This window comes from Lampetra planeri, chromosome 3 (assembly GCF_965212315.1).
Source record: "Lampetra planeri chromosome 3, kcLamPlan1.2.h2, whole genome shotgun sequence".
In the NCBI taxonomy this organism is placed as follows: domain Eukaryota; kingdom Metazoa; phylum Chordata; class Hyperoartia; order Petromyzontiformes; family Petromyzontidae; genus Lampetra; species Lampetra planeri.
In genome coordinates, this window is record NC_136109.1 from 28,957,793 (window position 1) to 29,101,971 (window position 144,179).

Sequence of the window (144,179 nt, forward strand, 5' to 3'; positions counted from 1 at the left end):
CACGGACCGCAGTGAAAGCGCACGGAGCTGCGAGTTTAGCCAAAATCGATCAAATCGATCTTAGAGGTCCCCCGTCCACCCCTCCCCCACGCCCCACCACCCCACCCTATCCCCCTCCTCCATCCCGGGTCGTTAGCCGGTAGGGATGTAACGATGAATCACTTTATAACCGAAATAAGATTAATATGCTAACGGTAGCGTATGAATCGGTTATAATCGATTAATGTTGTGATTCACGAAAACCATTTGCGTGCCGCTATGGATTCCATACGCGGTGCTGCACGGGCAAAACAATAATCGATTCATTAATCGAATCGTGAACGTGAAATGATTGCCAAGCGTCACATCCCTACGGGCTCGTCTCTCAGCTTGAGCACTTTAATGAGCAATGAGTCAACGAGTCAAACGGGAATTCCCGTGAGGTCACTGGGGCTGGTTCGACTCCCACCCGCGGTCCCGTCCACTGCAGCTGCACCGACGCGCGCCGTTCTCCCTGCAGCGGGACCGGTGTCTGCTCTCGACCAATGGGCTCGCTTCCCTGCGCAGAGCCCTAACCCTAACTCAGGGTATTGTTCCACTGTACAATCTTTGTGTTTTGTTTTACACGCCGCGGTTTGTTGGAGCCTGTGGATAGAGAGAGACGCCTCGTGGTGCCATTGATCATTCGCCGGTTTGTTGTGCACGCGACTGAAGCGGTCTACCGCCGTGGCGCAATGGTGAGCCCACTGGACTCGCAATCCGCAGGTCGCCTGCTCCGTCTCCCTGGCGCGGCGGTGCGGTGGGGTGAAGTGTGGGCACTGGCACCGCTATCCAAGGCGGTCTCGCCAGCGTGGAGGAGCAGGGACACAGCACGACCGCTTCCTCGAGTGGGGGGTCATGCACCAGCGGTGGCGCGAGCGATGCGTCAGGTGCAGGGCCGGCCGCCCCCTTTACCTTCATACGAATACAATGAACAGTAGCACAAGACCCCCACGAAACGACTGGCAATTGGACAGCCGTCACCACCCCGTCACTCGGTGATCCGCCAACCCCACGTGGCTGTAGATATTTGTTTGATTTGCCTCCCCCACGTTGGAGACGGCGGAGTTTCTGCTGGTAGCACGGCCGCGAGGACGGGCACGAGGTTTTAAGCAAAGTGAGACGCGCTTCCGTCGTGCTCATTTGTTTTTAAACAATGACACTTGTTTACAGATGCGTTCACGTGAACTTTGTATAGTCTAGCGACGGGGGGGGGGGGGTGTATTGTTATTTTTAAAAACGAATACCACTTTATGGAACGTCATGACGGCCAGTGGTTTAACTTTGGTTAGACTGGGCCCTGTCATGCGAATGTGTAATTTCCACCACCGCTGGGCCGACTTCGCCTCGTGCAAAATAAGCGGCTCGTGTGCGTGTTGGGAACAGAGATTCGCGTGGTGTTTGCAAGAGTCTCTCTCTCTCAACTTTCGTCCGAGTTTTGATCAAATCGCGCCCCATGTCTCACCATCAGACGCGGAATCAATTGTAAATATAAATTACAGCAGCGGCATTTTATATTCAGAGTTGAAATTCTCGAAGAAATTACACGATTGGAATTGACCACCAGGTCTGCCCATCACCACCGCCATCAACTACAAGGAAACGGAAATTCGGCCCAGGTGATGGTGGTGGTTATTAGGTTGGCTATTGAAGATCAAGAGTCTAAGATCTGTAACGCGCTGTATTCAGCAAAACATATAGAATTAATCCAAATGAAACTTAAACAGGGAAAAAAAATTAATCCGTTCTTAAAATAACCGATTGCGATGTCACGGCTGACCGGACTCCAGTTGACAGACTGTTCCAGGCCACGGGGCTGGAGATGGGCCCTCCCTTCTACTGAAGGTGACCACTTCGCCTCTAAATGAATCCAGATCTCGCAGTCGATGCAGTGATCATCGAACTCCAGTCCTCGCCATCTCCCCACCCCACGGTGCAACGATTCGTGCTTTACCGAGCATCCGGCGCGTGCAGGAGGCATAGTGCGACTTAGCTGGCCAATGAATGATGTCGTTGAGTGGTGGTGTGGTAGGGCGCGCCGCGGTGGGGGGGGGGGAAGTCGCAGCCACTCGAGTTTGAGTAACTCTGCGCAGGACTTAATGATATTTTAAGGAACGATAATGTTAACGATCTCTTAATTAAGGATATCTTAACGAACTCTTAATTAGTGATCTCTTAATGAGATGCGTGGGAGGGTGGCCCGTCCCCTTCGTGTTGCCGCGCGGGGTCAAAACGAGGTCAATTGTATTTTCTTGCACAGTTTTATCTTTTTGAGGAAGGCTACTGCGATGGTTAAATAATAAATAAAGTTTACGGTCTCTTGTAACATCATCTCACGTGTCGTAATCAACATCAGTGTCAATCATCGTCAGCCATCACTTTGTTTAGCTCATGTACATTAGGCGGTACAGCAAATAGGTTTCTTACGCAATTACTCATCTGTGTGACCTATTGAGTGATGTCGCCTCGCATCTTGATGCGCGGTGCTGGGAGTTATCTGAGGAGCCAAACTCTCACTCCCAATGGAATCGGCTGTGGGCAAACATCTCAACGTTGCAGCGCCTCCCGCGAAATGGCCTTGCGACTCTGATGCTTCCCTATATCGATAACGGGCGACGATAATTGTTTTAAGAATGCGGGAGAAAGTGGCCCGGTGGGTCTCGCATTGCTGCTATGAGCTCGGCCACATGAGTTCGATTCTCGGCCACGGGGGTTGGTATGTGACCGTAGTGGAGAGTGAGCTGTGACTCGTGATCCTACCCCCTCCACGAAGCCACACTGACCAGCGCGCTGAAGAATGCTCAAACAATCCCTCTGACGGCACGCAGAGGCCTTCATCCAGCAGTGGATTGACAAAGCGCGTGACGCAAATATTATTTCACGTGATGAATTTAAGTGTAAATACATCTCGGTAAACAGGGAATAAATTTGAATAACTCGTTATTAAATTGATTACATTAAATGGCCTAATCAAGCGGGGACTTGATACCCTGATTATTATTAAGATGATGAGATTTCAGTGCTCCTAGCGCATGTTGTGAAATAAAAGCCGAAGTAATTAAGAAATTAAATTCGCAATTAAGCGACGAGAGTGTTGGTTTACTCGTGAAAACGATTTAACATTGCACAGACGAATTGCTTAATTATGCTATACCAACGGGCTCCTCTTAATTACATTAATTGATCAATCTCCTGCACCAGTCCCTGATGGGATTGTCTCTGTCCTAGGCCTAGTTGAACGGCACAATCACCACGGTGGGAGAGTCAACGTTTGGCGACATCCTATTTTACCAGCCACGCGGTATTTGCACGTGTTCTGGATGTTGAACGCATCATCGGTGGTTATTTGTAATGATATCGTCCACATAATAATATAATAACATTTTATATAATTATCATGAATCTAGAATTAGTGTCAACAAATCATCATTATCATCATAGTAATTCTATTTCATCATCAATTCAACATTTTTATTGTCACCACCATCAATCGCAATTCCTGGGTCACTAAAATGAGTACAATAACTTGAGGGTACACTATTTGGACTTGGTGCAGAGGAACTAACAGCAGCTGCTTATTGTGTTACTCTGATGCAGACAAACTAGTCCTCGTCAGAGGAACGTAGAATTCCCACCACATGCAATACGGGCTGTCAAGGCAGCATAAGGACCGCAATCGCCCCCTGCAGTGGAAGCGGGGGACACCAGAGTCTCGTCTGCTGCCCTCTCGTCATGATGATTAAGAAAGCGGTCTCAGCCTCCGTGCCTCGCGCCCCGCCACGCAACGCCTGCACGCGCTCGCCGATCGTCTGCGCTCAGATTACGTCATCGCACGCTACACGCGCCTGATGATTGGGGCGATCGGGTCACGCGCTATCTCGTAACCTTGGCGAGCTCGAATTTCAATTGAAGATATAGAATCTTAATTTAGATCGCGACGATTTTAATTAGAATCGGCGCTCTTGGCTTTGCGTGGGAAGCTGCCCTGGAGAAGTGGCCTTCGTGAGTCCAGGACTGGCGCTGCGCGACCAACACGCGCTGGCTTTGTGTTCCAATTCTCATCATCAGTTAGTCGCAGCGACTCGTAGCGAGAGCCGCAGAGTCGCGGCGTCCAGACTCACAGACTCGCCCACGGGCTCGCGCAGAGACCCGTGGGACTCGCGCCTCCTAGAACAACACCGAGTAGCAGACAGAGTCCGGGTGGGTGCCTGAGAATCTCAGGTCCGGGTCGGTTTGTACCGGGAGATTTCCGCGGTGCTGAATCGGAAGGTCCCTCCGCGTCTCCAGCAGAGGGCGGCCAAGTCGCGCCCGTGGCAATTTCAGCCAAAATCACAAATCCTGACATATCCTCCAGGGGTGGAGCAGCGGTCGTGACCTTGTTTTTTTAGAATCAGAGCAGAATATTGTATTTATACCGCTACTGGAGGAATCCGATGAGCCATGAAGCTCTTTTTTCGCAGATGTAGTTAACTCAGAGGGGGGGGGGGGGGGCACACACTCAGGGGTCATTGACGCAGTTAATGTTAAACAGGCTTTAAACAAACGCTAAACAGAATGAGCAGATTCTGCTTTTGTTAACATAAATTCTGCTCAAGAGCTCACCCCCCCCCCCCCGCGTATATGAGGAACAGTTTAAGAAAAGCGTCACTGGCGTTCGAAATTGTACCAACATTTCTATAGGTGGGATTGAGTCTTCAGCAGTGGGGGGGGAGGGGGGGGTTCTGCGCCCCCCCTCCCCCCAGCCCCCCACAGAGCGCTCAACGTAGAGTGTACCATCTCAATTCCCGGTCTCGATTTTGATTGAAAATACGGATTCATTCGCATCCTAATCAACTGTTGCGATCAGGTGATGTGAGCAAGCACCTATTATGACGGGCACGACACACGGCGGGGTGGATAACCACCGCACCACGTCCGGCCGCCTTTGTCTCCCCAGTGCTAATGTTTACACATCGCACCAATTACTCATTTGAGGCTGAGTCGACATAGGGGAGGCCCAGGACTGGTTCAGATATTCGTCACTTCTGTTGCCAGTGAGCGGGAATCTAACTCGAGTCCCCGCGTTCACAGCGCAGTGTGCTAACCACTCCACTACCGATCACCAAGATAGAAAACCGACACACACACGCACAGGCACTCACACACACGCACAGGCACTAACACACACAGCAGCTCATACATCAACACAATCGCACGCGCTCGCACGGGTCGCGAGGACCGTAAAAGCCGACGAGCAGGCACACAATAAAACAAAAAGCAGAAACGAGCCATTGTTTATTGACGCTGCAGGAAGGCGGCCAAAGTCAACGCGGAGTGGAGGGAGAGAGCGCGGGGGAGAGTGGGAAGAGAAGGGGGAGAGTGGGAAGAGAAGGGGGAGAGCGCTGTGAGAGAGAGGTGGGGTGGGGGGAGAGTGGAGACGGAATACAGAGGAGAGAGGGGACTGAAAGTGGGGGGGTGGGGGGGGGTCGGCTCGAGCCGCGCATCCTGCCCGGGGTCGCGGGGTCTTCCTGCGAGGGTGGAGAGGGTGGATCCCGCGCCCGGCTCGACAATGACCAGCGAGGGAGGGAGAGAGATTCTCCGCTCCAAGCCGCGCTCCCCCCAATGCCCCCGGACCACACTCACGGTCACGTGCCCGGAGAAGCTGCCTGGCCTTATCACTCCAAGAAACTGCTCGCCTTCTTGGGCGCAGTTCTTGCCCTCTCATAGCTCTGCTCGCGAAACGTCGACCCCCTTGAGAGAAACGTCTGCCCCGGTTTGAAACGTTCAGGCTGGCCGGCCTACGATCCATCCTGAGTTTAGATAGACGGGATTGTGTGACGAGTTCACAGATCCATAAAACATCTGGACACGGTCCCATAAGTGAGCTCTTCGGACAGGCGAGGCTGCGTTGCCTGCGTCACGTAGCCCGCATGTCCAGCCACCGCATGCCAACGCAGCTTTTGTTTGTCCGGATAGAGAGGGCTGAACGGGTGCGGCACGGGCGAGGGTCTAGATGGGCTGATGCGGTACAGGAGGATGTGGAGCTGATTGGACTTGTGTGATCGGGCGAGTGTGTGCGTGAGAGTGTGTGGGGGGGAGAGTGAGTCGCACGGGCTAGATAAGAGATGTGCTGATGGGGTACGGGAGGATATGGAGCTGAGTGGACGTACCATGTCCAAACCGGCCTCTATGGGGGAGGCTCGTGAAGGACGCTACTGGACTTGGCAATTGGAGGCAGTCGCCTTCCAACAAGAGCGGAGAGCGGAGGGGCGACGCTCACAACAATGAGCAGAGCGCCGGGCAGCTAAAACGCAGCAATTTGGCATAGTGAAGAGCATAGATTGTGTATCTGCCAGTTATCTCAGTTAACCCATGATGCTGAAATCCTTCCTGTGACCTCCTTCCATGTACTCAGCTTTTCCGACGAGGACTCAGCCTAACATTAGTCAATGGTGCGGTGTGTAAACATCGCAACTAGGGAGTCATAGTAGGGCGTGGTGCTGGCCACCCGCTCCCTCGTGTGCTTTGTCGGCCTTCATAGGTGCTCGCTAACAGCATTTGCCCTAAAAGCCTGTAAAGGCGACACAGGGGAAATTTGTATTGTGTGTGTGCACTCCAAATCGAGTGACTCGGGTCTGCCATTGTGTTGAGGTCGCGTGTCCGTTCCTCCCCTTCCCCCCCCGCCCCCACCGACATCCCTCTCCTCAATCCCATGACCCCCCCCCCTTCGCGGACAAAGGAGGCACGAGGGGGGAGGGGCTCCCACGATCCATTCCCCGCCAAACCCCAAACCGCTCGCTCCCCCACGACCCCAGCTTACCGAGGGGAGGCGCTCTCTGCTCGCTCCACCCTCACTCCCTCACACTCCACCCTCACACTCCACCCTCACCCCCTCACACTCCACCCCCTCACACTCCACCCCCTCACACTCCACCCTCACACTCCACCCTCACTCCCTCACACTCTACTCCCTCACACTCCACCCTCTACATCCACCCTCACCATTCACACTCCACCCTCACCCCTCACACTCCACCCTCACCCCCTCACACTCCACCCCCTCACACTCCACCCCTCACACTCCACCCTCACACTCCACCCTCACCATTCACACTCCACCCTCACCCCTCACACTCCACCCTCACCCCCTCACACTCCACCCCAACCTCCTCACACTCCACCCCCTCACACTCCACCCTCACACTCCACCCTCACCGCCTCACACTCCACTCTCACACTCCACCCTCACACTCCACCCTCACACTCCACCCTCACCCCCTCAAACTCCACCCTCACACTCCACCCTCACACTCCACCCCAACCCCCTTACACTCCACCCTCCACATCCACCCTCACACTCCACCCTCTACATCCACCCTCACACTCCACCTCACCCCCTCACACTCCACCCTCACCCCCTCACACTCCACCCTCACACTCCACCCTCACCCCCTCACACTCCACCCTCACCCCCTCACACTCCACCCTCCACATCCACCCCTGTCCTCCCCCAAGCCCCACTGCGACCCCCAGCCCCACCCCAGACCCCTTCCCCAGTCGCACCCCCGCCTATCGACCTCCCTCCCTCCCTGACCCCCGCCCCCCCCTCTCGCCCTCTCCTCTCGAGGAGACGTCGCGCGCCTCTCCGCGTCTGCGCTGGCGCTGTGCGAGAGTCTCTGCGGGACACCTCCACCCCCAGCTCGCCTCCCTCCAGCGACGCAGTGGGCGTGCGCACTCTCAGCGTCACCACCAACAACAACAATCACCACCATCACTAACACCACCATCATCATCACTAACACCACCATCATCATCACCACCACCAACAACAACAACAGCTGCTGCCGCCTCGTGTCGCCGCCGCACGCGATCCCATCGCTGCCTCCGATACAGCCACAATCGTCCACTCGTCTCACCTCCCTCTTCGCCGTCCCCTCCTCTCCCCACGACTCCCCTCTGCTCTCCCCTCCTCCCAACAAATAAAACCAACTTAAGTGGCCACGGGGCCGGCGTGCGCGCACACGCGCGAGCACGCGCCTCCTCCCTCCCCTCCCTCCCCCTCCTCCCCCTCCCTCCCCCTCCCCTCCTCCCCCTCCCTCCCCTCCCCCTCCCCTCCTCCCCCTCCCTCCGCCCCTCCTCCCCCGCCTCCCCATCCTCGTCTCATCGCCCCGAGCCGCGCCGCCTCGCTAATTGGAGCGAGCCGGCGCTGGGGGAGGTGGCACGCGCATCGCATCGCCGCCGTCAACATTCGCCTCGCTCCCTCCTCAGCGCAGCCGCCGCAGCCGCTCAAGTTAGTCTCTGATCTCTGGTTCCATTCACATCTCAAGTCGGTCTCTGATCTCTGGTTCCATCCCATCTCAAGTTGGTCTCTGATCTCTGGTTCCATTCACATCTCAAGTCGGTCTCTGTTCTCTGGTTCCATTCACATCTCAAGTCGGTCTCTGATCTCTGGTTCCATTCACATCTCAAGTCGGTCTCTGATCTCTGGTTCCATTCACATCTCAAGTTGGTCTCTGTTCTCTGGTTCCATTCACATCTCAAGTCGGTCTCTGATCTCTGGTTCCATTCACATCTCAAGTCGGTCTCTGATCTCTGGTTCCATTCACATCTCAAGTTGGTCTCTGTTCTCTGGTTCCATTCACATCTCAAGTTGGTCTCTGTTCTCTGGTTCCGTTCACATCTCAAGTCGGTCTCTGTTCTCTGGTTCCATTCACATCTCAAGTCGGTCTCTGTTCTCTGGTTCCATTCACATCTCAAGTCGGTCTCTGATCTCTGGTTCCATCCCATCTCAAGTTGGTCTCTGATCTCTGGTTCCATTCACATCTCAAGTCGGTCTCTGATCTCTGGTTCCATTCACATCTCAAGTCGGTCTCTGATCTCTGGTTCCATTCACATCTCAAGTTGGTCTCTGTTCTCTGGTTCCATTCACATCTCAAGTCGGTCTCTGATCTCTGGTTCCATTCACATCTCAAGTCGGTCTCTGATCTCTGGTTCCATTCACATCTCAAGTTGGTCTCTGTTCTCTGGTTCCATTCACATCTCAAGTTGGTCTCTGTTCTCTGGTTCCGTTCACATCTCAAGTCGGTCTCTGTTCTCTGGTTCCATTCACATCTCAAGTCGGTCTCTGTTCTCTGGTTCCATTCACATCTCAAGTCGGTCTCTGATCTCTGGTTCCGTTCACATCTCAAGTTGGTCTCTGTTCTCTGGTTCCATCCCATCTCAAGTTGGTCTCTGTTCTCTGGTTCCATCCCATCTCAAGTCGGTCTCTGTTCTCTGGTTCCATCCCATCTCAAGTTGGTCTCTGTTCTCTGGTTCCATCCCATCTCAAGTTGGTCTCTGTTCTCTGGTTCCGTTCACATCTCAAGTCGGTCTCTGTTCCCTGGTTCCGTTCACATCTCAAGTCGGTCTCTGTTCTCTGGTTCCATCCCATCTCAAGTTGGTCTCTGTTCTCTGGTTCCATCCCATCTCAAGTCGGTCTCTGTTCTCTGGTTCCATTCACATCTCAAGTCGGTCTCTGATCTCTGGTTCCATTCACATCTCAAGTCGGTCTCTGTTCTCTGGTTCCATTCACATCTCAAGTTGGTCTCTGATCTCTGGTTCCATTCACATCTCAAGTTGGTCTCTGATCTCTGGTTCCATTCACATCTCAAGTTGGTCTCTGATCTCTGGTTCCATTCACATCTCAAGTTGGTCTCTGATCTCTGGTTCCATCCCATCTCAAGTTGGTCTCTGTTCTCTGGTTCCGTTCACATCTCAAGTCGGTCTCTGTTCCCTGGTTCCGTTCACATCTCAAGTCGGTCTCTGTTCTCTGGTTCCATCCCATCTCAAGTTGGTCTCTGTTCTCTGGTTCCATCCCATCTCAAGTCGGTCTCTGTTCTCTGGTTCCATTCACATCTCAAGTCGGTCTCTGATCTCTGGTTCCATTCACATCTCAAGTTGGTCTCTGATCTCTGGTTCCATTCACATCTCAAGTCGGTCTCTGTTCTCTGGTTCCGTTCACATCTCAAGTTGGTCTCTGATCTCTGGTTCCATTCACATCTCAAGTTGGTCTCTGTTCTCTGGTTCCATTCACATCTCAAGTCGGTCTCTGATCTCTGGTTCCATTCACATCTCAAGTCGGTCTCTGATCTCTGGTTCCATTCACATCTCAAGTCGGTCTCTGTTCTCTGGTTCCATTCACATCTCAAGTCGGTCTCTGTTCTCTGGTTCCATTCACATCTCAAGTTGGTCTCTGTTCTCTGGTTCCATTCACATCTCAAGTTGGTCTCTGTTCTCTGGTTCCATTCACATCTCAAGTTGGTCTCTGATCCCTGGTTCTGTCCCCATCTCAAGTTGGTCTCTGCCCTCTGGTTCTGTCCCCATCTCAAGCAGGTCTCTGCCCTCTGGTTCTGTTCCGATTTCACCGCGTGCGCGCGCAGGCGCGGGATCTCGCGTTCGGAGGAGACAACATCCCCCCGGCATTCAGACCACAGGGGCCCGAGGAGGGAGACAGAGCAAGGGGAGCGAGTGAGAGGCGGAGCCGACCGGACAACCCAAGCGCTCGACCCGACTGACCCCGAGCCGAGCCGGTGTCGGTCTGGCCAGGGTCGCCACACCCCGGGGCGGCGGTGCGCCCGGGCGCCGCGGCTTCGTCCAGCAGCAGGGCTCCTCCACATCGTCGTCGTCGTCGCCGTCGGCGGCAGCAGCAGCAGCACCGCTGGCATGGCCAAATGGCTGAAGGAGCACTTGGGGCTGGGCGCAAAGCGCGCCCCGCCACAGCCTCCCAAGCCCGACTACCGGCGCAAGACCTCGGCCGGTCCGGCGGTGGAGGTCGCCCTCCCCGGGCCGGCCCTCACCGGTGACCTCCTCCTGTCGGCCTACCGCGCGCAGAAGGACAAGGACTTCGAGGACCCCTACAGCGGACCCTGCTCCAGCGCCCTGCAGCGCATCAAGATGCAGGGCGAGCAGCAGCAGCAGCAGGAGGCGACTGACGCGGAGCAGCAGATGGGGACTGCTTCACAGCAGCAGCATCAGTTGCAGCAGCAGCAGCAGTCGCCGGCGGCCACTGCTGCTGCTGGTGCTGGCGGTGGTGGTGGCCAGCAGCAAGCGGACGTGAAGTTCTTGTCGCAGAAACATCGTCTCATCAAGGTGGAGAGCGCTGCTGCTGCTAACGCCGCTGCTGCAGCTGCTGCAGCTGCAGCAGCTGCGGCCGCTGCTGCGTCTGCTGCTGCTTCTGGCTCCGCGGGAGCCGCGGGGCCGCCAGGGAAGGCGCTGCGGAACGGCACGCGGGGGGGCAGCAGCGGGCAGGGGGGCAGCAGCGGTGGGCAGGGGGGCAGCGCGGACGATGGCGCGGCCAAGGGGAAGGACGACAAGGTGAGGACGGGACGACTCGCACCACTACTAGCACCACAACTAGTACAACTAGCACCACAACTAGTACAACTAGCACCACAACTAGTACAACTAGCACTATAACTAGTACAACTAGCACTATAACTAGTATGACTAGTACTATAAACTAGCACTACAACTAGTACTACAACTAGCACTACAACTAGTACAACTAGCACTACAACTAGTACAACTAGTACTATAACTAGTACAACTAGCACTATAACTAGTATGACTAGTACTATAAACTAGCACTACAACTAGTACTACAACTAGCACTATAACTAGTACAACTAGCACTATAACTAGTACAACTAGCACCACAACTAGTACAACTAGCACCACAACTAGTACAACTAGCACTACAACTAGTACAACTAGCACCACAACTAGTACAACTAGCACTACAACTAGTATAACTAGCACTATAACTAGTATGACTAGTACTATAAACTAGCACTACAACTAGTACTACAACTAGTACTACAACTAGTACTACAACTAGCACAACTAGTACTACAACTAGTACTACAACTAGCACTACAACTAGCACTACAACTAGTACTACAACTAGCACAACTAGTACTACAACTAGCACTACAACTAGCACAACTAGCACTACAACTACTACAACTAGTACTACAACTAGCACTACAACTAGCACTACAACTAGTACTACAACTAGTACTACAACTAATACTACAACTAGTACTACAACTAGCACTACAACTAGCACTACAACTAGTACTACAACTAGCACAACTAGTACTACAACTAGCACTACAACTAGCACAACTAGCACTACAACTACTACAACTAGTACTACAACTAGCACTACAACTAGTACTACAACTAGTACTACAACTAATACTACAACTACTACAACTAGTACTACAACTAGTACTACAACTAGTACTACAACTAGTACTACAACTAATACTACAACTAGTACTACAACTAGCACTACAACTAGTACTACAACTAGCACAACTAGTACTACAACTAGCACTACAACTAGCACAACTAGCACTACAACTACTACAACTAGTACTACAACTAGCACTACAACTAGTACTACAACTAGTACTACAACTAATACTACAACTACTACAACTAGTACTACAACTAATACTACAACTAGTACTACAACTAGCACTACAACTAGTACTACAACTAGTACTACAACTACTACAACTAGTACTACAATTAGTACTACAACTAGTACTACAACTAATACTACAACTACTACAACTAGTACTACAACTAGTACTACAACTAGTACTACAACTAGCACTACAACTACTACAACTACTACAACTAATACTACAATTAGTACTACAACTAGTACTACAACTAGTACTACAATTAGTACTACAACTAGTACTACAACTAATACTACAACTAGTACTACAACTAGTACTACAACTAGCACTACAACTACTACAACTACTACAACTAATACTACAACTAGCACTACAACTAGTACTACAACTAGTACTACAACTAATACTACAACTACTACAACTAGTACTACAACTAATACTACAACTAGTACTACAACTACTACAACTAGTACTACAACTACAACTAGCACTACAACTAGCACTACAACTAGCACTACAACTAGTACTACAACTAGTACTACAACTAGCACTACAACTAGTACTACAACTAGTACTACAACTAGTACTACAACTAGCACTACAACTAGTACTACAACTAGTACTACAACTACAACTACTACAACTAGCACTACAACTAGTACTACAACTAGTACTACAACTAGCACTACAACTAGTACTACAACTAGCACTACAACTAGTACTACAACTAGTACTACAACTAGTACTACAACTAGTACTACAACTACAACTACTACAACTAGCACTACAACTAGTACTACAACTAGTACTACAACTAGTACTACAACTAGCACTACAACTAGCACTACAACTAGTACTACAACTAGTACTACAACTAGTACTACAACTACAACTACTACAACTAGCACTACAACTAGTACTACAACTAGTACTACAACTAGTACTACAACTAGCACTACAACTAGCACTACAACTAGTACTACAACTAGTACTACAACTAGTACTACAACTACAACTACAACTAGCACTACAACTAGTACTACAACTAGTACTACAACTAGCACTACAACTAGTACTACAACTAGTACTACAACTAGTACTACAACTAGCACTACAACTAGCACTACAACTAGTACTACAACTAGTACTACAACTAGTACTACAACTAGTACTACAACTAGCACTACAACTAGCACTACAACTAGTACTACAACTAGTACTACAACTAGTACTACAACTAGCACTACAACTAGCACTACAACTAGTACTACAACTAGTACTACAACTAGTACTACAACTACAACTACTACAACTACTACAACTAGCACTACAACTAGTACTACAACTAGCACTACAACTAGCACTACAACTAGTACTACAACTACAACTACTACAACTAGCACTACAACTAGCACTACAACTAGTACTACAACTACAACTACTACAACTAGTACTACAACTAGTACTACAACTAGTACTACAACTACAACTACTACAACTACTACAACTAGCACTACAACTAGTACTACAACTAGCACTACAACTAGCACTACAACTAGTACTACAACTACAACTACTACAACTACTACAACTAGCACTACAACTAGCACTACAACTAGTACTACAACTACAACTACTACAACTACAACTAGTACTACAACTAGTACTACAACTAGCACTACAACTAGTACTACAACTACAACTACTACAACTAGTACTACAACTAGTACTACAACTAGTACTACAACTACAACTACTACAACTACTACAACTAGCACTACAACTAGTACTACAACTAGCACTACAACTAGCACTACAACTAGTACTACAACTACAACTACTACAACTACTACAACTAGCACTACAACTAGCACTACAACTAGTACTACAACTACAACTACTACAACTACAACTAGTACTACAACTAGTACTACAACTAGTACTACAACTAGTACTACAACTAGTACTACAACTACAACTACTACAACTACTACAACTAGCACTACAACTAGTACTACAACTAGCACTACAACTAGCACTACAACTAGTACTACAACTACAACTACTACAACTACTACAACTAGCACTACAACTAGCACTACAACTAGTACTACAACTACAACTACTACAACTACAACTAGCACTACAACTAGTACTACAACTAGCACTACAACTAGTACTACAACTAGTACTACAACTAGTACTACTACTAGTACTACAACTAGCACTACAACTAGCACTACAACTAGCACTACAACTAGTACTACAACTAGTACTACAACTACAACTACTACAACTAGCACTACAACTAGCACTACAACTAGCACTACAACTAGTACTACAACTAGTACTACAACTACAACTACTACAACTAGTACTACAACTAGTACTACAACTAGCACTACAACTAGTACTACAACTAGTACTACAACTAGCACTACAACTAGTACTACAACTAGCACTACAACTAGTACTACAACTACTACAACTAGTACTACAACTAGCACTACAACTAGTACTACAACTAGTACTACAACTAGCACTACAACTAGTACTACAACTAGCACTACAACTACTACAACTAGTACTACAACTAGTACTACAACTAGCACTACAACTAGCACTACAACTACTACAACTAGCACTACAACTAGTACTACAACTACAACTACTACAACTACAACTAGCACTACAACTAGCACTACAACTAGCACTACAACTAGTACTACAACTAGTACTACAACTAGTACTACAACTAGCACTACAACTAGCACTACAACTAGTACTACAACTAGTACTACAACTAGTACTACAACTAGCACTACAACTAGTACTACAACTAGCACTACAACTACAACTAGTACTACAACTAGTACTACAACTAGTACTACAACTAGTACTACAACTAGCACTACAACTACAACTAGTACTACAACTAGTACTACAACTAGTACTACAACTAGCACTACAACTAGCACTACAACTAGTACTACAACTACAACTAGTACTACAACTAGTACTACAACTAGCACTACAACTAGTACTACAACTAGCACTACAACTACAACTAGTACTACAACTAGTACTACAACTAGCACTACAACTACAACTAGTACTACAACTAGTACTACAACTAGTACTACAACTAGCACTACAACTACAACTAGTACTACAACTAGTACTACAACTAGTACTACAACTAGCACTACAACTAGCACTACAACTAGTACTACAACTAGTACTACAACTAGTACTACAACTAGTACTACAACTAGCACTACAACTAGTACTACAACTAATACTACAACTAGTACTACAACTAGCACTACAACTAGCACTACAACTAGTACTACAACTAGCACTACAACTAGTACTACAACTAGTACTACAACTAGCACTACAACTAGTACTACAACTAGTACTACAACTACAACTAGTACTACAACTACAACTAGCACTACAACTAGCACTACAACTAGTACTACAACTAGTACTACAACTAGTACTACAACTACAACTAGTACTACAACTACAACTAGTACTACAACTAGCACTACAACTACAACTAGTACTACAACTACAACTAGCACTACAACTAGCACTACAACTAGTACTACAACTACAACTAGCACAACTAGTACTACAACTAGTACTACAACTAGCACTACAACTACTACAACTACTACAACTACTACAACTAGCACTACAACTAGTACTACAACTAGTACTACAACTAGCACTACAACTACAACTAGTACTACAACTAGCACTACAACTAGTACTACAACTAGTACTACAACTAGCACTACAACTACAACTAGTACTACAACTAGTACTACAACTAGCACTACAACTACAACTAGTACTACAACTAGCACTACAACTACAACTAGTACTACAACTAGTACTACAACTAGTACTACAACTAGCACTACAACTAGTACTACAACTAGCACTACAACTAGTACTACAACTACTACAACTAGCACTACAACTAGTACTACAACTACTACAACTAGCACTACAACTAGTACTACAACTAGCACTACAACTAGCACTACAACTACAACTAGTACTACAACTAGTACTACAACTAGCACTACAACTAGTACTACAACTAGCACTACAACTAGCACTACAACTAGCACTACAACTACTACAACTACAACTACTACAACTAGCACTACAACTACTACAACTAGCACTACAACTAGTACTACAACTACTACAACTAGCACTACAACTAGTACTACAACTACTACAACTAGTACTACAACTAGTACTACAACTAGCACTACAACTACTACAACTAGTACTACAACTAGCACTACAACTAGTACTACAACTACTACAACTACTACAACTACTACAACTAGCACTACAACTAGTACTACAACTAGTACTACAACTAGTACTACAACTAGCACTACAACTACAACTAGTACTACAACTACTACAACTACTACAACTAGCACTACAACTACTACAACTAGTACTACAACTAGCACTACAACTAGTACTACAACTACTACAACTAGCACTACAACTACTACAACTAGTACTACAACTAGCACTACAACTACTACAACTAGTACTACAACTAGCACTACAACTAGTACTACAACTACTACAACTACTACAACTACTACAACTAGTACTACAACTAGCACTACAACTAGCACTACAACTAGTACTACAACTAGTACTACAACTAGTACTACAACTACTACAACTAGCACTACAACTAGTACTACAACTAGTACTACAACTAGTACTACAACTAGTACTACAACTAGTACAACTACTACAACTAGTACTACAACTAGTACTACAACTAGTACAACTACTACAACTAGTACTACAACTAGTACTACAACTAGTACTACAACTAGTACAACTACTACAACTAGTACTACAACTATGCATGTGAACCTAGTCTAGGCCTCCCATAGGTTCACTCGGCATAAACTAGTACGGTATAACAGCTCGGTGTGCTCAGCACGTGGGTTTAGACGCGTGTGTGTGGAATCTCGCTTGATCTCAGTCTCTGTTCCATCGCCTCTGATGGGCGTGTGTGTCTGTGTGCTGTGGGGCACGCTGGCTCCGAACCACACGAGGAATAGGTTCGGCCCCGGTTCACGCCTTGTTCAAAGTTCCCGTCCGTCCGTCCGACTCTTGCCGAAAACGTTCTCCATCACCGCTCCCCACGGCTGCGAGACGGCGTCTCGCGGAGTCTGGGCGAGTCGGCTCCGTCTGGCCTCCAGCCACCACGTGGACCCGGCCCCAACTGCGTGTGTGTGTACACGTGTGTGTGTGTGTGTACACGTGTGTGTGTGTGTACACGTGTGTGTGTGTGTGTACACGTGTGTGTACACGTGCGTGTGTGTGTACACGTGTGTGTGTGTGTACACGTGCGTGTGTGTATTTGGGGAGCGGTAGTGTAGCGGTTAGCGCGCTGCGCTATGAACCTGGCGACCCGGGTTCGATTCCCGCTCACGGCCAACACCAGTGACGATTATCTGAACCGGTCCCGGGCCTCCCCTAGGTTGACTCAGCCTCAAATGAGTACCTGGTGCGATGTGTAAATACCGTCACTAGGGAGACAAAGGCGGCCGGGCGTGGTGTTGGTCACCCACCCCCTCGTGTGCCGTACCGGCCTTCATAGGTGCTCGCTAACAGCACTTGCCCCAACAGTCTGTTAAGACTAAATGGGGGATCTTTGTGTGTACGCGTCTGTGTGTGTGTACACTCTCCTGTGTGTGTGTACACGTGTGTGTGTACACGTGTGTGTGTACACGTGTGTGTGTACACGTGTGTGTACACGTGTGTGTGTACACGTGTGTGTGTGTATTTTAGTTGTAGCGGTCAGCGCGCTGCACTACGAACCCCGGCGTCACGAGTTCGATTCCCGCACACGGTCAACACCAGCGACTATTTTCTGAACCGGTCCTGGGACTCCTCTAGATTGACTCAGCCTCAAATGAATACCTGGTGGGGTGTGTAAATATCGCCACTGGGGAGACAAAGACGGTCGGGTGTGGTGCTGGCAACGCGCCCCCTCGCGTGCCTTGCCGACCTTCATAGGTGCTCGCTAACAGCACTTGCCCCAACAGTCTGTTAAGACTATACAGGGGAATCTTTGTCTTTTTTTTATACACGCGCGTGTATGTGTGTGTACACGTGTGTGTGTGTGTACACGCGTGTGTGTTTCTACACGTGTGTGTTTGTGTGTTTATATAGCCTGGGCTCTTTGCTCGCGGGGTAAAAAGAAAGCGGACGAAAATGGGGGGCATTGCCCCCCCCTCCACACATGTGTTGGGCCCTCCACCCGTCTCTGTGTCGAACTCATGTCCGGTGCTTGGGTGCTGCTGCTGTGCTGGCAGTGATGCACAAACAACAAGAACGCCACGCGCTCCTTACCAACACTGCCTCAAAGGGACAATCTTTAATAGGCGACGTTTCGGACAATGGTCCTTCTTCATGGCGCATCAGTGGCCCTTCTTCTACACGTTGTATGCGCATTTCCCGCACTTTAGGCTACGTACGGTGCAAACGAAGTTCAACAAACATATTTGTCATGTTAAGGCCACAGTGTTATTATTTATGAGCAGACCAGCATGGAACCGCTGTGTTTTGCCGTTGAAGCGTGCTTCTAATGATTTTTTTTTACAATTTACTATTTTGATTATACCAGGTAAGGCCCAACGAGCCTTCACGCCTTCACGGCTCTTTTTCAGAAGCGACCCGGCCACAAACGATCGCTCGGCGAAAAGTGGCTCAGTTATATCACGTTGGACATTCATAGCGGCCAACCACGAATTGGAACCGTCGCCTCTCGCGCACGAGGAGGAGGAGGAGGTGGTGGAGGTGGGGGGGAGATTTCGCCGTGGCGAGCGAGGTTGGTTGGGACAGCGCGAATCTGGCCGGGTCTGTGGCCGCGTTGCATTGGTTGCGCTCCGCGAGTGGAGAGGGCGGACATCACGGCGTTGCCTATTCGTGAAGACCGCGGGTCGTTGTTTGTTTGTGGCGTTGCTTTAATTTTGTAATTGTCCGTGGCCGTCGTCTTACACGCGCGCGCGGGGAACGCGCACGTACCATCATGTGTGTACGTGCGTGCGTGATGTGCTCCTGTGTCTACAAAGACCCCCCCCCTCCTCCACGAAGCCCGTAGCGGACTGTTGGGGCGAGCGTGGCGAGCGAGCGTGGCGAGCGAGCGCATTATTGGTTGACCAGGAGCTCGCCGGCAAGCCATTTCCTCCCCAGTGTTGAATTCTACACAGCGCATCAGGAACTCATTTGAGGCTGTACCGACCTAGGGGACATGCCCAGGACAAGGTTCAGTCATGCGTTTATATACACATACAAATATCCCTCGTATATCCGTGTGTGTACACACACACGCATACCCACAAGCGAAACTGCGTCTTGAGACTCGGCAATGCTTTCCAGGTTAAACAACATGAGTACACTCTCACTCTGTGGGGAAGTCAGCATAGGTTGTCCTATGGAGAGGCTCGCCCCCCGCCATAGGAACGTGGAATTTCCACCACTGGCTCAGGGCTGTAAACGCGTGGTGAGCACCGCCTCGTTGCTCATTGAAGCATCGAACTCGCTCTGAGTGAGCAGCATCACTGCCACGGTGAGCCAAAGTGTCTCCTTACTCAATTGGGCGACCTTGAGCCAATGGCGATATTCCACATTCCCGTGGCCGGGAGCCAGTCTGTCCATAAGACGACCTTTGCACGCTGACTTCCCGCAAAGCGGTATTTATTTTATCTCTCTCGGGGGGAATGATGGAGATGCCACGCTCGCTTTTGGCAACATGTGGCGCGTGGGAGTGACGAGGTCACGTGGGGCTTAAGCTGATGCAGACTCGCAGGATGCATCACGAGGAACACACACACACATACACACACGCGCGTGTGTGTATGTGTGTGTGTTGGACACACCATCCCCCTCGTATGCCGTGCCGGCCTTAATAGGCGCTCGCTAACAACGCTTGCTCCAACAGCCTCGCTGGGAATGGGGGTGATGGTTGTGTTGTGATCGTGTCTCGCTGTCAGTGCAGAGAGAATAAATGCCCTCGATCCACCCACCCACCTCCCCCACCCCCTGCTCCCTCCCCTCGGACCGGTCCTTCCTGCCATTGTGCTGTTGGGACAGAAAGGGTCACGTGTCACCTGTCGGGCAGGCATTGTGGGAAGGGAGTGGGGGGGGGGCTCATGATTGGATGTTGGAAACTGGAAAGCACACGAGGTCTCTTTACTCCCCCAACTCCCTCCCAGACCCCAGCCCCCTCACCCCCCCGGACCCCCCCACAGCCTCCCCTCCCCCCAACTCCTCCCCTCTGTCCTCGCCTTATATTCTGACACCGGTGACTCGTCGTCAATAACCATGATCTCCATCATTATCATCGATACATGTGCGTGAGCTCGTGTGTGTGTCTATTTGTGTGTTTGTGGGTATATTTGTGATTGTGAACTTGTGTGTGTATACAAGTTAACCTATTTGCTGCACTGCCAACTGCTGCCACTAGCTATACATTGTTAATCTGTGCGAGTGTCTGGGGGTATCTGTGTGAGTCTGAGTCTCTATATAATGGATTTCATGTGAGTATGGGTCTCCATGTAAGGAGTCTCTGTGTGAGTCTATGGGTCTCTATGCAAGGAGTATCTGTGTGAGTCTATGGGTCTCTATGTGAGTCTATGAGTCTCTATGTAATGGATTTCTGTGTGAGTCTATGGTTCTCTATTTAAGGGGTCTCTGTGTGCGTTTACGGGTCTCTATGTAAGGGATCTCTATGCGAGTGTATGGGGATCTGTGTGAATCTATGGGTCTCTATGTAAGGGGTCTCTGTGTGAGTCTATGGGTCTCTATGTAAGGGGTCTCTGTGTGAGTCTATGGGTCTCTATGTAAGGGGTCTCTGTGTGAGGCTATGGGTCTCTATGTAAGGGGTCTCTATGCGAGTGTCTGGGGGTCTCTGTGTGAGTCTATGGGTCTCTATGTAAGGGGTCTCTATGCGAGTGTATAGGGGTCTCTGTGTGAGTTTATGGGTCTCTATGTAAGGGGTCTCTGTGTGAGTCTATGGGCTCTATGTAAGGGGTCTCTATGCGAGTCTATGGGGTCTCTATGTGAGTTTATGGGTCTCTATGTAAGGAGTCTCTATGCGAGTCTATGGGGTCTCTGTGTGAGTCTATGAGTCTCTATGTAAGGGGTCTCTATGCGAGTCTATGGGGTCTCTATGCGAGTCTATGGGTCTTTATGTAAGGGGTGTCTCTGTGTGAGTCTATGGGTCTCTATGTAAGGGGTCTCTATGCGAGTTAATGGGGGTCTCAGTGTGAGTCTATGGGTCTCTATGTAAGGGGTCTCTATGCGAGTTAATGGGGTCTCAGTGTGAGTCTATAGGTCTCTATGTAAGGGGTCTCTATGCGAGTTAATGGGGGTCTCTGTGTGAGTATGGGTCTCTATGTAAGGGGTCTCTGTGTGAGTCTATGGGTCTCTATGTAAGGGGTCTCTATGCGAGTTAATGGGGGTCTCAGTGTGAGTCTATAGGTCTCTATGTAAGGGGTCTCTATGCGAGTCTATGGGGTCTCTGTGTGAGTCTATGGGTCCCTCTCTGTGCGAGTCAACGGTGACCTGGCTGAGACCATCAGCCCCGGGATTCGAACCGGGGACGCATCTCAACCGTTTCACGTCCCGTGTCTCCGACACGGCCATTATGAACCACCCCGTGGGAGCCACGCTGACCGCCTCCGCTCCCCTGAGCCTCGCGTCAGGGTCCACGTGTCGAGACGTTTACGCTAAAACATAATTACAGCTCAAGGTCGCCTCGGATGAAGTGTAGAGGGCCGTTGCGTCTGTACCTCATTAATAGCCGCTGCCCTCTCCCAGCCCACCCCACACTGCCCCCCTCCCACCTCACCAACTCATCCCCTTCCTCCGATTATGAAGAGGGGTGAGCGATGGAGCGGGCAGGAGTGGAGGGGCAGGGGGGCCGCGATGAGCGGCGAGGCCGCGGTTCTTCACTCGGAGGGGGACGGCGCGCCGCGTGTGTCACGCCGATTGAGAGCGAATGGGTCCCAATTAGAGCTCTCAGCACAGAGAGAGAGAGAGGGGAGGGGGGAGAGAGGGAGAGATTTCGCTCTCCGCGTGTCCACAGATTGCCGCTGCTCCTGCTCAGAGCAACGCAAATAGGAAGGGAGCTTGCAGCAGCAGCTGCGATGTTTGCCCCACATCGGTGAATGGGTGTCCGACTCCCAGTATAGTAATGTGGAAAACACACCGCTTGCTCGGAAAAGCGACGGTCAGCGCTCGCTCCTGCGTGAGCTTTTGATCATCACTATCATCACCATCGCCTATGATCTATCCACAGCCCAGGGCTACTACCACCGATTTCATTGCTCCATCTCTGCAGTGGACGCGTCCTGTCACTTATTATTTAAAAAATCAGAAGATCTTGCCTTCTCTTACAATTCCACAGGCAGGGACCAGTCTCTCCATAAGATGACCATCGTTAACTGTTCACATTTGGATACCAGATTTATAGACCCAGAAGAAATGATGATGCTGATGATGACCCCAGGTCAGAAATTGCAAAACTGGCCAACACTAGTTGCAAATATTTTAATCGGCTCTGGGCCTCCCCTAGGTCGACTCAGCCATAAGTGAATGCCTCTTGTGCGCCGTGACAGCCTTCATAAGCTCTCACGAACAGCACTGGCCCCAACAAACAGACTGTGAGATGTGTTATGGGGAATCTTCGTGTGGGTTAGTTTTGTTGCGATCTGCCTGCCATTTATCTCGCGGTCTGCGCCGTGGACTCCTGCGAATGGGCCTTTGACACTTCACGTGTTCTGAAAATGCACCTGGCCTGGCACAAGCGCTGTGGGGAAGTCACCGTCACTGAGTGGTGAATGGCAACTATTGTTGTTGTGAGTACCTGTGTGTGCAAGTGTGTGCTGGCGTGTGTTGGTGAACAGCCTGCAATGAGTGCCTGCTACGATGTGAGAGCACTCGGGAGACAGAGGCGGCTGGGCGCTGTGTAGACACGCAACCAGCGCTCGCGAACAGCAGCTGTGTACTCTTCACGGCTCTTTTGGGATCTTTGCCTTATTATTTATACAGCTGTCTGAGGCTTGTGCAGACCGGCCCCAAAACCTGCTTGCTGTCCTACCTTATCCTCCTGGCCCCGTGTGTCTTTTGAAAAGCAATGACCACACCGCCCAGCGGGCCCCGGGGTCTCGCCAATCGGCGTGTGATTGACCGACCCCGAGCGTGACGGCGAGCGGTTCACGCTGACGAGGCCTCTCACCTCCCACGGTCCATAAAAACGAACGGGTCACGGTTAGCTTGAATGACACAATTTTGTCTAATGGCCCCGGGGTTTGCATTTGAATGAAACAGAAAGTGGCTAATCCATACTAACGCGATTTGCTGCACATGTGCCGGTGCGTTGTATTTTCTTGTCACTAATGCATGCAGTCATTATGATGAGCACATTCGAATCCTTCCTATCAGACTAATGCATTATATTCGTCCGCCGTGCCCGTGCATGTACATGCGTGCGCGTATGTGGCTGTGTGTATGTGGCTGTGTGTGGCTGTGGCTGTGTGCGTGTGTGGCTGTGTGTGTGGCTGTGTGTGTGTGGCTGTGTGCGTGTGTGGCTGTGTGTGTGTGGCTGTGTGTGTGTGTGTGGCTGTGTGTTTGTGGCTGTGTGTGTGTGTGGCCGTGTGTGTGGCCGTGTGTGTGTGTGTGGCTGTGTGTGTGTACGTATTTGCTTTTCAAAGGATTTCCATTTCATAACCGGAGCGGCGGCGGTAGCAGCGGCAGCAGCATCAGCAGCAGCACTAATGCGGTTATAATGCAGTGGCGGTCACAGTCCGGCCTGCTGCACAACCCACTGCGTTTCAAACGGTGGCCCCCCTCTCTAAACATTCATGGCGTCGTGATCCCGAGTTGCGATTCGACTTCGGGAATCATTTTGCTTTAACCGCCGTGGTGGAGACATCACGCCTCTGGTAGCCCACGTGCCCGGACCAGGGATATTCCCGTCGATGGTACCGCCTGCGGTGGCATTACATAAGTAGATGCAATTTATTTATGTATCCATGTGTAATAAGTGGGGTTACCAATCAATTTGCTCCCATTGGCTGTGTAAATGCATCACAACCGATGCAGTTTTGCTGCTTTAGCTGGAACCAATTTGTGCTCTGGGCACCCGTTGCACTTTGGTTCAAGTTGATTTTGATTCAAGAGACTCGGGATGAGTCTTGTTGGCAAGAGTGACCCTGGGTCATCAAAGGAGACGAAAACAAAAGTACAGCAAAGAAATAACGAGCAGGCAGAACACAAACAGAAACACATGTCACGTGAGGAATTGAAAATATCAACGTTTTGAGTCGAAGCTAAATATTAAATTCTCTGCGGTGTCAATCGGTTCGGAGCAGGTGAGCCCCCAGATCGATGCAAAACCACAAATTACAAAACCAAGCCACGTAAACATTTCACGTTACACAGGGTGCCTGCAGGCTTCACGCGAACACCCATTATGATGTACAACAATAGGGAGGAACCTTTCCCTTACTCAGGGCCAGACGGCTCTTTTCAATGCAATGTTACTGGCTACGGCACGCTAACGCGCAGTTTAACACGTAGGCTTTCGCGACCAATATCCAGAATAGATGTGTCTGCGTTAGACCGCGTGAATCTGAACGCGAACGCGCACCCGAGCGTTGCCCAACCGCGCCGTGACCAGCAACGTGCCCCACGGCCGGGTCCGGAGAGGCCCTTCCAGCTGGGTGTCGCGCTCACATTGCGTGGGCATGCGGATTGTAGCATGTTGAACTTCTTTCGCACCGTACGTCGCCGAACGTGCGAATCGGAGGCGCGTAGCCAACCGTGCAGATCGGGAGGTTGAATACGTTCCCCTCTCGTTCCCAATTAGTCCCAAGTGGTCGATCCCTTGTGGACACGGTTGGGGTGGAGGTGTTTGAATGGCAATCGCGGCCGTATCTGTCCCACGGGCCACAGGGCTCCCCAGCCCCTTCTTGAGCGACGCGTGAACCAACCGGAGCACAGACATTCGTTGCCGGGCGCGTGCGCGATTCAATGCGTTTATTGCAAGGTTAAGAATGCACCCATAGTCGTCGCCGTCGTCATCTTCATCAGCCATGGTCAGTCCACTGCTGGATTAAGGTCACCCCCAGTCCGGCGATGTCGGCAGTGAAATCACGGGGGCCGAATTCAGCGATGAATGTCGGTCGTGGCGGAGACACCTCCGCGATTTCGCAATAAAAACAACTGGACGATGAGTAACATTCACCAGCATGTGACTCAGGTCCTGTGTCTTGTGAAAACAGGGCCCTTTGTGAGTGAGGGTGGTCGAGACTGCCCAGCAAACAGATCCCCCCTTTAAGTCTATAACTTGGCTAATTCTTTGAACGGCCAGCGCTAAGGCATAGCGTGATGTAGCGATGAATTGTCCAGCTCCAGCGGGTGATCGGAGCGGTGCAACTCGCGTGTGCCCACGGGATTTGAACTCGAAACCCGCTGACGTGGCACCGCGGCTTGGTGCCACGTCAAGCAATCATCATCATCATCGTCAATCACGATAATGATTGTTTGTTGACCTTCCCCCGCACCTCGGCTTAGTACGATTGGACACGTACGGTGCAAACAAAGTTCAACATACATACGATTTGTCGCAAAAACCTCGAGGCAGAATTAAAATTCCGAACTCGTTCTGCTTGCACAGGTGTGTGGGGGCTCTATCATCCCACTGCGTTTTTGACGCGATGTAAATTAACAGTGAGGATTGCACTAAAACATTCTGAGAATCTATTTCGCTATAAAAACTGAGAACGTAAATCAATTGAAAGAAATCGATTTGAACACGCACAATTAGATCCGTGTGTCACGAGCGTCAGAATCAATTTTAATCAATGAATCATTAGCCAATGATGATTCATCGTGATCGATCGTAGCAGGGATATCTTTGACGTGGAGCAATGTCTCCTCTGCCACCTCCTCCCCAATCCCCCCCGCCCCCTACCACCCCCCTCATCTACATCCTCGCCTCCTCTCTGCACTGCGAAAATAGAGATACAGAATATTCTCGCTGAGTCTCAAGACTCTCTTTGGGGAAGATCCTACATCGGGATATTTGGCCAATTGTTTTAAAAACAAAAATTCACGTGGGAGGAAACAGGTGCGGCCAGCAAATCATTCCACACAAACCCCATTTTTCTGTACTGCCTCTGTGCAGGGCCCAGAAGGTACAGGTCGCCAGGGAGATGAGCGAGCGAGTGCTGTGGAGTGTGACCCCTGGAGGTCACGTGGGATGCGTACTCCACGGGTTGCAGCAACACCCCACCATCGTGACTGGGTTCACAATGGGCAGTCGCAGCTCATCTTTTTTTCAAACTTTTATGTTGTCTGCTCTCGGCTTGTATCGATTCGCTCCCCCCCATGGGGATTTGATCCTCGGCGTCATTAGATGCTTTGTAGTCATAATAGTAATAGTAGTTCATAGGATTTTTTTCGGTAAAGTCACGTAGGTAAAAACATTAAAAAGTAAAATAAAATAAAAATAAAAATCACGACAGCCACGAAAGCTGTATCAAGTGGCTGTGACGGTACCACCTGAAGACGGAAGCTTGTGTTGCCTCCGAAACGTCGTGATTTTTATTTTTATTTTATTTTACTTTTTAATGTTTTTACCTACGTGACTTTACCGAAAAAACCTAAGAATATGAATCATTGCAGTCACGAAAGCTTCAAATCTAGAATTAGTTCATAGGAATGTGGAAGCCTGTTGACCACTGGCTCAGGGCTTGCCCAGTGGTGTGCCTATCGAGTGTCCAGGCAGTGCAACTGCGTATGGAGAAGAGGGGATGGGGGGGGCACGTGTTGGAGTGGTGACCCAGGCGCTGAGATATGAAGAGATAAGAAAATTACAAATTCGAAGGCGGGTGAGCAGTGAAGGGGGAGGGGGGGCAGGGGGTTATTTGATCTTTTGCCCCAGGTCCATGCCGGCCATTCTTCACCGTTGGGGTTGCCGGTTGGGACGAGTGCTGCGGGCGCCGTTCACGATGCTGCATTCGCAGCGTCTCCGGCTCGAGACGCGAGTCCCACCGCGGCCGCTCCCGGCAAACGCCGCTCCGCACGCCGCTCGGCACCGCCGCCGTCTCCGCGTCGGCTCGCGCCGACAGCTGCTGGCGCTATTTATTGTCGCCTAATTTCGGCGGAATGGCCCTCCGATATAAATCGATCCTCTCGCCAGACACCCCGGTGGCCAATTTCTTCCCTGGCCGCTGGAGCATCGCGGCACACACGGAGCGCAATCAACATGCGGCAGGGGTGGCGGCAGGGGTGGCGGGTGCGAGAGGGTGGGTGAGACGTGAGCGCAGAGACTACCAACGTGACATCACCAACAAGGGTCACTATCGTCAACAGCATCATTCTCAGCAACGTCATCATCATCACCACCATCATCATCGCCATACACTCGTCAATATCAATATCCATCCATCTTTAACCAGCATCTTCCATCATCCATTCATCATCATGATTATCATCCACCCATGATCATCCATCATCATCACCACCATCCATAATCATTCACCATCATCCATCGCTCATCATCATTATCTTCACAACCACCATCCATCATCATCACCATCTGTGGGCCGTTTTGGGCCGAACAATCACCCGTTGTGTAGTCACTCGGTCACGTCAGCAGTCACGCGGTCAGCTGAGCGGTTACTCGGTCACGTGAGCGGTCACTCAGTTGGGCAGTTACTCGGTCACGTGAGCGGTCACTCGGTCACATCAGTGGTCACTTTGTCACGTGAGCGGTCACTCGGTCACGTGAGCGATGGATGGTGGCCCTGCAGGTCTAGCCTGGTGCACGCCCCTGGGACTCTGTTGATTTTCGGGCAAAACGAAACGAGAGAATCCCACGATTCGGTTGGGGTTTATTCATTTTTTGGCAGCAGTAGCAGCAGCAGCGGCGGCGTGGGCGTGGGGCGCGGACTGGCCTTGGTGGGGAAACCTCGTGATCATAGACGGGAGATGAGATATGGGACAGGATTTTTTTTCTATAATCAGATGGAGCGGGCGAGCCGGGACAATGTCCGCCTGTAACGTTTTCATCTCCGTGCCGCTGCCTGTTTAAAAATCGCTGTGTTGTTTACAAAAGGAATTCAAATAGATTATTGTGCTCATGCTGCATGAGTGCATTTTTCTTTAAACCCACCCACCTAGGACGTTTGCTTCACGTTGTTTTCACGCGAGCGCCGCTCTGCTTAATTAGTCTGCACTCAACACGTTTTGCTTTTCTCTCCGCCCGTGAAGGGGGCTGATGTCAGCAGGTCAGGAACACTGCTAGGAGCTACCCCAGGACTGAAATTGCACAAACACCCTCCCAAACTCATCAGCCTGGGGTTAACGAAACTCTCCCGCGCAGGTGTCCCTTACTGATGAACCTCGGCGAGCTCTCACCTGCTTAAGCGACGGACGTTGATTAATATTGACCCCGCCGGCGTGTGTGCGTGCGTGTCTGTGGGGAACTCTAGTTGCTGAGAGGCCCGATCGTCGATGACTCAGTAATGATTATTGGGCGGCCGTGATGACTTTGGGAGTGTCATGGACACGCTGGCTCCGCACGCGCGCACGGGCGTGCATACAGATGCAGCGGTCACATGGCTCCGTGCAGATCTGTGATTGGTTCTTCTCTATTCTATGGGAGAAGGGGACGGGGGGCTTGTTCTCCCCCCCTCGTCCCATAAAACAATATCTGCATGAGATGTTTGGAATTGGGCCAAACATCGAATGCGGGATCATCGTGTAAAAACAAGTCTTGAGGCTCAGTGAGACTCTTTTGTATAAATCGCAATATTACCGTGCAGTAAAGTGTACAGGCATAAACAAGAACCCACCTATAGTAATGTGACACGTGCTATTGAGAGAATGGGTTCCACCATATGAATGTAGTATTTCCCACCAATAGCTAAGCTTCACCTCTGGACATTACCACCACTCAATGCGAGATTGAGCTTGGAGACTGATTCGTTTTACTGGCACATGATGTCGCATGCAGAGAGACGTGGTGTGTTGTACAATCGATGTCGATCATTCCTAGTTCACGTATTTCTCTGCAGAAGGGTCATTGCTTGACACCTTGACCTTTGTAGTCTGTGGCAAAGCAGCCATAACATCGATCGGTGTGGGTGGGGATTTTTTTCTGATTACTGGCACTGTAGTACGTATACTGTCTGTCGAGGTCAAGAGGTCATCACGGCCAACGCCGTAGATGCCTCCACAGCTCGCCGTCCCTTCATTGTAGTCCACAGCACCAGCCCAGACATCGCTCTCGATGGTACCAGCTGAGGTGGCTTCATTCTAGCGGCCAATAGCGGTGAGCAATGTGATAACCCACTTCTCAGTAAATCCACTCTCATCAGCCACGTAAGTAAATCAACACGAGAAACCTGTCACTACCTCCGGTGGTACCAGCGTCTGCTCGGGCCCGTGGACGAGACTACAGTCTGTCCTCCTGCAACGCGGTGGGAGTTGCGTTCCTCAAGAACACCGCGTTGTGGAAACATCGCGTTGTAAGATATAGGGTAAAGCACAGTCCGCGATAACACGTGGGATGCGTACGCAGGCTGAACAAAGATTGGGGCGCGTGGGTAGCATCTAGAAGCATCCAGTAGCATCCCAATGCCTTGTGTGATCACGCTATGCCGAGGCAGCCGTACGATCGATTTTTTTCTACCCTCGCGACGAAGTTCTGTTCGCTCGATCGCGTTAAACCCAATTCGCATCCGCGTTATAAAAAAGAAATGTGTTCCCTAAACACATTATAGCATAACAGACTGTGCTTCCTTCTGCCAGATGTGGCAGCAATCGCACGGGGTGAACACGTGGCTGGCAGGCACATCGCTCAGACTTGTGCTTGTGCGCACGTCAATGAGACTGCACTGTCATCAACGCGACCAACATTCGTCGTGCTAGATCGCGTACGGCGCAACTGTGTCGTGCACCCACCTCCACCTGACACGGCCAAGTCGTAAGGTTGTCACGTGAACAGAAAACGGGCCAAGTGCTTGTCACGATACTCTTCCGCGATCTAAACCCACAAACTTTGCCGTGAATCAACGCGACCGCGTTCAGTATACGCGCACGCAAACGCACGTAAACGCACATAAACACAAATGTAGAAGCGCACACAACGAGCTCTGCATAATGATGCAGCAGCGTCTTTATGTATCGCTGCGTGCACGGTTTATAGGGCACCGTACATGCATAATTTATCTTCGCGTTGCAAGTTTATCTCGTAAGAACCAATTTCTCGCCGTCTCTGGTGACATGTTGCTTCTGACGTCTGCACACGAGATGCTCTTGCCGATAGTCAAACGCTAACATTTATTATTTGTGTGCGCTCTAAAAAGTTCCTTTAATTTCACGTTTCGTCGAGGTTGCCACGGGTGTTGTAATGGATTAGCTCTGCGCAGGCGAGGCGCGGTCAACGCCTCGATATGGGCGACTTCTCAGTGTTGTCATTTCCACAGTGGATGGCGTCGTCTTCGTGTGATGCCCAGCGGCGGCGATGTCACCCGTGGGGGTTTGTTTTGCCCCGCGTGCGGATCCCCGAGTCCGAGGCGTTCGTCCTCTTCCCGGAGAGGTCGACCGCTCTCGGGCCGGTGTCCACCACCGCCAGCGACACCCTGCTCACGTCCACCGATCAACCCGCACCCCCGCTACTTGTGCGTCGATCGCTTCCCCGACCTTCTTCATCCACTCACTCCCCCGGCCGCCGCTCGCTCGACCGCGCACGCACGAGGCTCACGCGCGCATGCATAATCACGCGGACGGACATCGCTGGCAAACGTGCGAAATCACACGCAGCCACGCAAGCACACGCAGCGATGCTAGCATACACAATCACCCATAGCCACACGTGCACACACAATCACGCGTAGGCACACAAGCATACACAATCACACATCGCTTCGCAATCACACAGCCACACGGCACACACAATCACATAGCCACACGAACACACACAATCACACATGTCCACACGAACACACACAATCACACATGTCCACACGAACACACACAATCACACATGTCCACACGAGCACACACAATCACACATGTCCACACGAACACACACAATCACACATGGCCACACGAACACACACAATCACACATGTCCACACGAACACACACAATCACACATAGCCACACGAACACACACAATCACACATGTCCACACGAACACACACAATCACACATGTCCACACGAACACGCACAATCACACATGGCCACATGAACACACACAATCACACATGGCCACATGAACACACACAATCACACATGGCCACACGAACACGCACAATCACACATGGCTACGCGAGCACACACATTCACATGAACAAGCATGTCGAGTGCTCGTGAACGCGACAGAACACTTCGGTCTTCACGCTCATCGGGCTGCGGAGTGGTGCACACCGCTCGCGCTGCACGTGGCCCCTTGTTCCACTGTGCATTTGGGATTACTCAATCCATCTGTGTGGCTCTTTGTGCGTGTATTCTTTTATTCAAATTTCCTCTCTTGTCCAAAACACTCCATAGCCAAACGCTGCGAAGGCGGGACCCTCGTGAAAGAGAGGTCTTGAGGCTCGCCGATGCTTTCCAGGGCATTATTATTGAACTGTATCATGCGATTTTTTTCACGGGTGGAGTAGTGGCACAGTGCATAGCGACCTGGATTTCATTCCTGGCCACGGTTAACATCAGTGGTGAGTGAAAACTAAACCGACGCTGGGCAGCCACCATCACCGAACCGCACTAACCAGCAGGGCGCAAAGCGAGCAAGCCCCATAACTGACACGGCATGGGGAGGCGTTCATCCAGCAGTGGAGTGGCAGAGGACTGTGGAATAATATAATGTTGCTGCTCGCGACGAGAGCAGCAACGCCGCCGAGGCGTTGCTGCGGAGCCCTCTCGCCGCCGGTCGCGGCTCACGCGATCGTCATCGCACTGTACGCAGAGAGGGCGGCTGTGATCAATCGGACGATTCATTCGTTGCGTGTCTTTTGCCCTCTGCTCCCACCGCCTCCCTCTCCTCTCCGCTACCCCGTACATCCCCTCCCCCCTCCGATTCTCATCTTCTCTCCCCAAACCCCCCTACCATCCCCTTCCCTCCTTTCTGGTGCCCCCCCTCTCCTCCCACCGGCAGGTGATTATCCTGGAGGATTACGCCGACCCCTTTGATGCCGAAAAAAAATCCAAAGGGCAGAAGAAGGACGAGGCCGGCGCCGAGAACGACGGCTACATGGAGCCGTACGAGGCGCAGAAGATGATTAAAGGTACCGGTGCGTCGCTGCCGCGTGGCCGGCGTGACGATGGCGTCCTGGCAGGCCGCGGGGCCGCGTCGCCCCGCGGCAGTCATCGCCGGGCAATCGGCCGTTTTTCGTTTCGTGGCGACGCTGACATTAACTCTGTCTCCCTCGCCGCTTATCGCGGAAGCAGCGAGGGAGTCCGAGCAACCGCCGAGTCGCTGGCGCTCCGTACAAGGTGGTTGCATCGCGGGGGGGCTCCATCATCACCCACCCTCACCGCCAGCACCCCACCGCCCCCCAACTGGCATTGAATCTCCCCGGCCCGTGAAGCGACACCCGCCGCCGATGCCCGCAGGCCTCCCCCGCCGACGCTCGTTGAGAATTCCCATCTGCGACGCGTGTGCACACACGCTGCGCTGCATCGACGCGCGTGCTTCTGTCAAAACGTGCAGATTTCACGGCACTTAATGGCGCGTTCACGCCAACACCAACAGCGCAAATGGCCCGTGAATGTCTGCGCATCTGGCTGCCCACTCCTTGCCAATTGAACGAGCGAGCGAGGGTCGACCGGGTGAAGTGACCGAGTGGGTAGGTTGGGGATTGATTGAGCGAGCGAGTCGGGGATTGAGTGGGCGGGCGAGAGAGCGAGCGAGCAAATGGGTGAGGGAGTGAGTGACCCAGCCGGCGAGAGAGTGAGTGAGTGAGCGAACGAGTAGTTGGGCGAGCGAGTAGGTGAGCAAGCAAGTGAGCCTTCTCCGTTTCTGTCGAGTGAATGGGGGACCCTTCCACTTTCACGGCCTTCGTTAAGGAAACCTGCAAGCAGGAGCGGGAGGAGAAGCAGCAGGAGGGGATGGCGGGGAGGGGAGTTGGAGCCGCGGGCGACCTCAGCCGAGCAACCAAACGATGAGAAATGTTCGCGGTGGCATTCTCAATGCCGCCCTCGCGCGCCGCTGTCATAAATTCCCCGTGACCTCTGAACCCAGAACTTCGCTTCCTCCGCCGCCCGGTCGGCCCGGCCGTGCATGCGGCGTGTTACGCCGCGAGCGCCGCGAGCCCGCTCCGCCATCGCTGAGTCGACCCCCCTCCAACCCTCCCCCCCCACCATTCCCGACCATGAGCGGTGAGCAACGAAAAGAGAAGAGCGAGCGTCTGCACAAATATGCAGCGCGCGGTCGCTCCACATCACCATTTCACTGCACTACTTTTGCCTCTTTAAATGTTTTCTTTCATTGGTTTTGTTTTTACTATTTTTATGACCGTGCTGTCCCATCAATCGCAAATCGCTCCACCTCGGACGCTCGGCGTTATTTCTCTTGCTGGCGTGGCGAGGCTCCGTCGTGCCCGCTGATGCGACAGTGATTTCTCTGTCCCACCTGCTGTGCCCCTACCCTTGGCATTCTCATTTTGTTTTTTATTTGCAGCGCAAGCGAGCAGTCTCATAACCCGGGCGGTAAACCAATTACCGTAAGGTCAGCACCCCCCTTCATCAAAGATGCAACCTTCTCTTTAGGAGCTCCCTTAGCTATCCCCCCACCCCGCCCCCCTCCTTTGCTAACCTCTCTCTTAGAGCCCCCAAACAACCCAACTCGGGCACTCCTGGACTCCATCACCTCCCCACCTTCCCTCCTCAATATTTCACATCCTGCTGCCACTGTCCCTCCAGGACATCGTCCATCAGGCGGCCCGGGCGCCCAGCGCGACGCGAGACCAGCGTCTGCCGACACTCGACCCCCGCTCAGACGCCCCAACCCCCCGTGCCCCCATCGTTTCTCCGTCCCCTTGAGCCCAGCTTTCCGCACCACCCCTCCCTTCCGCCCCCAACCCCCACCGCCCCTCCCCTGCCCGTATTTGGTGAGCCCCTCTAACCGGGCTGTGCCGGCGCGCTCCCTCGTCTGGGGGGGGGGGAGGGGGGGTTTGGCGGCAGCTGGCCGCTCGGCGCCAAATTTATTAAACGGCTGCGTGGGCCGCGTCGTCGCCTGGGCGAGGCGGCGAGCAATGGAGAGAGCCGGGGGCGAGGCGACGCACGCGGGCCTCCGTCTCTCGCCGAGCGGCCCCCGGCAGCCGCGGCGGCAGTGGCAGCACTCGTGGCGAGACGCATCCTGGATGTGGCGTGCCGGGGCCAGACGTGTGCTTGCGGGTCACCGACCCGGACGGAGCCGGCTGAAATTAAGCCCCGAACGCATTCCTGCGCTGTGTGACGATTTGTTTTGAGAATCCCCCGCGAGCAGCGCACGCGGATCGGCGCCCGGAGGTCGTGGCCCTGGGGGCCGTCCTCGTGCCAGACGGTGGACGGCCGTACGAGCAGCTGTCGGATGTCGAGAGTCGACTTTCCAGCAGCTGCGGGACCCTGGCACGAGGAAGGAAGCGACGGCAAAGGGACCACATGCAGTGCAGCCCGGCACACCGTGTCCAGTAGACGTCTCGCTATGGCTGCGGCCGCTTCTTGCCGTTCACGTGGGCCTCTACTCCAGTCCGCACGGCGGCCGGGAAAAATGTACGGCGACGAAAAACATCGGAGAATGGTGTCGTTGCCGGGAACTCGAATGTCAACGATGACCGGGTGCATCCAAGACCGATTTCGTGCCGCGTGAACGCAGACGCGCACGTGAGCAGCGCGCAAACAGTCACGTGCCAACGTCGCCCCCCTCGGCTTCCTCGTCCCTAGCTCGGCGATGCCGGGGAGGGGGTGGCGGAGGGGGGGAGGGGGGGAGGGGGCTGCCGGGTGGCACAATTCCCACCGTAGGTGTTGCGTTAGTTGATTTGCGTCCCCAGCCAGCTCACAAACAACGCCTCTCGGCAATCCGTTCTGCCCGCGCGGCATTGCGGAGGTTCAGGGGGGGGGGGGGGGGTCCGTCTCCCCGCCCGCCGCCGTCCGCGGTGCAGCGGCGCGAGAGCGTGTTTCCATCCCGGCGTGTGCCGTTTGACATTTATTTTACATAAACACAAGCGGAGTTGTTTACTTTTGAGAGAGCAACGCGTGATTTGCGCGGAGGCGCGACCTCCACGCGAGGTGTGGGTGCGCGATGGCGGCGGCTGCGTGACCCCCCCAACGTATTTAATGGATTTGCGTTGCCGCATTTCAGAGCTGTCGGCTCGGCGCAGGGTAATGGTGATCACGGCCTCGCTTGGCTCCATCCGTCTCTCCCCTTCCGCGCGCTCCCCCGGTCACCGCGACGCGCGCTCACCTGCTACGTCTGAACAGCAACGAGAACGTCAACAAACGTGACGACACGAAACAAAACGAGCGGAATTAATCCACCGGGGCCGGACGGGCGAGCATTCCGCAGGAGCAACGTCCGCCACCCTAGATGCGGGAGAATGCCGGGAATCGGAGCGTCGGGGCCGGTTGGATCGTCGGGGGGGGGGTGGGGGCGGCGGTCGTGACAGCTGAGCAGCCGGACGGGAGATGCGGCGGCGCCTCCCGCACCGCCAACCCCACCGCCGCCCGTCACTCCCTGTCTCACCTGTGGTTTCGCCGAGACACGCCACCCTCATTCACGGGTTCTGCTTCGGCGAGTGAGCGAGCCTCATCGCAGGCCACAACCGCTCAAGCCACCACTGGCTGCCGACGTGACTCGGCCAAGTTGAAAACTCCTTCCAGTGACGCTTTCCTGGAGAAATTGAAGACATTATTGGTGTTGTTGTTGTGCATCAATGACAAGGGCGCTTCTCACCATCTTCATCTCACTCGACTCGCCTTCACGAACTCTCCGCTCTGGCAACTGGGGCTTCCTGTCAACTCTCAGCCAACCTTCACTCACTGAGGGCCCTGCTGTGTGGGGATGATTGACAAATTACATTCTAACGAATGTGTTTGAGCAGGCAGGAGCTGTTTATGCACGAGCCGCCGTATCAGCAGCTGCACAGCGTTGCCATATCAGCAGCTGCACAGCGTTGCCAAGGCTCCCCTCTGCAAACTTGGCTTGGCAACTACGATTCAATTGCAGTTATGTCAATTTCTTTGTGGTTGTCATACGCAATAGACATTTATCTGGCATAGGAATGTGTAATTTCCCCCTTCCTGCCACTGGCTCAGGACAATAAACAGGAGATGAGCACTCCTTCAATGTTCATTAGAGCAGGGATCTCACTTTACTATTCCTTTGCTCAAAAGAAGATCCATTACCCCGATTGCCAGCTAAATATGTATAGTCTCTGCTCTGAGAGGGAGTGTAGAGGCACGGCGGCGGTGTCGCTTCTGTCCCTCTGTGCCGTGCGCACACACAACGCTGCCAGAGTGCTCCCTTGTCTATGTTGACGCAATGACACATCCCTACGTAACCCGCCATTTCAAACAAGACGACGACGACGATGACGATGTCAGCAAAGCACCGCTGGAGTCGGTGGAGATGTCGGGTTGGGTGGTGGGGGCAGGAAAGACGGGGGGGCAGTGGTGGCATTGGTGGAGGCGATGGAAGCCGGACATCTGTTTTCGATTAATTCTCGTCGCCAAACGAGAGAGAATTAGTCAAAACAATCGGACTGCATTGAGCAGCAGCAGCAGAAAAGCGCAGCTCATTGTCGGCGTGATGAGTTTGCCGGCCGGCGAGAGAGCCACGATTCGGCGGTGGGGGGGGGGGGGTCACCTCCCCGCGTGTCCCTCGGGTCACACGCGTGCCCCGTGCCGGGCGCCGGCTCGGACTCGCGGCTGCCTCGCCGCTCCAACCCCACAACCCGGAACGCGACCCTCGACCGCGCACAAAGCGTGCGCCCTGCGCCGGGCAACGCACGGAGGGAGCGCGAGTCGCCCCGTCGCTGGAAAGTTAGTAGCAACAGGATTAATAGGAAGAATAAAAATGCTTTCATTTAATATTGCGTCATTCATGCGAATAGCTTCCCAGAACGCCTTACATTCGTTAAATATAAGGATCAAATTCCAAATACAGCCACTACTACCAAGTCAAATTAAAAATGTATACACACATGAAGGCACCAAAACAAAAATCACAAACAGAAAAAAGTGATCGCAACAAAGATGATCGCGGCCACTAGCGCTGCTGCCTCTGTTTCCCGTCTTTATCAGGACTCGTGATTTCTTTTGTTTCGCTATTTTAATGGGCTGGCCGCATGCGCCCGCGATTTTCCCGTCATTGTCACCGGTGTCCTCGGGCTGTCGATTTCTACGACATTGGTTCAGGAATTTTAAGGAGGTATGGGCGCACATGAATGTGCATTGCGCACACAAAGACAAAGATCTCGCGTGCGGCCTTTAACAGACTGTCGGGGAAAGTGCTTTTAGCGAGTAGCACCGATGAAGGCCGGCACGGCACACGAGGGGGTGGGTGGCCAACACCACGCCCGGCCGCCTTTGTCTCCCCAGTGCTGATCTTGACTTCTCTGTTCAGTTCGTGCGGTGTCGCTCCGTGTCGGCCGTCACGATTTTTTGTCGCTCGTGCTGAACATAGGCCCAAACGCCAAGCGGCCGTCAACAAACAGCGCCGTCGAAGGTATGACGGAGAACAGTTTGCGCTTTCCTTGACCCCACGGTCACCTTGAACCAGAGGCCGCCTCGGTGGGCTCTCACCTGGTCAAGACGAAGCCGATCAACCAATCAATCGGCCAATCCAATCCCACAGCGGAAAAAAAACACTTAAACGCAAAACCATAAACGGGGCGAGATGGGGAGCGAGCACGCCGGAGAGACGGAGATCAAACGCAGATTGAGCGATCTCACGGGGGGGGGCACTGGGGGCTCTCGCGTGCCGAGCGCCACACGTGGAGCAACGCGGCGGCCTTTGAGTTGGCGAGCAAACTTAATGACAAGAGTGAACTACGCGAGCCCGGGTGGGGGCTGGGGGAAGTGAGTGGTGAGCTGGGAGAGATGGGGGGGGGGGTAGGGGTGGAGGGATGATGGGGGAAGGAAAGAACATTCTCATTTGTCAGCGTCTCAATGAAGCCGGCACAATAACCCCGGCCTCCGGAATGGATTTAAATTCTGTCGGGGGAGCTGTACGATCGCACGACACCCGTCTCCCTGCCCCCCGCCCCTCACGAGCCCCTCTCTCCTTCACTCTCTCGCCCTGTCTCCCTCTCTCCTTCACTCTCTCGCCCCGTCTCCCTCTCTCCTTCACTCTCTCGCCCCGTCTCCCTCTCTCCTTCATTCTCTCGCCCCGTCTCCCTCTCTCCTTCACTCTCTCGCCCCGTCTCCCTCTCTCCTTCACTCTCTCGCCCCGTCTCCCTCTCTCCTTCACTCTCTCGCCCCGTCTCCCTCTCTCCTTCACTCTCTCGCCCCGTCTCCCTCTCTCCTTCACTCTCTCGCCCCGTCTCCCTCTCTCCTTCATTCTCTCGCCCCGTCTCCCTCTCTCCTTCACTCTCTCGCCCCGTCTCCCTCTCTCCTTCACTCTCTCGCCCCGTCTCCCTCTCTCCTTCACTCTCTCGCCCCGTCTCCCTCTCTCCTTCACTCTCTCGCCCCGTCTCCCTCTCTCCTTCACTCTCTCGCCCCGTCTCCCTCTCTCCCTCGCTCTCGCTTGTCGTTGAGTGAGCGGCGGTCCCCGGATTGATGGGAGCGCGATGCCGAGTGGCGTCCATCATTGCTCCGCCGTTTTGTCGGGGCTAATTGGATGGAGATGCCGGGTGCGGTGGTCGGGTGGTGGGGGGGGAAGGGGGAGCACGATGGGGGAGGGGGGGTGGTGGAGGCTTCGCTCTGTTGGGAGAGACCAGCGCTGTTTCTCTCTCCCTCCATCTCCGCCGCCGATTACTCAGCGGTCCCCTCCGACTCAGCAGCGCTCCGTGATGGACGGGGAGCCGCGGCGGCACGGGTTGACTCCACCTCTCTCGCACCCAGCGTCGCTCTCCGCCCAGCCGGCGCTGATTATGCGACGCATTTCAAAGGGGGGGGGGGTTGGCGGGTGGCGCCCAGACCCGCACCCTCAATGTAAACCTCTCCGAGTGGGAAGTTCAACTGCGAAGAGCTTCGAGTTTAGCTGCTGCCAACCGTGCGACTGGCGCAGGATCTGGCGGAAGGGATGGCAGAGATGGCGAGGCGAGGCAGTGGCATCGGCGGCGCTGTCTCGGGATGCGCACCGGCCTCTCTGACTTGGAGCTGTGCCTGCGCAGCCACCCCGAGGAGCTGCCTCTAAATAATTGGGGGTACGCGGTGGGACTGCTTCTCCTCCTGTTCATGAGTGGGGGGGGGCGCCCCCCCCCCCTTGTAGCCCCCCGACTCCCCCCCCCCCCCCCACTAATGATGAAGTTGCTACCCCCAGACAATGAAGCTGCCACTGCCGTCGCGCGGCTCTGTGTGATGCGGTGAGCGTCCGTCGTCGGCGAACATCGCGCTGCATTAGGGAATTGGTTTTACAAGCGCAGCTCCCTGTGTGCAGAGAGAGTAGAAATCCGATGCAGCGTGTGGGGAGGTAGGTAGGGAGGGGAGTTGGAATGGATTGCAGCGTGGCCGAGGCAGTGGCGTAGCCACCGAGTGTGCAGGCGGTGCGACTGCACTGCAACTCACAGGGAAGGAGGGACCCAGGGGTCGGGCTACGAAGAGGGGGGGGGGAGGGTCGGGAGACCGCACACCAACGACGCGACGTCGCTGTGCCGAGGAGATCTCGAGCCGAGTGCCCCCAGGTGCGAGTACAGGTTCGAGTTGTGGCCGTGGTTTTATGACGTCGCTGTAAGCGGTCGCATTTTCAGCGGCGGTGAAACGACACGCGTCAAAATCAATCGGCGCCACGAGGCGCCCGTAACGTCGCCCCGCGCCTGAGCCGTGGCGGCCTCACCGAGTCTCGAGACAAGTTTTCAGGAGGAGCCCCGCTGCATTGTGGATGTTTGGTTGGTTGACCAGACTTGACCACGCTGGTCAGGGCCGGTTGCTGAAGGGATTGGCTCTGAACCATTCAGCCATCAATCTTGATTTGAAGCTTTCGTCACTGCAGGAATCCATACTCTTTGGTTCGTTCGGTAAAGTCACGTAGGTCAATGAGTGATCAATGACTCCCACCTGAAGACGGTTGCTTGTGTGGCGATCGAAACGTCGTGATCTATTATTATTTTTCTACCTACGTGGTTTTTCCGAAAAAACCAAGAGTATGCATTCAGCTATCATTCGCCATTGATGTTAGCCCCGCTGCACATGAACGGGTGGGTGGCCAGCACCACGTACAGCCGCCTTTGTCTCCCCAAAGTTGATGCTTACACATCATATCAGGTGCTCATTTAAGGCTGGGTTGACCGAGGGGAGGCCCAGGACGGTAAAGATATTTTGACTCCGATGCTGGTTATGAGTGGGAATCGAACTCGGACCGCCGGGTTCATAGCGCAGCGCGCTAACCGCTACACTACCGCTCCCCACACAGGGCACGCGCACACACACACATTCAGGCAGGCTCAGCGTAACGTTGCATGAACGGGCGAGTGCGAACACGCGCAACTCGCGTCGCGGGTGATCCTGCGCGGCTGTAAACGAGCGGGGCGAGCCGATTCGCTGGTACGGAGCGCGCCCTCCCTCGAGTGGGCTTCCAAAATAAATGTTTAATTTGTGATCACAGCTCAACACAACACCGTTTTGTCCTGGTTCTCTGTCGGCAGCCCCACCAGCTGTTGGGCCTCTCCCTCCCGCGGGCTCGCGGGGGGCGAAGCCGCGGCTCCAGTCCGAGTGCCGCAGTGGCGTCCAGGTGAAGCGCCGATTGTTGTTGTTGTTGTTGTTCGTTGTAGAGGTCGTGGTGCAGTTGGCATGGGGGGCGGTGGTGCAGCGGTTAGCGCACTGCGATATGAACCCGGCGACCTGTGTTCGGTTCCCGTTCACGGCCAACACCAGCGACGATTTTCTGAATCGGTCCTGGGCCTCCCCTAGATCGACTCAGCCTCAAATGAGTACCTGGTGCTGTGTGTAAACATCGCCACTGGGGAGACAAAGGCGGCCGGGTGTGGTGCTGGCCACTCGCCTCCTTCGAGTGCCTTGCCGGCCATCATGAGGTGCTCGCTAGCAGCACTAATGAGTGTCTTTGTCTGTGGTAGAGTTGCCTGGAGTGGCGTGGTGCGGTTGGGTGGATGGTGGTTTGGTGGGTGGGTGAGTGGGTGGTGGTTATATGGGTGAGTGAGTGGGTGGTGGTTATGTGGGTGGGTGAGTGGGTGGTGGTTATGTGGGTGGGTGAGTTGGTGGTGGTCATGTGGATGGTGGCGGCTGCGTGAGTGCTGGCTACGCGGGTGGTGGTTGCGTTGATTGCGCGATGAGGCGCGGTTGCTGTGTGTGGTGGTTGAGTGCGGTGTTGGGGGGGGGGCTAACGACGCCCCCCTCCATCTGCCTCTCTCCCCCCCCCCGCCCCATGGGCCCGCGTCGCCGTTCGTTACGGACGTGGCCACGCGCCACATCTGTGTCGTCGTTAATATTTCATGCTTTATTATTCCCATCCCACTCCTGGCCGAGCGCGGGCCGAGCCTCCGTTTGCTGCGCCGCCCCACGTCGTGGCGTTCTAATCCCCGCGGCAAGAGGTCACGGCAGAGTTCGGGCTGGAAACTTACAGCCGGCGATTACGCTTTAATTTGGGTCGCGAAACGAAGGGTTCCGTTTGATCGCTTGGCCATTGGGGGGGGGGGGGGGGGGTGGTGCGGCTGAGCCTTTGATCGCGCGTTTGTTTTGTTTGGAGAGGGAATCACTCGCATGAAATTATTTTTGTCCGCACCACAAATTAAATTCTAAAGCTGAGTAAATAAAGGAATCGTAATTTAAAACGTATAATGCAGTACATTAGTAATGCATAATAAATTGCTGAAAATCAATGCGATATATAATATAATAAGAAGAAATTCTACGCAAATATGTACATGACTCAAACATTCATCTGATTGTGTCGACCTTCATTCGGTGCCGAGTGGCCTCGCCATCCCAATGAAGCACACGTCACGCAACACCCACCCCTCCTAACAACCTTGGCTCTCCAGCCACAACCTCTTCTGGCCACACTCACTCTCAACCTCAATCTCTCCTCCCCGACACAACCCCTATCCTATCCATACCACCCTCCGCCACTACCGCTAACACCCCAACCCTACTCCCCCCTTTAATGGGAACATCTCCATACAGCCGTCGGAAAGCATTCACACATCCCCGCCGCCACTGGTCCCACCTAATGGACGTTGCATTTGCTGGGCGGGCAATCGCAAAAGGGTGCCGCCGGGGCGGGGGGGGTGAGGTGGGGTCACGGGAGCGGGGTGGGGACGACGGTGACGCTGTGGCCATGGAGAGGCCACGACCCCAGGGCTCGCGTGATTCGCCGTCTTATTGAACGGCTTTTGCCATCACATTTCACCTTTTGCGTGACCGTCGGGGTCGCAGGTCAGCCGCCCTCTGCGGCCGCACCACACTTAGGTTATTGTTCTCGGCCTCCCGAGGACAGAAGCTGGCGGCGGATCTCTCCACGAAGCAGGTGGCCCTCGACTCGGGAGCTTCCAAACGTTTCTCACGGAGCCACTCGGGCCCACAGTGACAGAACGCCGCATCCCTCCATCGGTCTTTGCGAAGCTCTAAAATATTTACGGGATCCCAGGACACCAACAAATCCAGAGTGGCCTTCTCTAAAGCCTGGGACCACGCGTGGCGATTTATTACAGAACGATTGTCGGGTGCATTGCCACCCTGTTGACTGAAAAATCGTGCTCCGTTGCCGCATCGGCAATGATTCCTCCTTTGCCGTTCATTTCTCATTGTTAACGGATAGCGCGTAGAACGTTGGTGCAGTGGTCAGCGCACTGTGCTACGGACCCGGCCACGGCTAATATCAGCGGTGAGTGATCTTTCTGTCCTCCCAATTCACCAACACGCACTGACCAGCGAGGCGCGGTGTGATAAAAACAACACCACGATAGATCAACACTAAAGGCAGTTTAACACGTAGGCTTTCGCAACCAATATCATCCTTAATAGAGGTTTTTGGGTTAGATCGCGTACATATATAAATGGGTAGTTAAAACCCACCACCACCCGACACAGCCAACTAGGAAGGGTCGTCACGTAAACAGAATGTGGCCAATTCCCCCCCGCCCCCCCACATTGGGCAAGAGCGCAGAAGGGTGGTAAACACATCTCCACAAATCTGGCTGTCGCCTGATGAAGCTAGTCGTAATTACTGGCGAAACGTCGTACTCAGTTTGTAAATGTTGTGGCTTGGCTCTCCAACACACCGGTTAGTGCTGTACTAGTGACGAATTGGCCACGTTCTGTTTACGTGACAACCCTTACTAGTTGGCTGTGTCTGGTGGTGGCGGGTTTAACGACACAATTATATATTTACTCGATCTAACCCAAAAAAACCTCGATTGTGAACACTAAAGGCATTCTTCCAGCAGTGGATTTACACAAGGGCCGTACAACAGATTGCGCAGATGCTGACCGAACAAACAATAGCAGAGTGAGAGGTGGCCATTGGCCTGTAAACATGAAGCAAGTTTGTCGGAGAACCCTAGACCGACGAGAGAGTCGCCTCCTGGGCTGAGCTGGGAAACGCCTCTCGGGAGTGAATTTGGCTGGGCGTGGATTTTTCCTTCATTCAGTTTCCCAGCCGCTCGTCACTCTGCAGCGGACGATATTTGGACGGGGCTGGCAGGGTGAGCCTTGTCCCTGCACCGGGTCAATCTCGTTGAGGGATGTTGGCCAGCGAGAGCGGTGAGGCGAGCCAGCCGACCTCACCTCGGTGACCTCACCCCGGTGACCTCACCTGGCCGCTCGACAGCCATGTCGCCGAGATCGCAGCGGCGGGGTCCGACGGTTCCCCACCTCGACGGGCAGTCGGCGCCACCTCCGCACAGCTGAGTTAATTACTGCGAACCCAGGGACAGATTAGGATCCAATTAAGGTCGACGGGTTTAACCGTAGGTAGCGATCGCTGTGAGCTCGATCGACCCCGGCACTACGTCATCGCTGCCGCCGCCGCCACTGCTGCTGTTGCTGCAGGAAACAGAGATGTCGGCAATGAGTTCTCGGACGCATCGCCGCGGTGCCGTCAGCGGGCATTACTCCTCGCCGTTATGGCGCGCGGTTGGCAGGTCGTTAACGTAAATCACGGACATCGGAGGGACCATAACCGCGCCCCACGGCGCCGCCTGTAATGGGCTGAGATGTGGACCCCGCACTTTGGCTGACCTCTGCCAGAGTGGTTCCTCTTCTTCGGAGCCTGTGACCACCGGATCAGCCAATTCCTGACGAGAGTCCACAAGGGCACTGTGATCATTAGTTGACCCTTCTGCGGGATTTTGAAAATGTGTCATTTGTGCTGTTATCTGGGCAGGAGGGGTGGGTGGTGATGCAGAGGTTGGCACGCTGCGCCATGAACCTGGCTACCTGAGTTTGAGTTCTGCCCACGGCTAGCATCAAGTGGCGAGTGATATCTGAACGGGGCCTGTCCTACTTCACTAAACCGCACGGAGATTACACAACTCCGCCATCGCTGATGCCGTGTGGGAGGGAGGTGGTCATCCAGCAGTGGATTGAGAAAGAGTCTTAGCTCTCTGGCCAGGAGGTGGCCTCATTATGGTGTTAAGATAATCAGTGGCGCTATGTGGCATGTCAGCATCATCATCATCACGATCACAATCAAAACTACTGCCATCAACTTCATCGTCATCATCACAATCATCATGAGTAGCATGTACATCACCCTAATCATCATCATCATCGTCGTCGTCATCATCATGCTGTTGTCCTTCCCCACACCTTCAATTAGCACGGTTGACTACGTACTGTGCGAAAGAAGTTCAGCGTACGTACATCATCGTCGTCACCATTATTTTCATTGTCATCATCTTGATAAATCATCATCACAACCATCGTCGTCGTTGTCACCGTTTCCGTCGTCATCGCCGTCCCAGTGGAGCGGAGTGAATGGGAGCCGCTCTGCGTGGAGGTTTGGAGCGCGAGGCGGTTACGCAAACGGCGCCGGTTTCCAGCCAGACCCTAATCAGGCAAATCCCGATGATTTCTCCAGAGCCTCGAGCTTCATTACAGGCCACCTGTCGTTTTGCAATCACAGTTCATTTTGCTTACGGAGGGGAAATATTTAATGTTGTGTTTTTTTCGAAATTTCATTACGTTACAGTGTTCCATTTTGTCGCTCAATTTTCCCACCCTCGCCTCAAATGTGCGTGTGCGTATCTGCCCGTCTGCGTGCGTCCGCCCGTGTGTGTGTGTGCGTGGAGCGTGGCACGGTGATTAAAGCACTGCGGTACCACCCGTATCGTTCAAATCTCAGGCACGGCTAGCATCAGTGACGAGTGAAATCTGAACTGGTTCTGGCCCCCCTCGCCTCCCTGGCCGTCACTGATGGCGCCCAGCAAAGTACGGTCAAAATATCTTAGCCAGGGCTGGGCTGCCCCTGGGTGGACTCGGCTATACAAAGAAATTTGCACCTGGTGCGGCATTATAAACATCAGCGGCGGGGAGGCAAAGGTGGAAAGGCGTGTGTGTTGCTGGCCACCCACGCCTTCACAGGTGCTCGCTGACGACACTTGCCCCAGCAGTCTGTTAAAGGCTACACGGGGGGTCTTTGTCGTGTGAAATCAGCCGTGCGGGCGTTTGATCGCCGGATTTGAAATTCTAATGACGCGTTCCGCTGCGGCCAGACACCGAGCGCTGCACCTCCTGACGGGCGAGTTCGGTCTGAGCCCGAAGGTGGTCGGCGCGCGAGCCAGAACCGCCGTGCGGTTATTAAAAAAAAAGAAGCCCCTTCCGTTCAGAACGACGCGGCAAAGTGCGGTCAAAATAACCCCTACGGGCACGGACAGGCAGGCCCTCATCCAACAGTGGATTGAAAGAGTTTCTGTACGTGACAAAGGGGGCTCAGCGTGCGCACGCACGTGACACGCTGCTCAGCAGGTGCCGCGAGCGCAGGGCCGCCGTTTCTGCGCACGGCGGCGGCGGCCGCTGCTGTGCCGTAATTGCCTTCCCAAATATTCCTCTGTCTGAACTCCAAGCCCCCCCCCCCTCACCCCCGCCTCACCCCCGCCTCCACCCCCCTCCATCCTCCTTCATATCCTCGTCGTCACCTCCACTCGTGTGGTTCTCTCTCAACTTGACTTTGGGTCGACCGCCGCTCGACGGTCGCTCGCTTGATCCTTCTCCGCGGCTGCCCCCCTTTGTCTGGGAGGGATTATAATCGCTCGCTCTCTCTCTCTCCCCATGTCGCTCATCTGGCTAACACTCGCGCTGATTACAAGCGCGATAAATGGATCTTAATTAATATCAGGAGCGTCCTGCTCGTCATGTTGGGGGCCACTTTCTCATGGCCCATGGTTTTTGTTGCGTGCGGGAGGAAATCAGAATGCTGGGAGAAAGCCCTCCTGGTGCGATTGGGCGTCACTCAAAACTCCCCGCAGGCATCTGCGTGGAGTCTCAGCGACTCGTAGTGTGGGGGTCTCTCTCTTCCCCGTCTCACAGCCGCCGAACGATCCTTCCCCTGCTCACTTCACGGGGCGCCCTCTCCCCATCCCGAGCCTTCACAACCTTGGGGGGGCCCAGCTCTGCCACCTAAACCCATCGATCGTTTGCCGCGGCGTAAGACTCCACGTGCCGCACTCTCTGAGCCCCCGCTTCCCTGACCCGCACTGACCAGCGCGGTGAAGTATGATCACACAAGCCCCCCCCCCCCCCGCCATAGAGTGTAACACCGCGCCGTCGTGCCACGTTAGTTTTTGCCGCGCCGTTCGCTGCGGTGCGAGGGCGGAGATGAAGCGACGGAATCGGATCGCGTGGCAGGTGAATCGTGCCATCGCAGGACCGTCGTGAGAGGTGGCCACGGCCTGGGGCGGCTGTTCATCCAGCAGTGGATAGATCGTGTCTGGTGACGACGACGTCCCTTGAAGGGTTAACGTGGCCGAAGGAGCGGCAGGTGAACGGAGATTGGATTCCTGGCTCCCCCTTTGTTTGTCATTTAAAGCTCGAGACGGAGGCCCCGACTGAACCCGGCTGAACCTTCCAGCGAAGATGGATTGAGGTCCTTCAGTTTAGCGCTTACACAACTGATCGTGTGTGTGTGTGGGATGTCGTGTTTATTAGTTTATCTGTGTATACACATACGTATGTGTGTATCTAGATTTGGGGCTGCACGTGTGTGTACTGCACTGCGTGTGTGTGTGTGTATGAGGTTGCGTGTTTGTGCGTATGGCATCGTCTGGGATTGTGTGTGTGTGTGTGTCTTTGTTTATGATTGTGTGTTTACGAGGTGGCTTGTATGTGTGTATTTGTGTGTACCAAGCCATGTGTGTGTGTAGTGTAGCGGTTAGCACGCCGCGTTCGATTCCCGCTCACGGCCAACGATGGTGACGATTTTCTGAACCGGTTTTGGGCCTCCCCCTAGGTTGACTCAGCCTCAAATGAGGACCTGGTGCGGTGTGTAAACATCGCCACAGGGGACACAAAGGCGGCCGGGCGTGGTTTTGGCCACCCACCCCCTCATGTGCTGTGCCGGCCCTCATAGGTGCTCGCTAACAGCACTTGCCCCAATGGTCTGTTATAGGCTCCACGGGGGATCTTTGTCTTTGTGTGTGTGTACCAGCCGTGTGTTTGTGAATTAGCACGTGTGTGTGTGTTTTTTATTGGTCTCAATAAATTCTTATTTTCTCTCGTATCTCGCGCGTCGAATTTGCACCAACGTGGAGCCAAGCGAGGGATGGACCAGAAAGCGAAGATTAGATGGTGGAGCATCCAATTACGACGGTTATTAGGAATGCAAATAAGCAATTATCTGTAAACTGCTGTGTTAACTGTGTGTGTGGGGTAGGGGACATGGTTATTGTGCAGATCAGTGTGTGTGGTGTTTTTCCCAGTGCACGGAGACGGACAGGGATTTTTAATTTATACCCAGATAAGATGCAGTCATTCACATTAACACTACGCCTGCCTCTATACGTGTGTCTGTCTGTGTGTTGTGTGTATATCTGTGTCTTCGTATCTGTGTTGTGTGTGTGTATCTATGTATCGTTGTCTTTTGTATTTTGTCTTTGCGTGTGCATTCACGTTATGCCTGTGTGGCGGTGAGCATCAGCACAATCATTCGTGCATTGCGCTACAAACTCGACAACCTGAGTTCAATTCGCGACCACGGCCAACAGTGGCGAGTGACATCAGAACTAATCCTGAATCTAAATTGACTGAACCGTAAATAAATACCTGGCGTGATGTGCAAAACATTAGCACTGCAGAGACAAAGGCGCCGTGCCGCCCACACCACCACCGTTGTTCCGGCCTGAGTAAGTTCTCGCTAACAGCACTTGACCCAACATCCTGAAGCTTATATGGGCTATCTTTGCCTTTATGAATAAGTGACACGTTTCGATAGCCACTGATGTTGTGTTTACAGTGGGTGTGAAATACAGCCACGCCAGCGCGGGTGCCCGCGTCTGTCTCTTGAACCCTCTAATCCTGCCGAGATGAGAGGATATTGACAGACGTGGTCTCGATGGAGCCAGCAGGCCCGTCAGAAAGTTACAAGACGATAAATTCGTTGATCTTTGATCGATACAAATGTTTTGCCTGTGTACGGAATGTTGGCAACCAACTTGAAAGATGACGCGCGTATTATGAGCAGGTGAGAGAGAGCTCATTTGAGATGAGGCATCTCCCTGTCACGGCAGACCTGGTTGGGGGGTTTAGTGAGTGCGGCAAAATAACCCCCCCAGGAAATTCCCAACCTGTGAACACAACCAAACTCCGAACGGCGAACTCGTCAACGCCATCCGCAGCTCCAGTGAGCATTGAGGCGGTGCTCATCTCCCGTTTACAGCCCTGAGCCAGTGGTTGGAATTCCACATTCCTACGGCAGGGGCGAGTCTATCCATAGGACAACCACCGTTGACTTGCACACACAATGTTACTTATTTTATAAACCCCAGAAGAGTGATGGGCTGCGTCAACCAACCCCCCCCCTCTCTCCCAAGCAGGATTTGAACTCCGAACCTTGCGATCGCTGCAGGCCGCTCACTCGCTACCACCGGGCTACGCGGCCGGATTGGTAAACCGATCAAGCACGGGGCTGACTGACGCAAATCCCCGTGTGGTCCACCAACCCCAGCCCCCCAAGGGCCCGGGTTCTTGGGGCCTGCATAGCCAGCGCCGTCAGCGCCACACCCCCACCCTCCCCACCATCCCATTCGGCGATGTCTCTCCTCAAATTGAGTGATTAATGGCTCTCTGCGGGCAGCCCGTGAAACCGTGGGATTTGCATCGGGAGCCGCGTGGGGGAAATTCAGTTCCCCTCGTCCCTCCGTCGGTGACTTTCATGCTGCGCAGCGGGCGGGAGACGGCGCGACGGATTATGATTTATGGTCGCCGTGAGTGGCGGCGGACACGGGGGTTGGTGGGGGGCGGGGGGAAGGGGGACAGGAGGGGGTGAGCGACCGGGCAGAATGTGTGGGGGGGGTAGGGAGGGTTGTGTCGGAGTTTTCGCGCGACATTTTTCTGCGGAAAATACCGCGGCGCTTCTCTGTCTGTCGCCCACTCGGGCCTGGGGCGGCGCTCGTTTTGAACGTTGGCCTCGGTTGAGGCGAAGGACGCAGCGGCGGCCAACGGAGGGGACGCGCCACGGAGGAGGTCCGCCGTGGAGTGTGTGAGCGGTGCGGTGGCGCTCGCGGTCGATTGCGGTGTCGTCTCTCCCGCTTGTTCCGCCTCCTGTTGTTCTGTTCGCTCAATCGGCATCAATTTCACATTCGCATATCCATTTGCGTGTAATTTCCACGAGTCAAAGAGAATCAATTCTCACGCCCAAGATGCAATGCGCATATCGTGAACATCATTGAATAGCTTCGAATCGACCACGTATTCGCTGTAAGCCGAGCGTGTTTCCTCGTCCCAAACGATCCACCCGCAAGCAGTCCATCAGAATCGCGCATTAGCGCTTCGTTTTTTTAATGCAAGAATTAATTTCGTTCCAGCCCACGCGCACATGGATTCACGGGAGCTTACACACGTGCGCATGCACGCAATTACCATAATTAATGAAGAGTAATTAATTTAAAATCTAAAATTATATTGACTGCATAATTGGCCAAGCCTGGTATAAACAGGGCAATTATGACGATCCAGCATAATTTTAAAAACATTCGCTTAACAAAATGTGAGGCTGCCGAGTGGAGAACGCCGTTCCACTCGGGGTGTTAAACGGGGAGCGGGGCTGGCGGTGGGGGGGCTGAGTGGGTTGGGGAGCTGGGGGGGAGGTGCTGGGACGGTGGGGGGGGGGGCTGAGTGGGGATGTGGAGGGGTGGGAGCTGAGATGACGGGAGGGTTGTGGCAGTGGGGGAGCTGGCTCGGCGGGGGAGCTGGGGTGATCGATGCTTGAGCTCGCTCACATAAACATCACGGTTCAACATCATCGGGAATCCTTTCAGTCACCTAAAGAGTGCTTTTGATTTGTATTTACTAGAATGGTCACGCTCGCCTCGCTGGGTTGTGTTGTTTTAATTCCCATCGGCCTCTCCAGACACTGAGCACCGCACGGCATGTTGGGAGAGTGATGGGGAGAGCGATGGGGAGCGTGATGGGGAGTGGTTAAGCAGAGTTCGGTGTGACGTGGTGAGTGGGTTAATGAGGTGGTGGAGAGCGTGGTGCAGATGTTTTTTGAAAGCGGTTGGTAAAAGCAGTGGAAAACGTGCTTGGAGAGCAGTGGGTAGTGTGGTGGGCATGATGCTTCGAGAGGGGCTGGACCGGGTGAGTGAGAGAGTGAGAGTGCTTGGAGAATGATTGGGATAGTGGCTGGAGAGTGGTGGGAGAGAGACCAACACTAACCGTAACTTCGAACCGCGACCCTGTAGGGTGTAGGTCACAGCCCCTCCCAGAGTTTTCCAGTCCCAGCTACCACGCACCTCTGGGTGTGTGAGCCCTGGTCGCTCGCAGAACAATTCAGCTGCCAAGGATGCGGCTACATTCTACGCGGGGCATCGCCAGCCACCAGCACCGCTTATCTTCGAGAAAAACATTGTCACCAAATCGGTCCACGCTTACAGTTGCTGTGACCCTTTCCGCCATCTGTGCACATGACCCCCCCTCCCGGACTCCCCACTCACCCGGCTCCGGCACCGTTTCTCGCCACCGCAGGTGCCAAGAAGCACAGCCTCAAGGACACGCCGCCGCGCCGGCTGCCCCTGTACGACACGCCCTACGAGCCGCGGGACGACGCCCCGGCCAGCCCGGGGGCCGGCGGCGGCGGCGGCGGCGCTGGAACGCCCGGCGGCGGGGCCGTCGGCGGAGCCGTCGGCGGGGCCGTCGGAGGGGCCGTTGGCGGAGCCGTCGGCGGGGCACCCGCACCGAGCTCCGGCGGGGTCGCCGGAGGCGCCGGCGGGGCGGGCGGCGCCAACAACGGAGGAGGCAGCGGGTGCGCCAGCCCCGAGGGAGGGGGGCCCCCGCTCACGCCGACGTCCGTCCGGACCCCGCCGTCGGCGCCGCCGCCGCTTTCGGCTCCGGCTCACTCGCCGGCACGGGCCACCGCGCCGGCGCAGGGTCAGCCGGCCCAACCGCTGCCGGCCGCGCCGCAGCCGCAGGCGAGCCTGCCCGGAGACCCGCCGGGGGAGCGAGCGCTGCCCCAGGACGACGAGAGACCGGCGGACGAGTACGACCAGCCCTGGGAGTGGAACAAGGAAAGGATCTCCAAGGCGTTTGCAGGTGGTGGAGCGGCGCGCGCCAGCGCGCTCGTACACTCGTACATGCGCTCGCACGTGCCCATGCACGCACTTGCATATCCGCACACTCTGAGCTTACACGCACGTGTGCACTCACGTGCCCGCTAAGACAAAGCTCCCCCATATAGACGGCTCGAGCGAGCACCTAATTCCTACACAAAGACAAAGCTCCCCCGTATAGCCTTGGCAGGCTGTTGGGGACAACGGCGTTTGTGAGCACCTATGAAGGACGACATCGCACATGAAGGGGTGGGTGTCCAGCACCACGCCCGGCCGTCTTTGTCTCCCTAGTGGTGATGAATACACACTGCACCAGGTACTGACTTAAGGCTGAGTCGACCTGGGGGAGGCCCGAGACCGGATCAGATAATCGTCACTGGTGTTGGCCGTGAGCGGGAATCGAACCCGGGTCGCCGGGTTCATAGCGCAACGTTGCGCTAACCGCTACACTACCGCTCCCCACTGTTCACACGTACACTATTGCACAGACACCTGTTCACACCTGCACATGTGCCTGCAGTCACCAACGCAACTTGCATTCGCACGCTCCCTCACACTCGCACACTCCCTCACACACCCGCATGCTCACACTCGCACGCTCCCTCACACTTGCACGCTCCCTCACACTCGCGTGCTCACACTCGCACGCTCCCTCACTCCCTCACACTCTCACACACCCTCACACCTGCGTGCTCACACTCGCAGGCTCACACCAGCAAGGGAAGCGACGTCCGTGTGAACCGCTTTTCCGCTAATTTTCTTCTCTTCTTGGTTCTTTCGGTAAAGTCACGTAGAAGGGAAGTAATCTTCCCTTCTTACTTCCCTTCTACGTGACTTTACCGAAAGAACCAAGAAGATGAATCCCTGCAGTCACGAAAGTTTTAAATCGAAATTTTCTTCTCGTTTACGATTGCAGCGTTGCCCGAGCGGCATCCGGTGCGGACTTGGGGGGTGGGGGGGGGGGTCTCGGCTTCCGCTCACTTTGGAATGCGGCCTCCAATCTGAGATTGTAAGCAACACTGTGGCCTTCATAGGGAAAGCGTGTAACATGTAAGCAACATGTAAAACGTGGCGGGCCACAACGGCCCTACTTCGTGGTACATCGAGAGGCGCAGGGCGCGTGGCGGGCAGCGGCCTGCTCGTGCGCTTCCTTGTTCAGGCTGCGGCCACTCCTCCGAGTGGTCCGTGCGGAGACGCACAGAGCGCGGGTGGCGCCCTGCACCCGCGCGCACAACGCCCTCGGGGTCCGGGGCGCCGAGAGTCGTTTGCCACGCAGCCTGCCAAGACCGCGTCGAGTTGGCAGGCCAAACAGATCCTGAACATCGCCGGGCTGATTGACCGTGTCGATCGCGGCAGAGGCCTCGCTGTAGCCACCGTCTCGCCTCCCGCGTGAGCGCAGTGCGGATTTGTTTCTACTTCACTCGTAGTCTCGGCCTGGCTGACGACCCCCTGTGGACGCTCAGTCGAGTCCGCACGAGACGCCCGCGGTTGATCCTCTCGCCCACCTCGCCCACTATTATTAAGTCGGCCAGTGAGCGAACTCAGTAAATCTCTTGATGTTTTGTGGACAGCCAATTACCGGTTTTGGTCTTCTGCTGTGCGCTGCAGCCTCTGGCAGCGCGACTAAATGATACCATTCCGCGTGTTCACTCCAACTCGTTTGTCTCGTCTCATCGTCCTTAATTTTGTCTGATCGTCGTTCATCTACTCTCATCTTGTGGTCATTCATCTCGTCACATCGTCGCACTTGGGTCGTCGGTGAGCAGCAATCATCGTCGTCATCGTTAGCCGTGATGAATTCCGTCCATGAGCCCTACAATTAAATAAAATCTCCCGCTCTGACCCGACAAACATTTTCGTCGCTAATTCCATCAGCGAAATTAACTCTGCCCTCCCATCACCTTTCGCTTCCAAACCAGGGGCACCGGGTCTCGCTCCTACTACCAAGGGGATCGGATGCCTGCCTGACCCCCCCTCCATCACCACCCCCTCGGCACGGAGGGGAACGGCACTGGCAGGGGGCAGGGGAAACGCGAGCGCGGTGGCTTTGTACATACGTGCGTTCGCCGGACAGCGACCGCACGGTCCGTCCCGTTGTTCTCGATCAGAGGGCCCACACACAGCCGCCGCTGCCGCCACGGCTGCTTGGGACGTGGCTGGAGCAGCGCGGGGGGTGGGGGGGGTTTTTGATGGAATCTCTCGCTCGGGGTGACCTGTAACATTTCCCTATCTTTGCCTCCTCGTTTGCGACGAGTGATGCGGACCGACAGGGAACCGGTCCTGAGCCGGGGGTCGCTGCAGCCGAAGGGGCATAGCAAAAAAAAGCAGCGGTGAGAGTGAAACGGGAGATGGAGAGAAAAAAATCCTCTCCGATAAATGTTGCGGCAATTCTTAAAGGGCTCGTAGTTTGAATATGCTGTCTAAGCCCCCCTATTTCTTCTAAGCGATAAGGGAAAAGGTCAAGTGCAGCAAACTAATATTGAAATGTCATCGATGTCCTGTGGTCAGTGGCATTTACCAAACACGAGCGGGCATACGCGCGCCATTGCGTCTGTGCGTGTGCGTTGCTTGTGTCTGTGCGTGTGCGTTGCTTGCGTCTCTGCGTGTGCGTTGCTTGCGTCTGTGTGTGCGCGTTGCTTGTGTCTGTGCGTGTGCGTTGCTTGCGTCTGTGCGTGTGCTTTTGCTCGTGCGCACACATGCGTGTGTGTGCTTGCTTGTGTGCTTGTGTGTATGTGTGTGTACGTGCACATGTGCGTGTACACGCTTGTGTCACGTGTGTCATGTTTGTGCGTACGCTTGTGCTTTGTGTATGTGTCTGTATTTATCGTCTCTTCCAATTTGAGAAAAAAAAAGTCTTGACCTCAAAGCCCGTGCTGAGACCCTCTTGGCAGGAGGAAGGATGTCGTCCGGTTATCGCAACCTTTAAAATTCCCGTTCGTCTCCAAGGGAAACGATTTTTGAAAAGAAAAAAAACATAATTTGGTTGCCGGAGGTGCTCGGTTATTGGAGGCCGTGTGTTGAGTTATGGACGGTGGTGGGAACGTGGCACGGGGAGCCCCATTTTGGGGGGGAAGTAGAGAGAGGGAGAAAGAGAAAAAAAACATGTTTTGAACCCCGAGCTCCGTCAACTGTCGCGTGTCATGGGCGTGCGCGTCGTCAATAATTCCGCCCGGCGCAGATAAGTGCCGGGAGAGAAAATTGCTTTTTGTGCCCGAGCATCGGCGGAGCGAGACGCCCATTGTGAGAGGCAGCGGCCGCCCCCTGTCGCTCCACGCGCGGCCCAAGGGGAGGGGGGGGGATGGCATCGCGGCCTCCACGGGATGTGACCTTTGACACCCATTCCGCTCTCCCGAGCGCCGCCACTCTCCCCCGCTCTCCCGGCTTCACCGCCGCGGCCGTCGCGTTGCAACGCCGGCAACGCTCTCCGTTGCTCGCGCTTGGCGCCGCCTCCACGTGCCAAACGCAGAGAACTAAATCATCTGCGGCGCCGTCGCCCAGCGCGCCCCGCCGGGCCCTGCTCTCTTCTTCTCTCGTTTCACCTGGCCGCCTGTCCTCTTCCGCTCTCCTCCCCCGTTCTGCTCTTCCGCTCGCTCACCGGTGCAGCTAATGGCTACGTTACGGCTCGGCCTAACTCGTGTGGTGTGCGCTCTCCACGCTATCGATCGCTCCACGTGGCGTTGGCCGTCGTGGCCCCTCACTGCTCGCCGCTCCTCTCCCATGATCCGTTTTGATGGCGGAGGAGGAAAGGTGAAGGGGGCTGGAACCAGATGCAACTGTCGCGTCTAAATTGCTCGGATCTGCTTTGTAGGAGTGAGAGTTTCTTCGTTCGAGCGATGGTAACTTAAGCAAGGAGAGGGAAGGAGCATACAAATTTAATGAAGGCAGAACCGTGTGCAGGTTTCATGTTGCAGATGACAGACACTGGGCATTGATTTGACTGCGCTGCTTTGTAGTTCCTCATTAGCGTGTAACGTGTACCATTAAACACTTGGGAGAGTTTTTTTTTATTTGGCTAATTAGAAAACTTAAAACAGTCATGTCCTCAATCGCCACCAACTGTACAATGCCGAATTCTGATCATTAAACTCCTTTGATGGGCTGCAGAGAAAGACAAATCCAAAGACAATGAATGGATAGTCAAATAGATGGACGCAGCCAACGTTGATCAACCGACCGAAGCTCAGGAGCGAGGAGAACGGGGGACGGGCGGCAGGGATGGGACGAGATATCCGGAGAACTGCCGCCACTGGGAGTTGGCGATGAACCAGGCCGAAGGACGACGGCGCCTGCCTTGGCTTGACAAGACCCGCCGCCGAGCGAGTCTGATCCGCAGCCTCTCATGCGGAGTCGCCTCCGTGGCACCGGCGTTCGGGTGAAGATCTCCTCGCGACTCTCATCACGTGGCAACGAAGATGCGTGCTGTGTAGCTCCTCGCTCCATTTGCTTATCCAACTTCTTAGAAGGCTGAGGAGTCGCAGACCTCCATTGTGCGCCTTCAATCCACGAGTTTTCTTCTTCGTTTAGCAGCTTCATCTTCCGAGTCTACACCTTGCAGTTCTTGCAGTTCTTCTGTCCGTGTGCTCATCTTAAGAGACTGCATCTCCTATTGTCCTCACTCTGTCCCTTTACTGTTGGAGTCTTCATTCTGCCTTAGCCCCGTGAGCCCGTGTGCTCCGGTCGGTATCACGACGACAAAAACACAACGCGTACGTCAATCACACCGCGGCCTTAATAGGACAAGTAAGTAATTGGCGACGTTTCAGGTATCGACCCTTATTCACAGCGATGGATGGGTCATTACCCGAATCGTCGCCTCTTATATAGTTTTCATTTTAAGGCCACAGTTTTATCTGACGGATGTGTTGAGTTTATTGTTGATTGTGCACGATCGCTGACGCAGCACCATCACCAAACAATTCATTCTGCGCGGTCTCCCCGTGCACCTCCTGTTTGTCAAAGCGCTCGGTGTCGGCACTGCGAGTGCCCAGCGCACCGTGTACATTCGGCACGGCCCCGCGTCACATAATCTGCGCGGCAGCGTCGGGGGGCGGTGGTGCCGGCCGTGTTAAGGCTCCTGATGCCGCCTGCTCTGTGGGATCTGAACGCAGCGCGGTGAACCTCCGAGCGTCGACCCTCGTCTCGCCGCGGAGCGACGGCTTGGCTTCTCGGGCCCTTCGGGGGCCGTGTGTCACTGAGCTCCGGGCATTCGACTCGCATCCTGAAGACGCGAGTTTCAAATCCCGGTCGCAGCCGATAGCTCCACCGTGCCTCGAGAGTCTGCTCTGATGAGCCTACCGATTTGTTGTAGTGAGCAGTTGTGTCGTGGCATCACTGGCTCCGGTGACGCTGCTGGAGGTGCGCTCCGCCGCACTCCTCCCGATTGAGCCGGGCGAGACACTTTGGGCTTCTTCTCAAAGGTCTGCCGAAAATTCTAAATCTGTGCAGGACGAGAAGGCAGCCGCGATTTCATGAGCCAAGGACTCGGTGCGCCGAGGGAGGGGTGGGGCGAGCAGAGAGGAGAGACGGGTGGGTGGGGGGGCTGAAGGAGAGTGGGGGGGGGCAGGGTGGGGGGTGCAGACGCCCGCGAGTCCCCTGGGCCCCGGGACAGGGCTGCGTGGATGAGATAAGCCTCGTTCACGCTGGGCGTAGGAATTAAGAGAAACTTCCATTTCCTGCGGCGGCGGAGGCGGCGGCAGCGGAGGTAGCGGCGGTAGCGGTGGTGGAGGGCGAGCCGAGAGAGAGGAGTGGGGAGCGGGGAGAGGGGAGTGGGGAGCGGGGAGCCGAGAGCCGGGAGAGGGGAGCGGGGAGAGGGGAGCGGGGAGCGGGAAGCGCTCTGCTGGCAGCCTCGCCCGGTCGCGCTGCCTTCCCCGAGGCTGGCGCGACTCACGCGCGCGTTCCCGCCACCCGTGGGAACGCTGCTGCACGCGCGTGCGTGATCGGTGGTGCGGTGGTTAGCGCACTGCGCTACGAACCTGGTGGCCCGAGTTCGATTCCCGTGCATGGCCAGCATCAGTCTCGAACCTTTGCCTCGGTCGACTCAGCCTTAATTGAGTGCCTGGCACGGTGTGTGAACATCAGGAGACAACGGCGGCCGAGCGTGGTGTTAGCCACCCGCTCCCCCTTGTGCCATGCCGACCTTCGTAGGCCCTACTCGCTTGCAGCGCTTGCCCCAACAGTCTGTCAAAGGCTATACGGGGGATCTTTGTATATGTGCCGTAAATCTCTCATCGTCGTCATCAGCCGTGGCCATTCCACCGGTGGATGAGCCAGCAGTGGCCGGCCGCCTCCTCTCACGATCCTGCGGAGCGATAACCCCACGAGGAGCTGATTTAATTGCTCCACCTCCAGGTGGATGTCCTCTCGGACGCGTTCCATTCCGTGTTCTTACTCCGTCACTATTCTTCGTCCCTTCTGGCGACACGTCCTGCCCAAGCCCACTCAGTGTACAATGTGTGGATATAAAAAATATAAAACATTCGTGGAAGTATTTTTCCCTGTTTAACTGTAAAGTGTCGTCGGCAAGCACCTATTAAGGCCGGAGCACACACGGGTACACGATAACAACGGCAGCTCCGATGGTGGTGACATCACCACAGCGATTGTGCCAGGCTAAGTGCACTTTGAGGCTGCCATGTGAAGTTTGGACAGGCTCTCTGGCAGGGAGGTCTCGGGGCAGACCCCAGGTGTTATGGGTTAAGTGACTGAGATGATTGTCAGATGCACCACCTGTGCTCCCCACTGCCACTGGCACATGCACATACACACACACACTCGGCAAATCAAAATCACATCGTCTCGCTCGTCAAACCAACTGTTCAGGCGCTCATCTCCTTTGTTGGTCCTGAGCCAGAGCTGAAAATTCCACATTCCTATACCAGGTGCCATCCTCTCTTTGGAACAGCGATGCAATGCCGCAGACGAGCGTGCACGGATGTGATTGTGTGAGATCGGGGAAGTGGCCTGTCTAGCGTGGGTGTCACTCCGTGTTGGCGCTGGGTGATTGGGTCCGCCTGACAATTGTCACTGTGCAACCGTCCTTTTTCCAATCATGTGTTGTTATTCTTTTCTCCTCTGGCCCTTGTGCTCTCTCTATATCTCTCTCTCTCTCGCTCTCTCGCTGGCTCTCTAAAACACACAAGGCGGTGGGCTCTGTGAGCCAAGAACACAGCATCAGGGACTGCTTGTTCGAGTTTATCCACAGCCCGGGGGAGATGAGTGCATGGTTCTGCCTGCATGGCTGCCACAAGCCCATTCTCCCTGCCCCCACCGCGTTCACGAGAAGCCCGTGCGATCAATCACCGTCCTCGTGGGCGAATGTAAAACGAGTAATAAACCTTCTCACTTTCGTTTCCTACACGGCCTCTGGACCAGCGACGTAGCGAGGGCGGCGCAGGTCCTGGTACGGGGAGTTCAACGGTCCCTGTATTCTGGCCCCTGGGCCCTGTGCAGTTGCACCTCCTGCACACTCAAAGTGCACGGATTGATTTACACGCAAGCTCGTATCACGCACGTGTCCGCCTGTGTCTATGAATGCGCACCTCTCGATATTGACCGATGCGTCCTCGCTGACGGCCAGAAAGTCAAGGCCTCAGCAGCGTTGGTTGACCTTTGTGGAAGGAAAATGGTTGTTGCGAGCGTGTCGTGGTCGAGGAAGTTTTCACGATGAAGTATGACGCTACCACGCGCGGTCGTTCTGTTGGGCCGCGTCTGAACGTCACCTAACGGCGGCGCCGCCCATTTCACTCCCCGTCCCCGCTGTTTTCTCCCTCGCTGCGCACCGCGGGAGGCAGGGCGCCGGCGCTTGGAGGGCAAAGGTAAAAAAAAACCCGCGTGGGGCTTTTCTCTTGTTTTGCCGGCTTCGCCGCCGTCCATTCTCCCGTCGGTCCCCGTTGGCACGCACGGGGCCGACCTGCCCCGCCGTTTGTGGCGTTGCTCTGCTGCTGCTTGGAGGCGCTCGCCTATCGACCGCGTCGCTCCCGTAATTTGCGGCGGTTAGCGGGGGTTGAGATTGTGCCCCCTGATGTTTGAGTTCCGCTTGCGCTGCGCCCAACGCTGCTGCTTGCTGCCACGTGCCTGCCTGCCTGCCTAGCGGCATCACTCCCAGCTTACCTGCCTCATGGGCACATGCATACTGTACTCAATGTGTTAACGTACTTGCCTACCTTCCATTTACCTACTCTTCCACCCATCTATGTGGCTACCAACCACGTGACCTACCTGCTTAATTACATACCTACCTATATCACTACCATCTTACCTGCACACTCTCTTACCTACGTGAGGAGCAACCTTCTCACCTTTCAACCTACCTACCTGTGTGACTTCCAACCATCTTACTTAACGACGCCATGACCGATTTTCCAGCCAGGTTACCGACCCACCAAACGACTCGTCACGCTCGTCAACGACCCCGTGGCCACAAAGCAAAAGTAAAGAACGTGCGACTTCCGGGGCAATGGCCCTTCTGCTTGATGGCGTGTGTAGAGATGCCGGAGCCGTCGCGCCAACCTCCACCTCCGTTTACCTACGGACCAGTGGGACGTGTCATTTTGTAGCATTGGTGTAAGGACGCCTCAGTTGTGTAACACGCGGAAAGAGCTATTGCCACACAGTGGTGCTGATGATGATGATGGAGACTGTAAGAGCAGACCATGGACGTCACGTGTTGACTTTGCAATAGCTGAGGAATCTGGCAAAAGGAAGGAAGCGATGGCTTCGTGTGGCGGCATCATCCACATCGGCCATGATGACACCTTGACCTGCATGTGATGTCCAACGTTTCGGGCAAAACTTAAAACGAGTGACCACCCCGCCACCCTCGGTACCTCGTACCCGGAGCGAACTGGGACACCCGCACGTTTAAGGCGGCGGTGGCTGCGTCCGTTTCACGGAGACGCTGGAACAACAGCGGTGCCGCGACGGGCGTGGGCAACTTCCCATGAAAACCGAAACGACCGGTGTTTGTTGGTGAACACCGGATCGTGGAATATTAATTTCCCCGCCCTTCCTGTCGCTCCCACCACCACCAACACTACCACCACCCAGCTCCACAGCGACCGGCTACAGCGGCCGATCCGCGAATCAGAAAAAAAAAAATTAAACCCTCGGAAAATTGCTCCGTTTCACCGGCTGATTGTGCGTAAGATTTGTCGGGTTTTTTTCCCCGGTGCAAATTATATCTCGGCGTTAATGATGGCGCAGCAAGAGCGGAGAGCGCATTGCGGATCGAGAGCGAATGGGAGGCCTCGCTGCGCGGTGAGCGACGGGCTAAGGATGAGGGCACAGCGTGGTGTGGGGTAGAGTTAGGGGTAGAGTTAGGTGTAGAGTTAGGGGTAGAGTTAGGTGTAGAGTTAGGGGTAGAGTTAGGGGTAGAGTTAGGGGTAGAGTTAGGTGTAGAGTCTGCTTGATGAGAATATCAGGGTTGGCGCTGCAGTCCGACTGGTTCTAATGGTTGTGGTTAGTAGCAGTGCTGCATTCTGCTTGCTTCGTGTAGATAAGAGTGACGTCGTACTTTGCCAATACGGTCTTGGATAAAAAGTCAAAAGCCTACATCGGCAGGTTCGCGCTAGTAACAGAACATTCCACATTCCTTAGACAGGGGCCAGGATATCTACAGGACAGCAACTGCTGGCTTTCCACAAAACGTCGCTCCGGCTTTATTGTCGACTGACCTAGCGACACGGCCGAATGCCTCGACCGCGAATCGAACCCCGTGCCCTCTCCGGCCGCGACTCAGTGGCGGCTGCGAGCACAGCACCCCACGTCGAGTCGGCCGCACACGTTCGCCTGCCCCCCCCCCCTTCTCTCGGCGGCGCTGCCACGGAGCGAGCGAGTGAGCGAGCGATCGTCCCGGGGCCCCCGTTTGTCACGAGGACGGTGGCGCGCGCCGCCGCCGCCCCCCTGAATCCGTAAACACGTCGCACTTAAGTTTCCGGCGGACCCGACACCGCTGGGTACAAATTTATTCCGCGAAACGCCTCGGTTCGCAAGTGACAATCTTGAGCGGTTGTTTTGGGTAGGAAATTGCGCAGCTGTGAAACGCGTGGCTGTGCCTGGGCCGCGTTGTTAATGCTCCGAAAAGTGGAAATTGGCTGCCGCTGAGCGTCATTTGGGGGTCACAGTTACAAGCAGCTGCGCCCTCACTGGCATTTTCCACGCTGTTGTTTTACTGAGTGTAATGCTGCGACTTGTGTGTACGGTGTGTGTGGTATGGGTGTGCGGTGTGTGTGCGGTGTATGTGCGGTGTGTGTGGTATGGTGTGTGTGGTATGATGTGTGCGGTGTGTGTGGGTGGTATGGTGTGTGTGCTGTGTGTGTGGTCTGTGTGTGCGGTGTGTGTGGTATAGTGTGTGTGGTATGATGTGTGCGGTGTGTGTGCGGTGTGTGTGGTATGGTGTGTGTGCGGTGTGTGTGGTGTGTGTGTGTGTGTGGTGTGTGTGTGCGGTGTGTGTGCGGTGTGTGTGGTATGGTGTGTGCGGTGTGTGTGCGGTGTATGTGCGGTGTGTGTGGTATGGTGTGTGTGGTATGATGTGTGCGGTGTGTGTGTGGTGTGTGTGTGGTGTGTGTGTGGTGTGGTGTGTGTGTGCGGTGTGTGTGCGGTGTGTATAGTATTATGTGTGCGGTGTGTGTGCGGTGTGTGTGGTATGATGTGTGTAGTGAGTGTGCGGTGTGTGTGGTGTGCGTTCGGTGTGTGCGGTGTGTGTGCGATGTGTGTGTGGTGTGTGTGCGGTGTGTGTGTGGTGTGTGTGCAGTGTGTGTGTGTGGTGTGTGTGTGGTGTGTGTGGTATGATGTGTGCGGTGCGTGTGGTGTGTGTGGTGTGCGTGCGGTGTGGTGTGTGTGGTGTGTGTGCAGTGTGTGTGGTGTGTGAGGTGTGTGTGCGGTGTGTGTGTTACTCGCTATCGGCACTTGCCCCAAAATCTGTTAAGACTATAAGGGGGGTCTTTGTCTTTGTGTATTCCGGTAATTCACACATTTTCTCCACACCCAGTGGCCTGAATTTCTTATCTGGTCACGGCTAAAATCAGTCACAAATAACATCGGAACAGGTTCTGACCCCTGTCTAGGTTGATTCGGCCTTAAGTGAGCACCTGGAGTGGTGTATAAATATCAGTGTGCGAAGATAAATTGGGGAGTTGTGTCTTCGTCCGCGCTTGTGGATGGGGGCAGCTGGATGCGTGCGCCTGTCTGTGTAGGTGATGCATGTTGCATGCCTTGGTGCACATCTGTGGGCACGTGCTCTGCATGCGTGCGAGAGCGAGCCTGAGTGCCTGCGCGCGCGTGCAGGGGTGTATGGGGGAGCGGTGGAGCAGTGGTTGGTGCAATGTGCTGCAAACCCGGCGAGCCAAGTTCGATTCCCGCTCAAGACCAACATTGCTGACGAATATCCGAATCGCCCGTGGGCTTCTCCTAGATCGACTCAGCCTTAAACGAGTACCTAGCGCGGTGTAAATCTCAGCATTGGTGGCCGGGCGTGCTGCTGCCCACCCACCCCCCCGTGCGCCATGCCGGCCTTAGCAGGTGCTAGCTAACAGCACTTGCTCCAACTATTTGTGAAGGCTATACGGGCGATCTTTGTCTTTGTGTGCGCATGCACACGCTGGGTCACGTGACGGCTGCCCCCAAATCGGGCTCGCTCTGCAGCCCTTCCGCTGTTTTTCTGGCCGCGATTGCGATTTTAAATCCGGCTCTGAGCCACCGCGGACACAGAATCAGACGGAGCGACTCTGCCGTGCGCGCGACTCGGAGAGCGTTGCTCTCCGGATGGGAGTCGGAGCCCGATGCGGTGTTTGCGTGGGAGCGGTGCATGTCACACATTCATAATTCACACGCCTGGCGGAATCAATTCGCCGTTGCGCGCGTCGGGTTACGTTTTCATTCCAGGTCTCACCGTAATGGAACCGACCATAATCTGGCAGGATCTCGTTTTACTTCACCCGTGCCGCCGAGTTAGTAATTGAACGAACAAATTATGTTAATTCCCTTCTGCGACCCCTTCCCCCTCCTCGAGCAAATAGTGGGCAGCCATGGGGAGCAAGGTTTTTGAGAAATGAACACGCTGGTGGTGACAGCGGCGCGGCGTGATTGGCAGAGGCCCCGCTCACGTGCAAGGAATGAGATGAGGCCACCTCTCCGACTTCCGCCCTTCTCCGTGGCCCAGCGGTTCATGGACCCCAGTGCATTCTAGATTTGAAGCTTTCGTGACTGCAAGGAATCATCTTCTTAGGTTTTTTCGGTAAAGTTACCGATAAAACCTAAGAAGATGACCCCAGTGCAGTTGAACCGCCTGCACATTCGATAGCGACACCTCTGGGCGGTGGTAGCAACCCTGTGGGACATGGCTTCAACAAGGCCCCGACGTGGAGACCCTGTCTGAGCAAAGGCTGCTGTGGGTCATTGCTCATTGTACTTTGTATATCTCTTTCATTATCGACATCATCTTCATCACAGTCATCATCGTCATCATCAGCTGCTAGTAGGGAGGGATGCCTCCACACACTGCTGCCACCTCTCGCGATCCTGCGATGTCAGAGCCACAATCCTTCTCACTCGGACTGATCTCATTGCTCCGCCGCTGCCCTGGCCGTCCTCTCGGTCAGGGACGGACATGCGGAGACTTTTGTTTCACACTCCACGGGGTTAAGTCGCTTCACCCGTTGCTCACTTTCATCCGTGCCCGATTGTGAGTTTTTCTTGTTCCTTTGCCAAAATATTTGTAACAACAACTCTGCAGTCTCCCGTATTTGCATCTCAGATCTCCCTTTTCTAAACGTGTGTCTCGATACGATTTTGCCCTTGCGTGGCTTTGTAAACAAAGTCCATCGGCTGATCGGTCACTCAACCCGCCGGCCATCCGATCGACGGTCGATCGACTGACCGTTACATCCACGCCACGGCCTCTCCGCGTCGATCTCCCTCGCACGCCGCTGCCACCGCCCGGGGCAAAATCGTGGAGTCGCTGTCAACGTCGGTGAGCGAGTGGTGGTAGAGGCAGCGGTAACGGTTGGGGGAGGGCGCGGGTGCGGGAATGCTTTGACGTTCGCCCCCGGAGCGCCCCGGGCGGTGCTGTCGGCTCGCCCCGGCACCGTCGCCTCCGCTCGGCGTCGCTCGTTCCTGTGTCTGGCGCCGTGGCTTGCGACGGTGCCCGCCGCTCGTAGTCGGGCACGCTCGTGATTTACGGATTATGATGCGGGTTATGGGAGTTGGTGCCACACTGTTTATTCTCGCTTCCCGTGTGTGCTGTATACACTGCATTGTCACATGTCATCTGCAATCACCCGCTTTCCGAGTAATTATCTTAAATTATGGTGCTGCGGGATGCCCAGCATGAGTGGTGCTGTCTGGATAACAAGCGGCGACGATGGTGATGTGACACCTAACCCACTGGAATGACCCGGTAGCAGCAAAGCAAGTAGGTTTAGGCCCTATCTATAAGGATTTTGACCAATAATTCCCGCGTGTAAAGTTCTCAACGAGAAAGTGGTTGATCGCGTCCAGTAGGACCCTCCTGGGAATGTCCCCTTGAGACTCATTGGTCTGGTCCCTGGGTGGACCAAGGACCCTGGTTACTATTCACGGCACACACACACAAACACGTGTCCAGCACGGACACGCTCGCCGTGCTCCCCCTTCATACTCCCCCTCTCTCGCACACCGAGGGATGGAGTATTCCAGTGTTCCCACCTGCTGTGGGTCTTTAACTCTGGGCTGGTTCCATTTTCATTGGAAGGCGAGTGGGGCGGGAATTGTGATCTAGGAAATATGAAAACAAATAAACACATTTACGAAGGCGCCTATTTAATTGCTCGTATCTCGAGGCTGCGACATCTCCACGCCCTGCGCCCTGTCCCCGCCGGGACGCGGGCTTCGTGTGATATCTCTGGCAACGTGAAAAAGGAGCGTCCCGGTCTTGAACAAAAAGGAACCCCCCCCCCCTTCACCCGTGTTCTGATCCGCCACCCCCACGGGGACCCCGAGAGCGCCGCGAGCCACGTGGGGTCATCGCGATGAGGAAGCCGTCTCGCCAGCCCCGGTGCGGCCAGCCCCGGTGGGGATAGAGTGGGGCTAATCCGCGACGCCGATGAGCGAACCTGGGTGGGACGAGCGGGCGGTGCGTGCCCAGATCTGGGTTTTGCGTCGACGCGGTGATGGTGAGAGATGGAGCGACCGCCTCCACAAGCCAGCCAAACCCCCCTCTCTCTCTCATCTCGTGCCTTTTACCAGCAGCGCATTGCATCACTGTGTGTTTGTGTGTAGGAGCGGCCGGGGGGGGGGAGTAGAGGTGCGGGGGTGGGGGTATTTTTGAGCTCTAATTTATTGTTTTTCCACGGTAACCATTGGCACGGTGATGTGTGCAGCAGCGTGGTAATGGATCTGCAGCCGCTCGGCTCGGCCCGCTGGGACAGGGCAAGCAAGGCAGGGAGAGAGAGAGAGAGAGGAGTTGGCGGGAGGCGACTGGGGATGAGGAGGGGGACTGGAGCGGACGGCTCCCGTGACAGAAACAGAAATGAGAAACTCGGGCGGGAGAATAAAACGCGGGAATAGATCCCGGCTCCCGCGAGTCACCGCCGTCGCGTTCCGTCTCCGCGGCGGCCGCGACGTCCCGGATTATTGTGCGAGCCGGTGCCACTGTGACCCGAGCCGCGCTCGCTCGCTCGCTCTCCTTTGTGTTGTGCTCGAGATGTAATCACAGGCGCCTGCGTGTTCAGTAATCACTCTTAACGAGCCGACGCGCGCGCCCCCCCCCCCGACCACTTCCACCACCTCCCCCGACCGAGTCCCAACGCCAGCCGTGGGCTGTGGTGGTGAGCGGCGCCTAAAGGAAATAGAGGTCACACCGAGATCTGAGGCTTGCCGTTTTTAGTTTAAATAGATTTTGTCTAGCCACGTGAGAACCCCAAGAGGCCTGGTTGAGTCTCATTAGCAAGGGTGCGATACCTGGGGCATTGCCTGCCAGTTGGAGGGGGACATTAATAGTTGCTCTGCGTGTACAATCCCAATTGAGTAATTTGCGGTTAATTTTCGAATTTGACTCATCTGGACCCTAACACCGACACACTATCGCCTACGCTTGCGAATGAGGTCACTAATATGTCCTCCGTAAAGCAGACGGCGCATAATATTATTGTGGTTTATACACCCACCGCAGCATTAACCAGGGCGGCTACTGGAATCGAACTGTGACCTCTGCAACAACAAGCGGCGAACACTCTACTGCCGCCCGGCCATGGTCCCTGTTATCCAGAATTTAGACATTGGGTCCCGTGTTCTGACACACTGCCTCTTGGGTTCAAGACTCCAGGCTCGGGATTTCGAAGAGGTGTGCTGGCGACGATGGCATCGACCATGCTGGCATCCTGAGACACTGGGTCATGGGATCAAACATGACAACCCTGGGTTTAGTCTTGGATCTAGCCACGGAGTATATATACACTTGTTCCTATGTTCAGCCTGGTTGTAAACTTGGGAGTCGTGGTCTTATCCCCGCATGTCCTCCTCAACTGTCTCCATCACCGCTCCCACGTTTAACCCAAGCACCGCTCAATATGCGAGGCATCGCGATCCTCGCTCTCTGCTGCTGCTGCTGCTGCGGGGCTTTGAGGGGCAATGCCAGCGAAGCAGCAGCAGCTGCTTGCTGCTGCTGCTGCGGGGCTTTGAGGGGCAATGCCAGCGAAGCAGCAGCAGCTGCTTGCTGCTGCTGCTGCGTTGGAGTCATCGCCACACAGCTGCCCCTGCTCCCAGGGAGCGGCGCGTGCTGCTGCTGCTCATTTGGTGCCGCTGGTGGTTGGGGGAGGTGGGATATTTGGGGTGATGGTCGGGGAGGGTGGGGGGGATAGAGGGGAAGGAGGAGGTTGCATTTGAGTGGGAAAATATCTGCAGTACAATGTTGTGAAAGGCTGTGTGTGTGTGTGCACCAAGGAGGCAGTACAGTGCACGGCACGGGAATGTGGAGCGAGGGAGAGAGCCTGAGAGGGAGAGAGCGGGGAGAGCATGAGACAAAGAGATGGTAGAGTGGGAGCGCATGAGAGGGGCGAGTGTGTGATGGAGAGGGAAGAGACTACAGCCCCACGTCTTAAGATCATATACAAAGTCAAATGGGCTGCGTTGACAGTGATGCACAAACACAAATAACAAACACTCATCCGCTCCATCCCTGACACTGACTTACGACAAGAGATTGTATGTTACATGCGTAGCAGGGCCTGGCCAATGGCTTTCCTCAGGCAGGGAGGGGGTCACAGCCGAGACGGCGATCGCCGCCGCGGAGACACGGAGGGACGACGCAGGAGCGCCACGGGGGTGGTGGAGACGTTGGGAAGCTTTGATCAAGGAGTGGATAGCACATGGCAGGTGATGATGGTGATGAAATCGGGTCGTGTAAAACCGTTTTATTTACATCAACGGGTTGCTCTCGACACGGATAGGCCTGAGTCTCCCTCGAAACTGAGACTGGAGATCTCCATGCGGTGTCGGTGGCCTCCCGCGTGCTCCGTGCTTGCGAGCCTCCGCGAGGGCCCGGGTTCGCGTGTCGTTTGGCGAATGTTCACTCCCGTCTTGGTTTTTTGGCAAACAAATGCCTTCTCCCGGTTTTTTTCCCGTCGCCACATCGACAATCGATTTTTTTTGGGTTTGCGTGAACGGGTTTGGTAATTTCGCCGAGCCAGGTAACTCTTTGCGAATGAGACTCCGTCCTTCGTCCCTTCGATTCTCGCCTCTTGCTTCAACAACATCGCCTTGAACAATGGGCCTCTCAATCGCCGGGAAGCAGCGACGGATCCAAGGGCGACGGTTGGGGTTGGGGGATGTGGAAGATCGCCCCCCCCCCCCCCCTTGAATCGGTGACAATTTGTATTGTATTGATATTCATTAGAGCACATACATTGAATGTTGTTTTGTTAATGCTGGGTGGTGGTGGTGGCGGCTCTGGGCAACTGTGATCCAGCACCGTGGAGGCACGAGGGGTGTGAAAGTCCCTTCCCGTGGGCGTCGAGGAAGTGCCATTCCCTGGCTCACAAGGAGAAGGCAGTACAACAAGTGGACTAATAGCCATCTGTTCCCATCTGTATGAGTATAGAGCGTTGTACCCTTGCCCACGTGGATTTTCTTTGGGTGCTTCGGTTTGCTCCCACATGTATGAGAATAAATAGTCGTCATTATTTGGCTGAAAACGTCTTAACATAAAAACCTACGGTGCGCCCTGCTGAAAAAGGAGTTGTAGGTTTAACGTTGAATCGTTTATAGTTTTATATTTGTTTCGTTTACACGGGGGCGGCGATACCGGCGAGAGAGTAAAGCTGCGCCCACCAATTGTCCCCGGCACTCGGCAACGCGCCCCGGCTCGCTTGCACTTGGCCACGACGCAGAGCGGGAGGGCGACCACCGCCGGGGCGAGCGCTCGCTGCTCACCGGTCACCGGTCACCGCTCACCGTGGCGGCGGCGGCGCGGTGGGAAGGCAACTCGAGCCGCGTTGCCAAGGTGAAGCGAGGAGAGGAGGAGGAGGAGGCCGCGCGAGATCAGGGGAAGAGATAGCGGCGCGTGTAGAGGTGGCGATAACGTTTGCTGTAATCCAAGCGTGGAGGAGAATCGGGAAGACTCGGCCAAATTGGTGCTAATTCTCCCAAGGCTGCCCGGAACGATTTTTTATATTTTTGCTGACCGGGACCGAGATTACGACGTCACCGCCGCCGCCGTTCACGCGGACCCCTGGTCTCCTTGCGCCCCCTCCCCACAACCCCCACCACCCCCCAGGGGCCCTTGCCGTATGGAAGAGGCCGTTTCTGCGGCGCGGCCAGAACAACTACGCGATTGTGCGAGCGCGCGCGGTGCTCGTTTACAGGACCCCGGAGTGCGCCTCCTGAGGTCACGACCTCTCCCGGATCCTCAATCGCACCTCCTAGCTCTAGAGGTCATGGGTTCAGCGGGCGGCGTAGCGATTGAGTGTGTGCAACAGGGAACCACCAGCCGGAGGGGCTGAGGTGTCGGGCTGCGAGGAGGTGGGGAATTGGACAGCGGGAGCCCCCCCCCCCCAATTCATTCCTTACACCAGGACCCACAACGACCACACTGCCACGCCACTCTGTTGGGTTCGTGCGCCAGTGTGGCTGGAATTGGTTTGTGAGCTTTTATTGTATTAATGTGAAAAGCCATCGCGATGACCCTGTAGACCCGGCGAGCGCAGGTCGATCCATGTATTTTTTATTTGGCTTAAAACGAAAGTTTTCTCACCACAATTCTCAAAGTGATATTTTATCCCACGCAGCCTTTCACGATCTAGGAAAAAAACAAAAAACCCCTCTGCCCTGTCAAGGCTGGCGCGCGTGGCGGCGCTTTATGGAGACTCGATCCCGTGAGCGCGATGGCCTCTTTGTTTCTGAGCGCGGCGGCGCCATAAGCGTTTACGACGGGGCCGTTAACGGCCGCCTCCCGGGGGAACTGGACACGGGCGATGGGGGGAGGAGGAGGAGGAGGAGGGCGGTTAAAGTGTCGGCGTCTGGCCCAGCCGGTCACCTGCCCCATCCTGTGTCAGTTTTCATTGAGTCTCAGATGTGCGAGTGATCCGTTTGTTATTGGAGCCGTGCGAGAGCTCGTCGTGACGGCGAGGGAACGGGAATCAGGGGCACGTCGTGGAACTTTGCTTTTGTGTTTTTCCACCAAATATTGGCACGAGTCACGGTGATGCCGTTGCGTTCATTAGATCCGGAGTTTCTCGTAACAGAGATCAAAGCCGAGACGTCATCAGGGCCAAGGATATTGCTGCTGCTTCCTTATGCCAGATCCCACAACAATCCCATCACCACTATGTATGTATGTATGTTGAACCTCTTTTGCACCGTACAAAGCCAACCGCGCTAATCGGAGGTTCGTGGGAAGGAGATCAGAGGTGCGGGGGAACAATGCGTCGATTGAAACCGATTCTTATGCTCAAGAAACACGCATGCGATTGTGTGCGTATTAATTGTTTGTGTACAATTTATGCGATGCATGGGCAATTTAATAACATGGTAATGTGACTAATCGAGTGTACAAAAAAAATTAAATCAACAAGAAACAATACAAACGAGATGGCCAATCAGTTGATCCAATTCAATGAATTCCAGAAATAAATCGCGACCGTGAGTTGCCAGAATCCGTCGCGTCGCTCGCCCGAGACGTTGGCGAATCACGTGGCCCGTCTCCTCCACGTGGCTTCGCTTCCCCCACTTGCTCTCTGACCTCCGGTCGGCACTCTGACCTCGCGGCGCGGTCGTGATGTTATTGAGACGCAGGACGACGCGGCCTCCGGCGCCGCGTTCGCCAACCCCCGCCCCCCACCACCATCGCTTGGGCACCTGGGGGGGGGGGGGGATGAAGGTCCGTGGGCCCCGCATCCTCGCACGCCGCTCGCCCCGCCGCGCGAGGCATGCCATGTGCGCCGTGCATGCGTTACGCTCCGTCTGACCTCACCGCTGCATGGCGCCCTCATTTCTCGCTTCCGTTCCGAAATCCCCGTCGTTTGGCCGAGACGCGGCGCAGCTTGCCCCCCAACCCCCCCACCACCCGCCTCGCTTGCCCACGCGGCCAGCCCGTGGCTGCTCCTCACGCCTCCCCGCCGGCATCCCGGGCAGAATGGCTAATTCTCATCGTCGCCTCTCCTCTCTCCTCCTGCCCTCTCCCTCGTGTGTGCCGGTTAAATCCCCCCTCCTCCTCCCCCCACCACCCCTGTGACCTCACCATCAAGTTGATGTCACAGCTCCCCGGGAGCTCCCCTGGCCTCCTCCAGTGGGACAGATAGATGACGACCTCTTTACAAAGCAAGGTGACCCCCTCCGCTCCTCGTGCCTTTCTCCGCCCTTCGCTTCTCAACATTGCCCCCCTTCCTTGCCCCCTTTCGACCTCCCCCTCCTCGTCATCCCCACTCCGCTCTGCTTCTTCATCAGTCACCGCCTCCTCCCGGTCAACCTCGCAAGCCCTCGCACCGCACGCCGCCACTCCCGCCCCCTCCACGTTCGTCCGCCGGCTCCATCTTCACAGAATGCTTTGCAAGTGTCGGCATCGAACGGTGGCCATTGCTCATCGTCAGCATCGGCCGTGATCGATCCGCAGCTGGATGAAGGCCTCCCCCAAGCCGCCATCAGTTCTCCCAATCCTGCGGTGTAATGATCCACTGAGCACCAGATTATTTCATCGCTTCGTCTCCGCGGCAGCCCGGTATTAACGTTTCGTATGAGTATTGTAGTCACCAGTGGCCGTCCCATGGATTTATCCGAATCGACCGTGGCAATGTGGAATTCCCAGCAGTGGTCCAGGACCCCTAGTGGCAAATGAGCACCACCTGATGATCACTTAAAGCCACTGTGATTCTGATGTCCACCGGGCACGTCGCAGGAGCGACGGCGGTAGAAATTTCACATTCCCATGGTGGGGAGAGGGGGGGGTCTCTCCACGGGAGAGCCACTGTTGACGCACGCGGCGTGAGGGCGAGATCGGGGTAACACGGCCGTTGTGCACGCACGGCCGTGGAGAATCCGTTCGGACACTTCTTACAACTTGGCGAGAGGGCGCGGCCCGTTTGGCCGCTCCGATGACCGCCGCGAGGTAGCGGGACGGTCGACACCGGCGGTCCCCGGAGCCGAGAGGCGGCGTGCGCTGGTGCGGATGGAGCGATCCCCCTCCCCCCCCCCGCCCACCGGTGCCGCCCCCCGCACCACCGCCCCGAGTTGTGCCGCGCGATTCGCTCCTCCCGCCGACGACGCAATGGCGGCGCCGGCGGCCGCCGCCGGGTGAACGCCCGGCGCGTTCGTTTGAATTTCTTAAGCGCCGGCCAATTTTGTTCCGGCGGAAATTGGATGCGGTGAGGTTTGTTGTTGCGGTAATTCGCTGCAATCTTCGCGCTCTCCATTCACGGGTGCAGCAACTCCCCCCCCCCCCCCGCTGCCACCCCCCTTCCACCTCCGAGCCCCCCTCCGTGCCGGAGTATATTGCGCCCACGCAGCAGGTGCAGTCGCGCGGCGACAGGTTGCGTGGGTAATGAGCGGCGCTGCTCGTCGCACCGCCACGGGGTGGGGGTGGCGGCGAGGTGCGCCGAGTCCCCCCGCCCCAACCGGCGTGGCCAGCGCCCATCGCCGGGCAGCAGTCGCCTCTCGATTTGTCTGCCGAGTCGTTCCCTCTCGGCGGAGTCTGAGCTCCCCCCGCCCCCCACTCTGCATCAACGAGCCCCCCACTCTGTGCGCGGAGGCTCCGGTAGTCGGTGTTGGCGCTGTTTGTGCGAGCGACGTAGGCCTGTATCTCTCGTGACGCATGCGCATTCACGCTCCATTGAGCGTCCTCGCGCACCATCAATGTTGCATGACCAACGTTTAACCATTTTGATCATTTGTAGTCCTGCGCCATGAAGGAATTCCACCGCTTCTCATCCGTGCCGGCGGCGTGCACGCTGCCCTTGAGCCTCTGTCGTGTGGCACGTGGGTGGAGGGGGGTGGCTCAGCGGCTGGCGCGCTCGCTGAGCCAAGAGATCCGATCCGTTACACCCCCACCCCCAACCTCCCTTTACCCGCCCCTCCCTTGTTTGACCATACTTCACCACACCGGTCAAACAACTGCCACGACCAACATGGCACGGCAAGGGTCCTCATCTAGCAGTGCATTGGCACCTCTGTTGCGCAAGAGAGACGTGGTATCTTGGGTTGGGGTAGTGGCGATGGGGGTTTAGGGGGTGGGGGCATGAAGGTTTGGGCAGCTCTCCAACACGCAGCAACATCTCCCCCCCTCCTCCTCTCCCCACACCGCACGAGCAGAGATTTATTGCCGCATTTTACATCTTGGCGTCGGCTGATGCGGGAGATTATAAGTGGGCATCCGGATGGATCTGGCATCATTCCGGGCAAGCGGCCGGCTGAGTGGCTGGGCCTTTGTCAGAGAGATGCATCGCAGGTCGAGGCAGCGCGGGCGCTCTGCCGGGGCAGGGGGGGCTGTGGGGGTCGCGAGTCTTCATGTCTGTGTCGGACGCCTCTTGGAACAGCTTAACTGCAGCGGGCTGTTCACTTGCCAACTGCTCCCCTGCTGCTGCTGCTTCTGCTGCTGCTGCTTTGTGCGTTTTATGGCTGCTTCTGGTAAAGGGTCCACGAAGCGTTAAAAATTAGGGGATAAAACCGCCGCTTGTTCAGCCGAACGTTTACTACGCGAGTGGAGCGATCGCGCACGTCGCTGCCTGCCTCACTCGCTCGCTCTCAGTCTCGCTCACTCTCTCACTCACTTTCTCGCTCACTCTCTCACTCACTCTCTCAATCACTCTCTCACTCACTCTCTCACTCACTCTCTCACTCACTCTCTCACTCTCTCACTCACTCTCTCACTCACTCTCTCACTCACTCTCTCACTCACTTTCTCGCTCACTCTCTCACTCACTCTCTCACTCTCTCACTCACTCTCTCACTCACTCTCTCACTCACTCTCTCACTCACTCTCTCTCAGTCTCGCTCACTCTCTCACTCACTCTCTCACTCACTCTCTCTCAGTCTCGCTCACTCTCTCGCTCACTCTCTCACTCACTCTCTCACTCACTCTGTAGCTCTCTCACTCACTCTCTTGCTCACTCGCTCTCTCACTCTCTCACTCGCTCTCTCACTTGCTGTCTCGCTAACTCTCTCGCTCACACTCTCTCTCACTCTCTCGCTCACACCCTCGTTCACTCTCTCGCTCAGTCGCAGTCTCGCTCACACTCTAGCTCACTCGCTATCTCTCTCGCTCACTCTCACTCTCTCACTCACTCTCTCACTCACTCTGTAGCTCTCTCACTCTCTCGTTCACTCTCTCACTCTCTCGCTCTCTCGCTCACTCTCACTCTCTCACTCACTCTCTCACTCACTCTGTAGCTCTCTCATTCTCTCACTCACTCTCTCACTCTCTCGCAGTCTCGCTCATTCTCTCACTCACTCTCTCACTCTCTCGCTCATTCTCTCACTCACTCTCGTTCGCCCTCTCACGGTCTCTCGCTCTTTCGCTCGCTCACTCTCGCTCCCTCTCTCGCCATCCATCCCATGTGGCGCTCCGTCATGATGAAGCAGGATTTTTCTCTGAATTGCTCCGACCTCGCGTCGATCCACATTCATCTCGGCGGTTCATCATTAAAACGAAACGAGCACCAACTCTTAACAAAATTATACCCTGCCCTCACAAATTATTACCCACATCCCTACGGAGCAGCACGTAATGCCTCTATTTTCACAATTGAATTCTACTCCACTGACGGAATTGCTGCAACGCAATCTTCGGGCCCTGTAACATTTGTGCGTGGCTCTTAACCATGTTTCCCTAAGCTATCCACATGGCATGGCGAGGTCCTCATCCAGCAGTGAATTGACAAAGGGCTGTATAAAATACACTAATGAGAGGTATTTTTTAAAGAGGTCACACGCCACCGATGAATCCCAAATAGGTTGAAGCCAGATCGGGTTTGGCGTTGCTTGTCACCCTGGTCACCCATGACCTCATCAGATCTCGGAAGCTAAGCGGGTTTGACCCTGGTTAGTATTTGGATGTGTGAGGAGTTGCTGTATCAATCACAGCACAGCAGTGGATTGTTGCATCTTTCTGTGCAGGCCTTTGTGTGCATCGTTTTCTGCGTGTTCTCCAGTTTCCTCCCAAGCAAAGCCACCCGCTCTTTCATGGAATTGGCCAAACATCTCAATATGGTGTTTGTGTCGTTGTCAGCAGCAGCAGCAGCCGGTAACTTTCCCGTGCCGGGAAGAGGCCTCCGTCCCATCCCTTCGTTGGCCTTTGTCCAGCAGTGGCCTCAACAACATATCAAGGGCAATATTATTTAAGGACTTCATTATTGTTTTATTATTTATCATCACTATTATTATTATTGAACATGCGTGAGCCACCCACGTGGAGGTGTGCGAGAGATTGCGGACCCTCCTTGGTTCACTTTGACCGCTAACCGCCCCACCGCCGCCGCTCCTGCAGTCCAGTTTGACGGCGTGGACAAGACGCGGTCGCCACCGGCCACCGGCGCGGACCGCGGGCGGCCGTCCCAGGGCCCCGAGGAGCGGCCGCGCAACCCCAGCGGCGGGAGGAAGGCCTCGCGACGACACAGCCCCCCCGAGCACGGCTCCTCGTCCTCCTCGTCCTCCTCCTCGTCCTCCTCGTCCTCCTCCGGCGAGAGGGTGGACCCCACCGTGCCACTCGAGCGACAAGCGTGAGTCGCGCCGCCGCCAGAAATCGCCGCGGCCGAGCGCGCCCCGAGGCCCGCGGTGTCGAGCGGCCGGCAGCAAACACGAAGGGTTTTGGGTTCTCCTGTTTTAAATGTACGTGGCGCTTGTAGCAGTCGCGAGGCACTGAGACAACAACAAAACCTAGGTTAGGGAAGAAGGGTTGGGGCAGCCAGGCCAGGGATTTCAATGTTCATTTCTAATGATATTAACACGTATCCCTCTTCTACTCAGTGCGGTTGGTTTTCTATTCCAGGTCTCGCTTGCAAGAGAGAGACACTTACAGGCTGAATGGCCTCTCACGGTGTCGTGTACGAACCTTCTGTCCACACTCTGCTCTGCACGCCGCGCGGATTGCGGCGTTTATTTGACCGCACTTCACCGCGCTGGTCAGGGCGAGTTGGGGCGGGGGGGGGGGCAGAGGGCAGTGATGGGGGGGGGCTCTGTTGAGATCGGTCACATCCCGCGTTGAATTTGTCACGAAAAATATTTCAAACCGTCTTCAAAATCCCATGTCATACTTCCCCCCCACCCCTACCGTGTGTTCCATTTGGGCAACCCCCTTCGCTGGCGACCCCCCGCTGGCGACGCAGCTGGTACCACGGCGCGATCGGGCGGTCGGACGCCGAGGCCCTGCTGCGGCTGTGCCGGGAGTCGAGCTACCTGCTGCGGAACAGCGAGACGAGCAAGAACGACTTCTCCCTCTCCCTCAAGTGAGCCCCGCCGGCGGCAGTCGCAGTGACACACGGAGCAGTGACACACGTAGCAGTGACACACGTGGTAGTGACACACGGAGCAGTGACACACGGAGCAGTGACACACGTAGCAGTGACACACGTAGCAGTGACACACGTGGTAGTGACACACGTAGCAGTGACACACGTAGCAGTGACACACGTGGTAGTGACACACGGAGCAGTGACACACGTAGCAGTGACACACGTGGTAGTGACACACGGAGCAGTGACACACGGAGCAGTGACACACGTAGCAGTGACACACGTAGCAGTGACACGGAGCAGTGACACACGTAGCAGTGACACACGGAGCAGTGACACACGTGGTAGTGACACACGTAGCAGTGACACACGGAGCAGTGACACACGGAGCAGTGACACACGTAGAAGTGACACACGGAGCAGTGACACACGTGGTAGTGACACACGGAGCAGTGACACACGGAGCAGTGACACACGTAGAAGTGACACACGGAGCAGTGACACACGTAGCAGTGACACACGTGGTAGTGACACACGGAGCAGTGACACACGTAGCAGTGACACACGGAGCAGTGACACACGTGGCAGTGACACACGTGGTAGTGACACACGGAGCAGTGACACACGTAGCAGTGACACACGTAGCAGTGACACACGGAGCAGTGACACACGTAGCAGTGACACACGGAGCAGTGACACACGTGGCAGTGACACACGGAGCAGTGACACACGGAGCAGTGACACACGGAGCAGTGACACACGTAGCAGTGACACACGTGGCAGTGACACACGTAGCAGTGACACACGGAGCAGTAACACACGGAGCAGTGACACACGTGGCAGTGACACACGTAGCAGTGACACACGGAGCAGTGACACACGGAGCAGTGACACACGGAACAGTGACACACGGAGCAGTGACACGCGTAGCAGTGACACACGGAGCAGTGACACACGGAACAGTGACACACGGAGCAGTGACACGCGTAGCAGTGACACACGGAGCAGTGACACACGGAGCAGTGACACACGGAGCAGTGACACGCGTAGCAGTGACACACGGAGCAGTGACACACGGAGCAGTGACACACGTAGCAGTGACACGCGGAGCAGTGACACGCGGAGCAGTGACACGCGGAGCAGTGACACGCGGAACAGTGACACGCGTAGCAGTGACACGCGGAGCAGTGACACACGGAGCAGTGACACACGGAGCAGTGACACACGGAACAGTGACACACGGAGCAGTGACACGCGGAGCAGTGACATGCGTAGCAGTGACACACGGAGCAGTGACACACGGAACAGTGACACACGTGGTAGTGACACACGGAGCAGTGACACACGTAGCAGTGACACACGTAGCAGTGACACACGGAGCAGTGACACATGGTACAGTGACACACGGAGCAGTGACACACGTAGCAGTGACACACGGAGCAGTGACACACGGAGCAGTGACACATGGTACAGTGACACACGGAACAGTGACACACGTGGTAGTGACACACGTAGCAGTGACACACGCAGCAGTGACACACGGAACAGTGACACACGTAGCAGTGACACACGGAGCAGTGACACACGGAGCAGTGACAATGGTGGCAACTACCATTCATTCTGTGGGGATGGGGGGGTGTCTGGAAGCAGCCGAGGGGGGGGGTATCCACAACGTGCTTCTCATTCACACACACGCACAGTGACTCGATGAATCGTCACGACCGAGAAGAGTCGTGTCCCTCGAAAATAATGGCAACGCCGGACGTGGTGGCGGTGGTGGTGGTGGCGAGGGCGGCGATGAGGGTGTCTGGCTATGTGGAGGGGCGGGGGGGGGGCGGTTGTGGTGGTGGTGGTGGTAGTAGTGGTGGCGAGGGCGGCGATGAGGGTGTCTGGCTATGTGGAGGGGGAGGGGCGGTTGTGGTGGTGGTGGCTGGGGTTGCCTCGACTCAATCTAGTGACGGAGGCAGCGCGCCTCTGCCCGACATCTCCTCGCTGTAATTTCGCCCGCTAATTCCTTCCCCGAGCCGGCTGTGATTAAACTGTCACCATCGCTCTCGTCTGCTTGCGTAACGCGGCACGTGGGCGCCAACACTGCAGCAACGGCGCGTTGGCGCCCGATCTGTGGAGCGCTGGGGGAGCGGGGTGAGAGGGTGGGGGCGGAGAGACTCGAGCCGGAGCTCTCGGTGGGGGGGGGGGTCAAGGGTCGCGGCAGTGATAGGCGGCGCTACATCGATACCCGTCGTGCAATAACACCCCATGTGAAACGATACCCAATCTACAGAGATAGCCACAGTGGTGTTTGTGATACGTTGATACCCAATCCTTAAAGTGATATCTACCGCACAATGATACCCAGTGATAACTATTGTACAATGATATCCACGATATGTTTCCGACAATCACACTCACTGGGCAAGGAACCCCAACGTCACCCACGATTCCACGATAGCGCCCCCATCCAACATAAGCCCAGACACCTACGCTTATATCTACACACACAAGGAGGCCTTCGGCCTACTTGCTGTACTGCGTTGCCTTCTGTGCCAGGGCTGCCATGCAAGGTGGCGCTCTTTTTGGAATCTGCTGATGGTGACGCGGCCGCGAGTAATGCCGACTAGCCTTTATGTCCTGCCAGGCAAGCGCCTAAATCGGCAGCCCCGCTCTCCCCGCTGTTTGATTGCCAATTGGCGTCTCTGAGATTAGGCCGCAGATGCGGCAGGGAGGGTGGCACCGGCTGGCGCTGTGTACGCGCGTGTCTCAGTGGTGTGGGGTGTGCGTGTCTTACTGTGTGCGTCTCACTGTGTGCGTCTCCGTGGCCTTCGTAGGTGCTCGCTAACAGCAGTTGCCCCAACAGTCTGTTCAGGCTCTATGTGGGATCTTTGTCTCAGTGGTGTGGGTATGTGTGTGTGGCTGTGCTGTGTGCATGCGGGGAGTGGCAGGGCAACGGTTAGCGCGCTGCGCTACAAACCTTACGAACCGATTCCCGCTCACGGCCAACAGCAGTGACGATTATCGGCACGGGTGTTCACCAGGGCGTGGGTTATAATTCATTTTCACTTCGAATCGAGGCGGAGGCTCAGCGGAGCGGCATTCACTCGTTATTTCCTTTGGCAGCGGCGCCGTCGAGTGAAGGCCACCACCACCCACACACCGGCACCACAGCGGAGCGATGCGCATCATTAGCGTGCCGGGTGGATGGATAGGATGGGTGGATGGATGATTGGATAGGATGGATGGATGGTGGCTATTCTTGTAGACCTTCATTTTAAACACACACTCGCACAGAAGGCAGACCTGTGTGTGTGTGTTTCTCTTTGTATCTGTGTCTACGCCTGTGTCTGTGTTTGTGCATGTACCTCATTGCGTATGTGTACGTGTTTGTGTATCTTTGTTGGCGTGCGTCCGTGCTGTTTGTATAGCTGTGTTTGTGTATGTGCGTCTGTGTTTTGTGTGCAAGTTGGCACGGGGTGCAGCACATGTGGTGCAGCTGCCACTGGCCATCTCCGCCAGTTAACCCACAGCACCTGGGTGTGTCCCGTGACCTCCTGCTGGGCAGCGAGCCTTCCACACTTCACGTGACAGCCTCAATATTCACATCTTCTGGCACAAGCTGTGGTGGCGTCACCATCATTTAGTGTTGAAGGTCGACTGTCGTTTTTGTGTTCACGTGTCTTTGTATGTTTATAGCTGTCTCTGGTTGTTCACGTATGTATGTTTCTGTGTGTGTGTCTTTGTGTGGGGAGTAATGGTACAGTGGTTAGCACGCTGCGCTACAAACTCGACGACCCGAGTTTGATTCCGGCTCACGGCCAACAACAGTGACGATTATCTAAACCAGTCCTGGGCCTCCCGGCGGTTGACTGAGCATTACATGAGTACCTGGTGCGGCGTGTTAAAAATATCAGCACCGAGGAGATGAAGGCGGCCAGGAATGGTGCTGGCCACCCACCCCCTTTAATCCCGTGCCGGCCTTCATAGAAGCTACTTGCTAACAGCACTTGCCCCAACAGCCTGTTAAAGGCTATATGGGAGACTTTTGTCTCTGTGTACGCTCTCATGCCTGTGTGCGTTTGCGCGGAATGCGCATGATGCACGCAATCGCGCGTCGCTTGGAAATCGTTGGCAAGAGGCAAAATCGCAGCTTCTGCTGCCGCTGCCGCTGCGGGCACTCGCCGGGCTGGCGCGAGGTCAGCGCGGGGTCAGCGAGCGGGAACTCGGCACAGTGATGTAGGGCAGCGGCCTCGCAGGCCCCTGAGCAGCGCCGGTTTTTCTCGGCTCAGGCCGAGCAGATGCTGGGACGGTGCCCCCGTGCCGCGGGCCGCTCGGAGGAGCGGAAACGTGAACATCGGCGCGGTGTCACTCCCGGTTTTGGGGGTTGCGGGCGGCCCCATTGGGCCGCGTGAGTCTCGTCGCGGCTGCTCGCTCGATGCGCCGTGATTCAAAAAATCGCTCTCTCGGTATATTTTATTTGCGGTTTATTTTCTTTTTGCGCGCATAACTCCGTGTGGCGTCGCGATCTTGCCCTTTCTCTGACCCCCCCGCACTCGGAATAGCAGTTTGACTGCACGCGTGTCATCACACGCACACGTGTGCATGAGCACACACGTGCATGAGCACACACATGCATGAGCACACACATGCATGAGCACACTTGTACAAAAGGCTAAAATATCCCCCGTGTAGCCTCTAACTGGCTGTTGGGGCAAGGGCTGTTCGCGAGCACCTATTAAGGCCAGCACGGCGCACGAAACTGTGGTGTGGCCGGAACCGCGCACGGCCACCTTTGTCTCCCCACCGCTGACGTTACACGCTGCGAGGCAGCGCGTGTGGCGGGCTCGTCTCTGCTGGCAGCTCGGAACCCCCAACGGAGACGATGGCCGCCCGGCGCTCCGTCAGGGCAGGAAGGGGGACAACTTAAACTTTTTGACACGTGTCGACTTTCTGACGTTAAAAACGAAGCGCGCGCCGTGCCGAGTCCCGCGGGGAGGGGTGACGGCGGCGCCGCGGCACCGCGCTGGCAACGGTTGCTGCAAAATCGTCCCCCAATTCCAATCAGCGATGCAGCGGAAAATTGGGATCGCGCAAAGGAGCCTGCGCGGGATTCCGTCGTGCCACTTTAATTTCACACAACACTCACTCCTCTCTCGGCCCCGCTGGGGCCCACGTGGCAGAGGCTGACAGTTCCACCGCACCCCCCCCCTCCAACCCCAAACTCCCCCCACCTCCGCCCTCCCAGTCTGAGGCCGCGCCAGCCCTGAGGGCGCCCCCTGTTTGTCTCGTCAGGAACGCGGCGCCAGCCGGAGGTGCTCCGTCTCGCCGGGGCGCACGTTACAACGTCCGCCGTGCGGCGGCTGACGCCAACGCCACGGAGCGGGGGTAGAGGTCTGGCGGCGTGGGGCCTCGGCGGAACCTCGGCAGGGCCGGCACCGCTGAGGCCCCGCGATCAATCTGCCAGCTGTGAAACCGGCTTCTCAGGTCGTAGCCTGTGGCTCACGTAGAGACCCATCGACTCACGTACAGACCCATAGACTTACGTAGAGACCCATAGACTTACGTCGAGACCCATAGACTCACGTAGAGACCTATAGACTCACGTAGAGACCCATAGACTCGCGTAGAGACCCATCGACTCGCGTAGAGACGCATCGACTCACGTACAGACCCATCGACTCATGTAGAGACCCATAGACTCACGTCCAGGCCCATCGACTCACGTAGAATGAGTTTTCTTCAACTGGGTTCTCAAGCGTGGTGAGTTGAATATCACCAGTGACTGCACAAAGACGTGATATTTTGCTTAACTCGTCCAAATCTTGGCTCTGTAAATCAAACCCTCCATTGGCTGTCATGTGATAAACAGATTTGGGAGGGCATTACAATGTGAGCTGGAATGCGACGAAAATAGTTCTAGGCAAGTGGCTTCAGAAGTAGTCATGTGACACTATCTTCTGGGGCCGCTCTCTAAGACGGGGTGATGCACTGCTAGCTAAAAAGTTTCAATTCGGAATGTCTTTGTCAGTACAACCCTGGCCTTAGCGCTTTATCTCGAGCCAGTTACGATTATGGATGTATGTTTGTACGCGCGTGTTTGCGACCCCCAGGAACAGGTTTGCAGATTTGCTGAGCATTTCTGTGAGGTCCTGGGGGAGGGAAAATCTCTCAGCCAGGAAAACATCATGGCACAAAGTGGGGATAACCCTGCTGAGGCTGCGGTGCCTCAAATATTGGAAGAGGTCACCCCCTGTGAGTGGCTGGCTGAGGTACCGGCTGTTGAGGAAGTACTGAGGGCGATCCGGAGTCTGAGACCAGGGAAGGCACCGGGCAGAGATGATCTCCCAGGCGAAATGCTGAGGGAGGGTGGCGTTTGTGCACAGACTGCCCTATATGACATCATAACAACAGTCTGGACCACTGGACGGGTTCCGCAGGACTGGAAGGATGCCCTGGTGGTCCCCCTCTTTAAGAAGGGGGACCGCACAGACTGTAACAACTACAGGGGCATCTCACTCCTCAGTGTGCCGGGTAAGGTCCTGGCAAGGATTATTCAACATCGCCTTGCTAGGCATGCTGAGGAGAGGCTTGCGGAGCCCCAATGTGGTTTCAGGAAAGGGCGGTCCTGCACAGATGCCATATTTTCTGTCCGTCTGCTACAGCAGAGGTGTAGGGAATTCCAAAAAGACCTACATCTCTGCTTTATTGACCTGGTCAAGGCCTATGATACCATCAGTAGGACTGGGCTCTGGGTTGTTCTTCGTGCTTTCGGAGTCCCTGACCCTCTGCTCACGATCATTAAGGACCTTCATGATGGTGAGCGGGCCCGGGTAAAACTACGTGGCCGGGAGTCGGAGCCTTTCCCTGTACACCTTGGGGTGCGACAGGGATGTCCTCTGGCTCCCACATTATTTAACATCTATTTCGACTGCGTAGTTCGTGAAGCCTTCAATAGCTGTACCGGGGGAATTACCATTTGGTACAGATATAATGGGAGGCTGATCGACGCCCGGGTGCGATCAAGGGATGGCTCCCTATTGGTCAACCACGTTATGTATGCCGATGATTTGGTAATAGCTGCTCATTCAGAAGAGGAGTTGGAGACGCTGCTGCTGAGGCTGGAGTGTGCCACTAAGAGGTGGGGCCTTACCATCAGCCCCACCAAAACTAAGCACCTGCCTGGGTATTTTGTACCATCGGGCACTCCGCCCCCACAACTCCCAATCGGTGATGGGGCAGTTGTGGAGAGAGTAGAGAGTTTCCCATACCTGGGCAGTGTGCTCATGACCAGCTCCAGTTTATCAGCAGAGGTCTCACTCCGAATCAGTCGAGCGGCAATATCTTTTCATCGGTTGCGTAACGCTGTGTGGAAGCTACCTGGTCTGTCGCTCCGCACGAAGCTTCAGGTCTTCTCGGCCACGGTCATTCCCTCCCTTCTCTACGCTTGCGAAACGTGGACCCCCCTAGTGGAGCATCTTCGCCGGTTGGAAACATTTAGGCTGGCCTGCCTACGATCCATCCTGGGTTTGACCAGGCTGGATTGTGTGAGGAGCTCACAAGTCCTTGAAAGATCTGGGCAAAGTCCCATCAGTGAGCTCCTCCGGCAGGCAAGGCTGCGTTGGCTGGGTCATGTAGCCCGCATGCCCAGCCACCGCATGCCTAAACAGCTTTTGTTCGGCCGGATCGAGGGGGCTAAACGGGCGCGGCACGGGCTAGAGAAGAGATGGAGTGATGTGGTACAGGAGGACGTGGAGCTGAGTGGACTTGCGGATGACTGGTACCAGCGGTGTCAAGATCGGCCTCAGTGGAGGAGGCTCGTGAAGGACGCTACTGGGCAGTTGGAGGCAGTCGCCCTCCAACAACAACGGAGGGCGGAGGAGCGACGCTCACAACAACGAGCGGAGCGCCGGGTGGCTAAAGCACAGCAAGTTGGCACAGTAGGGGGCACAGGTGGTGCATCAGCCAGTCATCTCGGTCATCTCGGTCAGTCGACCCGTGGCACCTGGGTCTGCCCCGTGACCTCCTGCCAGCGGGCGTTCGACACTTCACGTGGCCTCAAGGTGCACATGGCCTGGCACAAGCGTCGTGGTGACGTCACCGCCACTTAGTGGCGAATGGCGGTTGTTGTTGTTGTTGTTTGCGATGCGTGTGTCAATTCACACCATGGAGACGCCTGCAAACCACATGTTCCAATCTCACGGGATTAACTCGGTGTAATATTTTGATAGATTTAATAATACTGTATAGACTCATTGGCACTAGCGGATAAACACTGTGGAGAGGCAGCTCGCTAGCGCACAGATTAGCAAGCAGCACCTCTGCTACCCTCGCCGTGCAGATCATCGCCAGCGGCGCCGCTGCCACCACCACAGCCGAGGTATCCTGGCGGTGGCGTGTTGGGTGAGCTGCTCTCTGGTTCACTGACCACCACAGACCCAGCTGAATTGAATCTCTGTATTACATCGTGTGTGTGTATATATGCCAACCCCACACCCAGCCGCCTTTGTCTCCCGAGCAGCGATGTTTACACACCGTACTAGGTACTCGTTGAAGGCTGAGTCGACCTAGGGGAGGCCCAGGACCGATTCAGATAATCGTCACTGATGTTGGCCGCGAGCGGGAATCGAACTCGGGTGGCCTGGTTCGTAGCGCAGCGTGCTAACCGCTACACCACCGCTCCCCACACACACACACTATATACATACACACACTATATGCACACACACACTATATGTACACACACTATATACACACACACACACAGTACACGCAGTGTACTGTGTGTGTGTGTGTGTTTTTAAACGGGCAGCTTGAGACGCGGCTTACGCGCTTTTTGTTTTCCGTGTAAATCGCGCCGGGTCCCGGATAACGCCGGCCGACGTGGCCGAGCCCCACGAGCCAGCGGGAGGATGAATGTCCCCGTAAAACTCTCGCTGTCACACGGGATCCGCTTAATGCGTTTTTCTACCCGTCGCCGATGCGTGTCCCCGTGTCTCTCCAATCTCCATCCCATCGTCCTGGTCTTGCATCTCACCATCCCCGTGGTTTCGTATCTCTCCATCCCCGCGTCTTCCCACCACCCCGCGTGTCTTCATCCTGCCACCCCCGCATTCCATCAACCCGTCACCCCCCCGTGTCTCCGCATCCCCTCCGCTCCCGTGCGCTGGCGCACCCGGGCTGCGCATCGCTGCGCTCAGACAGCACCGTCTGCAGCGGGGGGGGAGAGGGAGCACTGGGGCAGGGAGGAGCAGGAGGAGATAAGGAGGAGGATGATGATGATGAGCATGAGGAAGAGGAGGATGAGGATGCAGAGGATAAGCATAATGACAACGATAAGATTGGTGATGATGATAATTGGTGATGATGAGAATGAGGATATTGATTATGACAAGAAGACTATTGATGATGATGATGAGACAAAGGAGGATGATCTGGAGATGGAGCGAGAGCTTGGGAAGCCGCTCCAATCGCCTGCTGAGAATCACAATTCCGAGAGCCGAGGCAACGGAGCGTTTCCAATTCAGAGCTGTTGCAGAACGCGCGCATAATAATGAGGCTTCAGACAACGAGGCGTGATTGATGGCGCGGAAACCAGCCCATTACCTGCGCCGTCGCTGCATATCGACGAGGCTGTTAGGCATGCAAAAACACGCGCGAGTCAAGGCCGCCACCGCCGCTGCTGCTGCCTGCCGACGAGCCGTGCGGCAGAACAAACACGTGGCGGGCGACGCTCGCAGAAGCTCGCGACAAGTAGCCGGACGAAAGACGCAGCTCGCGGCATCGCCGTGTTTCCATTTGGCATGTGCGGAGTGACTTCCCGTGTCGCGACACAAAGCTGGATGTTCATTTCCCCCGTTGCAGCCACGCGGGTTATTGCGTCGCGTGATTCAGGCGTCGCGATCAGAGCCGCGTGCGGGGCCGCACGGCTCGCGGCTCTCCCTTCCCTCCCTCTCTCTCTCTCCAGCACCCTTCGTCCCGAATACATTTATTCCGAATACATTTATTCCGGAAGACACGCGCGTGCATGTGACGCTCAGTTAATTCTGGATCATCAAGTGTGCATGCAGATCACTGTGCAAATGTTTTTGTAACGCTGTGTCGCCAGCGCACAGGATTCGCTCGCTCGCTCTTTCTCGGAGAGAGAGAACACGGCTCAGAAGCACGAGGAGGACGAGGAGGAACACCTGAGTGGTAAAATCGTCGCAGCTACCGCCAGGGGTGGCGCAACGCCGCTGCTGTGGTTAGATGCTCGGTTGGCGTTCGTGAAGCGGGAGGCACAAGGGTCTCGACTCGGCATCTTTGAACCAATCCCTCCCTGCCTGAGATTTTGGTTTTGCGCGTGGGAGGAAACTGCCGGTGCCCGGAGCAAAGTCTCACACAGGCCCGTCGGGACGACACACAAATCATAATCCGCACAAATCATAATCCGCACAGATCATAATCCGCACAGATTGACCTCACAGATTGGCCGCACAGATTGGCCGCACAGATTGGCTTCACAGATTGGCCGCACAGATTGGCCGCACAGATTGGCCGCACAGATTGGCCTCACAGATTGGCCGCACAGATTGGCCGCACAGATTGGCCGCACAGATTGGCCGCACAGATTGGCCGCACAGATTGGCCGCACAGATTGGCCTCACGGCCCTCTTGCTGTGCAGCCATCCACAGGACACCTCGCAGCTCGGCATGGCGGGAGTCGGTGGCATTCGGAATCATCTACCGGCGCGCGTGTCTGTGCGTGCGTGTGCGTTGAAATTCTACCGCACCGCACGTAGCCAACCGTGCTAGTCGGAGGTGTGGGGGGAAGGACAACAAACTAAACGCATAAAGCAGTTCGAGAAAAAATATTGTTTTCAATTTATGTAAAAAGCGCACAGGTCCAGTAGCTTCCTGATAATCTGGCCCACTGGCCGTAGGTTTCTCGCCCCAGATCACGAGCGTCAATGCATGCGGGGTGTCCCCCCTCCCCGGTGCACCCCCCCCCCCCTCACTGTGTCATCAGCGGCCGTCGCTCGTTAATGCTTCACTAATCGCGCCACGGGATTGAGTGACACGGCCACCGCTTACGGGGAAATTGAACGCCCCCTGCACCCCACCCCCTTCCGCTCTCCACGCCACAGTGACCGGTGGCAGATTAACCGATGACGCGCGTTATCGCGTTATTTGACTTTCTCCTATTTGACATTGCAATGCAAGCAGAGCCTACGCTGGCGTGAGAGGGTAGGGCTCGCAGTGCGTGTCAATCGACAGGATTTGCAGCGGTAAAGAAAATACGTGAACTCGGTCGAATGGAAAATCATCGATTCCTCCGCACTCAGATCGATGCGCGATTTACCGTGAGCATGAGATTTTATTTTACTCAAGCTAACGTGTTCAACTGCGGAGTTCTTGTTTGTAATTTAATAAACAAGGCCTCTAAATATTTCATCCATCGGCCTGTTGGCTCTCCAGAACGCGTTTGAGCAAGGAAACTCCGAACCGGTTTTGACCTTGTGAGTCTCATCAGCGGAGACTGGCTTGCCGGATTTGTTCCAGATATCTTCCCCCTCTTTTCCATGATGTGGGATGGGGGAGGGGCACGGAGGGGGCACGGAGGGGGCATGGGAGGGGGGGGGGGGTCTCTTGGGTTCTGCCGACTGCCCACGCGGTAGCGAGGGACCCACGTGGTATCGCTTGTCCACGCGCCCGTCCAGTCGGACAAGGGGGCACCCGCGCGTGTCAACTTGTCGCCGAGACGGGCGGCTCGGCTGGGCGGGCGCGCCGCTACTCGCGGATCTTCCCGCGTCTTCGTCAAAACCGCTCGGCCATTCCGCCTCGTCGAGCGGACACGGCCGCCCCGCTGCCACGCCGCCGTGACGACGCGGTGGAATGCGGGGACACAGTGACGCGCCACGGCGGATGCGTGCGCGCAGTAAGACGCGCGCGTGCCCAGGTTGGGAGGGCAGCACGGGAGAATTCCACTTGGTCGAGCTCCCATCCCTAACTCGCATCTCATCCCCTCACTCCCCACCGATGCATCTGTCACTCACACCTGATCAAATTATTTCCACTTTCTCCTCCTGTGGCCCACTCCTCTCTCCCTTCTGCTCATCATCATTGTCACAATCATCATCACCATCAGCAGCATCATCAATCACACACCATTGGATCACATCTTTCACCGTGGATGTGAGCGTCTGTCTCTGCGGTCGTGCAGATGAAGCAGAAGCGAAGCCAAGCGTAGCAGAGTTCGTATCCTCAGATGTACGAGCTCCTCGCTGGGCCCCGAAGGCCGCTGGGCCCCTCAACGTGGCAGCCCCCCTGCCCCCCCTCACTCCCCACCATCGCTTGCGTCTATGTGAATCATCGCGACGGTCTGCGGGACGCTCATGCGCACGGGATGACCCCGCTAATCAGATTCATCACAGCTCATTGCCCTTCACAGGAATAAATCCTTTAAACGAGCGGCGAATGCAAAAATTCTCCAACAAAAATGAAATCTGTCATGGGGACAGCGCGCTCGACTAAACGTAGCACGATATCCATTGCACGTGAGGCTACGTTTAGCGACCGCATTCGCGAATCGTTTCACCGAGCGACGTGTGAGGGGGCGAGCGACCACGCGGCGCGGCCCGCCAGATCTGAACGACGTCGGGGAAGAGTTGGGCCGGGGGATGACCGCGCGGTGCCGCCGTTTCTCAACGCTGCCGCCACCACCACTGCGCCCAGACGTTTGTTTTGGTCAACATTGGCGACTCGGTCCGCGGCCGGTGTCTGGCTCGGGGCGTCGTGCTTCCGTGAGCGGTGGGCCACATTCCGGCAGCAGCTGCGTCTCGTCAGGTGGCCACGCCGCCCACGCCGCCCCTACCACGCGCCGCCGGCCTCGTTGTCGTCTGCGGCTGCACGGCCTCCGCAGAGGCCGCCGCGGTCATCTTCACTCTCCGCCTCTCACCACCAATTGCCCATGGCCACTAAGGTGCAACCTGAGGCTACATGAAGTGCCAATGGCTCGCTGATGAGAGGTTACGGGACAGACCCAGGTGTTATGGGTTGACTGACTGAGATGACTGGCGACCATCACCACTCCTACCACCACCTTCACTACCAACATCACTCTTGCTCTGATCCACCACCACCACCACTGCCGCCTCCACTTTGGCCTCCTCCCCTTGCTCCCCCCCCTCTCTCGGGCCCGTGGCGGCCCCACCCCCCCCCCCCCTCATGATATCACTCTCGGTGTGATTATATTCACCTCTGGGGCAGAGAGGGTAATCGGCGCGGCTGGCACGGGCGCCGCAGCCGAGGGAGTGCACCAGCGCGCGAAATTGATCGGTGCAAGAGCGACGGAGGAGAGGAGAGCAGAGTCGTGGCCCCGTGTCAGCGCCACCACCCCCATCGCCCCCCCCCCCCCTCCCCCCCCCACGGCATCTCGGCGAGAGGGCGACCGCGGCGCTGTCACGCGTCCAGAGTGGGCGCATGGTGGGGTGGGCAGGTGACGACGGTCTTGTGGAGGTTGACGGTCATTTTGTTTATTGTTTTGTTTCTTTGACGCGCCCGTTTCACTTTGCTGTGCGAAGTGAAACGCGCTGGCGGGCGAGGGCGACCACCAACGGAGATGGAGCCGCGAGATCGGCGCACGCGCTGGAGCGAGATGGATCGTGGTTTCGCGAGACCGTGTAATGTGGTGACGATGTGGAGAGGCCTTCTTCCAGCTGTGCATAGACCATGGCCGATGGTAATATTGCTGCTCATGTTGACGATGATGAAGATTATTTATCTGCTGCTGCTGCTGATGATAATGACGAAGAGTCAAAGCGGACATCTTTCACGGCTAAATTCTGCCCACGACGCATCGCCCCGTGATCGTCCTGCCGGGTGCTGACGAGCCCCGCGGCGTGGTGGGAGCGTCTCGCGGGAGGCGTCTGAACCTGCGATGAAGCCCAGGCACCGACTGCGAGGCCGCGCTGCTGGCGCCGTTTTTTTCAGAATTCCTCGTCGCGCACAACCTCAGCGGCTCTACCCTCGACAAAGCGGACGCGAGCGGAACTCCGTCCCGTGTCTCAACATTGAACGCGCACGCATTGCTCGCTCCATCGTGGCCATTGGCTGTGCAGACCAATATTATTCAGCAGCTTTTGTCGAGTCGGGAAAACGTCTGGACCAGTTTGCGCCTTCCGGGTCTCGTCAGCAGAGTCAGGCTTGTTCAACAAAAATGCTGCTGCATTACCGGATGTTATTAGCAAGAGTACTCCGTACAAACCAGTGCATGGGGCCTCGCTGAACGTAAAACGCAACAACTCAAATGAGTTTGTGTTCAACAAGACGGCACGTGGTGTCTCACAGCCCTCTCGGGCAAGGGCGTGTGCAGGATTCTTTGTGAACGTTGTGCTTTGTCAATTGCATTCACGTCACATGTACACTGCAGATTTTTGCCAAGGAACCACTTAATCACGTCACATGTACACTGCAGATTTTTGCCAAAGAACCACTCACTCCAAGGCATATCTTACCAAGAAAATTTCAAAGTGTTTTTTATTTATCTAGGAAAGCCTCACCGAGTCGTAAGATAATTTTTGTTTGCAGGAGGGCCCTATTTGGTATGTATGTGTGTATGTTGAAGATTTTTCGCACGGTACGTGGCCAACCGTTCTAATCGGAGGTGCGGGGGAAGGACAGCAAACTAAACACAAAAAATCTGTTCTTTAGAAATTAGTTTTCAATCGAGATGATTTTAATGTGCATAGCTCCAGTGGCTTCCTAATATCGGCAGTAAGAGCGTTCCAGACGGCCACGATGCGGTGGCCGGCTTTGTTCGATGGCTGAGCCAAAAGCCGCTTCGTGGGGATGTTTGGCCGACTCTTCTCCGAGGGACCTGTTATTATCTTCGCGTGGGCAGTACGCCAGAGCGGCCAGACGCGTGCCAGGGGAGAACACTCAATCATCCGCGCCGGTCCGCAAGCCCAACGTCTGTTGGCCGCCTCGCAAGCGCCATCAGTTTGAGAGTTTCACGGCTCTGTGGCGATGTGATCCGTGTAGCACCTCTAGACTAGCCCGGTCGGCAACGTATGGTGGGAAAGAAGTTACTAATACGTACATGCGTATAACTTGAATCGGCCACCACTAGTCCTACCACTAGCAACCGAAGTAGGCAAGCAGACCCAAGCGCCACTCCTCACCCTTTCCAAACGAGCCAACCAGATGGGTGGCACTCGCCCGTCGCTAACCCCAACTCCACCTTGCTTCTCTACCCAGATGCAGTATTCACTTTTGTGTTCGCGTTTCACTTTTGTGCTTGCCGCCGCCCCTCCACCTCTTTTGTTTGCGTCTTCAAGTCGCCGCCAAACGGCGCAGGAAATTGTCTCATTCGTTTTTGCCGTTGCGCCGAGCGAGCCCTCGGTTTTTTTCCGGCACGTGGGGGGAGGGGGGGGTTGCGGGGGGGGAGCTCGTCGGTACAATTCACAGGATGTGTGCTAAAGTCGTCAGGGAGCGAGCGAGAGAGCGAGCGAGAGATTTCTGAAGCGGCCGCTCGCCGCGGTTTTGTGTGCACACGCCGAGCGCGAGATGAAGTCATCGTCGTCTCGAGCGCCATGAAGAGAAAGCAATCATCCTCGCGCCGCAACCATCACGCGTCCCGGGAGATTCTCGCTGAATCTTTAATCCCGTCGGGGTGACTTGGCAACGGTTGGGTAGCGGGGACGGGGGGAGAGTCGCTTCCCGCTCTCGCGCGGAGTCATGGAACGCGCGGTCATGCGTCTCGTTTGAAAAAACGCGTTATTTTATGCGCGTGGCATTGGTTGTCCGAGTAAGAGACAGGTTTGTGCTGTGCGGTTGTGGCAGATCCCCTGTTGATTCATAGGGTGCATACGTACGGCATTTAACAATTTGTGACAAAGTTCAAATGGGCAACTTCCACCGGGGGCGTGAACGTTGGAGGCGTTTAGGGCAGTGGCTGCTGCTGCTGCTGCTGTCTGCTGCTGCTGCTGCTGTCTGCTGCTGTCTGCTGCTGTCTGCTGCTGCTGCTGCTGTCTGCTGCTGCTGCTGCTGCTGCTGCTGCTGCTGCTGCTGCTGCTGCTGTCTGCTGCTGCTGCTGCTGCTGCTGCTGTCTGCTGCTGTCTGCTGCTGTCTGCTGCTGCTGCTGCTGTCTGCTGCTGTCTGCTGCTGCTGCTGCTGTCTGCTGCTGTCTGCTGCTGCTGCTGCTGTCTGCTGCTGCTGCTGCTGTCTGCTGCTGCCGCTGCTGCTGCATCGCCGCGTTAATAATGCTCACGGCGGTGAATGTGTAGCGGTTAGCGCTATGCTGCGCTATGAACCTGGCGACCCGAGTTCGATTTCCGCTCATGGCCAACACCAGTGACGATTATCTGAACCGGTCCTGGGCCTCTCCTAAGTCGACTCAGCCTCAAATGACTACATGGTGTGGTGTGTAAACATCGCCACTGGGGAGACAAAGGCGGTCGGGCATGGCGCTGGCCACCCACCCCCTCGTGTACCGTTCCGGCCTTCATAGGTGCTCGCTAACAGCACTTGCCCCTACAGTCTGTTATGGCTATATGGGGGATCTTTGTCTTTATCTTTGTTGTGCGCGCGTGTGTGTGTGTGTGTGCGTGTGTGCGGACACAGGAGCAGCAAGGGGTTCATGCACATGAAGCTGTCGCGAACCAAAGAAAGCAAGTACATCCTGGGCCAGAACAGCCTGCCCTTTGACACCGTGCCAGAGGTCATCCACCACTACACAAACCGCAAGCTGCCCATCAAGGGTGCCGAGCACCTGTCCCTGCTCTACCCGGTCGCCGTGCGCACGCTCTGAGCCCCGGCGGGGCCGCTCCACATCGACGATCACGGCGCACGGGGACCTCCACCACCCACCCAGGGGAGGGTCAGGGGAGCGAGCGAGAGACGAAGAACCCAGGGGCCGGGTTTTGGGGCGAGTGGAGAGCGAGCGAGCGAGTGGTGGTCTCGAGCCCGGTGCACGCACAAAGATGTGTATACGGGGCGATGCCCTCGCAGGGTCGCTCCTTCCGACCGGAGAATTCCCCTCGCGTCGTCGCTCGATTACGGAGCCATGTGGCCGAACTTCCCAATGTCACTTCCCGTGAAGTCACTTCCTGGTGGTATAAGCGAACCACGGGGGCCCTGGCCCCGCTCACCGTTGACTCCGCACACAATACAAAATAATAACATGGGTTTGGTGTTTCACTTCATTAGGTCACATTCCAGCACAGGGCGTTCAAATGCCTTGCGACTGAACGCCGATCTCATAGTAGCATGTGTGGAATGTCCACCGCCTGTTATCTAAGGGTCAGCAGCTGTCCTGCGACATGTGAGATTTCCAAATGGATTCTTCGTCTCATTGCACCGTGCCAATAATGTCCTGGGAATTAAACTGGGGGGGGGGGAACTAACGAAAAGAACGTCGGTGAGCACACGGCCGGGAGCGCGGCGTCAATCCCAGACTCGACGTCGCAGCGCCGTCGTCGCTAGCCGGCACAACTTGGAGGCGGCGTCTTTGTCGCGCTCTCGTCGGCCGAACCCGGCGGCCTTCGCCGATGACGAGGAGCGCCCCGGCGTCTCCCCGTGACGGCGCAGGAGGCGCTCCGAGCACGGCGCCTCACGCCGAGGCTCGGGTTGCCGCCTCTGCGGGGGTTCAAAAGAAAAAGCGGGGACATATCACGGGAAGAAGAATATCTCGCACCGCCGGAGGAGGGTTGAGCACCACGTGTACGTGCGTTGTGTGTTGAGTGAGTGGCGTATCCGTATTATTGTTACACAACTGACACACCAGCCGGGAATGTTCACGTCGGTGAAGACTCGCAGGCTTTCCCAGGACAGCGCAGGACCGTGCGTCGGTGCGCGCGGCGTTAACGAAACCCGACTCGACCGTTTTTTTGTTCCTTTTCAAAGCTTTCCCAAAATTAACGACAGTTCGGTATTTTTGTAAACTCGTGAACAAAAAAAAAAGTGCGGTCGTTTTTGAGACGTTCGCCGTGCGTCTCTGCGTGACGGCCAGCACGTTGAGTCGAGCGAGTGCCTCCACTTGAACGTGTCGGGGAGAAGGGAAGGTCCGCGCTGCTTCATCCGTCACGCGGCACAGGGAGCGGAACGAACGCGGCCGCCTGCGGGGCGGCCCGAGCGTATCGGGCACTGCGACTGGGGGGGGGGGGGGGAGTCTCCGAGCCGTGTCAGGGATGGGCCTGAGCGATCCGATGAGTGGCTGTAGCCTTGACCCCGACCGGACCACGGCGTTTTGACAGCGCCTCGCTTCTGTTCGCTCCTCCACTAAAGGAAAAAAAACAACGACGCCGCGGTGCGCGTTCACGCCGACGACATTTCTTGCCAAACCGTTCCCAGATGTGGTGACGAGCTCGTTGCTGCCGTGGGGTGGCGTGGGGGGAGGGGGGGAGAGTGGAAGTGACCTGCCAGGCCATCGACCGGGCTCGCTAGCCGCAACCTCCCCACTGGCCCCCCTCCTCACCCCGGCGATGACGGAGCGCTTCCACGTTGCCTTTAAGCGCTCACTTCGCCTCTCCCACGCACGCCGCGCTCGCCGCGAGCGCCTCTCTGGAGTGGCGCCTTCGCATCACGAGCCGCACTCGCCAAACAGATCCGAGCCCCTGTGGCTCTGCGTCCCAGCTCACCCAGACCCACACCAGTGCCCGGCATCCTTATAGGTTCTGGTCAAGACTGGCAACAGAATACTTTCAATTAGCTTTCACACACATATATATTAGAACGCAGCTGTGTGCCGCGTACCGCTGCGATGTGTGCACGCGCTCGAGCGCGAGTGCGTGGGTGGGCGTTACGATACAAGGCCGCGGGCGTTATAACGCGTTCTCGCCTAAGGGAATAGAGGCTCCCTAATTGGACTGGCTTGCCAGCTTGTGTTTTTTTTATAATTTTCTTTGATTTTTGTTGTTGTTGTTGCTTTATTGGGCTGTGCCAATCGTGTATGCTGGTCATTCATACGCAGCACCTCGTGTCGCGGCGGGAGGTTGCTTTATTTATACGGAACGCGAGGGGTGGGCGGAGGGGTCGGGTCGAGGGAGGCACCATCTCTCCCGGCCGCGTTGCTCGAAACTCCCACGTTACTCGAAACTCCCACGTTAATGGAAAGCCAATTTTAATACAACTCAAGGGACCCAGTTGGCGCCACCGATGCATTTCGAGACGGAAAATAATTCGGCATCATCGTGATGATCATCATCATCATCGTCAGACACCATTAACAAAATAAGGATCAATATATCCATGATGGTAACGATGACGATGCTGTTTCTTGTTGTAATTTTGCTGCGCCCTACTTGTCCGTCGTGTGTGGTGGCAGTGAACGGCTGGGCCCTCTGCCCGGTTGGGCCACACGTTCTCATCTTGGCGAACTTTCACCTTTTTCTTCACCAGGTTTTATTTCGGCGAGTACTCGGCAACAGCTGCATCGCCGACAATGCAGCGAATCGCCAAGGCGATGCCACGTGCGTTTGTCAACATCTCAACCCAGGCCCTTAAGTGACGCTTTTATTTAATTTTCTTCTTCCCGTGCCACTTTAAATGACAAACTAAAGTGGAATCCACTTAAAAGTGTTTTATGCAGCCACCCAGAGAGCCCTCGGCTCCACGGGGGGTCCTCTCCATCAACACGTGGCATCAGTGGCAGCAGAGACAAATGCCGTCTCTCAGAAATAAATATATTTCAAGGGGGGGGGGGGGCGTAACAGACCTGTGTTGGCATCTGCTAGATTCTCGCTCCATCGTATTTGCAGTTCAGAGCCGGCCTCGGCGGAGAGGGTAATGTGTTGACCTTCTGAGCGTGCAGGGCCGCTGTGAGATGTGAAATAAAATGGAATGTTAAATAATTCAGTATTGACTCGTGGCTCCCAGGTTGGGCAGGCCACCAACTCTGCCCCGGGTTTTCCAGTCTCGGGTTATAACGCGTTCTGCTGGATTAGTTGAGTCATTGCAATGTACTGACAGTGACAGAGACCCCTAGACTTGCATAGAGACCCATAGACTCACGCGGAGACCCATAGAGCTGGAATACGCTGGCAGTGCCTTGACCGCCAATGGATGCACACAGCCCATGCAGCTACTGAGAGCCCAGCACTGGTCCATTGGTTATCATTGCGATCATCGTCGTCATCTCACGGCGCTATCTTCAAGTTACTGTTTGCCAACTCGTCCAAATGCACGAATGAGCTGAGACGGGGCCTTTCTCTCCTCAACCTGGAGGTCGGGGCTGCCACTGCTCGCATCGATGTCCTCTCCCTGACCTCGCCCACTCCCGCTGGCTCTCGTACGGGGGCCCGCATCGATGTCGCTAGCTACTTTTGCTGGACAAAAAAAGTAAATGAAATAACCAATTATGTAATAGTTTTTAAAGAAAGGACATAATTTAATGTTATATTTACGAGGAAGATTGTAACGTGTTTTATCACCATTGCATAGGTTCTTGCGGTTTGTGCCGTGCAGCTCTCCGATGCGTTTTCGGGTCGTTGCGCGGTGTTGTTCGGCACGATGTCCGACGTTTCGCTCCACGTGTTGGGAGCTTCTTCAGTTCCTGATGTCCGGCATTTCGCCGCTTGCGCCGTGGAGCGAAACGTCGGACCTCGCGCCGGATAGTGCGCGGTGCATCCCGCCAATGCGCCGGAGAGCGAACCGCCTTTGATTGTTTCAAAAGGTAACCTTGCGAGCGTGGAGGCGAGTGGGGAGACGCGTGGGACGTGCTGCGACCCACGTGGTGCGCGCCAGGGGTCCCACCCTTCCTGCTTGTGCCAGGGTCCGCGCCTCCGTTCGTTTAAAACAAAAACAAAAAAACGCGTTGGGTCGGGTCGCGTTCCCAAGCCTCTTCCTGCCTCGCAGTGGGACAATGGAGTGGCCATGCCGAGCGGCAGCCCGGCCCGTCTGGCCAGGGGCAGGATGTGTTCCATCTCCACCGTGCTTCGTCATCTCCACCGTGTTCCATCTCCACCGTTGAACAAAAGCCTCCCGGCACTCCCCCAATCGGGTGCGGGGGAGATGTCCATCGGAGCCAACAATGGGGGGGTGTTGAGGCGGCGGCTGTGTTGGGTGAGTGGGGCGAGTGGGCTGAGAGATTTGGCAGCATTCGTTGACGTGCCAAAGAGAACATGACTCACTCGTTTTATTTTAGTCTGCTCGACCCCCACGGCCGCCCGCTCACGTGAACTATTGCGACGTCTGGGACCCGTTGCGGGAATGTGGAATTGCCTACCCACCACCGGCCGAGGATTCCCAATCGACACGAATCCCACGGCACGATGGGGGTGCAGGGCTCTGAATCAGTCCAGCGACTGCGGCTCGCCGGTGACGACCGGCGCTGTAGCGCAGATGGTGTCGTTAATGAAACATGCGGGCCCGTGCTCCTGTGGCACAGGGAAGCCGCTTGGGGTGCGCTCCTTTCCTCGGGATCCCTGCGACTGAAGCGCCCCCTGCAGCCGGCAAAGCGGTGCGGGGCGACTCCGCACTTTCGTGTAACATGGAAGAATTACCATTTGTTTGTCGACGGGCACACATCATGGATAGTGGGTGGGTGGATGTTCGCCGCACATAACGGGCTGTTGTCGGCTGCGGGAATGATGTGATGGGCCGCAACTGGCAGTGGAGCAACATCTATTGCTGTTGTATGTCGTGGGGAGGTCCTCATCCAGCAGTGGATTGACAAAACGGGCTGCACGTGTACATTGTGAGTCTCGAGACGCTTACAGGAGAGTCCTGCGATGGGCTGATCGGCCACTTTCCTCTCCAAGGAGATATTCGCTTCGTTGTGAGAGGAGACCGCAGAAGCTGGAGAGACTCCACGAGTCGTACGAAGATTAAAAACACGCGGTTCGCCCGGAAGGGAAGCACCGCTGCCATCTCCTGACCACCACCTCGCGGCCCAGCGGCTGTGTGGGAAATTTTCACAAATCTCTTGGTAACCCACCAACCCCCTGCCGCCAAAGCGTCGGATCAAGAGCGCTCGGCGCTGCTCACGGACACTGCGCTCCGAGTCATCGGTGAAGACTCCGTCACGCGCAGCGCCACGCGCGCGCACGCCTGAGAGCTGCCGGGAGAGCTGCTTGCGTCACAACATCAAAGGGGACGCGAAGTTTGAGAGAAGAAGGCGGCTCTTGTCTTGTAGCCACGCACCCGCGCTCTTGTGTCCCGGGCTGTACCGCACGCGTCTGAGGCCGCCGCGCCGAGTGAGAGGGGATATGATGTGAAGTTCAACACAACCTGGGGTCAGACTCGCCATTGTTGAGAACGTCACCGAGACGTCACTGCCACGCAATTGTGATGGACAGTCGCTCCAATGCGGTGATGTAAAACAAAACTTAACAAATTCGTGAATGACACCGCGGCCTTCAAAGGAAAATTATAAAATCGGCGACGTTTCGGACAATGGCCCTTCGTCATGGCACACGAATGATGTCACTGGAGCGCTGCAGCGTTGCGCTTGACCGTGACCTCCCAGTGTGTGCCCGTGGTTTTTTTGTTTCAACCTCGTATGGGACACCCAGGGACACGCAGGCGCGATGTGCAGCTACAAGAGCTGTGTGCCGAGCTCACGTCTCACGCTCACGTCGCCGTGACGAGGTCAGACGAGGAGAGCGCTACTACCATGGCCGTGTGGCTTCACGAGCCAGCACTTAAATCAGTGCCACCCAAAGGTTAACTTCGTGACGCCGGTTTCTTTAAATTGCCAATAAAGGTGAAATGTGGATGTAGTGGCGGCGCAGTGGTTTGCTGACTGCGTAATGAACCAGGTTTTCCGAGCTCCATACGCGGCCACGGCTGATCGCAGTAATATCGGTGACGAGAGATATTTGAACCAGTTCTGTGCAGCCCCCTTGTCCCCCTTCACCAACCCACACTGACCAGCATGGTGAAGTATGGTCAAACGACCTCCGTACCACATGGCTAGGGAACGCCTTCGGTCAGCAGTGTATTGACAAAGAGTTATTCAAAAAGGGCTGATTGTCAAAGTACCCACTTTGCAAAGGTTGAACGCATAATTCACTTTCATTGGCGGCGTAAAGAGACTGGGTACTACGAAGGTTTATCGGCCACAGGTGGGTGGGTGGTACTGAGACACGTTAGACGACCCCCCCCTGTGGGCGATGTGAAGTGTGCGGGTCCCGTCGCGTGGCACTGAACTCTGCTTGAAAAACGACACAACATTGTGATATCAAATAATAATATAAAATAACAAAACGCATTATGTCATATGTGTTGCTTTTCAATCGTTACACGATGTAATTGAATGATAAATTGCGTACTGTAAACGGAGCAGTAACCGAATAAATATTATACATTGATGTTCTGTGGGTCACGGCCTGGTGACGTTACGACATGCAGAGTGAGTGTGTGTGCGCGCGTGTGTGGCCGTGTTTACTGTTGGCTGCTTTGGCTGGGTCACGGAGCCCGCATTCCCGGCCACCGCATGTCTAAGCAGTTGCCGTTTGGGCGGATAGAGGGGGTTACACGGGCGCGGCACGGACTGCGGAAGAGATGGAGCTGATGCGGTACGAGATGATGTGGAGCTGAGCGGACGTGCCGATGACCGGTACTAGCGGTGTCAAGATCGGCCTCTGTGGAGAATGAGGTTCGTAAAGAACGCTACTGGGCAGTTGGACGCAGTCGCCCTCCAGCAACAACGGCGGGTGGAGGAGCGACGCTCACAACAACGAGCGGAGCGCCGGGGGCTAAAACGCAGCGATGTGGCACAGTGGGGGACACAGGTAGTGCATCTGCCAGTCATCTCGGTCAATAAACCCATGGCACCTGGGTCTGTCTCGTGACCTCCTGCCAGCGATCCTTCCACAACTTCACGTGGCCTCAAAAGGCACTTAGCCTGGCACAAGCACTGTGGTGACGCCACCACCATTTAGTGACGAATGGCAGGACGTGTGTCTGATGTGGCCGGACGTGTGCCCCGCCGGTCTTCGTAGGTGCTCGCTAACAGCACTTGCCCCAACAGTATGTTGAGGCTATACGGGGGATCTTTGTGTGTGTGTGTGTGTCACGTGTCCTGCTGGATGCGTTGACACAGAATGACAGCCACTGCCGTGTGCCTGCAGCGCCGCCGGGTGGACATTTCACTCATCCACAGCCACGCTCGCTCCACGCATTCACAGGCGCTGCTCCTCATCTCATGGCATCCGATGCCTATTTGAGCGTGGGACCGCGTGCGTTGCGTTATCCGTCCGCCGCCGGATGAAAGCCTCCCCACAACGTCGTCCTGCGATGCCACAGTCCATCTCACTCCTGCACTTGGGCTGGGACCTCATGTTTTCAGCTGCCATCCGGTCACCAGCCTCGTCCATCGGCAGCCGTCCCTCCTGGCCACGACTGGCCCTGGATACACTGCAGCGGCATTCGATACCGCCCAAAATCGACAATGCTCTCGCGCGTTGCGGTCCGGGGCGGTTCGTTGAAGGTGAATGCTGCTGCAGGGGTTCATCCCCGTGAGCAATTTACTTAATTTAATTGAGTCGTGTCGCTCAGTCGGGACCCTTTATTGTTCAGTCAAGCGAAAACTCGCTCAGATTAAAACTCTCCGTTAAAACGGGGACGGGGGGGGTCCAAGACTCTGACACGGGATTCGCGACATTGGCACCACACTGCGAGAAATGTGAGAGCGACGTTTGAAGAGCAAAGCATTAAAATCAAATTAAACGAATAAACACGGGTTAATTTTTTACACGTATAAATTGACTTTAGAAAAATCAATAGATTAATTTTACCAATTACAAAATTTATGGAATGAAACCGGGCGATGCTGAGTTGACAGGAAGGCCGGGGTTGGGTGATTACCTCCAGAGCACGTGACTGATGGGGCACGAGCCAGTGGCTCGCAACACGAATCATCGTGCGCGTGACCGTCTGGTAAATGACACTCTCATCAGCATGGCAACGATACCGCCCATTGTGCAGTTGGACAATTTAAGTCCTCGCTCCGCTATAATTACGTCAGCACAACTGCTTGCGTGGTTAATTACAGCATGCCTTGGGAAGGTGTGTGTGTTTTGATTTGTCTCCACATCCCTATTAACGAAGCCCCCATCAATGAGGAAGGCGCGAGCTGCAAGATGCCAGTAATTGATGACGCAGGTGCGCTCAGTGTGGCGAGGTAATGAGACATACCCACGTGACCCGCACGCACTCCGCACCCACGTGACTCAGGATGCATCCCGCGTGTGGCTGCGCTCTCAAGCAAACGAACACCAGGCGGTGCCGCGAGACGTCGAGGTGGAGAACATCAACGTGAACAGCAGGCCCGCCTACAGCGCCATTGGGGGGCAGGGTGGCAGGGGCTGGCAGTACAGATGTTTGTTACGTTGAGTGGGGGAGCGGTAGTGTAGCGGGTAGCGCTACGAACCCGGCGTCCCGAGTTCGATTCCCGCTCACGGCCAACACCCAGTGATGATTATCTGAACCGGTCCGGGGCCCTAGGTCGACTCAGCCTCAAATGAGTACCTGGTGCGGTGTGTAAACATCGCCACTGGGGAGACAAAGGCGGTCGGGCGTGGTGCTGGCCATCCACCCCCTCGTCTACCGTTCCGGCCTTCATAGGTGCTCGCTTAGAGTACTTGCCCCTACAATCTGTTCAGGCTACACGGGGGATCTTTGTCTTCGGGGTGGACTAAACAGTGATACGCACCGCATCGGAGCGTGAACTTGGGTTGGGGGTCAAAGCGACATTTGGTGATGCAGGGCCTCACCCGTGGACCCTACCCCAGGACCCCCCCAAGCCAACCCCTTGCGCCGGTCCCGACGAGGCGTGACGTGGGCGAGATGAGACGAGGCGTGGGCGAGACGAGGAGGCGTCCCGACCCCGCGATGCGAGTGGCGCTGCGCTCGCCCAAAGCGGGGCAGAGGAGCGCCCCTTGCCCCGTCTCGGAACGCTCCTCTACACAACTCGCGCTCTCAAGATTGTTCTAAGATGTGTCCTCCCCTCGTCGGACGACATCCTGTATTTATTTGTGTGATGTACGGCGCTCTCTTTTGTAGAAAGGAGCTTTTCAATAAAAATGGAATTGATTAAAATAATGACACGCTTACAAGTCGCTACGACGAGAGAGAGGGGGGAAAACAATCTCGACGAAGTCACAAAGCGTCAACGCGTCTCGCCCCCCGGTCCCTCCGCAGCGCTCTCTCCTGACGCGCAGCGCGAAGCGAAGCTACGGAGCCGTCGCCGCCTTCGCGACGTGCGAGCCGCCTCTCGAGCAGAGCGACGAGCGGTGGCGCTGTCGACCACCACCACCGCGACCAGTGCCGGATTATACCAGTAGCAGGAGTCGCTACACACGTAGTAGCAGCTGCTACACACGTAGCAGCTACTTCTACCACACGTGTAGTAGCTACAGGCCCCGCACTGTCAAGGGCGCCACGCTAAATGCTTTCAAGCTATCAATTCAGATTCAGTGATTCTGCACTTGCTCTATTACTATAGTACATACCGCCTTCAATTTTTATGAACGGTTGAGTGTTTAAAGTTAGCGATTTGTAGTATTATCTGGCTGTATAGCGAATGAAAAAATACAATTACTTTACTATGCAAGTTAAACATTTGTGTTTTACTATTCATGTTTTTTGTAAAATATAGGGCCGCTTTATAACATCATGCTACAGGCCCGGCATTAGCTTAATCCGGCACTGAGCACGACCACCCTGTATCAAGTCCGGACACACTCACCTCGATGAGAGACGCGGCGTGACGGTTGCACACACAACAGCGGCTTGTTGGCTTCTTGGAGAAATTAAAAAGCCATCAAAGAAGAGGCAGGCGTCCGCAGCTCTCTCGACTTGTAGCGACCCGCCCAGGCTGCCCCCCCCCCGGGGGCTGTCCCACGTGAAGCTTCTTCGATGGTGAGAAAGGCGACCTAGCGAGGCACCGGCGGAGTTTGACTTCCAAGTTGAGGGGGGGGGGGGCAGGGGTTCGTTCTCTCCCTCACTTTAGGAATCGCGGGCGCATGTGATAACTGTTTTTATCGAAATTGTAAACGGCTTAAAATAAGTTAATAAAGGTGTCCTATTTGGGCGGGGCTTTGCTCGCCCCCCCACCCCCCCCATGGAGCTAGGCTCAGGTAAGGTTTTATTGTGGCGCAGGTAAAACCTGAATCATTCCAGTCTCATTCTCGATGGGGACCTGCTTACAGCAGCAACAACAAACACGGCCACGTTCCCAATGGCGAGGTCGTGCAGCAACGGCAGGGACTCGCCAGCACAACACTTACAAGATCTAAACTACGTACAAGGCTACCCTGAGAACGCACCGCATACCACAACAGACGGAAGCGATCAATTGCACGCAGACGTGAAAGAACATCCGAGATTCCCAAGTGCTGTGAAGGATGCTACGCGTTTTGATCGCAAACAATTTCGCTACGTTTTTGCAGGGATCAAGGGGCGGCCACACCGAGGGAATTTAAACCAGCTTGGGTCCTCGCATTGCGGGCGACTTTGAGCAGCTGCGCTCCAGTGACGTCACTGCGGTGTCGCCCCCGTACTTTCTAACACGTCGCCGCAGTGGATTGATAGCAATGATGCCGAACACCGGTGTGGATGCGAAGATCTCGCTTTTTCCACTGCGCGCCTGTGCCACGCGTGCGATGGAGATTATTCTTCCGTGCAAAGCCAGCACAGGCACATACATCAGTATATATATACAGCCATGCACATGCATAGACATGCGGGGATGTATCCGTACACACTTGTAATTGGAAAGGGGAATTGGTGCAAAGTGCCAGAGGCATGTGGTGGTGCATGAATTCCACCCGCGCGTGTTCTATTGCAAGTGGATTGCACGCGATGTTCGCGATGTTTAAAGTCTCCACGAGGAGGCGACACGGGCCCATCTCAACCTACATCGTCGTTCATACTTCGTCATTGACACACCGACACGCGCTGCATCTCACACACACACGCGGTGACACTAACACATGTGCTGCAGCACAACAACAGCCGCCATTCGCCACGAGGTGGTGGTGGCGTCACCACGGCGCTGCCAGGCTCGGTGCACTTTGAGGCCATCTCGTGAAGTGTCGAAGGCTCGCTTCTGGCAAGGAGGTCACGGGACAGACCCAGGTGTTATGGGTTGAGTGACTGCGATGCTGCGTCTCACACACACATACACTAGCAACCACACAGCAGCACACACACACACATCACAAGTGACAGCAGGAACACACATGCGCTTGCGCACCATCTGCAGCACACAATCGTGCAGCAGCAGCAGTACACAGTTACGTACTGGTGAGATCCCACAACTTCCTTTGGCAATCACCGTGAAGGAGCGGATGGGGGGCAGGTCGCCTGGAAGCCCGGGACGGAATGCCACGTGGGCCCCCCTAATTTCACAATCTACGGGCCCGCGATGGGTTCGGAACAACAGACAAGGGGTCATGAATTGCTCAAGGCAATCTCCGCTTGGGGCGTCTCATACAACCGGTTCCATGTGTCCCTCCTTACAACGAGACCGTGACTATCAATGGGCTCTCGTCTGGTTAAATAAGACGTATATTCTGGCTGTCCCTCCCTCTGTCATCTCGTGTACAACTCCTAAATTCTGCCTTTCCGTTTGCCAAGAAGAAGAAGAAGATAAATCTAATTTTGTTCACGAACGCCCCAGCCGGCATCCAGGAACCCTGCCGTCTCCTCGTCCCGCCGCCGATCTCCCCCCCCCATCTCTCTCGGACCGTGGCTCGACTCTTAATGACCCCTAATTGATCCATCTCGAAGGCGCCATAAAGCAGCCTCACCTGCCTGCACCTGCCGTCGCTGCGCTAAATCTCGCGTGGTTATTGCTTTGGGCCGCGGTTTAAAGAAGGCCCCCTTTGGGATTTACGGCGCTTTGTTTAACTTTGGTGTCCGATTGCGCGTGCACTTTGTCAGAGTGTCTGCGCGTGTTAAACCTTGTCTGAGCCTGTCCCGGGTTTCCCCGAGATCGACTCGGGCTGACATTTCTACCTTGTGCGGTGTTCCGCCAAACAAAACAAAATTCCAGCCCGTGGGGAGACAAAGGCGGTCGTGGCAGCCTAAATGGGTGCTCGATAATAAAGAGCACGCCCTTGCCCGAGAATCTGTGTGGCCGCACGAGTGGTCTGTGACCTCACGTTTCAGACAACAAACAAAGGCGCGTACACAAACCATTCGGCTCTTGTCTATTCGTACAAACCCCATCAGCGGTCATTGAAGAACTGCATTGTCGTCGTCTTGTGCAATGCATCCCCTTCATGAGATGCTGATGTTTTTTTTTCCTTTCGCAAATGGCGCAAAGGCCGAGTTACTTTTGTACACGTCTTCTTTTGCGTGCCCTTTCACACTTTTGGCTTTTTCGGGCCGCACTGCATGCCCGAAATGATGATGGATTTTTGTCGTCATTCGCGGATGTGATCAGTGAGACCTCGCAGCGCAGTGTCCGCGCGACACGTGTGAACGGCGTGAACCGCTGAGACAGAGGCTGCTCCCTGCGATGTGAGTTGTCTCACACGGAGACGAATATCCCTCTTCCAAGCCGGTCCTGTTCTCCTCTCTCTGTCGCCATGTGTGATCCCTAAATATTTGCCCTCGTCGTTCATACTCAGAAGGCTTTTCAAGTTATATCCCTCCAACAAATATCACCGTTCTTGTAGAGAACGTGTTGGTACATGGATTTCGTGTAGCTGATGTGTTGTCTTTAGCCCAACTTTACACCCTGCTTTATATTAAGCTCTCTGATAATGTCATGCTATTCATGGCAATTGGTTCGTTCTACCCACAGAGGGCAGGTGTATGTTAGAGGCGAGCTGCTGTTGTTCTGGTTGGAGTCTTGTCCTAATGGTGAAGGCGCAACCCCGTAATTGATCGCTCACGCCACTGCTGCCGGAAGGGCCTCGGCTCAAGGATATTTTGGCGGCCTGCTCGTTTTGTGCGCTGGCAAAATAAAGTCTTGGGCGAGGTACGCGTACCCACACTTTACCCCACCGCATGCTATCTGCCGACCGGCTAATTGTGGTGCACAGCACTCACAATTGTTGGGTGTACAGAGACGATGGGGCGGGGGGTGGGAAATGGGAATTTGAGAAACTTTCCCCACCATTGTCTCAACTGCTGCGGCGGGAGATGGGATCGACAACCTCTGCATGGCGAGTCGAGTGTGCTGGCCAGAACACCACGACGGCGGCGGCGGCAGCAGCAGCAGCATCCTCGTGTTTTAAACGGGAATAGCAAATGGGGAAAAGGAATTGAAAAATAAGAACAGGTGTTGCCGCTTTATAGCAATAAATCAGGAGGTGTGTTAAGATGTTCAGACACCAAATAAAGTCTGCATTAACCACACGCACTTGTGGTGAACATGAAAACAAACATGCTCTGATAGTATATGCCAGAGGTGTGGACTCGAGTCATGTGACTTGGACTCGAGTCAGACTCGAGTCATGAATTTGATGACTTGCGACTCGACTTGGACTTGCATAACAATGACTTTGTCCCACCTATGAGATGTGGACTCGAGTCATGTGACTTGGACTCGAGTCAGACTCGAGTCATGAATTTGATGACTTGCGACTCGACTTGGACTTGCATAACAATGACTTTGTCCCACCTCTGGTATATGCACTGTCCTTGAAACTGATCGGCCTACGCCGGGTCCCATGATAGACAGAGAAGAGTCTGCGCGCGTGTGGGGGGGGGGGGTGGTACGGTTTGTCGGGGTGAGGACACGTGGCCTCCACCGGGGGCTCTCGGCTCTGATGAGAAGTGATGGCGTCCAGGCGTCGCCTGTGGTCCCTTCGAGATCCATTCGCGTTCCCTTCCCATTGCGCACGGTGACGGCGACTCCGCGCGCGGCACGGGGAGGTCGGGGTCCGGGTTAGAGCCGGGATTAGGGCACGAAGGGCGCGTTAGGATCGGGATTGACGGTCGGAGTGAAGTGGGGTTAGGATTAGGCTTGGAGCTACACCCACAGTGAAATAGGAATGGCTTTACAGCTGAGGTCATAATGCAGGACTTAAAGTCAGGGGTTTCGGAACGTTTTGAGATCACGGTTAGGGTCAGGGATAGGATTTGCTCGTTCGTAGACTCAGGGCTGGGACTTGGGTATCGAGCCGAGGTTCTGGTCGGCGTTGGTCCGGGGTTGATCAACCGGGTTTAGGGCGACTCCCTCCAACTGCACAGTAGCGTCCTTCACGGGCCTCCTCCACAGAGACCGATCTTGACACCGCTGGTGCCAGTCATTGGCAAGTCAACTCGGTTCGACGTCCTCCTGTGCCGCATCAGTCAATCTCTTCTCTAGTCCGTGCTGCGCCCATTTAGCCCCCTCTATCCGACCAAATAGAAGCTGATTGGATATGCGATGGCTGACATACACACAGACAAACACAAAGAGCCCCTGCATAGCCCTAACAGACCTGGGGCAAGTGCTGTTAGCGAGTAACTAATGAAGGCCGGCACGGTACACGAGGGGGTGGGTGGCCAGCACCACGCCTGTACAGACACAGCCATACATACCAACCGCTCACACACACACACAACCACCCCGCCCCACACACACACAACCACCCCACACACGCACACACGCACACAACCACCTCGCCCCACACACACACACCCCGCTCCCCACACACACACACACACCCCGCTCCCCACACACACACACACCACCACCTCGCCCCACACACACACACAACCACCCCGCCCCACACGCACACACGCGCTCGCTTTTATTGAGCCACGTGAGAGGTCGCGAGATGATGTCGGCTGGGGGTGACAGAGAGAGAGAGATGAGGAATCTCCTGGAGTCGGCTCTCGGTGTCTGAGTGGTGGGTCGTAACGCGTCTCTGCAGTAGGAGGAGCGACATGCGAGGAGCTACTGCTGCTGCCCAGCGCTGTCTCTTGGCACAAAACTCTCGCGTCTCTTCCAAAGCACCTCGGCCAACACCGCCCGCCAATGTTTGCCGGAGTTCTTTCTTACTCCGTGAAAGTTTCACACCGATACGTCAGCGATATTTGACTCGAATGAAAATCTTTATAGGGAGATGCTTTTTTTTTGCATAAATGTGTGCTGGGAGCGGTGGGGCGGTGGTTGGCGTACTGCGCTGTGAGAGCGGTGACCTATTTCGACTCCCGCCTGCGGCTAGAAAATTAGTAGCGATTGATCTCTGAAGGTATCACACCCCCCCCCGACTGTAACAGTATTTTCAATTTGTAGCGCGGCGCCGCCACACATCATTCGATCACACTCGGAGAGAGCGAGAGAGTACGACTCACAAGAGCCAAAAATAACCACAAACGAGCGAGAACATAGCGCCAAATCCCCCCTCCCGCTCCCCCCCCAAGCTCTGCGGTCCTCTACGAAGATGTTCGCAGGTAATTCGTGAGCGCTCCTATCAAGCAACGCTCGTGACCGACACGGCTCGGAGAGCCCTTCATACAGTAGTGGATTTCAAAAGTGTGCTGTAGATTACCGTTATTTTATTATTTTATCATGAATGTGTAACAGTGCATCAGATTGCGTGTTGACTGAAATGTTGTTGATCCATCCTGTTAATTGCAGGAATATTAATTACCCGTTCGCAGCAAAAAAAAGCCTTGTTTACACAACGGGTGCATTTAAAAATAATTATTTTGCAAATATTTGAAATATTTTTCGGTGAAATTCCAGAAAGCCTCAAGGTTTTGAGACCGCGCTTCCAGATGGACCTGGACCTGCTGCTTCGGGATGTTTGTCCGACGCCCTGATTGAGCGACTTTGCGGGTGAGCGAGGAGTCACGGAGAGAACCCCACTCCTCCATACAACGAGATGCCCACATGCTGCAGTACATTTCGCACACGTGGGTTCGTCAACCTACTGTGCGTGCAACGCTGACACCTACTCGCCACCTCGTGGTTTTGCAGGTTGAGGGTCTCTCGCACACACAGGACAGCAAGTAGGACGCTTCTCTATCCGCATGAGCGGATGTATTCATTGTGTCTCTTCGTATCCGTGGGATGTCTCCGGGCAGCTTTAACAAAATACGAAAATCCTTGATGGGGAATTGGCCAAACACCCCAAGCCGGGATGCCCTCGAAAAGTATCTTGGAGACTCCCTTCATCGACTGAGGGCATTATTATCGCTACAATTTCCATCTTCTCCAGGTTTGTGAGACGCTCCAGAATGAAAAAGACGCACCCAGAACTCGGTCTCGTCGTCAATGACGTCGCACAAACCTGTCCACAATCGCACGGTGCACAACTAACAGATTATTACAAAATAACGGGTTGTGCTGGTGGTGTGTGGGGAGTGCGTCTTATAATCCGGAAATGCGTTGCGATTAATGTTGTTGCTGAGAGAGTGAGCGCCTTGGGGGGGAGTGGGGGAGCTGTGGGTTAGTGTTGGGGGAGCTAATCTCGCCTGTGATTGCCTTCCTTCTGTGCGGCAGTCACAATGACCCTGCAGGGAAAAGCCGACAGCTATAGGAGCTCTCGTGTCACGTGTGGGCGAAGCTGTATTTATGGCATTGTGTGTCCTATATGAATACCACGGGGGGGGGGGGGTTGGGGGGGCGGTGGTGCAGTGGTTACCACACTGCGCTACGATCCCGGCACGGCTAACATCAGTTTGCGAGTGATGTATCTGAACCGGTCCAGTGCCACCCACATCACCAACCCGCCTCGACTAGCGCGGTGAAGTATGGCCAAACAAACCACCAGGACCGACAATGCGTGGAGATGCCTTCATGTAGCCGTGGGTTTGACAAGGGCCAGTTCGTTACCAGTTATTCTGATTTAGTTTGCTCGGGTCTGCGTGATCCACGGCCCAGGTCAGTGGCGATTGATATTGCGAACAGGTGTTGTTGCCCTCTTATCAGTGGACAATGATGGACAATGATGGACAATGATGGACATTGATGGTCAACGTTTTCCGTTGAACGGCAATGAATAAAAGACGAGTATGAATGTTCTGCAATAACGATGTTGTTCATGAATAACCATTGATTATAATTATACACGGGTGATGATGGCGATGACGAATCGTTGTTTGCTGTGCTCTCCTCGCGATGGGTTCTGCTCTGAGCGTGGTTCTCAGCTCGAACACCCAATCAAGGAATCGTGCCAAGGCACTCGAGTGTTAAATTAAATTCCCCTAAATTTAATTTGCATGGACATTGAATTAATCGTAGACTAGAGTAACAACAACAAAACAATCTATACCCTGTAACCGAGCAATTACTAACCCTGTGCGTGACCTTGCCATGAACGTCGTCTCGTAGACATTCTGTCGACAAAAAAAGGCTTCTGGAATTTTAATGGGAAACGTAAAATAAGATCAATAATAAAAAAACTCGACGGTTCAAATATTTCCACGGAAATGAATCCACGTCATATTCCTAATAAATATTTCCCTACTCTTCCTATGAAACGGCAATGAACTAAGCCGGCGTGCAGGTGATTGATGGGTTACCCACGTCGCAGGGTACGTGAGAGATGGCGGACAGCTCTGGGAGCGGGAGGCCTTCATCCAACGGTAGACGAATAGTGGCTCTCCCTTTGACGTTTGCCTACAATGCATTGCCATTCTCGATTCACCGCTTACCTGATCACGCCTCCGCACGGCGCGGAGTGTTGCAGACAGTTCCCCTCCCAGCGACTGTCCGTGTGGACGGAGGCGGCCTTGAGAAAACTTTGACACGGGGGGGGGGGGTGTCTGGGCCTTGTCGGCACTTGGCTAAACAAGTGTCTGGGCTCCATCCCAAGGATTAAAAAAAATGAAGAATATGAAAAAACGCGATCGCTCGAATTGCTGGGAAGATGAATGGTGTGTGTGTCGAGATGTCAGGGCTGCTCCAGCCGAGGCAGGGAGCGGACACGCCGGTCCAGTGAGTGGGTGGGTCGCTCGCTCGCTCGCCCTCTCTCCCGTTGCGTGCCTACAGAGCGAGCCGTTGTTTCTACAAACTCGGCAGTGCTCGTGGCTATAAAAGCTGGTTACCCGGCACAATTTGTCTCACAAACTTGACCGACGATGAGACCCGAAAGGTTAACACCTCTATTAGCTGTCCACGTGACCCTGCCTGCTGCAGGCGGTCGGTGAGAGTGCAGTGGCAGTCGCTGCTCCACGGCTATTTCATTCAACTGCCCACCCCCCCGTAACTCGCTCCGAAAACTGCCCCCCATCTTTACAAACGGAGGTTCTCCCAAACGCCGTTCCTCGCCACCCACCCGGGTTCGTCAGCGATTGTATAGCAAATGCAAATTGAGGGCATGAGGCGCTGATACAAATCGTCCCGACTCGGGGTGGCGATTACATTCAACAACGGACCATGTTGTCCCGTCATTCCCCCTCGTTTGGTACAAGTTCCTGTAATTATTATTTCATTAAGAAAATTCAAATTAATATTCTTTCGCGCACGCACGGTTTATTACACGCACAGTGAGCATGACAAACAACCACATGTCAATTCTTGACTTAAAGGTTTCGTGACTGAAATTCTTTGGATCTTTCGGTAAAGTCACGTAGATAGGTTCAAAGAAAATAACAAAATAACAAAACAAAAAAACTTCGAGGTTTCGATCGCAACACAAGCGGTCGTCTTCAGGAAAAAGGGAGCCCTATCTACGTGACTTCACCAAAAGACCCAAGAGAATATCAACCACACGCCGTTACGAGAACACATTAACGAAAAGTCAACTCTGGCTGTTGACCCAGAAGCCTTAAGCGAGCGAGGGTCAACGGCTCAAGGTTCGGGGTCAGATTGCGATGCGACGCCGCCGAGCGCGCTGCCGCTGCAGTGGCCGCGCGCTCCGAGCGGCGGTAATCGCGTGGACGCGAAGCCTCTCGGGGGTCCCACCTCGGGGGGGGGCGCTCGCGGCCTGCCCGAGGCATGCGAGCGACGGGGCGAGCTGACATCCTCAAGGAGAGGGTCACCGCGGGAGTCTCCCGTCACGCATCGCGCACGAGCAAATACTGCGCCACAGGTGGTGAATCTGTACACAGGCGTCTTCGCGAGCCGCGGTATTTACACTGGCTTACCCCCCACCCCCTGCCCCCCACTATAAGGACCCCTCAGATCACTTAGTCTGTTGATGCTCGCGGGGAAGCGGTGGGGGGCAGGGGGGGGGGAGTGAGTGGGGGGGCTTCAGCCTGACTCGTAACGGCGACACCGGATCGGGTGTCTCCCCGTGGTCCCAGCTCTGCCTGGAGAGAGCCGTGATGCCTCCGTGGGCTATCGCCAGGGCTGATGGCCATTAGTCTATCCACCCTCCTGCCTTGATGGCTATCGTACCTTCATGTCTATCTTCCTTTATACGTAGATATCTTTCCTCCTACCTACCTTCCCACCTATATAAATAATGATCTACCTAACTTCATGGGACATCCTTTGCCCGTACCAAAAATGAGAATAGGTTTTTTTCCCCCATAATTTCTGGCAACAAAAAAACACATTTCACAACGAATCATGTCTGCATTAACCACAACACTTGTGGTCAGAATGCAAACAAAAAACATACTCTGACAATATATGCATTGTATCCATGACTAATTGGTCCACACCAGAGACAACTTTCTTTAGAGCCTCGTCTGAAATGGTGTTTAATGCAGACATGATTCCTTGTAAAAGGTGTTTTTTTGTTTGCATTCTCACCACAAGTGTTGTGGTTAATGCAGACATGATTCGTTGTGAAATGTGTTTTGTTGTTGCCAGAAAAAAATGGGAAAAAGCCTAATCTCATCTACCTGACTGCCTACCCACCTACCGAATGATTTATCTGACGATCTGCCGACATGCCTATCTATCCACCACTGCACTCGATCTTTCCACATACCTACCTGCCTATCTTCCCATCTGTCTAGCTACATATCTGTTCACCTGCTTACCTATCAACCCGCCTATCTGCGCACGTGTCCACGACTCGGGATCTACCTGCAGCGAGTCGGGCCTCGCATCCTGTCGGCTCCTCCACTACCCCCAGCATCGCCACGACACCTGGCGACGTTTCCGCTGGAGGTGGTGGGGGGGGGGGCTGATGGAATCATCTGAGTGGAGTTTTCCATCTGCCCACCCCCCTTCCTCCCCCCTACCCTCCCCTATAAACGAGGTGTGGATCTCGGTGGGTCGCCGTCGTTGTAGCCGCAGTGGCGCAGAAACGGAATCCAAAAACAAGCGGCGAGATGAGACGAGGTGTCGAGCGCGCATCCTTGATGTGCTTTGCTCATCGTGGGTCTCAGCTCCGGTTGGCTGCGACGTGATTTTAATCTCGCTGCTGTGGACCTGGTGCTGGCGTGAGAATGAGCGAACAAGCGCGCGAGTGTTTTCGCAGTTTTCCCAACATCCATCCGTCATTGGGCGAGTCGGTCGTTCACTCCGTCGCCAAAGATGTTGAGACCCGTTTAATTCACGCGAATTTGCATCGTGCCAGACTGCACAAATCACACATTATACCTACTGCAACGTTTTTATTTCTTTTTTATGTTATTAGTATTAGGAAGCACAGATAACGAAATGACAAGATAAATTCACTAACATATATTAAAATGAAACTGCCAGGTGACTACGCGCTAGAGCGAGCAGTACATTTTGTTTGGGGGTTGACTCAACCAATCACCACTCCGGGGTCGATAAAATCAGTCACCATTTTGTCGGGAAGTCAACCGTTGTCGTCCTATGAGTGGACTCGCCCCATCCATAGGAACGCGGACTTCCCTCCGCTGCTTTGGTGCTGCGAACAGAGAAGAATGACCACCAGTGCGTCGACGTTCATACGAGCAGCAGTAGGATCGCTTCTGCTCACGTGAAGAGCTGCGATGCAGGAGAGGGCGGCGTGACGTGCTGCCGGGTTGCGCAACTCCCCCCCCCCCCCGCTAGGTGCGCACTCGCCCACGCGCTGGGGCGGTCGGCGCGGCGAGTTCGGTGTTCAGCGCCGCGGAGCCGCGGTCACAGATTTTTGTTTTTGTGTTTTTTTTGTTTTTTCGCACCACGGAAGGTCACGAGGTCAACCCCAAGCGGGGGTCGACTCGGTCCGTCATTGTCACCACAGAGCACTGTGTTCGACCACCGCACTGAAGGTCACAACAACAACAACAATAATACAAAGACCCCCCCCCCCCCCCCGTATAGCCATAGCAGACTCTGGGGGCAAAGTGCTGCTTGCGAGCACCTATAGAGGCTCACGACCAAGAATCGTGGCGAATATTTGAACCGGTCCTGGGCCTCCCCTATATATCGACTCATCCTTAAACACTGGAGCTGGCGTGATGTGTTCGCGCAGTGAATACACCCACCTCGACATCTCCGAAGCAGTTCACAATTAAGTATTAGCTGCAATTCGGCAAGTAGGTTGCCGGCAGACTTCCCTGAGCAGGCAAGACACTTAGGGGACGGATTCTCATCTCGTCAAAAAACTGAAATGAACGCGTAGCATCGCCCCTGGCGATTTGCCACTCTGTTGCCCACGGGAGGCATTGCCGAGTTTATGTCAAAACAAGATCCGTGGAGAGAGATGAGAGTGGCCAGGATGAGAAGCTGCCAGCCCCCTGCACGTTGAATAATCGCAGCGTGCGACGCAGATGAAAAACGTCACACGCGCAAACCGGCCAACGCACTCCAAACTCGACACGTTATGACGATGACGATGATGAAGAGGGTGGAAGAGGAGGATCAGGAGGAGGAGAGGGTGTGTAAACAGAGTGCGTTATGCAACGCATTCTGTTGGTGATTTTGGTTAGCAGCTGTGCACAAGCACAAATAACAAAAAACATCTCAACACATTCATCGATAACAGCGCGGCCTTTAAAGGGGAAATCTACACTCGGCAACGGCCCGTTCTGGTCCGAATGCAGAAGGACTTGCCTGAGTCTTGGTGAGGCTTTTGTGGGTTGATAATTGACATTATTGTCATTAATAAATCTCCAGACTCGGTGGAAGACATCCCGGGACACAGCCTAGGTTTGTGACTACAAGATCAGAGCCGCTCGAGTGTAGTTTGGTGGCTATGCACGCAGCACTGTGGAGGCAGCAGCGACGGGTTGATGGATCACCGCACGGATATTGTGAATCGCCCCTTTCCCGTGGGCATCGATGAGGAGCCGTCCCTTGGCTCGCCGGGAGAAGGCGGTCCCATAAGCGTGGACCCCACCTGCTCTCTCTGTACGGGATACGGTGTTGTCCCCTCGCACGCGTCGTTTCTTTTTTCGGGGTGCTCCGGTTTCCTCCCATGGTGTGGACACTCATGAATGGACCGATGACACCTGAATACACTGAGGACTTCAGAACTTGGGAGATGATGCGTCCCCGGCTGTGGCTCCTCGTCCCTCCAGAGTTGCTGTCTCTCTCTCCCTTTTGAGAGTTGACATTAGTATTGAAGTTGCTGCTGCACGGGGGTCCTCTTCATGGGTGAAGTGGACACAATGCGATGAAGAGGAACCAGCGACGACGACGATGATGATGATAGCGCTGGCTCCGAGCTTGACGTCAAGGCGCCGGTCATCCGAGCGCTGCACAGCACCCGAGCGCCATTGACGGACCCCAATCAGTGGCATGTGCACTCAAAGCTGTGCCAAAATGACGGCGGCAGCAACGATGATTGACTATAATTGATGATGAAAGGATGCCGATTGGCTTTGATGTTCCAGCGCCTTTTGGCTCGTGACTCATTCCATGCACCGAATGAGGAGCATCGCCACAGATGGATGATGACAGCGGCACCTGCGTCAGTGGGCGGTGGTGGTGGGGGTCAGCATCGTGACCCTCGCGATATTTCTTCACGCAGCATCACATCGGCTTCATTTCATCAACAAGATCATCATCGTTATGGTCATCACATCAGAAACAATGTAAGCTCAGTGTCATCATCATCTCATCAGTAGTCATCTATTGTTGTCAAAAACATCAGCAAACATCATCATCATCATGATCGTACGTCATCAATCTAAAATATCAACTGCATTGTTTCATCTTAAATATTGTCATCAGCTTAATTGTTGCAGTCATAGCCGAAATTTATTATCATAGTCATCGTTATCATTAATCATCGATTGCATAAGCAACAATCTATCGTCATGATATGCATCATTGCCATCGTCGTCATCCATCATACATCCCGTGAGCACACATCACGTACACTTTAAGTTGTACATGTGCTTTTTGTTAATGATTCGTTCTACTAATAGTCTTGTATTTTTGTTGCCATAATTGTACCGTGACGTTGCCATTGGGAACGTCACCCTGTTCAGGTGCAGTGCTGTACACCAGGTGTCTATGCTGTCGCCAGGTCGACATCGAATATGAGCATTCTCGCATTGCCAAAAATAACATTGCTACACGTAAACACGACGCCACGGGGAATCCAATAATCCCAATCACATCTCTCATAATACTCCCCCCGAGTGCTCCGCTGGGACTGCTCTGCTGAGTGAACTCAACTCACTACTCCACGTCACTTGCTCTCTGCCCGCAAAGTATCAAGGGCAGCCTCTGCTTTGCAACTGCGGTAAAGTCACTCGCGCGCACCACGCTCACTCGCTCGCTCGCTTATACCGTTCGCATGCATTCGGGGCCCGGCACATGGCATTATTTAATTACCATTTTGTTTATTGCTCAGTGAGTTATGAAACGCATTGCGATTTCGCGCCGAGCCAGAAGCCTCTGGGTTCTTTAAAATCGCTGCGCGGCAAGGGCGGCCACGTGAAATGTCACGAGATGGAAATTCGTGCCCAGTCGCCGGCACGCCATCGAGGGAGGGAGTGGGGGAGGTTAAGTGAAGGGGATTGGGAGGGAGGGAAGGAAGAGAGGAAGGGGATGGAGGGAGGGAGGGGTGGGGGAGGTTAGGTGAAGGGGATTGGGAGGGAGGGAAAGGAGAGAGGAATCGAAGGGATAGAAGGAGGGAGGGGTGGGGGAGGTTAGTGAAGGGGATTGGGAGGGAGGGAAGGAAGAGAGGAAGGGGATGGAGGGAGGGAGGGAGGGGTGGGGGAGGTTAGGTGAAGGGGATTGGGAGGGACGGAAGGAGCAGAGCGTGAAATATTTCATTTAAAAAGGGGGGGGGGCACATAAAGCAAAGCATTGAAGAAAAAAAAATGATGAACGAAGCAAAGTGCCGACTACACCGAGCATCTTCTTGTTTCCACTGATCGTAAAAAAGAAGGGAGGGAGGTGGAGGGAGGGAGGGGAGGGGAGGGGGAGGGAGTGAGGGAGTGGGAGGGAGGCTGCTTTATGGACGTGACTGCTGCACTGCCGAGGCTGCGCAGAGGTCGCGTGCGCGCTCGGTAAACAAACATCAAGAAGTCGTCAAGAGCATAATTGGTAATTTAATTTCCCCTTTCGTCCCTTTACTTAATTGGCACACTTGTGATGACGAGCAGGTTATTCTCTGTATCAATGTGGCGCGGGTTTGTACTTCGCTCACTCACTCGGTCTTTCTCGTGATGTATATATGGGGGTGGGGGGGGTTTCCGGTTGCCGGGGGAGATAGGGATGGAGGTCACCGCAAAGTCTCGCTTTTAAATCAAAACTGTTGGCTTTGTTTGCACGAGATAATTAGAACCGAGCGACGCGTGGATCGCGTTCGAATGGCGCGACTCTACACACATGTGTGTGAGAGTGCGCAAAGACGCTGATTTATTTTTTACTTTGTTCCTAAAAAGCCATTGTCTGGGCACAAATATGCGTTTATATAAGAGAAATGAATAACATATGTATGTAGAATTAGAAAAGAACAACCGACACGGGGAAAACAATGACAGCGACTAGGCTTGTTTTGGTGCTCGTGGTTATTTCGGTGATTGCACTGGAGATGACTGTGGTGGTCATGGCAGAAGTGATGGTGAAGATAATTGTGAAGATGATGGTGATGATTGCGGCGTTTGATAGAGATGAACACCATGATGGTCGTCATGGAGACCGTGATGACGATGATTGTGGCGATGCAGCTGATAATGACGGCAGTGTTGATGGGAGTCGTTGATGACGACGGCGATGATTGTGGTGGTGGTGGTGTAGACGACGATGAATGGTGAGTGTCGTCGCGATGGTGGTCGTGGCAGCTGTAGGTGGATCTGACTGCTGCCGCGACTGTTGCCGCGTCTTGCAGCAGTGGCACGGGGGGGGGGCGGGCAGCAGACGACCGCAGCTGCACGGCGCCTCGTGCCACGCACACAACTCCGCAGCGTCTGTCACAACCTCGTGCCAGCCTTGTGGGTGCGTGGACCAGCTGCGGGGGGGGGGGGGGGGTGCGAATGGGGGGTGAGGGGTTGGGCGAGTGGGGGGGCAAGTGAGTGGGGGGGGGTCGAGACACGGTGTCCACGTGCTGTGCCAGGCTCCACAGGCCGCCAGTTGTCCCACCTCTGCGTCATTAGCCCAAGTGCCAGCCACTTTAGAAAACACATCCTAAAGGAACAGATTCCAAATCATCCCTACGGTACTGTGAGAGTATACAGCCGGGCACTGGCAGCGGGGTCCAGGGCAGCCTCCCTGTTGCGCTCAAACTCTCCCTGTCCGTCACCAGTGCTGCTTCACCGCAGGGAACACGTGGAGCCAGCGGCACGGCTCTACCCTGTGTGCGTCTCTTCACATTGTGTGTACTCTGTGGTGTGTACTGTGTGGTGTGTACTCTGTGGTGTGTACTCTGTGGTGTGTACTGTGTGGTGTGTACTCTGTGGTGTGTACTCTGTGGTGTGTACTGTGTGGTGTGTACTGTGTGGTGTGTACTGTGTGGTGTGTACTCTGTGGTGTGTACTGTGTGGTGTGTACTCTGTGGTGTGTACTGTGTGGTGTGTACTGTGTGGTGTGTACTGTGTGGTGTGTTCTCTGTGGTGTGTACTCTGTGGTGTGTACTGTGTGGTGTGTACTGTGTGGTGTGTACTGTGTGGTGAGGGAGTGGTGCAGCTTCACGGAGTGGTGCAGCTCCACGGAGTGGTGCAGCTTCACGGTGTGGTGCAGCTCCACGGAGTGGTGCAGCTTCACGGAGTGGTGCAGCTTCACGGAGTGGTGCAGCTTCACGGAGTGGTGCAGCTTCACGGCTTCCAGCCGGCCCCATTCGATGTCTCTCTCCTTCTCTCGTGCTGCAGGAGTCTGCAACGGCCTCCTCCCAGCCATCCGTGCTGCCAACTCCCTGTCCCTCTTGCAATCCACGGCTCAAAACCTTCGCTGCCTGTGACTGACTGCCTCCCCACGGTCCCCATCTATGCAGCGATCATGATCGCACCCTAATTTCAAATCGTAAAACTACCTCGAATTTGTTACCACAATGTGTACACCGCAGTGTTGTGCCCAGGGTCTTCATACAGAACACGCGCATACGTTTCATACGATGTGGAGCCGATTACGTGGGGAGCGGTAGTTGTAGCGGTTGGCGCTATGCTGCGCTACGAACCCGGCGCCCTGAGTTGGATTCCCGCTCACGGCCAACACCAGTGACTATTATCTGAACCGTTCCTGGGCCTCCCCTAGGTCGACTCAGCCTCAAACAAGTACCTGGTGCGATGATCGCCACTCGGGAGACCAAGGCTCTGGGGCGTGGTGCTGGCCACCCACCCCCTCGTGTGCCGTGCCGGCCTTCATAGGTGCTACTACTCGCTAACGGTACTTGTCCCAACAGTCTGTGAAGGCTATACGGGGGATTTTTGACAGTACATATATATGCATACTGTTTACATAAAGCCACGGTGTGGTTATAAAAGCTCTCTTTCGAGAAGTTTAACACGTAGGCTTTCGCGACCAATATTGTATTATCCATAATAGAGGTTTTTTGGGTTAATTGCGTAAATATAAATGCGTCGTTAAACCCGCCATCACCCGACACAGCCAAATAGTAAGGGTTGTCACGCAAACAAAACGTGCCAATTCGTTACTAGTGTAGTGACATAGAATCGGTCACGTGGCAGCATAGCGCTGGCTGCTGGCAGGGAAGGGATCTGCAGCTTACAGCAGCCCCGACTTACAGCAGGTCACGTGATAGACCAGAGGAGGATGTCGGGGAAAAGTTACGGAAGGGGCACATTGAGAACCCGCTAGTAGGTTCCAGAAGGGGGCGTGGTCCGGGGGCGGAGCCAGGCCGCGCTGACGGTGTAAGAGGGCCCCGCGGGAGGGGATCTGGGGGCTGTCGTTTGGAGTGGATCCCCGTCGTCGTTGCTGTTGAAGATCGTCGCCATCGTCGCTGTCGTCTTCACCTGACATTGCGCTGCTAGACGGTGGTCGGCTGTCTCGGTTCTGCGCCGTCAGAGTCAGACGGCTCGTGTTGTGTATAGGCGAGCAACTTACGTAGCGTTGTGTATACACGAACGACAGAAGAGTGTGCACCAGCGTGTGGTGTGCGTTCCGCAAAGGGTGCTCGGTTGAATACAAGAACTGCCTCCAAGAATGAACGTGTCCGAGTCGAAGTCACGACACCGGTGTGTTGGGGAGTAAACCCATGACGTTGCCATTTCGAGTGCGACGTTTCGCCAGAGAATTACGACCAGCATCATCAGGCGGAAGATAGATTTGTGGAGAAATCCTCCTGGGGGGATGATCTCCCCGAGGAGTTGGGCCGAGGCGCCAGGCAGGGCTGCGCGGGGCTATGAGGCGGCAAATCGCCACGTTTGTACGCCACGGGAGACCCCCCCTCCCCCTGCCCCCCGCAGTGTGAGGGATTGTTTTTTTATATATTCGAGCGGTTTTAAAGTTCGAAACGATATTTGTCCCGGGTGCAATATAATTCCTCGGGTTTTGTTGCTGCCCAACGGAGTTGTTTTGGCAGGCCCCAACTAATTTGTTAGGCTAATAAAATCGCCTAATTCCTCGGCGGTCGGTAAAGTGAAGTAGCAGCAACGCCGTTAGAAAGTCAACAGAAGTTGTACTACGGATGATAGACTCACCTCTGAGAGGAGGAATGTGAAAGTAAATCGCCACTTATCCGAATGACGCACGCGGTTAATACGACCCATCGTTGAACCGCGTCCCCACGGCGCTTGGGCCGTTCCTGGAGTGCCCCAGGCACGGCCAGGGGCTCTTGTCCGATCGCGCGACTCCTCGGACTCGGCTCCCCCCCCTCTCTTCCCCCCCCCCTCTCTTCCCCCCTACACCTCCCTCCCCCCTCACCTTCCCTCTGCAGCCAGAGGTTGCCGTGGAATCCCGGACGCTGATTGACACGACAGAGAGACCTGCATGGTGTATGTAGGTACATGTGCGCAAAACGTAGCGAATAAGGTCGACTCAGCCTTAAAGATGAGTACAGTTCCTGGTGCATCGTATAAACGCTCGCTCTGGGGAGACAAAGGCGGCGTGGTGTTCACTAGCTACACATGTAGTAACTACATATGTAGTAGTAGCTACGGGCCCCGCACTTTCAAGGGCCCCGCGCTAAATGCTTTCAAGCTACCAACTATGGTTCAGTGATTCTGCACTTACTCTATTACTATAGTACTATACTGCCTTCAACTTCGATGAATGACCGGGTGTCGTATTATCTGACTGTATAGCCAATTAAAAAATACAATTACTTTACTATGCAAGTAAAACATTTGTTTTAATATCTATGTGTTTTTTTTCATTTGGGGCCCCTTTATAACAGCATGCTACAGGCCCAGCACTAGCTTCATCCGACACCGCGGTGGGGGGGGGGGTCGGATCTTGTCTGGTTTTGTCCTACCAAGCACGTGATCCATTGGTCCTCCGTGTACGTCTCGTGGAACATGCTGCGCAATCATCAGGCGCGTGCGGCGTGCAAAGGTTGACTTCCGTGCACAACATATTTGAACGGAGGAGAGTCAGAAATGGGGACCGCGTTGGTTCGCGAAGGCCCGGAGTTTCTGAGTAACGGCTCCGGATTCTATAGGACCACCTCCACCCGGGTACGCGCAGCGCTGTCGGCTCGCGCCTGCTCCCACTCGAGAGGGAGGGTGACGGAAACCCCACGGAGAGCGCGCGCGGCAACCCATTACAGCTGGCTCCGGGGTCGGGAGGTCGGCCTGCCTGCGCGGACTTAAAAGCCCTCCAGGAATCCCCCCCCCCTCTCTTTCTTCCTGGAGCCTCCTTCTCAGCGAGGGCGGTGCTGCTTGTGAGCTCTGTGGATGGACAGTGCCTGGCACCATTCGTGTCATCGTGCGTCGATTCACGTGTCCGGAAAGCCTCGCCGAGCCTCAGGACTCTCTTGTTCCAAGTGTGCATCGCGCCTTGGGAATGTTGGGCAAAACCCTCTTCTCTCTACAATCGGTGTCTTGCGTGGTGGTAAATAAATAGTCGAGCGATTATGTTGGGCCTGTCCAGGCAACGCCTTGGGTGCGTGTTCTCTGTCGTAAAGAGGCGAATGTTTGCGTGCGTGTGTTAGCGAGCATCTAAACAGCACTTGCCCCAACAGTCTGTTAAGGTTTTACGGGGGATCCTTGTCTTTGTGTGGGGAGCGGTGGTGCAGCGGTTCGCGCGCGACGCCATAATGCCAACTACCTGGGATGCGTTCCCCGCCAACATCAGGTGGAGATTGTGATTCCGCCTGCCAGTCTCAGCTGATACAGAACTTAGTTTACCCGTAACACATTGGTCTGCCCCACGAGCTGCCAGCGAGCCGTCGATACTTCCCGTGACCTGGACGTGCACCTAGCCTGGCACAACCACCTCGGCGACGTGACCGCACTACGCAGGGGCGAACGCCGGTTGTTGTTGGTGGAGCACACAATGGCTGTGTTCGTGTGGTGTAAATACATCACTTTGGGGGGGGGCCTTCATCCAGCAGTAGATTTATCGTCATTCGGGAGCCCCCCACTCCCCTCTATCCGTGTCTCGGGGTTAAACAACCGCTCGAGGGAGTGGTGGTTGTGGGGGATGGGTGAGCACGTGGATAGTGTCTGGGGGGGTGGAGGAGGCTAGTGGGTTGTGACGAGTCAGGGTGGGGGCGGGGGGGTGACCACTGGTGATGGAGGCGAATTTAAAGACGACTTCACGAATCATTAAGCAGAAGCAGCCCCCCCCCCCCCCCCCGGGCTCCTCATCACGAGATTTAACGGAGAGATCTCCAGCTTCACTTAAGCCGAGCTTTGCCCTCTCGCTCTCTGCTCTGAAGAAGGGCCATTGTCTGAAACGTCAGCCCGCCGTACGTGGTGAATCGCAAATTGCGACCGTGGCAAATGGCGTCTCTCCGTGACTGTGGCCGGATTTGGTTAAGCAGTTGGCCACGTGTCACCGAAACAACAAAGAGACGGAACGCCCGAGGCGGCTCTACATGGGCGGAGATGGAGCAGTGAATTCGCCTCGTGCGCTCCAGCCGCATGGGATGTGGGATCGCGAGACAAGTGACAGGCGGCGACAGCCTGTGGAGATCTTCATCCAGCAGTGGATCGACCACGGCTGATGATTTACTCAAAACACTCGAACGTCGTTGTGACGTCACTGCGGCGTGATTCCCACAATGCTTCACGTCACTGAAGTGGCTCTCTTATCGCTATCTTCGCAAAGCCTCAAACTTATTGCGGGCAGCCTGAGACGCACAGCATTCTTGAATCCATCTGTTGAGGGCTTTGGATGGCGTGTCCTGGTCTGCGATTACAATTAAAATGGAGATCCCGCGCGCTTGTTTTAATAGGTGCTCGCTAACAGCACCTTCCCCAGACGTCTGTGAAGGCTATATGGGGGATATTTGTCTCGGCGACCCGAGTCCCATTCCAGCTCACGTGCTACCAATAACAATGACGACTATTTTCACCGTGACCTCCCTTAAGATGGCTCGGTCTTAAACGAGTACAGTCCTTGCTGCCATGTGTAAACATCAACACGAGGGAGACAAAGGCGGCCGGGGCTGGTGCTGGCTCATCTGTTGCTCGCTAACAGCACTTGCCCGACGGTCTGCTGAAGGCTATACGGGGGATCTTTGTCTGGGTGCTTGCGCGTCCCACCGTGAAGATAAGCAAGGCGTGGGGGTCGTCTCCGGTCTCCGCCCGCAGGAGACCAACTCCCCCCTAATGGGATTGGCCAAACATCCAGAATTCAGCAGGACTCCTCCTGAACAAAACCACTTCTGAGAACCTTTCTTGGAAATAATAAAGTGTGCTTATTATTCGTGGCAGTATTGTTCTAATGCACAAGATAAGAGCCGTTACATTTCTCGAGCGGCAAGGCGACTGCTCCCCGTTGTGCATCCTTGGCTCTCTAAGCGAGGCTCTGGTGCTGGGCAGACAATGCGTCGATTTGACTGCTGTGAATGACTCGCTTTGTTTACGTAACGCGAGTCATAAGCGACTCGGGGAGTGGATTGTTGATGCACATGGGCACGAGAAGGAGGAGAGGATGGGGGGGGGGTGTAGCTCCACGTGACAATGCGTTGCGACGCAGAGGCAAACAGTCTGGACACTTTGCTGCAAACTAAATCTAATCGCCACTTATTTTCGAGAGTTGTGAAAACAAGCTCAGAGGTGATGCGCTTCGTGCAGCAGCAGCAGCCGCGCCGTCGCAACGCCACGAGACGGAAGAGCGCGGGGGGGGGGGCTGATGTCGCGTGAACCGCTGTGGTGTTCGGACGCCCATCATGCGGCTCAGTCCTGGACTCCCACCCCCCCCACCCCCCCCCCAGGGTTTAAACTCGGCTCGTTCCGACTGTCAGTTGAGTAGTCCAACCAGAGCCACACTCGCTCAGCTTTTGTGTTTGTTGTTGTTGTCTATGGATGTGGAGACGCCAGTGGCGAGGAACCGGCCACGGTGGTCTCCAGGGTTGAGGTTTATCTTCTCCCTCGCCCGAACCCGAAGCTCCCGGGTCGAGGCGTCTCTTCTCTGATATAAATAAAGACACATTTTGGGCTGACGGTGGCGTTGCAGAGCCTTCAGTAGGACTGCAGGCCGAAGCGCTTCTCAGGATTTGACGTCTCATTAGGCAGGACGAGGTCATCGTGTGGGTCGCCCCGAGCGCAGCGTTTCCCAGCTGCAGTCCTAACGATCCCCCCCAGACTTCCACAAGTAACCATCATCAGGTTGCGTGTATAACGAGTGCAGTGTGCGGTCACTTAATTTGCAATAGGGATAGAAAATGTTCACAAATCGCGAATCGGAGGCGTTCTGGCCTGCGCGTCGCGAGGATTGGAGTCGACAAGCATGAGTCAGAGGGAGTTTGTGGGTTCGTCTGCGCGGGTTTTTCCTTCTCCGTATCTGGAAGCATGGACTGGCACTGACTCGGTGCCCTGGCATCGCGCCACTCGCTCAGCCCCCTGCCCCTTCCCCACCCCCCTCCCTTCGTGACTCCAAGCCCCCCAAAAACCCAAAGAACCCCGTCTCCTCATCGCGTCGGCGTCTGTGCGAGGCCAGGTCTCGCTCAGTCAGCCACTGCCCACGGGCCGCTCCAACATGATCCGAGACAATGCCTTGTGGGTATCAGCACTGCTAAATAAATAGAGACACGTGGGTGGGCAAACAGAGAGACGTCTTGATGTGGCTGTCGGGGCAGCTGAACAAACAGACAGAGGCCTCTTTCGCCATAGCAAAATTTGAATTAACATCGAGGCCCATCGTCCGTCTGGACCAATGTTAAAGTTGTTGTGCAACGCAAACGTCAACAGCGATTGCAATGCTCGTTTATATAGCGACTACATCTCAAGACTCTGTTCAACATTTACGGGGGAGGGGTGAGGGTAATGAGAGAGGTGGGGTGAGAGAGGGGGGGGGAGACCGAGTGACGCTGTGGCTCCACAGCCTGAGACGAAGCTAATGGGGCCCAGCTCCAGCAACGACGACAAACAACTCCTGGGGGCAGCCAGGGCAGCGAGAACAGCAGCAACGAGAGCCCCAGGGGCAACCTCGAGGTGGGGCGGGCAGCCACTGGACTAACGACTTCCAGTGCGGCCTCAAACGGCTGAGCGGACACTGCGCGGGGAGGCGAGCGGTCGTCACAAGGGGAGGAGAGAAGAGGGGAGTTTTTGAGCCTGGACTCGAGAATTAAAGTCTGTCAATTCTCAACAGAATCCACATGTTTTCTCGTGGACACGATCCCAACTTGAAAACGCGGACTCTTTGTTTAGGCTAAAGACGACAGTAGTAAAATGTCTCAAGTGAGCGTTGCGTTGTGCTCTTCTCCCTTCGTGGCCCTAATGAGGCCATGGTGGAAATTCCACATTGCTGTGGGAGGGAGGGACTTTGCCCTTTATTTGTTTTACTTGTGCAGTGAGACTACTGAAACGGTGCCCTATTGTTGTGGCATCTGAATTGGGGTCTCGATTGGGACCACGTGACAAGTTGCATAACACGTAAAATGGAACAAATTCCCATACTTCACACCGATTGAAGTGGAAAACTACGGGACATTTTCCCTCAAGATGTTTAAAATGTAATTGGCCAATGGGTTGGGACTTGGGATGGGGATCAGACCCGTCATGGAATCTGGAATGGAATTTAGGTTCGGACTAGGATCGAACCAAAAATGGCATTTTGGTTAAGACTTGAAATCGAATCTGGAATGCATTTTCGGATAAACCCTGTGAGGGATCGTGGAATGGAATATTGGTTGGGATCTGAATGGATCCTGGAATTGGAATACAACATTGGTTTTGGACCAGAAAAATATCAGCTAAGACCTGGAATGGAACCCAGATTGGGATTGTTGGTTGGAAACCTGCTTTGGAATCTACGTGAGAGCATGCGGAGCAAGGGTGGAGTGGCTAATGATGTCTTGGCCGACGGTTTATTCCATGATTCAGGATTCCATGGACGGTGCTGCCACCGCACCCATAAGTGATGGCATCTTTTGTGAATGTCAGAGCTCGGAGGAAAACGTGAAATGCGGAGTGGAACCAAACGTGGGCAACCGCAGAGAGACAACCGTGGCGAGGCTGAGTGGTGGGCGTCACCGCATCGGGCACACAGCCCTGGAAAAATACCGTTTCGAAAAAAAACCCACGACCGCCGTTACCGGGACTGAAATAAGTCCTGAGTGTCTGGAGCGGACACGTGCAGAGGCCGTCTTGCCAATTCGCTGCTGGATGGAGGCCTCGACACGCCACGCAGGTCATGGGGGGTGGCGGGGTGATGCGACAACACTTCACCACGCTGGTCAGCGCGCATTGGTGAAGGTAGGGAGCGCAGACGTTGGAGCATACTACAGTACAACAGTCGATGTTGCTGCAGTGCCTTTTATTTTAAAAGCATTATTCCCAGGGCGGCATTCGTCGGACGCGGCTGTTTTTGACGCGCGTTCCGCAGCGCGCTGCTGATCCGGGCGGTGTCCCTTCTCCGCATTGGAGCAGTTTCATTCCCCTTGTCATCTCAAATAAGACAGGGAAAAAAAGACGTGTAATTGTGAGGTTTATTTTCGTCCAATTTCTCCATGTGCTTGGTGTTTATCTGGCGGCGGTTATTTTGGTTATGCTGGGACGATTTCAGCTGTTGCAGATGCTGCCAGTTTTGGTTGGCAGACGATGCAGGTAAATCTGCGAGCAAACGGTTCCCATACGGACATGTCTGATGCTGCTGCTGCTTCTAGTACAGTACACTGTAAAAAAATATCCGTAATTTTACATGCGAAATAAATTGTATTTACTCACGGAAAAATTGCTGTAGTGAAAAATGTTAACGGAGTATCCGTTATATTACGGAGAAGTGCATTGTCGGATAGCTCGAGGAAAATGCGGGAGAGAGATTGAGAGTTGCTTCATTTCCAACACGCAGCAATATTTCTATTCTTCGGTTTTTGCTGGTAAGACTCTCTCCGTGATGAAATGTAAAGGCATATAAAACACATACACTTCAATTATCATCGACAGGACTGAATTTTTGGATGTTTTTTTTTTACAATTGGACAAAGGCCAGGACCTCAACAAAACGCTAGTAAGTAGCCTACAGTTTAGTAAAGTGTGATTTTAATGGGTTGCAAAGTTTTGTTCTTGAAGGGATTAACTACCTAATTTAACTAATTATTGTGTTAATTGGACTATTTTAATTTCTCTTCTCGGTTCAGAAGGCGTTGGTCATTTTGGGAGACCTAGAACACATGTGAGACTGTGGCTGCCAGGACCAGGGTTGAGAACCACTGCTGTGGAGATGCAGCAGTGTATACTATGATGCTGGTTTGTTTAGACTTCTTTTCTAAGCCATTAAAGATTAGCCATTGCACACACAATGTCCAGGTGCTCAGCATGTGACTTTAGAAATGCCTCAGTCACTGCTTATATAAGACACTGCAGGCAACATAGAAATGTGCATAATGCACAGTTGTCTTGTGCATTTCCAACTTGTGGTAGAAGGTCTTCAAATTTAGTTCCTTTAATAGTCATGTTACAAGAGTTCACCATAACTTGAGAGCAGAACCATATTCAAATACACGACGCAATATTTCTGTGGCTTTGAAATGTTCCTGGGATTGTTGCGGTAAAGAATGTGGGACCTTTAACGAGCTCGTAGGTCACATGAATTATCATCTGCAGGAGCGCCTAGAGGTTATTTGTCCATTCGAGGGATGTGGCAGGAAGTTTACATTGAAGTCATCATTTACTTCCCATATATCTAGATATCACAAGGGCTGGGGCGTAACAAATATTTCTTCAGCTAATCTGAGTGATGCTGTAGAACAGCCTAAATCTACATAAACAACAGCCATACCTACATATATAGAACATCCCGCAGAAACTATTAACCTAGCTGAGGTAGGAGAGGAAGAAAATAGCAATGGTGAGTCATTGCAAGAGACATACACTGACAATTGTGCCCAGTTTCACTTTAGTTTACAGGCAAAACTTATTGTTCCAGCTTCAGCGATCACACACATGGTTAGTGAAATGAGAGCTCTCCAGGAAATACAGCAGGAGTGCCCAATGAACACATTATAGAAAATGTGGGGAAGCTCATATCTGAACAAAGCCCTGTTAAAGCGGCACTTAATCATGGAGTTCTTAGTACCCATCATAAGAGAGTTCAATTCTATAAACAAAATTCAATTTTGTGAAGCCGCTACAGATTTCTTTGGGTAGGAATGACAAAAAAGTTCAGCACAGGCACTTCCATTATGTTCCTTTAAAAGAAAGCTTACAGGTACTGCTTAAAGACACACACACCATGAGTCAGATTTCAAATCCACTCCCTTCCAAGCTAGGTATATTGCAAGATCTAAGTGATGGACATGCTGTTAAGTCCAATGAATCGTTTGCTTCTGATCCTCAGGCACTCAACATTGTGTTATTTCAAGATGCATTTGAAGTGGTTAATCCACTCGGATCTGCAAAGTAAAAACACAAAGTCCTTGCAGTGCATTACACCCTGGGAAATTTGTATCCACAACACCGTGCAACTGTAAATCATATACAACTTGCATTGTTGTGTCTGGAAAAGGACTGTAAATATTTTGTTTCTGAGAAGGTTTTTAATCGAATGGTTGATTATTTGCATGGCATAGAGTTGAGTGGCATATCTGTAGGAAATTAAACATTTAAAGGGACTTTAGCATGCATACTCGGCGATAATCTTGTATCCCATTACATTGGAAGGTTTACTGAAATCTTCAGCTGTTCCACACACTTCTGTAGATATTGTCTGATTGCTAAGCCTGACTTTGTTACAAACCCTCTTGCTTCTGCAGCCGAGAGGATGCCTGATAGGTACACTGAGTCTGTTCAGTATTTAGAAAACCACCCTGAGGATGCTGCTGCTTATATTTCACTGCTGTTACTTGTGTAGTGTCTTGAATCACGGACGAATAAACGCCTTTGAGGCACACAGTTTATTGTCTTACTCGACACGGTCCCTAACACACAAGGGGGTATACGGTCCCCTTACCCGTCAACCTAAGGAGGTACAGCCTCCGGACTTGGCGGGACTTATACTTAAGTCTACCCTCTAACCTAGCGTCCTCCGGCTGGGACCTAGGGGAGGTTAGCTGACCCACCGCTGGCTCGCTCGGGGGGTTCCCGGCCAATGGTCACGCTGAGCCTCAGCCCTTAGAAGGGCTGAAAGGCTTGGCCCAGGGTCATAGCTATCTTCAGCCCGGGGGCTTCGGTCTTCGTGTGGGGAGAACTGCCTCGCGCGCTCAGCGCTCGCCCTTTTATACCGGTTTGTGGCTGGCTCTGTCCAATCCCACGCTCCCTCGTGGAACCCTCTGATTGGTCCTTTCCAATCTGTCGTTTGGATCCTCTTTCACCTTATCTGACCCCTGGCCGTTTGTCTGGCGGGAATCTGTGATTTCGATCCGCTCTCACCTCTCCTTGACCCCTGCCGTTTATCCCAGAGAGGTGACGCTGCATCGCCCCTTTCATACATAGTGGCACTGCAGGTTACCGAGTAGTGAGTAGTTATCATCAATACCCTTGCAACTCACTTGCTGCTGCTGAGACTGTTGATTACTGCCGCATCTGCTACAGCTCCTTCTGGCCCGACTGCTTCTGCTGTTTAACGGCTCCTTCTGCTGCGTATAGCTTCTGTGTTGCTGTGGCTGCTGCTGCTTTTTTAATTTCCGCTGCTGATGCCAATATTTCACGGTTTCTGCTCCTGCTGCTGTTCCAGTAGATCTCAGGACATTTTTTCATCGCCGCCAGAGCCCTGAGTTATTGGAGGGCATCAGGCCAGAGTGCGCGGCCTTGCTCACTTGGGGGACATCGTCGGGGCCGCGTCTGCGTCCGGAAGCGTGTTTCCCCTGCTGCACGCTGCAAGAGGCTGCGGGGGGGGAGGGGGGGGGTTCAAGAGCGCAAGCGCAGCGGGGATCATCAGGCGCAGCGGGGGGGGGGGGGAGCCTCATAAAAGGGCAGAGATTCGGATGAATCGATTCTGAACCCCGCTTGTCGAGACGAAAGCGAGACCCGCAGATGAATGGAGATGTCTGGTTCCCGTGGTGCGAAGCCGTCGCGGGTGGGACTACAGCTGCGAGCAGAAACAGTTGCCGGCTGCGTAGAGCACCTTGGGGTCGGGAAGTTTTCACGTTGCGTTGTTTAAATGCCACAGGGTTACGGGAGGGGTTACCTGTTGACGGATAATGCGACTGGGCCACATCGTACTGTTGTACAGTGTTCCATCGCATCACAGGCCGCATTCTCACGCACAGAAAGAGGCCACAGCCACGCGGCGGGGATTTGGTGGCAACGGGGAGAGACTTCGAGACGCCTTGCTGGCGAGGTGGCGTGCTTCACGGGGACGGCGTGGCAGCCCTCGAGTCAATCATAATTGCAATTAGAGCAGCATTGTCAGCTGACGCCTACGATTACAATTACCCCGTGATTGCAATTCATTCCGAATAACGCAATTACATTTGTAATTGACCCCACGTCTGCAACGCGGACTCCGTGTAAAGGAGGACCCACGCATATATATACTGCACATAGAAAGCCATGGGTCTGTATTAAAGCACGAGCAGCAGGCGCAGCGTGAAAGGAATCATGCTTGTTTCCACGTGCAGAGATCAAGGCGAATTTTAATTGATCGTGAAATTCGGATGGCAGAGTTGTGATGTGTTTTTTTTTGCTATCACGCAGAACGATGCCTTCGGTACTGGGTGGACCGGGGAGGGTGCTGGGTGGGTGCTGGGTGGACCCCCAGACGAGATCGGCCTAGTTCGCCCCCCCCCTCCCACTTCGTCACGGATAAGCGGAGTTCCACTGAACGATGATTGTCTTAAATCTACACAATCCCTGGCTGCTGTCTCGGTGCAGAGCCGACTACCGTGTGTGCGCTACTGTGTAATCGACACATTCAGCATTTGTGTGACCTTTACAAGAAAAATCACTTCGCCATTTCGCCCGAAAAATCCCTTCCAAAGGGTTGCCAACCTGATGTACACAAAAAACCCTGTTGGTGTCTCTTTGCCACAGGGAGACCGATGGAGGGGGGGGCGTAGAGGGGGGGGTAGAGGGGGGGGGAGTAGAGGGGGGGGGGAGTAGAGGGGGGGGGAGTAGAGGGGGGGGAGTAGAGGGGGGGGGAGTAGAGGGGGGGGAGTAGAGGGGGGGGGAGTAGAGGGGGGGGAGTAGAGGGGGGGGGGGAGTAGAGGGGGGGGGAGTAGAGGGGGGGAGTAGAGGGGGGGGGAGTGAGGGGGGGGGAGTGAGGGGGGGGGGGAGTAGGGGGGGGGGGAGTAGGGGGGGGGGAGTAGGGGGGGGGGAGTAGGGGGGGGGGAGTAGAGGGGGGGGGAGTAGAGGGGGGGGAGTAGAGGGGGGGGAGTAGAGGGGGGGGGGAGTAGGGGGGGGGGAGTAGGGGGGGGGGGAGTAGGGGGGGGGGAGTAGGGGGGGGGGAGTAGAGGGGGGGGGAGTAGAGGGGGGGGGGAGTAGAGGGGGGGGGAGTAGAGGGGGGGGGGAGTAGAGGGGGGGGGAGTAGAGGGGGGGGGAGTAAGAGGGGGGGGGAGTAGAGGGGGGGGGAGTAGAGGGGGGGGGGGAGTAGAGGGGGGGGGGAGTAGAGGGGGGGGGGAGTAGAGGGGGGGGGAGTAGAGGGGGGGAGAGTAGAGGGGGGGAGTAGGAGGGGGGGAGTAGAGGGGGGGGGAGTAGAGGGGGGGGGAGTGAGGGGGGGGGGAGTAGGGGGGGGGGGGAGTAGGGGGGGGGGGAGTAGGGGGGGGGAGTAGGAGGGGGGGGAGTAGAGGGGGGGGGAGTAGAGGGGGGGGGGAGTAGAGGGGGGGGGAGTGAGGGGGGGGGAGTAGGGGGGGGGGAGTAGGGGGGGGGGGAGTAGGGGGGGGGAGTAGGGGGGGGGGAGTAGGGGGGGGGGAGTAGGGGGGGGGGAGTAGAGGGGGGGGGAGTAGAGGGGGGGGGAGTGAGGGGGGGGGGAGTAGAGGGGGGGGGAGTAGAGGGGGGGGGAGTAGAGGGGGGGGGGGAGTAGAGGGGGGGGGAGTAGAGGGGGGGGGGAGTAGAGGGGGGGGGGGGAGTAGAGGGGGGGGGGAGTAGAGGGGGGGGGAGTAGAGGGGGGAGAGTAGAGGGGGGGGAAGTAGAGGGGGGGGAGTGAGAGGGGGGGGGGAGTGATGAGGGGGGGGGGGAGTAGGGGGGGGGGAGTAGGGGGGGGGGGAGTAGGGGGCGGGGGGAGTAGGGGGGGGGAGTGAGTAGAGGGGGGGGGGAGTAGAGGGGGGGGAGTAGAGGGGGGGGAGTAGAGGGGGGGGGAGTAGAGGGGGGGGGAGTAGAGGGGGGGGGAGTGAGGGGGGGGGAGTAGGGGGGGGGGAGTAGGGGGGGGGGGGAGTAGGGGGGGGGGGGAGTAGGGGGGGGGGAGTAGGGGGGGGGAGTAGGGGGGGGGGGAGTAGGGGGGGGGGGAGTAGGGGGGGGGGGAGTAGGGGGGGGGGAGTAGGGGGGGGGGAGTAGGGGGGGGGGAGTAGGGGGGGGGGAGTAGGGGGGGGGAGTAGGGGGGGGGAGTAGGGGGGGGGAGTTAGGGGGGGGGGGAGTAGGGGGGGGGAGTAGGGGGGGGGGAGTAGGGGGGGGGGGAGTAGGGGGGGGGGAGTAGGGGGGGGGGGAGTAGGGGGGGGGAGTAGGTGGGGGGGAGTAGGGGGGGGGGGAAGTAGGGGGGGGGGGGAGTAGGGGGGGGGGAGTAGGGGGGGGGGGAGTAGGGGGGGGGGGGAGTCCGCACCCCACGAGAGGCATGGCGGCTGCGCCCCAGGCCTCGGAGGGTGACGCTCATTTGAAGGACCCCGATCGAGTTGGTCGCTCAGTTCGTCCCTCCTACAGGGAGATGACGATCCGCTCTCCACAACCTTGAAACTCTTGAAGGTGCGTGCGTCTGCCTCTCCCGCCTCACAGGATTTGTACATTTGTGGCTGTACAGCGCCGGCCGCATTTGGGCCACGTTGCCCCCAAAACGCGGCCGAGCGTGGGTCACTCGCTGCGCTGGAACGAGCGCGCGAATTGGTTTGGGGCGCAGTGAATTGTTCATGAGCCGGCGTCTGCCTGGCGCAACCGGAGGCGCGCGGCGCCGGGCAGCTCTGAGCCGATTGGGCGGCGAGCGGGGCAGCAGGTTTTGTTTTCACCGTTCTGCTTTTACCTGCGAGCGTCTCCGTTTCGCCCTTCGGCCGTCTGCTCCGGGCTGCCCCCCCCCACCTCGGTGTTGAGTTTCGAGATCACGTGCGTGAGTAAGTGCGCGTGTGGCCACGCGTCGTGCTGGCTACAACGCGCACCTCCTGCTGTGCCCTCACTCCTCTCAACAGCTGCTCGCTGAGAGCACTCGCACACCACAGTGCGATGATTGTAAGAAGAAGAGTGCTTTGCATATGCTGCGCTATGAAACCTGGCAACTTGCGTTCGGTTCGAACCTGTACCACCACGTGGCCCTCGAAGAGTGCATCGCCACACCGATTCCTCGTGCCCCGTAATAGGGTGCTCGCTAACTTTAGACTTTCTGAGGTTTTTCCTGGTATTCATAAAGGCTCGATTACTTTATTAATTGACTAACCAGATGATGGAATGCTCTGAGGATAGAAAATAGAGGCCGGACATTGACATTGCAACATCTGTGGGACGTAGCAGAAGGAAGGAACGATGGCAAGGTGTGGTGGACGTCAGTGACATTGGCCATGGGTCACGATGACCTCTTCACTTTGACCTTCATCTGTCATTCAAGTACAGCACCCGGAAGCGAGAGCGCGTAGAGTCAATGGGGCCTTTGTTGAACAAAAATGTGAGCGCATTTATTTTTGGGACTAAATTATTTGTACATGTTCACACTAAGCCGTTTCATTTAATTCAGAACTTAGAAAAAAGTATGGGCGGAGCGGTGAACCAGTGACCTCGGTTTAATTTCCGGCCATGGCCAACACCGGTGGCGATTGAAATATGAACGCCTCCCTTCACGAGCTGCTCTCACCAGCATGGCGAAGTGTCGTGAAACAGCCCCCGTGACTGACGTGACGTATGTGAACCCTTTGTCCGCCGATGGAAGGACAAAGGTGGTGTAGATCATTCATACTAATTAAGGACATCGTCATCCGCAATGTTTGAGAGCCATTCGACCGGTCTCCGTCTCCGCATGCGGTGGTGTTGAGGCGTGGTGTGAGGAGGAGCGGTGGGTGTAGTGGTTAGCGCTGCGCTACGAACTCTGGCAATCCGAGTTCGATTCACGCTCACGACCAACACCAGTGACGATTATCTGAACCGGTCCTGGGCCTCGCCTAGGTCGACTCAGCCTCAAATGAGTGCCTGGTGCGGCTTGTAAAAGAGGGAGACAAAGGCGGCCGAGCGTGGTGCTGCCCACCCCACCCCCTCGTGTGCCGTACGGGCCTTCAAGGTGTTCGCTAACAGCACTTGCCTCAACAGTCTGTTCAAGGCTAAACGTTAAGCAAGGCACGCATTCACGTAAATTAATCCGTACCTTAATTAATAATGTAGTCTATTCACTGTGAATAAGTAAAGAGGGTCTCGTTCTCTCCGATGTTGTGCCGTGTACTGTGATGCGTGGTTGTTATCCCGCGATCGTTCCACACCCCAAGCCCGGCAAGTGATGCTCCTCGTGCTCTCAGCACCGGCGTCGTAAATAAAAGCCGTGATTGATTTTCCAAAGAGGCACGTGAGGTCAATGAATGAATAGATTACAGGGCGCGCGGCCGTGTACAAACACGGCTATTAAATGTCTCTATCCGGGCGGTCAGCCGGCGTGCGTATCTGGGGGACGTGGGACCGTGACGGTTTGAGGATGGTAAACTAAAAAACTATCAATTTGTATGTTATCAGGTAAGGCTCACTAGGCTGTATACCTTTTTTTCAGAAGCGATCTGACCACAAATGACAGCTCAACGAAGTGGCTTATCACGTGGGAATAGCAGCCAAATATTCTAAACGCATGTTTATAAATGTGGAGGGAAAACCCTGCGGACTTGGAGAAATCCACATGACCACGGGCAGAAAGACACGCAAACTCTAAATATACAGCAGGCGTCAAGGTCGGGATCAGACCCACGGACTTCCTGCACACCAGGCGGATGAACGTGGGGTCGCTACCAAATAACGCATTCCTCCGTCACGAGCACTCGGTTGTGACGGCTGCCTCCACAACGCCGAACGTTCTGTCTGTTCCGTAGCACGGCCCAAAATGTAGAACACAATCAATTCTGGTCTCTGGGATAATGTAATCGGTCATCCGGCTTCCTTTGCTCTCCGCTGTTAACCTGTCTTGCGGAGGAGGAGGAGAGGCGCGTGATCGGGATCGGGCCTGACCTACATTTGAATGAAGGGCGTTAATGGAATAATGGGGGTGGACACTTAGGCCCATTATCAAATGAGTTTTGCGGGCGAATGAAAATATAAATTGGGGCCGCCGGGATGACTTTGTCCTGCTATTACCGGCGCGCGATTGCGAATGAGCAGCGTAGGTATAACGTCATAGGTATGTAAAATAATAGATAATAGTAGATAAGACGTAAATAGTAGGTAAAACTTAATAGTAGGTAAAACGTAATAGTAGGTTAAACGTAATAGCGATGGTCGTAGGGTGGCGAGGTCGGTCCGCACTGCTCGCCGTAGGAATGTGGAATTTCCACTTCGGGCTCAGGTGTCCCCACGCACACGAGGTGGGAGGTGGTGGGGTCAACACGTTTTACCATCCCAGCTGCACAGCGCAATACACATTTATATTTGAAGCCGCTTTAAACCTGTGACCACATCCTTTTTTGTGTTTTCTTTTTATCCCGGTGCCCGAAAAATGTTTAAAGTTAGATTTTCATTACAAAAATATCCCCCAAAACCGGTTCTACGCTCCGGTTTTGGGTTCGGTTCGATTCCCTGGGTAAGACACGAAACCCGCACGTCGGTCGCCTCCGCAGCCAACTCGCTCCGTTCATCGTGAACAGGAAGTGGTCAAGCGACAACTTTTCTTATTGTGGTCACTTATTATTCAGAGCCCCTTTTCAATAACGTCGACCCCCTCCCCCCTCCACCACCTCCACCGCGAGTCTCGAATGCAGAAGCGCCCCTTGAACTCAACCAGCCGAGTAATCATCGCACTGGGCACGGGCGGAGAGATCGACTACTCGAGCAGGTGGCATCGCCCGGCAATTGGCGATCTGGGGCAGCCGAGGAGCTCATCGTAAGCGGCGTCGCTAATCCGTGGTGCGTTGCGGTGCGAACTCGGGAGGTGCCAGGGTTAGGGCAGCTTCGCCCAAGGGGAATTGACCGCGTTTTGAAAACTAATTTCCAGAACTGCTTTTTTGTGTTTAGTTTGTCGTCCATCCCCCGCACCTCCGATTAGCACGGTTGGCTACGTAGGGTGCGAAAGAAGTTCAACATACGTACGTACAGGTCACACACAGCAGAGTGGGACGGTGTCGTTCAACGCCACCTTCCACGCCCATGGTCTCCTCCACCGTGGCCTAAATCCAGCCGAGTTGAGTAAAGGGTTCGTGTCCGTGGCCCCCCAATGGGTCGCCCTTGTCCTCTGCCATCTCGGAGGAGCAGTCCTCTTTAGCAGAACCCCTCCCACGGCGTCTTTTAAGCGCCCCTCTCTCTTTCCATGCCTCTTCTCTCCCTTCTCTCTCTCTCACTCTCTCTGCATCGCTCGTCGTCTCTTCCTCCCCCCTCCCTCCCTTTCTCTCACATTCTCTCTCTAAATTTTCTCTTTAATTTCTGAGCGTAAATTGCTTTTCCTTAATGATTGAGATAAGCGCCGAATCACTTCAGGTTCAAAGCCAAGCAAGGGCCGCATGCACTGCCATGAATCTGACACTCATGTAAAAATAAAATGGATTGGGATGGAGACGGGGAAGATTTGAGTCGTTGTGAATTACGGATGAAGCGTTCAAGGTGGTGCTGCCAAGCACGGACTGAGATGTGCGTCCGTGTGGATTTGTCTCTGTGTGGGGGGAGCCGTGGTGTGTGGTTAGCGCTGCGCTACGAACTCCGGCGATACGAGTTCGATTCACGCTCATGACCAACACCAGTGACGATTATCTGAACCAGTCCGGGGCCTCCCCTAGGTTGACTCAGCCTCAAATGAGTATCTGGTGTGGTGTGTAAACATCACCACTGGGGAAACAAAGGCGGTCGGGCGTGGCGCTGGCCACCCACCCCCTCGTGTGCCGTTCTGGCCTTCATAGGTGCTCGCTAACAGCAATTGCCCCAACAGTCTGTTACAGGCTATACGGGGATCTTTGTCTTTGTTTTGTTTGTGTACGTGTGTGTGTACGTGTGTGTGTACATGTGTATGTGTGCACGTGTTTGTGTACATGTGTATGTGTGTACATGTGTACGTGTGTGTGGGTGTACGTGTGTGCTTGCCGGTGTTCATGTGCACAAGCGCGTGTCGCCGTCGGGCGCAGTCACGCCGTGACGCGCCCTTGACATTGACGTGCGTTCACATCACAACAGATTCTGGGTTGCTGCTAAACACGACATTGTCACGTGGCGTCGCTCAGCCGCATCAAGGAGGCTCGCTCCTCGCGTGACGAGACCCGGCCCCGACCGCGCTTCCCGGAACGAGACCGCGGCCACCGCGGCCATGCGGCCACGCGGCCCCCACTCCTCAATGCGTGCACTGCTCGCGGTGTGACGCCGACACGAACAGCAACCCCAAACCACATCCCAGCCAGATGCCTAACCCCAATCCCTGAACCTCAACACGAACACAAACCTCAACACCAACGCTCAGCCCTAGCCGAACTGCAACCCTAACTCCTGCCCTAACCTTAATCCCAACCCATATCCGAACCCCAACCCCTACCCTAACCTTAACCAAAATCACAATTGCAACCCCCACCATAACCCCAAGCCCTAATCCAACTCCTAACCCAAACCCTATCCTTTACCCCAAACCTAACCCCTATAACCACCGCAAACTCAACCAAAAAACAAAATCCCACCGATAACCCCAACCCAAACCCCGTGAGATGGCCTAGCACCTTCCCCGGCAGCCGTCCAGTACAATTTGGAACTAAAATCCATGTCTGGACTTCCAAGATGTTTGGACCGAAGCAAGATTCCCTTTGTTGGAGAACACTCTCCCCCGCTCTCATCCGCGCGTTAAATAGTGCAATCCGACGGCAGAAATTGGGTTCATAAAGTGCCTACATGCAATTACAGCTCAAGACGTTACACCAGATGGGATGGGATGCAATTAATTTTGAACGTGGGAGAGATTTAATGAACACGCTTAGCGGAAATACCGTCATGCGTACATTTCGCCAGGAAAGCCTCGCTGGGTTTCAAGACTCCTATTCAGGAAACTCGTACACTGGAATGTTTGTCCGATTCCTCTATAAGGAGTGTTTTACGCGTGGGAGGAATCCGGAGAACCAGAGAAATCCCGCACGTGCAAGGGGATAACGCAGCGAATGTGCATGGACAAAATCCACATCCTTCTTGCTCTACTACCAGCTACAGACACCTCGTTGCAGACATCATGGTGTCGCATGGGCCCTGATTCCCGGAATGAAATGGGGGCCCCGTTCTGTCCAAGTGTCCTTCTCTTCGTAGCCCGGCGCCTGGGCCCATCCATGCAGTTGCACCGCCTGCACACTCGATAGCGACCCCCCCCCCCAATGTCACACGCCCACGATGATCTGCGATTGAAAACCCTGACGCTAAAGTTCTGAATGTTAGGGGCGGGTATCGTCCCTGCCGCACGAGGCGGCAGGGACGAAGTGGCTGCAGTAGCAGCAGTTTCGGCATCAAGAGTAGCAACAGCATCAGAAGCAGCAGCAGCAACATCATCAGCAGTAGCAGCAGCAACATCATCAGCAGTAGCAGCAGCAACATCATCAGTAGCAGCAGCAACATCATCAGCAGAAGCAGCAGCATCAACATCATCAGTAGTAGCAGTAACAGCAGCAGAAGCAGCGACAACATCAGCAGTAGCAGTAACAACAGCAGCAGCAACATCATCAGCAGTAGCAGCAGCAGAAGCAGCAGCAACATCATCAGCAGTAACAGCAGTAGCAGAAGCAGTAGCAGTGAGAGCAGCAGCAGAAGCAGCAGCATCATCATCAGCAGTAACAGCAGCAGCAGAAGCAGCAGCAGTGAGAGCAGCAACATAATCAACAGTAGCAGTAAGAGCAGCAGCAGAAGCGGCTACATCCACTGCACTCGTTCGCAGCACGGGGCGTAAGTCGCCGGCCGTTCCCACTTGCCGACGCTGGTGGTGCGTGCAGGCGCTGATTGACGCCGCGAGGCCAGTCCCACGAGTCGCATTGGTCTCCGTTAACTACCCCCGCCCCCCTCTTTATCTCCTGACCCCTCCTGACCTCTCTTTCGCTCTCAGCCTCCCCCTGTCCCTCGTGCCCATGCCGGTCTTTCCCTCTCTCTCTCTACCCCTCTCTCTCCCCCTCTCTCTCCCCGGGATTAGTGACCGGAGCCGACAGCGCGGTTCGTGCCGGGGCCGTCCCAAGTGGCCGCGCTCGTGCTTCGCGCTTTATTCGCGGTCGTCGGCCGCGCCCAGTGGTGGCATAGGTGGACCGGTCCCCGCCATAGGAATGTGGAATTGCTTCATCACTGCCTTGGTTACTTGGATTAGGATTATAATTTTGGTAAAATGTTGTTGTCAATGTATTTGGTCATGAGACGCAACATGCAGCAGGAGATTGTTGATGGCTGATATGACGATGAGAGCTTGGGGGTTGACTTTGGGATTGGTTGACGTGTCGTGGTTGGGGGTGCGGGTTAGGTTTTGGGCTGCAGTTGGAGTTCGTGTTGGGCTTGAGAAGTTGGGGTTAGATCTGGAGTTCGGGTTCGGGTTAGGATTACAGTTCGGATAAAGATGGGGAATTAGTGGAGTGGTGCGGACGAGGGTTCGTCTTTCATAGAGGCGTGGGGGTTGGTTTCAGGGTTCGATGTCGGGGTGGGGGCTCGAGTCAGGAGCGAGAGGCAGGGAGGGAGGGTGGCCCCCGCACGTTCCGTGGGTAACGCAGAAGGAGCCGAGTGCGCCCCGCATGCACGGCGGGACAAAATGTTCGCCGCCAGCGCTGAGCCATTCCCACTTGTTTCACGTTTGCGAATGAATCATCGCAGCAGCCCCTCGCTCCGGCCCAGCCCAGCAGGACCCCCGCTCTCTCCACAGCGCAATAAAACATTTTTTTTTGAAGAACCTCGCTCTCGCTCCACGATAATTCCCGCTCCGATCGCGGGGAAACTCCCCGACTCGGCCCTTTGACGTCAAAGCGACGCGCGCGATGATGGAGGCAAAAATAATTCCGAGGCCGCTCTTCAAAACCCCATTTCTAAAACGCTGCTTGGTGGAGAGGGGTGGTAAACGAATGGACGATAATGAAGTGGCTTTTCTCGAGGCCGTTTCGCTGCCCCCGGCGGAGTCCCCAGCCACGGATTGTGTCTCTCCGCGGAGGCTTCGGGCGCGGTGCCTCGCGCAAGAGACGTGAACCCGCGCCCGATAATGAAGCCCCTGGAGCCCAGGGCAGGCGCGGCAATTAGCGGGGTTACTGATCGGCTTGACAACTGGGCGGGCGGGCGGGTGGGCAGGCGGGGGTCCCAGCCAGTCGGGGGTTGGCTGTGGAGCCCAGCTGGTTGTTTGGTAGCGCCGGGGGAGGGAGGGGAGAGGGGTACCCAGCTGGGCCCTGCCCGCCACAGCGTGGACTGACGAGGTGGCCGAAAGGCGGCGGCGATGCTGCAGCAGTGGATTATCGTCCCGTGCGGAGTTGTGATGAGGGTGAGGCCCTTCACACCGCGTGGCGTTTCTCCGGGCGCGTTCATTGATCGGCCAAACCTCCTCCCAATGCAGGATCCTCGAGAAAAAACCTATCTTGAGACTTGGTTAGACTCTCTTGGGTTTACAAATGAGCATAGTTACTATTATTATACAAGTACAAGATACAATCTGTTTGTTTGGGGAAGGAGCCGGTGTTGATTCTCAAAGAGTAACAGGAGAGGCAGTAAGGAGGAGGCGAGGCGGACACCGATAAACTCCATGAGTGTGATGATGATGAGACTAGGAGCACGCTTCGGAGGTCGCGGTGCCCCGCAGCCGTGGCATCTGGCAAAGGGAAGGCGGCGAGGGCGAGGTGTGGCAGCAACGACAAACGACTTTGGCCGTGACGACCTCTTGGTCTGACCCCTGGCTGGAGGCGCGCGTGCTGAGAACGCGGAAGGAGGAATCACGAACGCGGCTTCGTTTCCTCTTGAGGAGCGCGGCCCCGCCTGTGAACGTCGCCTCGTCGGACATCCGGCGAACGACCTCTGGCCATGCAGGCTGCAGAGGCCGGCCAAACATAATAAACACACGGATTGGCTTGCATGCGTACATACCTAGAGGTTTACTGGCAGGTAAGATGACAATAAACACAAGTACGCAGCCTTTTAGTCGTTTAAGACCCAGCAGGTGCTGTTAGCGAGCATCTATTATGGCCGGAACGGTAGCGCACGAGGGGGCAGTGTGACCGGATCCACGCCCGACCGCCTTTGTCTCCCGAGTGGCGATGCTTTCACATCGCACAGGTACTCATTTGAGGCTGAGTCGGCCGAGGGGAGGCCAAGATCTGGTTCCGTTATCGTCACTGGTGTTGGCCGTGAACGGGAATCGAGGCGCACGCGCGCGCGCACACAGAGAAGCAGGCACGCACGCGCGCGCGCGCACAGAGAAGCAGGCACGCACGCGCGCGCGCGCACAGAGAAGCAGGCACGCACGCGCGCGCGCACACAGAGAAGCAGGCACGCACGCGCGCGCGCACACAGAGAAGCAGGCACGCACGCGCGCGCGCACACAGAGAAGCAGGCACGCACGCGCGCGCGCACACAGAGAAGCAGGCACGCACGCGCGCGCGCGCACAGAGAAGCAGGCACGCACGCGCGCGGGGTGAGTGCGATTATCACGCGGAGTGGCGTGCGCCCAGGGAGAGGCGAGGAGGGATGAGACCCATTTATTAGGAGGAGAGGTGCGGGAGGTCGGCGACGGAGAGTGCTTGATGGGGTTTCGCCCTGGGTTTGCTCTCAGGATTTTTCAAATTAAATTTCTCAAGCGCGCCAACCTTTAACCAAGCCACTCCGGACTCCCCACGCGGCACACGTGGGGGGGGGGGGGGCGGGCAGCCGTGCGGCAGGGCCGTAGGGTTTGAGGGGATTGGAGGGGGGCTGAGCCCCCCCCCCCCCCCCCCCCCGATCTAGAATCTTCACTTCAAAATTGATTCCCTTC

At 55.0% G+C, this 144,179-nt stretch overlaps 2 protein-coding genes across 2 annotated transcripts in view; both read left to right on the forward strand.

Moving 5' to 3' along the window:
• LOC144717222 (ras and EF-hand domain-containing protein homolog) overlaps nt 1-2,344 on the forward strand; it is a 24,309-nt gene extending 21,965 nt beyond the window's left edge. The window contains exon 17 of the mRNA XM_078592605.1: nt 1-2,344. This exon is cut by the window's left edge and continues 945 nt beyond it. The gene's annotated coding sequence lies outside the window, so the exon portion shown is untranslated.
• Nucleotides 2,345-8,177: 5,833 nt separating this feature from the next.
• Nucleotides 8,178-98,763, forward strand: LOC144717223 (SH2 domain-containing adapter protein B-like). Its single transcript, XM_078592607.1, has 7 exons — nt 8,178-8,287; nt 10,416-11,349; nt 32,720-32,849; nt 51,838-52,401; nt 76,363-76,594; nt 77,201-77,320; nt 93,917-98,763. The coding sequence occupies exons 2-7, from the start codon at nt 10,699-10,701 to the stop codon at nt 94,101-94,103; spliced, it is 1,884 nt and encodes a 627-aa protein (XP_078448733.1). The 5' UTR covers nt 8,178-8,287; nt 10,416-10,698; the 3' UTR covers nt 94,104-98,763.
• The last annotated feature ends 45,416 nt before the right edge of the window (nt 98,764-144,179 follow it).

Bases quoted from the DNA above. Each gene is read 5' to 3' on its own strand.
- LOC144717223 (XM_078592607.1), top strand. From the start codon at position 10,699: ATGGCCAAATGGCTGAAGGAGCACTTGGGGCTGGGCGCAAAGCGCGCC. The intron at 52,402-76,362 runs GTGGTGGAGCGG...CCGCTCCTGCAG, and splicing joins GATCTCCAAGGCGTTTGCAG to TCCAGTTTGACGGCGTGGAC. The intron at 77,321-93,916 runs GTGAGCCCCGCC...GTGCGGACACAG, and splicing joins GACTTCTCCCTCTCCCTCAA to GAGCAGCAAGGGGTTCATGC.